Source organism: Lathyrus oleraceus, chromosome 1, assembly GCF_024323335.1.
Source record: "Lathyrus oleraceus cultivar Zhongwan6 chromosome 1, CAAS_Psat_ZW6_1.0, whole genome shotgun sequence".
Lineage (NCBI taxonomy): Eukaryota > Viridiplantae > Streptophyta > Magnoliopsida > Fabales > Fabaceae > Lathyrus > Lathyrus oleraceus.
In genome coordinates this window covers 380,628,601-380,772,779 of record NC_066579.1, presented here as the reverse complement: position 1 = coordinate 380,772,779, position 144,179 = coordinate 380,628,601, and the positions used below count along the sequence as shown (strand labels likewise).

The window sequence follows — 144,179 nt, the reverse complement described above, 5'->3', positions numbered from 1 at the left end:
ACCAAGAATAACCAAATGTCAGGGTACGATGACCCAAATATCAACACCATTAAAAATTCAGAAGGTAATGTTTTAATCAAAAGGGTGGACCAAATAAAGACACCTATGTCTAGAATATATGAAAGGTTGATTTGTTACGAGGTGTTTGAAGAGTTACATGACGATTGCAATATATGTCGATCTAACCCCGACAAATGTGAGAAGATGAAGACGTGTCTTCAACAAATGATGAACCAGGGTTTGATTCAAATTGGATACTCAAAGAAGATAGAATATGTTTCAACTATAGAATCTCAAGGACACCTAACCTTTGAGATTCCTTACCAAAGAGGAGAGGCACATGCATCATTTTGGATTTTGGTACCATTGTCTTTTCAGACGCCAATCCAGATACCAGTTCCTATGGCATTCCAGATACCAGTTCAAATGTCAGCAAAGTCAGAAGACCCTATTATTTTCCATGTTCTAGCGCCATTCCCGTATACAGATACTAAGTTTATACCCCAGAATTACACCGCTACATCGTATGTGGGAGAAAAGCCTATAGTTCTTGATCCAACGGTCACTAACATAGCGAGTGTTGGAGGTATGACTTGAAGTAGAATGGTATTCGCTCCTGAGAAACCACTAAAGAAAAATATCCCTGACAATTCAAAATGGAAAGAAGCGGTAGGCTCGTGGGAAGGAGCTTCCAAGAAGGGTGTGCCTCAAGAAGAAGTTGAGGATTTCTTGAGGTTAATAAGAAAAAGCGATTATAAGGTGATAGACTAGCTAAACTAGACACCTTACAAGATCTCCATATTGTCTTCCTTATTATGTTTAGAGGCTCAGAAAGGAGCTCTATTGAAGATTTTGAATGAGGCATATGTTACTCACGATATAACCGTAAACCAGTTCGACGAAGTAATGGCTAACATCACTGCTAGCAGCTGTTTAGGGTTCATCAATGATGAGTTACCACCAAAGGGGAAGGATCATAACAAGGCATTGCATATATCAGTCAAATGTCAGGATAGTCTTCTCTCAAGGGTACTAGTGGATACAAGATCATCCCTGAATGTCCTACCTAAGAACACTCTTGGGAAGCTGAATAATATGAAGACATCCATGAAAGCCAGCATGTTGATAGTCAGAGCCTTTGATTGATCAAAGATAATGGTGATTGGAAAAGTTGACCTACCCATTATGGTAGGGCCACACACATTTCTAATTACCTTCCAAGTGATGGACATTAACCCATCATACAATGTCTTCTAGGACGAACTTGGATCCATGCAGTAGGAGTAGTCACCTCCACTCTTCACAAAAGGTTGAAGCTCATAATGGAATATAAGTTGATACTCGTCGAGGGGGAAGAAGATGTTAGACGGTGTGGCTAGTGATCGAGAGGGGGGTGAATAGATCACCTCTTTGAAATTTAAAAGATTTGAAATTTTATCAGAGTTTTCAAAGTTGGCGGAAAAATCAGTCCCGAATCGACTTCCGTCTATTCTAAACCGCTACTAGAAAGCCGGACACACAAGTTTAATTGCTGGATTTTAATGAGAATGACAGAAACAATTCACACCAGAATTTTAACTAATTGAATGCACTTATCATTAAAGTCTATTTCCAATGAATAAAATCTAGCTAACCGTTTTGTCAAACAGTTGGTGCGTATGTGATCGATGATAAACAGCAATGGAGTTTGATTAAAAGTTTTCTTGCCACTGCTGTCTTGAAACAGGAACAATCACCACACACTAACTGAAATTCCGAAAACAGTTTTAAAACGTAAAGAGGAGTAAGGTAAGAATACGATACGCAGAGATTTGGTAAGGAAGTTCCCCACGTCGTCCTCGCGTGTGGGTACGTCTCCCTCTCAATTTCAAATGAAATTGAGAACTTTGATTATCAATTTTTGCCGAATCCGTTGATACAAGGTTATGATACAAAGACAGAATTCTAAACTCTAAGAACCTCTTCTTGTATGAACCTTCACTTGATCTGAGCACGATCAAGATTTTCCTGCACGAAATTGCAAACAATTCACCGGTTCCACGACCTGCTTGCGAAATCCCCCGATCTCCAAACGCAACGCTGCGGCTGAATATGTTCTGCAAACGTGACTCCCAAACCCTCAAGAACACTCCAGTTCTTGAAGGACAAACCAGTAGGTTTTTCCTAGAAACCCCCTTCAATCTTCAACTCAGCTAGATCCTCGATCGTTCCACTGCAAACCACAGCTAGATCCTTGATCGTACCACTGAACGTTATCTCGATGCTTCTTTAATCCAAAGAACAAGAATGGTTATGTGTAAATGTTCTTGAAGAGAAGTGATTGAGAAGATGAAGAAGATGAAGTCTCTTTCAGGTTTCTAAATGCTCTCAAACAATTGCTCCAACACTGCTTTTGATCTTGTGTTCAATTGTTTTCCCTCAATGAATTCGTCCCTTTTGCTGCTGTCATAACCTGTCTTATATATGCAACCACAGGAACTGTTATAAAACAAAAACAGCTTTATGCATTGATACATGAGAGTATGCATCGATGCATACTGTAATATAAGTGAGTATTTGGTGAAATGAATTAATCATGTATCGATGCACAATTCGTATGTATTGATGCATGCTTCTTTTTCACTAGCATGTATCGATGCCTAATGCGTATGTATTGATACACAACCTGTTTCAATTGATCATGTATCGATGCAGGGATCGTATGGATCGATACATGGAGCCTTTTGCCTTTCATGTATTGATGCATGACTCGTATGCATCGATGCATACTGAACAAAAGAAGTTTTGTGATATACCACATGCAGTATGTATCGATGCAAAGGCTTATGTGTTGATGCATACTGACATAAAATGGATTTTATGTGTTATTTTGAGAGATGTGTTAATGTAGGTCTATATGTACAGTTATGCAACAATAGAGTGGGATGAAAACACAATAAAAACACAAATGTATCATGTAATATAATGCACAACCAACATTTGGATGATGATCACACAATTTGCTATCATTAAAAATTAATTCAAAGTAAAGAATTCTCTCACAGAAGACATGTTCATTAGTCATCTCTCGTCATTCAGATACATATAAGCGGATGGAGAAACATTGGAGATACCTTTTCAAGCTTTAGAGATTGCAGCAGTCGACTGAATAAGAGAAGTTCCCAAGGAAAAGTCAACCTCTCCATGGGAGAAGATGTCAGAATTAATCAAGGGTATAGATGTGTCGGTCTGGGGCAAGCTCTTAGAGATTCCTGAGAAGAAAAATCAGTTCGGGTTGGGTTATAAACCGGATAATATAGGGCCTAAAAAGAATAATCAAAGGAAGCTTTATACTCTCCAAGACATTTTCAAGAGTTTTGGGTACATGGATGAAGATGGTGTGGCTGAAATTGAGAAAGGAGATGAAGAGATACACGGCTTGGTGTGTCACTGTTCACTAAATACCGCTCTCAACAATTGGAAGGCCATTGAGATTTCGAGGATGATTTCGATTTCAAAGTAATTAACTATTTTTTAATAATAAGTCATATGCTCTGCCCAAGGAAAATAGATAAGCTTTGTAGGGCCTCCCTTTGTTTAACGAATTATTTATGAATAAAATTACATTTTGTTTTCAAATTAAGATCATTTTTCTTTCAAGTTTTCCTTTTTCCAAAAAAAAATGACAATAAATATTCTGTACACTTTCATTCTCAGCACGTCATTTAAAAAAAACCTTCCTCGTGTAAATTAATAAATGAACTGATTGAAAACAACACTGCTATAATCCCTTATGACTTTGAATTCTCGATTAACCAAGCGAAAGAAGGCGATGAGTATGATTGCAAGCTTCCTACAGAATTGGCCAGACTGTTGAAACAAGAAGATAAAGAAATTCAACCTCACAGGAACCAGTGGATGTGATCAATCTGGGGACCGAAGAAAACAAGAAAGAGGTTAAGGTTGGCACTGCCTTAGAGGATAAGAACAAGGAAGGGTTGGTCAAACTTTTACATGAGTATGCAAATGTGTTTGCTTGGTCGTATCAAGACATGCCAGGACTAGACACGAACATTGTCGTACACAGGCTACTGCTCAAACCGGAGTGTCCGCCAGTCAAACAGAAATTAAGAAGGATTAGACCAGACATGTCTCTCAAGATCAGAGAAGAGGTCAAAAAACAGTTCGACACGGGGTTCTTAGCTGTTTCCAAGTATCCACAATGGCTTGCTAATACCGTGCCAATCCCGAAGAAAGATGGGAAAGTCAGAATGTGTGTAGAATATAGAGATCTGAATATGGAAAGTCCTAAAGATGATTTGCCTTTGCCCCATATTGATGTACTGGTAGACAACACCGCTCAATTTTTGATCTTTTCATTCATGGATGGATTCTCTGGTTATAATCAGATAAAGATATCTCCCACCGACATGGAAAAAACACGTTTATCAGTCCCAGGGGCACCTTCTGTTACAAGGTAATGCTTTTTGGATTAAAGAAAGCGGGGCGACGTACCAAAGGGCAGTGGTGACTCTCTTCCACGATATGATTCACAAGGAAATTGAGGTCTATGTTGATGATATGATTACAAAGTCATAGAATAAAGAAGATCATAAAGTCAATTTGTAGAAGCTACTTTATCGTATAAGGAAGTTCAAGTTACGTCAGAATCCTGCAAAGTGCACTTTTAGAGTCAGATTAGGGAAATTATTGGGGTTCATAGTCATCCAGAGAGGAATTGAAGTTGATCCTGAAAAAGTCAGGGTCATCCAAGATATGCTAGCTCCGAGGATAGAAAAAGAGGTTCAAAGTTTCTTGGGAAGATTAAACTACATTGCTAGGTTTATTTCATATCTCACAACCACATGTGAACCTATCTTTAAATTGCTCAGGAAAGATCAGGCTATTGAGTAGAATGAAGGTTATCAAAAGGCTTTTGACAAAATCAAGAAATATTTACAAGAACCACCTATCTTGATACCACCAATTCTAGGAAGACCACTCATAATATACCTAACAAAACTTGACGGTTCTATGGGATGTGCATTGGGGCAACAAGATGAAACTAGAAGAAAAGAGCATGCAATCTACTACCTAAGTAAGAAATTCACTGATTGTGAATCCTGATATTCGCTCTTGGAGAAAACTTGTTGCGCTTTAGTCTGGGTTGCTAGACGTCTACAATAATACATGGTGTGTCATACTACCTTACTAATATCCAGGATGGATCCTATCAAATATATTTTTGACAAGCCAGCAGTAACAGGAAGAATAGCACGATGGCAGATGTTATTGGCCGAGTATGACATCCAATATGTCACACAAAAAGCCATCAAAGGAAGTGTGTTATCAGATTATCTCGCTCATCAGCCGATGCAAGATTATCAACCTATACAATTTGACTTCTCCAATGAAGATGTTATGGTGATAGTGGATTGTGAGACTCCAGGCCTCAATGAAGGACCTGAACCAGGACCTAGATGGAAACTCATATTTGACGGTGCCTCAAATGTGGAAGGACATGGGATCGGGGCTATCATAAATTCTCCAACAGGTTATCACATTCCATTTACACCTAGGTTATGTTTCATATGCACCAACAACATGGCAGAGTATGAAGCATGCATCCTAGGACTCGACAAAGCTATCGACTTAAGGATCAAGATCTTAGAAGTATACAGAGGTTCTACTCTCGTTATCAATCAAATCAAGGGAGAACGGAGAATACATAATGCTAAGCTAATCAAATATCAGGATCACGTCCGAAATATGATCACCTACTTTGATGAGATTACTTTCCACTACATCCCTCGAGAAGAGAACTGACTAGCAAATGCCTTAGCTCCTTTATCATCCATGTCCAAAGTCAAATGGTACAATGAAGCACCTTCTATAAGGATTCAACATTTGGATGAACCAGCATATTGCATAGCAGTGGAAGTGGGAACAAATAATAAACCTTGGTATTACGACATTAAAATGTTCCTACAAAAACAAGAGTATCCTACAAACGCTTCAAACCAAGATAAGAAAACACTTAGAATATTGGCATCTCAATTATTCCTCAATGGTGATGTGCTCTACAAACGGAACCACGACATGGTCTTAATCAAATGCCTAGATGGATACGAAACATATGTACTTCTCAAAGAGATTCACGAGGGATCCTTTGGCACTCATGCCAATGGACATACCAGGGCTAAGAAATTTCTCAGAGAGGGGTACTACTGGTTAACTATGGAGTTTGATTACTTCAAATACGTCAAGAAATTTCACAAGTTCCAGATCTATGCGGATAAAGTGCATGTGCCACCTACTCCCTTGAATGTTCTGACTGCTCCATTGCCTTTCTCCATACGGGGTATTGACATAATCAGGATGATCAAACCAAAATTTATGAATGGACACCAATTCATCTTGGTCGCCATCGATTATTTTACCAAGTGGGTAGAAGTTGCTTCCTATACCAATGTAATGAGGCAAGTGATTGCAATATTCATAAAAAAGGAAATCATTTGTCGCTATAGCATTCCTAATAAAATCATCACTGATAATGGGTTGAATCTGAATAACAAGGTAATGGACGAGTTATGCGACAATTTCAGAATTAAACACCATAACTTATCACCCTACAGGCCTAAGATGAACAATGCAGTATAAGCGACTAACAAGAATATCATCCTGAGGAATAACCTCCATATCATCCCGAGTTATTGACTAAACATCATCAACAACAGAAGCAGTCCAAAAAAAGAGACCATCATACATGTGATTACTTGCATCGCACGCGCGATGCAGCTTTTAGGGCCATGTCGCGCGCGCGATGCTGCGTGATATTGCATGTGATTATTTCCGAAGTTGGACTCTTTTTTGCTCCTTAATCACTGAAATTTTCACTAAGTCCACAATCTTCACACTTAGCTATTTTTTTCTTTATTTTGGCTCATCTTTCCCTTGTTTTAATTTGATTCTTCGACTAAATATATGCAATAACGGACTGTCATCATGTACCCATCGACATAGCTCCAGACGCTCTCAGCTATGGTACTGCGTGCCTCCTCTAGTACTAGATGACTAAGATAATTATCAAGCATGGCATCCATCTCTCTACCTGTCATAGCAGGAGGAGCAGAGATAACGAGGTGTCTGGGAATAGTCTGAGTATAGCCGAACTCCCGCATGACTCGCTCAGGAAGATGAGGAAATGTGAGTCGTGAGCCGTAAGCCACCCATCCCATATAACACCATGTCGTCAAATGGTCGTGTCTCACAGTTATCGACATAGATTTTGAAGTGCATATCCTCGACAACCAAGCGATCAAGATACACTCGGAATTACTCTATCGCCCGATTCCTTCTGAGTAGGCTAAATGCAGAAGCACATGAAATATCCTTATTGTAAGTCGGTACATACGACCAGCCGGAGATATGCTGGAAGTCCTGGAGGATCCAAACATGAAAACTTTGGAATATACGAACCATCATTAAGGGTGTCGGAAAAATGTAATGAAAATGACAGAAACATTAAAATACCAATAAATATTATCTTCAGTAGTGTGATGCTACTTGTGACCTTCTTCGTCTTCCACCTACAACCCTTTGATAACTTCTAGTAAAAGTAGACCAAATAATGTGCTCATGGATCCTCTCTAAGTCTTTGAAGTGCCGTAGGTAAATGACATCTACATAAGTGACACTCTAGTCCACAAAAACCGCAGTGCCAACCAAATATAACAAGTATGCTCTCATAGCATATGCTCTATGGAGCCCCACCTACTCGTCATTATAAAACCCTGAAATGTGAAACAATGCATAAATAAAATAAAATCCACAACTAGGGTGTCACTCATATACAACATAAACCTGCTATGTAACATGTGTTTCATAAACATGCAATAATTCAAACACATGTCATCACATGCTCGCCTTAACATAGGCTCATCGCAGCAGAATAATCAATTTAAAATAACTCAAGAATGAAATATGTATCATAGCATCAACACATTAATGGAATTTTATTTCAACATAAACAACATCGAAATAATAGCAGATAGCAAAACAAAATGTTCGCTCGCTCAGTGTTACAGATCAGAGCAACAGAATCTAAAAAAGTGCATAAAACGGAAAATAAAGAAGAACAACCTCAACCCCATCCTTCGGATCCGAAGCAGCCACTCATTTACCTGCTCGTATGTACCCCAAGAAGGATCACAGAACCACACAAACAACAAAAGGGTGAGAATACGCTCATAATGTAAAATGGTGCAAAAATATGCAAGGGTAGCCTAAACAAGCATCAACGCAATTCAATCACATGCAATCACCAAGTATTCTCAATCACTAATATCAATGTACTCATACAATACATATGCAAATAATGAATCAAATGTACTCAACACCACGACTCAATAATGCATGTCGTACCATTATGGACAACACAAGTCCATCTCGCTCCTGAATCCCCACCATAGGACCAGAGCACACCAATCGTTACCATCGTCATAGGTAACGCTTCACCAATTCCCATATGGAACTAACTACTCGCTTCTGAATCCACACCATCATATTAGATAACACCGAATTCATTGATATCACCATAAGCAACGTTTCATAAGTCCTCATTGAAATAAGCTACTCACTCCTGAATCCAAACCATCGGACCAGAGCACACCAAAACTGAACGAAGCCCGTACACCATGATGCATGATTCACCATAACATGCAATATCACCAAAAATGTTCACCATGCAATTATCACAAAATATGTTCACCACACAAACATCACCAAGTAATCACCATAATAAACAACAACATTATTCTCCATGCAAAACAAGTGGATTAAATACATCATAACATAATAACAACATCAGACACCTCTAAACAATGGCCAAACAATAGCTAATTCACAACAGCATAATAAAAATCAGAACAACAAATCAGTTCCAATCAAGCCCTTCACCAAGGTGATGCTCGTCACCTTCCAAGTCACTATAAACGTCACCCCTATGACGATCGTCCCAATCAAACCCGTCCGAGGACCATGACGGTCTACCCGTCAGGAAGCTGACTCCCTCAACGCCTCCAAAATGATGAAGACTAAGGTGTCATTTGGGTGACACCTGTCACCCTGAACCAGAACAGGAATGCACCTCCTCAATTGAGACACATGAAACACATCATGAAGATTAGGAAGCAGCAGTGGAAAAGAAATCTGATAGGCCACCTCTCCTATCCTCTGTAAGATCTGGTATGGACCAAAAAAATGTGGCGTAAGCTTTTGAGACTTCAAGGCTCGGCCAACACTATGTACCAGAGTAACTCGCAAAAACACATGGTCTCCCTCTTGGAACTCAAATACTTTCCTCCTCTTATAATGGTAACTCTTCTAGCGACTTTGAAAATCCTTCATCTTTCTTTGGGTCATCTTGGTCTTCTTAGAAGTTTGTTGCACTATCTCAGGTCCAATCACTGCACTATCACCAGATTCATACCAACACAAAGGTGTGTTACACCTCCTACAATACAATTCCTCAAACAGGGCCATACCAATACTTGAACAGAAACTGTTATTGTAAGTGAACTCAACCAATGACAAGTAGCTATCCCAAGCACCTCTTTGTCCTCGAACACAAACCATCAATAGATCCTCTAAGGATTGAATAGTCATCTTCGTCTGATCGTTTGTCTGTAGATTATAAGCAAAACTCAACTTCAGCTTAGTACCCAACACTCCCTGCAAACTCTGTCAAAACCTCGATATAAATCATTGGCATCTATCCGACATAATGCGCGATGGAATACCATGCAAGCTGATAACCTTCACAATATACAACTCAACCAACTTCTATAAAGAATAAGTGATCTTAATTGGTATGAAATAATCCAACTTAGTTAGTCTATCCATGATCACCCAAATGGAATCACACCCATTCTTCGTCTTTGGCAAACTTGTCACAAAATCCATAGAAATGCAATCCCACTTCCACCCAAGAATACTCAACGGTTACATCAAACCCAACGACCTCTAATGTTCAATCTTCGACTTCTAGCATGTCAAACAAGCATAAACGAACTCAACTACTTCCTTCTTCATTTTTTGCCACCAAAACAATTTCTTCAAGTCTTAATATATCTTAGTAGCACTGGGATGAATGCTCAGACCACTCATATGAACTTCCTCAAGAATACTCTTCTTAAGCTCAGGTAAATCTAGTACACAAACCCTATCTATGAATCTCATAACACCATTCTCATTGATTCTAAATCACCTCTTTTACCTTGATTGATTAACACAAGTCAGTCAACCAATCCCACATCGATTTTATAACCTTCTCTGATTTCTTCAAGAATACTACTAGTCAGTTTCAACATACCCAACTTCACATTATTAGGAGTTTAATCGCATACCAAACTCATTTCTCTGAATTGCTCAATCAATTCCAACTCTCGAACCATCGACATCGACATATGCAACTACTTCCTACTCAACACATCAGCCACAACATTGCCTTTACTAGGGTGGTAACTTAACCCAAAATCGTAATCTTTCAGGAATTCGAGCCATCTCCTCTGCCTTATATTCAACTCCTTCTGATCGAATATATACTTCAAACTCTTGTGATCATTGAACACCTTAAATTTGGAGCCAAATAAATAATGCCTCCAAATCTTCAATACAAATACCACTGCCTATAACTCTAAACCATGCGTAGGATAATTCCTTTCATAAACTCTCAACTTACTAGAAGCCTAAGCCATAACCTGACCATTCCGCATCAACACACCACCTAGACCCATCTAAGAAGCATCAAAAAACACCACAAAGGACTCACTTGGATTTGGAAAAATCAAAACTGAAGCAGACGTCAACTTCCTCTTGAGTTCTAAAAAAATCTCTTCGCAATGCACGTCCCGAACATACGCTTGACCCTTTTGATTGAATTGAGTCAAAGGTAATGCTCATTTCGAAAAGCCTTTGATAAATTTCCTGTAGTAACCAACCAAACCAAGAAAATTTCTAATCTCAGTAACAAACTTAGGTGTCTCCCATTACAGCACAACATCTATCTTCGATGGATCAACCACAATACCACCACTAGAAATCATGTACCAAGGAAACTCACTTCTCGCAACCAGAACTCACACTTGGACAACTTTGCATACAACTTCTTTTTTTGCAAGGTCTGCAATACAACTCCCAAATGATTTACATGCTCTTCATCGGACTTCGAATGTATCAAGATGCCATCGATGAACACAACCATGAACAAATCTAAGTACAGGTGCAATAATATATTCATGTACTACATGAACACTCCAGACACATTACATACTCCGAACGACATCAGTGGATATTTTTAATGATTGTATCTCGTTCTGAATGCAGTTATCAGAATGTCTTCCGACTTCACACGAATCTGATGATAACCCAACCGCAGATCAATCTTTCTTAACACACAAGCACTATCCAACGGATCCATCATATCATCAATCCTTGGAAGTGGATACTTGTTCTTGATCATCACTTTGTAGATCTTTCGATAGTCAACACAGTCGCATGTTACCATCTTTCTTCTTGACTAACAACACCGACACACGCCACGATCAAACAAAACCATGAAGTGGTTATTGGACCTAAAGCTAGGGTATCAACAATCATACTGCCAACCATATAAGACAACTTTAAACACAACCTCTCATCACAATCAAGCAAAATATACGAATGTGTTGCACCCATGTCAATAATAACAATAAACTCGATACTATTAATAAAAAACGTACCTCAAATTAACCTGTCTGAGCTAGTAGTCTCTATCCCTGACAACACAAAGACTTTCCCTCCAGACCGTGCCTTCTTCGACTTCTGACAAATAGTACTGATGTGGCCCTGCTCGCCACAATTATAATAAGTTGGCCCAACACTCTTGCCATCTGCAACACAGTGACCTGTCTTCCCACATTTAAAACACCTCAGAACGTTATTCCCACACTTAAAACACTTGACATAAGCGGAAGTCTCTCCCTCATTTGGCTTTCTATCATATGAAGCTCTTTGGCTCCCTTTGTCAGCTAGAGCACTATACGACTTCCCACGATATTGGTTCTTCCCCTTCATCTCACTCATGCTCTTATAATGAGAAGAACGGACCATACTATCTTCATCATAAATCCTAAACTTGTTCACCAACATAGGAAATCAGAGAATCTCCTGGTACCCAATACCCTATTTGATCTTAGGACGCAATTCGCTCTCAAAATTAATGCATGTCGGCCCCTCCACAACCGCACCATTGTAGTGTGGATAAAACTTCACAAGTTATTTGAACTTAGCAGCGTATCCAGAAACAATCATATTCCCTTGCTTGAGTTCGAGGAACTCGATCTCCTTCTTGCTCCGCACATCCTCAGGAAAGTATTTCTCCAGAAAATGAACTCGGAACACAGCCCAAGTAACCTCAGTACCAATAACCCCCAGTCTCTGGCGCATATTATCCCACCCATCTTCGGCCTCTTTAGACAACATGCGAGTACCAAACTGCACCTTCTGGATTTTTGTGCAAGCCATCACTCGGAAAATCTTCTTTATTTCTCTAAGCCATGTCTGCGCACCCTCCGGATCATATCTGCCTTTGAAAGTCGGCGACTTGTTTCTTTAAAACTTTTCCAATCCACGAAACTCATCATTATCACCTTGATGATTATGTTGCCCCTGAAACACCTAAGCCACTTACTCCAAAACATCATAAATTTTGCAATCGTTTCTCCCAACCATTACGATGTACACCATCAAACAAACATTAGAAGAAATAATGCATCAACAATATTCGCACACTCGTCGCATACTAGGGAACCAATAATATGTCAAAAACCTGGCTGGATGGACCGGTCTGCTCTAATACCACTATGTAACACCTTAAACCACGAAAAAAATGAAACAATGTGAAAATAAAACAAAATACACACCTAGGGTGTGTTGGTGTAAGCCCTAGAGGCCAATACTTTTGGTACTTGTATCGAATTATTTAAAGGCATTTTCTTTATTATGGTTGATTAATAAAGTCCCTGGAATAGATAGTCTGTTTAATGTATTAAGTGTGACTTAATCATGAGAACACATTAAACACAAGGACATTATTCTTAAAGTATCCGTAGTCGAGCTTTAGTGTGAAGTGGGATAACATTAAAACATTAAGACTATTATGTTTGTAGACTGATGATCACATCTCATGGATCGTGGATAAAGAGTTATCAAGTCTTAAACATAGGTATGAATATTAGGAGTAATATTTATACCGGATTGACCCGCTATGAGAATATTATATAGAAAGTTATGCAAAGTGTCATAAGTTATTCTCATGGTGATAATAGTGTATACCACTCTTCGACCTGAAACCACTATGGATCCTAGATGTAGAGTCGAGTGCTTTGTTGCTGATCTAACGTTGTCCGTAACTGGATAACCATAAAGACAGTTGATGGGTACTCCACGAAGCATGCTGAGGGACATGAGTGTCCTAGATGGAATTTGCCAATCCTGCGTAACAGGATAAATGTCTATGGGCCCAATATTGAACTGGACAAGGGTGACACGGTCTATACCTTGTGTTCAATATAGACATATGGGCAAAGGGGTAATTATACACATAATTATTATCACAAGAGGTTTTGTCAGATCACATGACATTTTCGTGACTTGGGTAGCAGTGATGTGTTGCTAGATACCACTCACTGTTTATTATGTTAAATGCGTGATTTAATATAATTGCCAACGCTGCAAAAACCTATAGGGTCACACACAAAGGACGGATTGATGAGAGATAGAGTAACTAAGGAACACCGTAAGGTACAGTGCACTTAAGTGGGAGACGAAATATGGTAAGGTACCAAATACTTAAGTGATTTTGGGCATATTATAAGATATGGCCCAAAATACACTTAAGTGGGCTTTTTAGCTTGAAGCCCACACAAGTGGTTCTATAAATAGAACCCCTTGGGTAGAAGCATTGTCACTCCAATCCACTCAGACAGAAATTCAAGTAGAGACTTGGAATTTTGTTTCCCTCTTTCTCTCACTCAAAGCCTTCATTCATAACAGCTAGCACTGCGATTGAAGGAATCCGTTCGTGTGGACTGAGTAGAGACGTTGTCATCGTTCAACGTTCGTGATCGCCTCGTGGATCTGTATCAAAGGTTTTGATCATTATCAGAGATCTGCACCAAAGGTCTGAATCGCCACAAGAGGTAACGATTCTATCACTGATCATGCCCATTCGTAAGGATCACTAAATGGAGAAATTTTTAAATTCCACTGCGCCTTGGATGACAATTCTCCAACAGTGGTATCAGAGCCACTTACAAAACCATGAATCTGATATTTGTTTTTGTTCTGTAATAATATGATTAAAGACAGAATGAATCAAAGGTTAAATTGAGATCGATCAAGTTACATATATGTGATATGTGTAATCCTGATGCAAAATACATTATATATGATATAGTGTTCTCGTTTCGTTCATTCAAACCCTCGATGATTGTTTTCCTTTGAGCGATCAATGGTCGTTTGCTTCTTGATCCGACATTAGTATGGTGAAGCAATGACGTGTTGATCAATCATACTGAATTAACAATCGAGATGTGTTTGACGGTCTGAAATTGGTGCATCAGGGTTAGTGACGGCATAAGGGTTGTGTTGTCAGAGAGTTATGCGATTGGGGTTTGACTGCACAAGAGTTGTGCGTTCTAAACACTTTTCCGAACAGTGTTAACCGGTTAACGCGTATGGTTAACCGGTTAACGAGAAACTGAATACAGCCTTCTAAACATTTTTGGAACAGTGTTAACCGGTTAACACATATGGTTAACCGGTTAACACAATGCGAAATAAATTTTTTGAGATTTTCAAACAGTGTTAACCGGTTAACGCATTTGGTTAACCGGTTAACGCAAGGCGGAAAACAGTTTTCCAAGACATTTTCAAACAGTGTTAACCGGTTAACGCATATGGTTAACCGGTTAACGCAAGGCAGAAAAGAATTTTCTAAAAGTTTTCAAACAGTGTTAACCGGTTAACGCATATGGTTAACTGGTTAACGCAAGAAAAAATTCACCCATTCGGCTAGAAAAAGTGCTTTGAAGTATCAAGTGTTGATACGAAAAACGACGTCAATTTTAAATGAATTGTTCATTAAAATTTTCGAGCAGGGGCGCTGCCCCTTCGACCCCGCAAGGGGCGCTGCCCCCTTGACCCCTGTCCGCTGACCGGGCAGCGGAACACCCGTTCCCGTTGTCCGGGCAGCGGACCCCCGGCTAACTTTGCGTAGTGTGATCGGTCGTCGAAATTTAATTTGATTTTAATTAATTAAAGGAATTAATAATAATAATAATAAAGTGTTTATTATTGTCTTGTGGTGATCGGTTATGGCCTTAGTTTTCCTTTGTTTTGTTTTGGATTTTTTAAACTACGACCTGCGTGTCGTGCCTCTCTCTTAATCTCCCAAATGTAACTTCTTTTCTCATCTCACTCCCTCGTATGTAAAACGAGTTTCTTTCATGTAATGTAATGATATGAAGAAAGCAAAGAAGTCAGTGCCAAAGGAGGACAACCTTGAAGATCTTGCTTGGAGAAGCTTAGATCGTTGTAGGTTAGCTTGGGTTCTCTCATTGGCTTGGGAGAACAATTAGGGGCCATAACTGTTTCATTATGTATGTATGTATGTTGATGCATGTGAATGTATGTTGATGCATGTGAGAGACGGTTTATATGATAAACAAGCCGGTGAGATCAGAAAAATTGCAATTCCCTCAAAATAAATATTAAGTTTTAAGCTTTCCAAGTTTTAACACTCATCAAGACTAGTATTGAATAATGTAGGTTTCGCCTACGCGAGGTGCATGTTCTATATTAGTAAGGTGCGATGGGATAATTGTAATATCCAACTGTTAAAACAATGGGTCAAACTTAACTAAACAAATTATAATAAGATTATATATATGTTTAGAAGCAAGAGTTGGGAATGATCCATATGATGGATTGGAATAAGGAGTTATTCACCCAACTGAAATTTTTGAGAGTTGTATGAGATACAATTGGAAGGAGTTCCTACCTAAATAACCTAGTTTTGTGTAATCCGCCTACGTGGACTTAGAACGAAGTGAAATATGGATCTCGACCCACTAGAAGATCTTCCAACGGGATTTTCCGAATCAAATGATGAGGGTCATTTGTTTTGAATAAAATAGTGGGAGCATATTTAATTAAAGGCCTAATTGAATATGTCAATGATACTTATATTTTCATTAATCCTTATGTAGATTACCATGACAGCAAACACCTCTAACAACATCCTGCGATCAATCCTTGATAAGGAAAAATTGTCTGGGACAAATTTCCTGGATTGGCACCGAAACCTGAGGATTGTCCTCAAACATGATAAAAAGCTGTATGTCTTGGAGACACCTATTCCTGAAGAGGAACCTCCTAGTTCTGCACCTAAGGCAGAAAGAGATGCTTATAAGAAGCATGTCGATGATGCCAATGAAACTGCTTGTCTCATGATGGCTACCATGAACTCAGAATTGCAAAAGCAACATGAGAACATGTCAGCGTTCGATATGATCGAACACCTGAAGTTGCTCTATCAAGAGCAAGCAAGGCATGAGAGGTTTGAAGTTTCAAAAGCCCTTTTTCAAAGCAAGTTAGCTGAGGGAGCCCCTGTAGGTCCCCATGTACTCAAGATGATTGGGTATGTGGAAAACCTTGAGAGATTGGGTTTTCCCCTCGAAAAGGAACTTGCAACTGATTTGATCTTGCAATCGTTGCCAGATAGTTTCAGTCAATTTGTCCTAAATTTCAATATGATTGATATGGACAAATCTCTTCCTGAACTGCTCGCCATGTTAAGAACTGCCAAGCAGAATCTGAAGTCAAAAGGGAAGTCCATTCTGATGATCGGAAATGGAAAGAGACAGAACAAAAGGCCCACAAAGCAGAGTGATAAGGGGAAGGGCAAGGAAGTTGCCAATCCCAGACCCACTGCTGCTTTGAAGCCTAGTGGAGGCATAGCAAAAGAAGGCACCTGCTTCCATTGCGGTAAGACCGAACACTGGAAGAGGAACTGCCCAAAGTACCTGGAAGATAAGAAGAATGGAGTAGAGACTTCAACTTCAGGTATTTTTGTTATTAATTTATCTACTTCTGCATCATGGGTATTAGATACTGGATGCAGTTCTCACATTTGTACAAATGTGCAGGAACTAAAAAGGAGTAGAGATTTGGCAAAAGGTGAAGTCGACCTACGAGTTGGCTATGGAGCAAAGGTTGCTGCTTTAGCCGTAGGAACTTTTGTATTGACTTTACCTAGTGGTTTAATAATTCAGTTAGAGAACTGTTATTATGTACCTGCAATTAGCAGGAATATTATTTCCATTGCTTGTTTGGACAAGTTTGGTTTTTCATTTATAATAAAGAACAATTGTTGCTCAATTTATTTGAATGATATATTCTATGCTACTGCACAAATGAACAATGGACTATATGTCCTTGATCTTGAAATGCCTATTAATAACATTAAAGGGTGAAACCTAACGAGTTAAAACCAACTAGGTAAGAATATTAAAACTCTTCGATCAGATCGAAGTGATGAGTATTTAATCCTAGAGTTTGATGACCATCTGAAAGAGTGTGGGATCCTATCCCAACTTACTCCTCCTGGAACATCCCAATGGAAGGGTGTATCTGAGAGAAGAAATCGAACTCTGTTGGACATGGTCCGATCCATGATGAGTCACACCAATCTTCCAAACTCCTTTTGAGGACATACACCATTGACATCAGCTTACACACTTAACCGTGTTCCATCCAAAAGGTTGAAAAGACACCATATGAGATATGGAGTGGTAAGAGACCACATATGTCTTACATGAAGATTTGGGGTTGCGAAGTTTATGTGAAACGACAAATTTCAACTAAGCTTGAGCCCAAATCTGACAAATGCTTATTTGTGGGGTATCCTAAAGAAACAAGAGGATATTATTTCTACAATCCTTCTGAGGGCAAAGTGTTTGTTGCTCGAACTTGAGTTTTCCTAGAAAGGGATTTTATTTCCAAAGGAATCAGTGGGAGGAAAGTAGAACTTGAAGAAATTCAAGAATCACAAAGTATCGATACACCTATGGAGGAATTAGAGCAGGAAACACAAGTAGTTGTGTAAGAGCAACCTGCTCAAGTAGAACAAGACCAATGTAGGTCAGGCAGGATACGTCACCTACCTGAGATATATGGATATCTGATCTAGGTGATGTATTACTCATGGATCAAGATGAGCCTGTGACCTACTCATGGAATCTTCGTTTTGATGAAACAATTAAACTATATGGATTTATCAAGAACAAAGATGAGCCTTATGTCTACAAGAAGGTTAATGGGAGCATGATCGTATTCCTGGTATTATATGTAGATGACATATTACTCATTGGAATCGATATCCCTACCCTGCAACAAGTAAAGTCTTGGTTGGGGAAATGCTTTTCTATGAAGGACCTAGGTGAAGCAGCCTATATATTAGGAATCAAAATCTATAGAGATAGATCACAAAACTGCTTGGCCTAAGTTAGAGTACATACATAGACAAAGTGCTGAGACGCTTTAATATGAATGATTCCAATCTGGTTATGTGTTTTGTTTAAATGGTGGCACTGTGAGCTTGAAAAGTTCAACGCAAGATGCAGTTGCTGATTCTACAACTGAGGCCGAGTATATTGCTGCCTTAAGTGCAGCAAAGGAAGCTGTTTGGATCAATAAACTTGGCATAGTCCCTAGCATTGTGGATCCCATTGGTCTCTATTATGATAACAATGGTGTTATCGCACAAGCTAAGGAGCCTAGATCTCACCAACGATCCAAACACATACTTAGGCATTGTGCGAAAATATGTAAAGTACCTACACTTGACAATATAGTTGACCCACTGACAAAGCCTCTTGCGCAGCAGAAGCATGATGGCCATACTAGATCAATGGGCATACGGGGTATGCCTGATTGGCTCTAGTGCTAGTGGGAGATTGTTGGTGTAAGCCCTAGAGGCCAATACTTTTGGTACTTGTATCGAATTATTTAAAGGCATTTTCTTTATTATGGTTGATTAATAAAGTCCCTGGAATAGATAGTCCGTTTAATGTATTAAGTGTGACTTAATCATGAGAACACATTAAACACAAGGACATTATTCTTAAAGTATCCGTAGTCGAGCTTTAGTGTGAAGTGGGATAACATTAAAGCATTAAGACTATTATGTTTGTAGACTGATGATCACATCTCATGGATCATGGATAAAGAGTTATCAAGTCTTAAACATAGGTATGAATATTATGAGTAATATTTATACCGGATTGACCCGCTATGAGAATACTATATAGAAAGTTATGCAAAGTGTCATAAGTTATTCTCATGGTGATAATAGTGTATACCACTCTTCGACCTAAAACCACTATGGATCCTAGATGTAGAGTCGAGTGCTTTGTTGCTGATCTAACGTTGTCCGTAACTGGATAACCATAAAGACAGTTGATGGGTACTCCACGAAGCATGCTGAGGGACATGAGTGTCCTAGATGGAATTTGTCAATCCTGCGTAACAGGATAAATGTCTATGGCCCCAATATTGAACTGGACAAGGGTGACACGGTCTATACCTTGTGTTCAATATAGACATATGGGCAAAGGGGTAATTATACACATAATTATTATCACAGGAGGTTTTGTCAGATCACATGACATTTTCGTGACTTGGGTAGCAGTGATGTGTTGCTAGATAACGCTCAGTATTTATTATGTTAAATGCGTGATTTAATATAATTGCCAACGCCGCTAAAACCTATAGGGTCACACACAAAGGACGGATTGATGAGAGATAGAGTAACTAAGGAACACCGTAAGGTACGGTGCACTTAAGTGGGAGACGAAATATGGTAAGGTACCAAATACTTAAGTGATTTTGGGCATATTATAAGATATGACCCAAAATACACTTAAGTGGGCTTTTTAGCTTGAAGCCCACACAAGTGGTTCTATAAATAGAACCCCTTGGGTAGAAGCATTGTCACTCCAATCCACTCAGACAGAAATTCAAGTAGAGACTTGGAATTTTGTTTCCCTCTTTCTCTCACTCAAAGCCTTCATTCATAACAGCTAGCACTGCGATTGAAGGAATCCGTTCGTGTGGACTGAGTAGAGACGTTGTCATCGTTCAACGTTCGTGATCGCCTCGTGGATCTGTATCAAAGGTTTTGATCATTATCAGAGATCTGCACCAAAGGTCTGAATCGCCACAAGAGGTAACGATTCTATCACTGATCATGCCCATTCGTAAGGATCACTAAATGGAGAAATTTTTAAATTCCGCTGCGCCTTGGATGGCAATTCTCCAACAGGGTGTCACTCATACACAACATAAACCTGCTCCGTAACACGGATTACATAAACATGCAATAATTCAAACACCTGTCATCATATGATCACCTTAACGTAGGCTCGTCGCAGCAGAATAATCAACTTAAAATAACTCAACAACCAAATATGTATCATAACATCAACACGGTTATGGCAAATGCCTTCAACATAGACAACATCGAAATAATTGCAAATAAAAAAACAAAACATTTGCCCGCCTAGTGTTTTAGGTCAGAGCAACAGAATCTAAAACAACACATAAAATGGAAAAGAAAAAAGAACAACCTCAATGCCATCCTTCAACTTCTAAGTAGCTACTCATTTACCTGCTCGTCTGTACCCCAAGAAGGAGCACCAAATCAGAAAAACAACAAAGGGATGAGAATACACTCATAATATAAAATGGTGCAACAATATGCAATTGTAGCCTAAACAAACATCAACACAATTCTATCACATACAATCACCAAGTATTCTCAATCACTAACACCAATAGACTCATACAATACATGTGCAAATAATGAATGCAAATGTACTCAACACCACGACTCAACAATGCATGCGGTACCATTATGGGAAGCACAAGTCCATCTCACTCCCGAATCCCCAGGACCAGAGCACACCAATCGTCACCATCACCATACATAACGCTTCACCAATTTCCATATGGAACTGGCTACTCGCTCCTGGACCCACACTATCAGACCATAGCACACCAAATTCGTTGTTATCACTATAAGCAACATTTCACTATTTCGTCATTGAAATTAGCTACTCGCTCCTGAATCCATATCACCAGATCAGAGCACACCAAAATTGAGTCGAAGCCTGTACACCATGATGTATGATTCACCATAACATGCAATATCACCAAAAATGTTCACCATGCAATTATCACACAAAAAATGTTCACCACACAAACATCACCAAGTAATCACCATAATAAATAAAAACATTATTCTCCATGAAAAACAAGTGGATTAAATATATCACAACATAATAACAACATCAGACACCTCCAAACAGTAGCTAATTCACAACAACACAACAAAAATCAGAACGACAAGTCAGTTCCACGCCACTGAGCAAATTACGCTCATTCTAGATGCGTGACGGGTCACCAGTCACCAAGGAGATGCTCGTCACCTTCCACGTCACTCCTCTAACGACCCTCTGATGCCTGGGGTGGCACTGGTGCCTCAGGTACCATCGGTGACTCAGGTACCTCTGTTGCGGGAGGATCGAGGCAGTGAAGTGTCTGTAGGTGACACGTGTCTCTTACAGGAAGAAGAAGATGAAGAAGCGTGAGCTCCAGAAATCGATGCCTCCGCATGTGTCAGACTAGAGTGAACATGAGCCTCCGAAACCTGACTATTCTCCCTCTTGAATGATGCATGTTGTGCACTCTTCCCATGCCTCAATCTGTCGTCTCTATCAGCCATATTGCATGTAAGTAAATCAAACAATTAGTACAAGCAAGAAAAGAAATAAAATAGCCTGGTAATTTCTGGAGATGCATATCCGATTTCTCAGAACCCAAACGTTAACAAATTCTGGAGATGCATCTCCAGAATTTTTTGCAACTTTTCAGGTCTGTCAATGACGGTAATGCAGACCACCAAACTCCAAAAATAATGGGTTGATCATTATTTGTAACCATCTAACATGTTCTACAGTATGTATAAACTATCATTCATGCAATTCTACTCATTTCTTACTTAAATCATCAATTTCTACTCATTTATACAAAAACTCAAAAAACTTTTCAAAACATCAAAAAGTTACAATTTCAGAATTTTGCTTTAGTGTTAAATGATGTCTCTGATGTACTTGATGTTGATGGAAGAACCTTTGAACTTGTTTGGTTGATTTTGAATTTGGTTGAGGAAGAACATTTGAGAGAGTTTGATAAAATTGTGTTCTTTTAGAAATGAGGAAACAAAATGGTTATGGCGCAATATAGAGTCAATATCATCCGGAGATACATCTCCGAAATAATTTTGAATACGCATCTTTAAAAAATTTTAACGTTAAGTCAGATTTCTATTTACTCAGAGTGCGTTTAGATATGCATCTCCGAAAATTTGAAACATTTTTATATTTTCATGTGGCGCCCCAATAATATATATATATATATATATATATATATATAATATATATATATATATATATATATATATATATATATATATATATATATATATATATATATATATATAGATATAATAATATATATATATAATAGATATAATATCGATTATATATATTATATATATTATAATAATATATAATATATATATATATTATATATATATATAATATATATATATAGATATATATATATATATATAGATATTATATAATAATATTATATATATCTATATATATATATATATATGATACATTAAGAAATTTCCTAATTTTAAAAATAACAACAATAATACTATCTAACATGTTCCAAATTCTGAAATTATATTTGATCTAATTTATTTTGTTTACCTCTCTTCTTAAAAAAAGAATAGGTTAATATTTGCTTAGAAAGTTTTTATTAATAAGTTTTTTTAATCTCGTCTTTATAAACATTAGAAATAAGAAAAATTTCAAAAATTAGTTAAGAGGATTTTTTTTCCAAATAAATGGGTTAATATATGTTTTAATATTAACCTATTGATAGATATATTGAATTATAAACATATTGAATTCTTAGTAGATTACACACACAAAATATTGATAGATATATTTGTCTATTTTTTATTACTTAACTCAAATTCCATCATTTAACTTTATTTTTCGTTATAAAAGAAAACTTAATTTTTAAAGAACAGTTATCAAACAAATGGTCAATGTAAATTATTACAAACAAATATACACAGTCAATTAGCTCAAAGGGGAATGCATCAAAATGATATTTTTCTTTAATGAAGTCTCTCCCTAGTCATATGAGAGAAAATATCATTAGAAAATCCTAATATATTTTGCAAGGAACAAAATGAAAGAATAATACACAACATGCTAGCATGTCATTTGTGTTCCACTAAGTGCTTCCCACGTTTGTTCCATCCTAATAACATATTCACATTATCAAAGTCTTTCTATATAAATAACACACATCAAAGTCTCTCATCATATATCTAGAGTTGTATTAATTATAATCCATTCAAATTAGGAGTGTGTGAGATTCAAAAATGTCTAATTCTTACCTCCGATTTTTGCTTCTTTTGGCTATTTACATAATTTCAGCAAATTCAACTCAACCTTATGTTGAAAACTATGATAATAATGCTGAGTTCACTCTTCAAGTCCCAACATTAGATGAAACAAACTTGGATAATCTCTTATCCTTTGGTTACTACCGTAAAAGTTGTCCTCAATTTGAATCCATCTTGGAAAGCAAAGTCAAAGAATGGATTAAAGAGGATTACACTTTAGCAGCTAGTCTCCTAAGGTTGCACTTCCATGATTGCTCTATTAGGGTAAGTACATATAAATATTACTCACTATATTACTATTCTGCACACGACATTGACATTGATACTGACACTACATCGATACTGATACTTGCATCGAGACTGCCATGTTTTTTTTTAAAGGTTTTGATGCTACAAAATTCATTATATATTCGTCTGAACATTTTGTATGTGTTTTTTTAAAGGGATGCGACGCGTCGATTCTATTGAAACACGAAGGAAGTGAGAGGACAGCAGAAGCAAGCAAGACATTGCGAGGCTATGAAGTAATTGATGATATAAAGGCAGAGGTAGAGAAACAATGTCCTAAGACAGTGTCTTGTGCCGACATTCTTACAACAGTTGCAAGAGACGCCACTGTTGAATTGGGTGGACTATATTGGACAGTCCCTTATGGAAGAAAAGATGGAACAATATCAATTGATAGTGAAACCGAAATTATTCCAAAGGGTCATGAAAACGTTACTTCCTTGATTGAGTTTTTCCAATCCAAGGGCTTGAATGTTTTGGACTTGGTTGTTCTCTCAGGTAAACATCTTTTACATTCATCACATCAAATTTTGAATCAGGGTCCTGACTCCGTCACTGACGAAATATTACTATGAATTTAATCAGGGGCACATACTATTGGAAGGACATCATGTGGCTCTATTCAATATAGGCTATACAACTACAAAGACACAGGGAAACCAGATCCAACTATCGATCCTCAATACCTAAACTTCTTGAAAAGAAAATGTCGATGGGCTTCGGAGTATGTTGATCTAGATGCAAGGACACCGAAAACCTTTGATGAAAAGTACTATATAAATCTCGAAAAGAAAATGGGATTGTTGTCGACAGATCAATTGTTATATTCTGATCAAAGAACTTCTCCATTGGTTTCGGCAATGGCTTTAGAATCATCGGTTTTCAAGCGCCAGTTTGCGTTTTCGATGTCGAAGTTCGGCGCCATCGATGTTCTTACGGGTGATGATGAAGGAGAAATCAGAACCAACTGCAATTTTGTCAATGCTTATTGATTTACTAGTGATTAATTTGTTTGTTTAAATTTTGATTTGTACTTCGATCTTGTTATGCCACTTTCTTATTTCGTGGAAATTAATATTTGAATTTGTTTTTGTCATTTGATCTGCACTTTTGATTATGTTTTCCTTAACAACTGCAACTTTATTTATTACAACAAAATAGCAAATTTAATTCCACAATCAAGTCTAATATAATACTCCTATATGATTAAATAGATTTTCTATTCTTATAAAATTTGATTTTTCATCGCCACAAAAAAATGCAATTTTTATTCTTTTAAAATATCTCTGTTTGCTCACTTGATTACTAAAGGGACATTGGATTGCAGAGCGAGTATGAAACTCCACTCATTAATCTTTTAAGGGATTAAATTGGAAGATTAAAAAAAATCTGCCTATATATTTAGATCAGTTTCTTTTAGTTTTAAAAAAATAATTTTTTTTTATATTTTTGGAAATGGATTTTATAAAAATAATTTTCAAAATACTAAAACTCTTTTAAAATTATTTTTTATAAATTAAAATATTTGATATAACTATAATATAAATCTACATTATTGAAGATTAAAGTATACTCAAAATCACAGTTTTTTCAAAAAATTCTATTTCAAAAATGATTTGTATGAAAAATTATTTGAAATAACTTCAAAATTATGTGATTTTTTAAAATTTTGATATAAAAAAAAATTCAATAATATGATGAAATACCTAAAATAATATTTTAAAAATAATTATTTAAAACCAAATTTTAATTTGAAACTTTTATTAAAAATTTCTCTGTAAAATTTATTTAGATCAAAAAAAGGCCATAGTGCCCTTAGTCTTTATTATGAAGTGAAAAGTTTATTGATTAATGGAAATCTAGGCCATAGTGCCACATCAATAAACTATTGTGCAGACGTTGCATTTTATTTATTTATAATTAAATATACTTTTAACCATTAAATACTTGATAATTATTTTATATAATTCATACCAAAATTTTATACAATTAAAAAGAATGAGTTGGGGCCTCAAACTCACAAACAAGGCTTAAAGATTTGGGAATGGATTCTCTCCCACGACAAATATGTGCCTCCCATGACATATATGTGCACTGGAATCTCAACAACATGATCAAAAATAAAAAATATACAAAATATTAAAGTAAGAAATTTTAAGGGTGTAGATGCACACTCCTCTCCCTCCCATCAAATCCACACCGGAGGTCTAGGAAACTCATAAGAAATGGTATTTGTTCCCTCTTGACTGGGGGATTTATTGGCTACCTATTTCCTAGCGAGTCATGGGCATGAATTCGCACACACAGTTAGGGGCTGGATAAACATTATTATTCATGTTTCTCCTTAGGGTGAGCCCCCGTGCTACGTGAAGGTTACACCTTGGGCAACACGTCATGGGGCGGGCATCCAATGAAGGACATATGACGTCCCAGTTTGAGACCTTCACAAATATATCACTACACAATCCCTCAAGCAAGATGACTTGTAAATGACATAGTGTTTTAAGCTTATCATTTTCTTCTATTGAACCTTAGGGCCTAGGGGTGAGTTCTTCAGTAAGAGGTGAGTCCATAAGTTAAGGGTGAGTGATCACCTCCTTGCTAGGTGTCTCTTGAGTAGCTTGTATGTTAGCTTAAAGGATACTAAACACCAGTTAAATAAAAATGTCAGTCAGTTACTAAGGCCTAATCGTTTAATGGGAAAGGGGCGTGCGTAACATTTAATGTTTCTCATGATGGGACAGACAGTGGTGTTATTGGCAAGACATGTCGCTTGAGTTATTGGTTTTTCCCTATAAAAGGTCCTTACTTACTTTTCATGAGAACATTTTCTTCTTCGTTCCTCTTTCAGAATTTCCACTTTGTTTAACTAGAGAAGATTCACATATGAAAAAAGGTTTCTTTGAGTTTAGATAGGATGAGAGATATTACAGGGTTTTCCATCTTCTTAGGGATCAAAGTACTACATTTTTCTCTCATTGTAAGAAGTTGATGGCTAGGAAGAAAGCTAAATACGTTCATGTGAGATACATTGTATTCCTATATTTAAGCAATGACATGATTACACGGTTTCATCAGAGCATTAGATTTTACAAAACATGAGAGGACGTAGTCCTAGAGCCCTGTTCAGAGACAGAAAGAGCCAACATGACCATCACGGGTGATACCTCTGCTCCTTATTTTTACTTGCATATTCCAATTATTTACTAGTTTGGGGTTCTAATTTCCTTTACACCTTTTAAGGCAGACTTCCTGGCAACCATCAATGTCTCCCCTTATCAAATCACACCCAACGTATGGAGCATTCTTAGAGCTTTCTAGATTATATATTATAATCTAGGTGTGTCCTATATTGTCTGGGTATTCCTTTTTTTCTTTGGCGTAGAGATCCTCCCCATCTGTAGCTGGATAAATTTACGCTCTTTGTCAGGTAGGAATTTGTTGCAACCCTACCTGTAGCCTTATGAGGATTGGAAGGATAGATTCGTACGGGTTAGAGGACGAGACAACGCATATACTGTGACAACAGGGGGCAACAAGCTCCTTTTTCTTCCCTCTATCATGGACAACAAATCCTTAGCTCATCAAAGGGATATACTCATGTGTCATTTCTCCTCTTGAATGAGAGGTGATCCAGATTTTGAGTTGATCCAACTCATGAACTCTCGTACTCTTATTACCCTAGACCGGGAAGAGGATAGTGAGGTACAAAAGTACTTGGGTAAGCTTTATTATAGAAAAGAAACCTTCTGACTTGACCCTTTTTTACTGCTTTATACATGTTAGCATCACGTTTCCGCAAGGGATGTGACTAAAATCTTGCTCAGGGAGAGAAGGGAGCACTTGGTTCGGATACAGACCAAGCAACGACCCGCAGACACTATTTCATCTTTCCCTAGGATTTTAACTGTGGTCGAAGAGAAGGGGAAGAGCGATACATATCGTGATGACAAAGCTCGTCCTTCTAAGAACCAGAGGAGGGGTGTCCTTCAAGACCTTCAAGAAGCCACCAGACAGCTGATGAAGGAGCAAAATCAGGTAGGGCCCTCGATTCTATGACTAGAGTTCCCAGACCCTCACTATGGAATAATGCTTCCCATTGGAAATCTCTTGGAGTCATCTCGCCCTCTCAGAGAATTTTCCCGGGGAATATCATCCACTTCTTGACAATTCGCCCTTCAACTTAACGAACCTCTTGGAGGTCCAAATGTCGAGGTTCCTTCTGGTGGAGAGAGTCCAGCAGGAAAAACATATCCGAATGATTTAAGAGTTGCAGTCCAGGATGGATTTCATCGTAGGAAGCGTTCAAAAGCATCAGAACAACGTAGTAATGATGGAGAAAGAACGTGATGATTTGAGGACCCTTTCCAAGGAAGTGGTCGGAAAGGACCTGGCCCGCGTTGAGAGAGGAAAACACCTAGAGAGATCCTCGAGGAAGCTCTCAACTCTATAAACTGTCTGGAGGATGAGGCGTCATCTCTCAAAGACGAAGTTGTGTCCACCTCTAGCTAGTATTTTGAGATGGCAAGGGAATAAGTGGTCTTCTTCTACCTGAACCTAGACTTGAGTCGGATTTGACCTGTTCCAAGTAGTTTGAGATAGTCGAGTGATGGATGACAAGTAGACCCCTTTTCTTAGACCCCATTTAGTAATATGCCTTATTCTAGAGGATTTTATAATATCTTAATATGTTTATTTCTTTTGGATGTTATCCCTATTTGTAGAGACCTTTTTTACTTGCAATTTATTCTCAACTCATACTTGGGCAGAAATCATCTTTTATGCTGGGACACCAACTCCATAACCACCCAAAATGAGGGTGGATATGGTTCTTTGTTTTGGGATCCTAATTATTTTGTCGCCCAAAAAGGGGTGGCAGAGATTCTTTTATGAGGTTCGACGTATTAATAGCCCCGATGAGCGACAAAGACCCTTCATATGGATTCAATGTTTTAATCGCCTCAAAGGGTGACAAGGATCCCTCATAGAGATCTAACATCTTAATCGCCTCAAGGGGTGACAAGGATCCCTCATAGAGATCCAACATTTTAATCTCCTCAAAGGGTGGAAAGGATCTCCCGTAAGGAATCATCATCTCAATCGCCTCAATGGGTAGTAAGGATCCCTCATAGAGATCCAACATTTTAATCTCCTCAAAGGGAAGCAAGGATCTCTCGTAAGGATCCAACTCTTTGAATTTCCTCAAAGAGCGACAAGGATCCCCCTATAATTATCCAATATTTTAATCGCCTCAAAGGGCGGAAATGATCCCTCGTAGGGATACAACACTTTTAATTACCTCAAAGGCCAAAAAAGATCCCCCGTAAGGATCCAACATTTTAATCGTCTCAAAAGGAGTAAAGTATCCCTCATAGATATCTAGCATTTTAATCGCCTCAAAGGGAGGCAAGGATCCCTCATAGGGATCTAACACTTTTAATCGCCTTAAAGAGCTGTAAGGATCCCCCCGTAAGGATTTGGCATCTTGATCGCCTCAAGGGATGGCAATGATCCCTCTTAGATATCCAACATTTTAATCGCCTCAAATGGTGGAAAGGGTGCCTCATAGGGATCCAACACTTTAAACCACCACAAAGGGCGGCAAGGATCCCTTGTAGGGATCTAACATTTTAGTCGCCTTGCAGGGTGAGTCCCTTTAGTGTTCCTGGGTTTCCTGTAAATAAGTAGAGGAATACTGAAATGCCAATATTTGAGAGATAATAACATGATAATCCTCATTAAAAATCCTCTCCCCTTACGAGGCATAAATGGAAAATAATGGTTCCCCTAAAGGGAAAAGAATTGTCCTTATAAGCGGCAGAGGTATAATACTCGCCTGATAATAAATAACAAGAAAACATATAAATAATGGTAATGTAAAAAAGCATCATAGGGAATTCCCACCGAGGCTTCAATATTGTATCCTCTCGGTCTTCTTAGGGGGGGATTTTCACCTTGGCGAGCATCTTCTGGTGGATTAAATCTCAGACCAATCTTCCTGGTATTCATGCCTAGGGCTTGAACTCTTTTCAACTTAAGACTCTCCACATAACATTTTCTGGAAATTTCCTGGTCTCCTTGGATAACTCCAACCTGGACATCAGAGAAAGGATATTTTATGCACAAAAACAAAGTAGACAAGACAGCGTCGAGCTAATTGAAAGTTAATTCCCCTATAATAATGCTATAAGAAAAAGAGGCGTTTATAACTAGATATTTGGCCTTGATCTCCTTGGCTTATCCTCCCACTCCAAAGATGGACATCACCATTACGTAGCCCTTCACTTGTACTTTCTCTATAGAGAACCCCACTAGTGACCCCTTGAAAGCTTTTAGGTTGACTAGGTCGAGGCGAAGCCTCTCAAATGCATCATGGTAAAGGATATATGTAGACTTCCCTTGGTCCACGAGAACTCTTGTTACTTCCCAGTCATCGCACCTATATGTGATGGCCATGGGGTCGACATTATGGATGTCAGTTGCGTTATAAAGATAACACAATAATATTTATTTTGAAGTGTGGAAATTACGTCTAGGAGCGCTAAAACAGTAGTAGTTCACTGATTTCTATACCAAATATGTAGTCAACTTCAGTCATGCGTTGGTAATCATGTTTCACGCATAACTTGAGTTTCATAAGTCGGTTTGGGGTGCCTTCAGTTGTGTTAGAAATAGAATTTAATAATCTTTAAAATTGGAGAGTTTCATAATTTTATATGAGTATATAATTTTTCGTGTTATTTTGAAGTCAGGCATTCTGTTTTAGAGTTTATGCAGGAATTATTGCGATATGGCTGAACTGAAACGAATAGAACTAGACTTTTGTAGCTCTGTTTGAGATACGGTTAAATGCGTTTGAAAGAGGGTATAAAGAAATTTTAGACTAGAGAGTTTCATGATTTTATCATAAGTCTATAATACTTGGTGTTATTTTGAAGTGAGACAATTTTAGAGTTAGGTCTAGAGTTTTGAGCAATTTTAGATTTGGTGACCTTTCGTTGCCTTGTTGATAAGTTTAAGAATCAGATTTGTTATGTGAGAGTTTATTAAAGTTGTCTGAGTTATTTTAGAAATGTTTAGAATTAAATCTGATGAGCTTTAGAGTTGAAGTAAAAGTATTTGACTCTTTAGAGTTGTTTTGAGTTATATTATTATTTGAATCAGATCGCTAGACAATAGAGTTCATAAGAGTTATTTTTATATGCAAGAGTTGTCAATAGAGTACTTTAGAGTACTTTGGAGTACTTTAGAGTCATTTAGAGTTATTTTAGAGCTGTAGAGATTGTTTTAGAGTTATTTAGAGTTCGCCTTGAGAACTCTGTTGAGTAAAAGACAAGAATTGTTACTCTTTTGATGAACATTGAGTATACATAAATAATTATTATAATTATTACTCTGTTGATGTATTTTAGGATTATTTTTTAGTGGATGAACAATTTGAGTTGATGAGTAATAATATATTTTTACTCTGTTGTTGATTATTTGTGATTATTAATATAAATAATTTAGATGTAAATTTTGAGATGAGTTCAGAGAGGAATTACAGTGTTGGCCTTATATTGGAGAAATTGTGATTCAAAGAAGAATATTCTGAGCATGAGTTTTTAGTATGTTTTTCTGTTGTTTTAAGCTTTGTGATTTCTGTTGCCACATTCATGCATACATGTATATTGGAGTTAGGTAGTACTTCGGTCCAGTGAGTTCAGGTTCATAGAAGAACCATGACGGTCTCATGTTCAGAGAGGAACACTGTTTAAAGAGAAACCGGAGACAAAGATAAATCAGCAATACACCTCTGATGCCCAAATCCCCGGTACCACATGCATTCTTTAGAGAAAGAGTACATTGCATTAGTACATTTGCGTTGTGATTGCCACTGTTGTTTTGTTAATTATTGTCTGAGAATGATAATTGATTTTACGTATGACTATCCTAACTCTTCATTATATCGTTAAAATTATGAACGTATTTCCCACCCCCTTTTATTTGCTTGTGTGGCTTGTTAGGCTGATGGTACAAATACTCAGGTAAATGAGCCTTAGTTGTTGTTAAGTTGGAGGATGGCGTATTTTCCTTTTTCGTGATTTATCAAGTCGATTTTGTTTTAGATTCAGTGTGTCGCTCTGATAGTGTAACACTGTGACGAGTTACCTTTCTGTTTTATGTTATGAGAGTTTGAACTATTTATTTTTACTTAAATGAAGTTGTTTTGAATTATGAGACAACTAAGTTGAAACATGTTTTTGAATTCCACTGATTTATTCTAAAACTATGAGAATAATGATTTTAGGAGAGAGATGTGATACTCTTTGCTGAGTAAAAAGTATTTCTTTTAAATGATTTTATTTTAAAAAGAGTTTTTGGGTTTAGGGTGTTACACGGGGATATCATGCAAGTGGGGAACCTCCCGCTAAATCGGTTCACAACGAGTGTTTATGTGTGTGAAGCTCTCCACCGTATTTCATACTCGGTTTAATGCAACTTTGTCCTTGATGGGTGATGTATACTTTTTCTTTCGTGAGTGTTAGGAGCCTTCGATGTTAGGTGTAAGTTCTTTTACGCCTCGAGCCCTTTTCTCGGTGTTCCTCTCCTTGCCCTTTATGTAGCATTTCGCCCTTGTGGCCACCTCTTCTAACAAAGATGTTGGCCTTTGGGCAAGAGACTCGTTGAAGTGCCTTGCTTTAAGACCATTCTGGAACACTCCCACACAAATTTATTGGTTCTAGTGGATGAATCATATGGTAGATTTATTGAAACGAGCGAGTTATTCCCTCAATGACTCTGAAGGACCCAGCCGAATGTTGAACAGAATGATTATGTGCATCTTTCTGTGTCGACTGGCTGCAAACTGATGCACAAGTTTCTTTACCAACTCCTGATAACTGGAGATAGAAGCTCGATATAGGCACATGTACCATCGCAAGGCCGCATCTTTGAAGGTGTCTGACAACGACTTGCACTTCATAGAATTGGGCATTCTGATGTTGGTAATATGTGTGTTCATAAAGGCGACATACTCATAAGAATCACTACGCCAATCAAACTTTTCTAATATGGGAGGCTTGAACCCTTCGGGGATAGAAGCTTCCCATATTTTGTATGAAAGTGGTTGAGGATACAACACTCCCATCTCCTATGTGGGGGTAGCCTCATGTGGGCATTGTTGGATATTATGGATGTTATCCTCCAGGCTTTGATTTTGGCAATGCAGTTCGTCCATGGCAGTGTGCATTTTTTCCAGGGTATTGGAATCATTGCTATCTCTGGTGTCCTCCGGTGTTGGGGATAACGATCTCCTAGCAACCATGATTGGGAAAAGTTAGGTCCAAGAATGGAGGTTTTTGAGAGTATCAAAGTGGTGACGGTAACGAAAGGTGTGACATATGTTGGTTTTATCGGGCCCAACGGTGGGCGTCATTGTACTTGTAAAAAGTTATAGAATGTGTGTCACTCCTATACATGTATGGGTGGCCAAATACCATAGCATTTTTTTGAGGGTGGGGGTTTACTCACACTGGTGAGAGACCCTGTTGACGATGTTTATGGGGATTATAGAACAAGCTCATATAAGGTGAGAAGCTTTGTAGCTTTATGTGTTATATCATATGTATTACCATATGTCTCATCGACCCTAAGGTTAAAGTATTTATTTATAGAGGCCCATGAGCCTAAGGTTTAGATAACTCCTAAGAAATGGTAATCACTCCCTTTTGACCGGGAAGATGTTGACTACATATTTCTTAAGAAGTCATGGGCATGACTTTACACATGCATTTAGAGGATGGATAAATGTTACTATCCATGTTTCTCCTTAGGGCGAGCTCCCGTTCCATGTGAAGATTACCCATCGGGCGACACGTCATGGGACGGGTGCCTAGTAAAGGACATGTGTCACCCCACTTGGGGGAATTAACAAATATATCACTACATAATATGTTTTAATTTTATAGGTTTTAATTAAGAATCCGAATATTTGTGGAAAATATCAAATTATATGGAAGTCATACTTACCAGACAAATTTTATAGTGGTTTATTGTGAAAGTTATGATGAAGAAGCAATAAGATGGGTGGAACACGAAGAACGAAGGAAAATCATAGAAAACTACAAAATGCATGCAAATTGAGACACACTTATATCTTCCACCAACGCAATTCAATTTCAAATGGCCAAAGCAACGCGGGCACAATAATATAATACGGTCCAAACTTTCTGCCTAAAGTGCAAAAAGAATTCCAAGATCAAATCATGGCATGCTCAAAGCATAACCTCGTGATCCCAACCCTCTTTCGGGGCATGAAAGCATTTTAAATTATCAATTGCGATGTGACTAGGTCATGGCGCGACGTGACTAGGTCATGGGGCGACGCGATTCCATAAATTCAAAATTTTACTTTAAAATAGAAAAATGTGTTTAGTCATCAAGGGTTTAATTCTAGAGATTCTAATGTGTTTTTCTGAACTAAGGGAAGGTGGAAACAAAGACTATCATTAAGAACATTTTCTTCATCATTGTAAGGCTCTATATTTTCTTTCTAAATGTAAAAACCATGAATCTCCCTAGGATGAGTGGCTACTCGTCTTATATTAGGTTCCCTCTAGACGATTCTTCTCTCAACATGTGATTCAATGTAATCTTATGTTATTGATTTATAATGATTTTTTTTATTAGAACTATATAACTTTATTTGAACTTAATACTTTCTCCTGTTTACGGAATTTGGAGATTTAATTTAGAGAGCAATGAGATTCTGTGGTAATTTGTTCATCCAATAGGTAGAACTATGATATTGTAATGATCTCATATTACCACACGAAAATCTCAGCCATTTGTCTAGTTTTGTGCACTATAAAATCTTTGTTTTAGCGATTGAAGACTCTCATCGTCTAAGGGGTTGCTTTGACAAAGAAGGTACCCTTGTAATTGAAGACTCTCATCATTTAGAGGGTGTGAGGTGTAATTTTATGTTTTGTAAGATTGTTTTCTTATTTTATGTGTCATAAAATCTTTGTCATTGCTATTGAAGACTTTGATCATTTTGGGATTCGCAAGGTTGTAATTTCATCTATTGTAAAATGTCATAATAAAATCAAATCTGTTATAGAAATATTCATTGAAATTCTCACATTTAAGGATAGATGATTCAAAAGGAAAATATAATCATCTATAATATAAGAAAACTAATGGCTCTGAAAAACACACATTTGCCATTCATTCTGCTTATGCCACGTCTTCAAATCAAGGGTAAAACATGGTCAATTTTTTCATATTCCAACTATTGACGACATATGGTCTCTTTCCAATGTCATAGTTCTCATTTTTGCATTTGGTTTCTTTTTTCTTTACTACATTCATTCTGCTTACCAAATATCTGGTTGCAACATTTCAAATTCTAACCAAACTTTATCAAATCAATTTTTCAAACACTGCTCTCTGCAGTGTTTCACCTTCTTTCTCTCTTTTCTTATCTCTACTTTCCTTCTCGTTCTCTATCTTCTTTTCATTTTCTATTTGTATTTCATTTCCTATTTCACATTATTTTTTTATTAATCATATATTTCTCTCTATTTTATTATTCATCTCTTTTAATGACAATTTTTTTCTCCTAAAGTGCAATTCAAACCACAAGAACACATATTCATTTCGATTTTTCTACCATTGTTGATCCTGAAATCTTCGGGATCTAATAAATTTTTTGATAATGTCTTTTTTTTCTTTATATCAATTGTGTATCTACCATTGTCCTTTTTTCTCGGGAGCAAGAAACAACAACACATATGTACCTCTTATACTTTTTTTTTCATTTTTTGTATCCCTGATGTTTGTTTCTATTTTAGTTGTTAGATTGTTGTTGATTTTTTGAATTTAACAATATTTTTGTATATATTTGCATTTTTCTAAAGATCTAAAAATCAGTCAATTAGGATTTCATGAACTTTTTTCTTGAGTTTTTTTAAAGAAATATATGCTATGAGTTTTACACTAAATTATCCTGATTCTCTCATTTTCTTTGCTTTAAAAATTCATGAGTTTTAATTAGTTTTTTTAAAAAACTTTTGATGTAATATATTTTTCCTGGTAGCTTCAGCTTCAGGTTTGCTGTTAGCAGTAATGGATGAGAAATATATGATGTATACTTATTCTCTTTGACTTGTGATTTTATGGATTTGTATTAGTATATTTTTTTTACTTTTGATTTCATGGATTTGACAATTAATTATTAACTAAATGCAAAACCAAATTGTCTCAATAATTAATTTTTAAGATCACTACTTTTATATTTTTATTTTTGTTTTTTTAACACGCATTCGGATTTTTAAGATTATTATATTTACAATTTCAACATCTGTTTTTCTTTTAAATCTATCAGTATTATTTACAACTTTATCATTTTCTTTTACATTTTTTAAAATTTTAAAATTTTAAAATAGATCTCCATCCTATCCTCTTTTATCATTTTTTGTTGAGAATGTATGGAATATGAGTAATATGAATAATAGTCTTATATTGGTTGGAAATATGGAGACTTGAGTATTTATAAGTGAGAGTACCAACTCATCTATCACCTTAAGGTTTTGGGTGAATATGTGGTGTGTCTCTCACAAATGTGTTGCTCTAGAAAATAAGTCTCACAATGTTTAATGCTCCCTAGTGGGAAAAAAAAACCCAACAATGATATCACGAACCTTTGGTTTCAGAAATGGACCGATTTACTTGTATCGAAAGTCAACGGCGCCAATGTGATGAATAAGAAACCTAGGTTCCGTTGAATTGAGGAAAGTGATGAGAATGTATCAAGTGTGAGTAGTGAATAATAGTTTTACATTGATTGGAAATGTGAACACTTGGACATTTATAAGTGAGAGAACTCACACACCTATCACTTTAAGGTTTTGGGTAAATATATGGTGTGTCTCTTACAAATGTGTTGCTCTAGAAAATAAGTCTTACAATGTTCAATGCTCACTAATGGAAAAAACTCCCCCAACATTTTTGCTATTTTCTATTAGATGGAGGTGTTAGTACAAACTCAAACTCAGTTAATTGAGAATTTGCAAACTTGTCTCCATCCTTAGTAAGTGATTTCGGATGAATTTTGAAAACAACATCTTGATCTTGCTTACTTGAAGAGTTAGTTAATGAAGGTGGATAATTATTTGTTTTTTTTCTTTTTGGTAGACTAAATTCATTATTCTTCATGCTTTCTTTGTCGTAATATTCCATTGTGTTTTTGTTAAAAAAAATTAGAAACATGCGCTCATGCTTGGAGATTAAACATAGGCCCAACTTAGAGAATTGTTATTTTATTTAATTTTAGTAACTTGTCAAGATTTAGTTTCATGTAAGATGCAACCAACTACAACTACAGATCCTATAAAAAAAATGAATGAGTTGATATAAACTTTTCTATGTGTTACTTGAACAATGATTATAGTCATAGTGATGGATATTCAAAATATACTTTTGATCTAATATTTTTCAATTTATTCAAAAACTAAAACAAACAAAAATCAACTAAGTTTAAGATTTAGAATTTAAAAAACCATTTTATAAATTAGAAATAAATGAATGATTAAAAAAATATTTATTGCATATTTAAATATATTTAATAATAATATTTGTATAATTGATGGAAGGAAAAGAAGATATATGAAAAAGTGAACTATAATTAATGTTACTAATTAAAATTTATACAATTAAAATAATAATTACATAATTAAATACTAGATAAATTAAAATGTGATTTTAGTTTAAGTTTATAATTTAATAAAATTAAATAGTAGAATTTTGTATGCATCAACGGGGTTATTTCATGTCTAAATAATTGAAAATTCAACTAAATGATTAATAGTTTACTCAATTCAACTAAAATTGTTTCTTTTTAAAAACTTCTAATTTTTTTAACAAATACATTTGATTCACAACAACTCTGATTTTAAAAGTTACATTGTAGTATTTTTTTACTTTTACTTTTCAACTTTACAAAATAACAATCAATCAAGTAAGAAAAAATATTTATTATTAAAAAAAATCGAGCAAATTAATGAGTAGAAAGAGAGAGAATGTGTAATAAGAAGTAAAAAAAGAGAATCTTATAGTAATACACTACTAAAATATTAAATCTAATTTCAGTTATAATGGAACAACTAATTCATAGGTTTAAAAAAAATTGGAAAATCAATTTTAAAGAAAATGAAGATCAAATGGAAATAGAAAATAATAATATTTTTTAAGAGAAACAAATCATAATCAGTATTCAATTTAAATTTATGTTAGTATTATTTAATTTTATTTATACCATAGAGTCACTATGTATTATATACTAATAATTGCTAATTATGTATTATATATTATTGTTTTAATAATATTAACAATTTTTTTAAATATGAAAAAATAAAGTTACATATATTCATATATTAAACTTAATCATTTTTATAATATAACATTAAAGTTTAAATAATAAGAGAGCGAGTGGATATTTTAAAATGTTATTCTCTATTATAAAATAATTATTTTATATGTAAAAAAATTAAATAATAATCTATTTAATATAATATTAAATAAATTTTACTTCTAACCATATTTAATTATTCTGTATAATTGCTAATATTTAATTATGTTTAATTATATTATGTAATTTATTTTAAATTATATTTAACTATGTTGTATTTATAATCATTTTTTAATATTTTATTAAATTTGTATACTTTAAAAAAAGTGTATCTTTAATTTCAATTTTAAAAAATAAAAAATTAATTTTAAAGGTGTATAATTTATTTTAATGTGTTTTAATATTTTTAAAGTATATTTGACTAGATCTAAAAAAAATGAGTTTTAAATTAAAAGTTATATACGAGAACAAGTTTAATATTGATTCAAATATTTTTATAAATAGTATAAAAATAAAAATATACAAGAAAAATATTTTTGATTAAAATATATTTATATACAACAAAAATTATATGCACGAGCTTATTATCTCTTTTAAAAATAATCAATTATAATTGGTTTTTAATGTGTTTGAACATTTTTTATATTTGATTAGATCTCAAAAATAAAAGAATTTTAAGTTAAAATTTATACATAGGAACAAGTTTACTATTAATTCAAATATTTTTATAAATAATATAAAAAATATATTTATATACGAGAAAAAAACATTTTTGATTCAAATATTTTTATATACAAAAATAAATTATAGGCACAAGCTTATTATCTATTTTAAAAATAATAAACTTTTTACTAAACAATTTTGTCTTTCTTTCGCTTCATTTTTATTATATTTTTCTATTACCAAACCAACTATTATGATCCCTTAATTTTAATGATTTTTGAATTTTTGTAGTCTTTTCTATTTTTGTATACGTGACAATGCTGATTAGAGTAAAAAAATATTTTTAAGAATGTGTCATATTGATAACATTGATAATTTATGAATTAATATTTTTTATTTATTAATAGAATTAGTATTAAGCCCACTTTATTGCCAGCATTATGAAAGCATCCAAGAAGATATTGAGATTTTTTTTAAAATAACCATGTTTTTCAATTTAATTATCAATATAACCAATTTTTCAAAATAAATACCAAAATAACCAACTTCTTTAACTGATGTGCCAGTTGATCTGGTGCATTCAATAAACCATAAAAGAAGGCGCCAACTCCATTGGCGCATGCTCCTTATTCCATTGCATGTAGGTGTCATGATAGTTGGCGCATGCATGTGTCCTTTAGTAAATGTGCCCATACATCTGGCATGCATGTACTTGTCTGTGTGGCGTCTAGGACTTTGGCGCATGCATTTCTTGGTTCATCTATAAATAACATCTGTATCTCCCATATTTTGCACACTACTTCTTACCCTCCAATCTCATCTTCTTTCATTCTACTTCAATCACCTTCAATTTTGTTTTCTTTAATCATGTCTGAATACATTCACAAGATAAATGTGGATTTAATCTTTTCAGCAGTCGCACCGTCGATAAAGATTCGACTTTGGAATATAGATTTGTTAGAACGTCTTAATCAGACGTTGGTTAGAAGGAGAAATTGCATATGGTGAAAGGATTAGAAGGATTCAATGGTTTGAGTCCACGTTCAAACAAAATGGAGAAGTGCGTGAATGGGTGGATATTAAGACTGACAGAGACGTTCGCAGGATAATGCATAATATGTTTAAAATTGTTTTGATGGTTGTAATCGCTTAGTTATAATAATAATATTTTAATTGTTGTAGTTGTTTGTGTTGTTGTTTATGTGTTACTTGTGTGTTGAATGTGGTGTATTTGTTTGTGATGGTATTTCCTCACAAAGTTATTATATGAAATAAATTTTGTTTTTTATATATTGCAAAAGAGGTACATGTAAAATTATCTTGTTGTGCTCGTTCCAACACTAGGACAGTTAGTACGATTGTGACATGGATGACGACATGAACTATATAATCGAATCATTTTGTTCGCCGTATCATTTTGATTCGAATATGGGTACTATTTGGGCGACCCTTTTTCTTTCTTCGCATAACTTCATTGTGTCAGAGAATGCCCCCTTGATATTCTGGCCAGTAATCCTCTTTTGCAACTACTGAAAAGCTAATTTTGTAAACATTGGATAGACGTATGAATTTTTAAACGTCAGATAGTAAGTAGTATGGATCCCTTCGAACCTTTAAACATGCCGCAATGACATGTGATCAGGGCGTACGAAAGGCTTGGAGCTTTCCACAGTTGCACCAATCTCTATCTAGTTCCACTCTGTATTGTCTCATCAGCATGCCTTTATTGTGATCCATGGACTCAACAACATTGTACCAACCTTTAGTACGGTCAAACACCATGACCACGTGTGTGTTTGCTTTGGCAGCTTCGTGTATAATGAATTTCATTGAAGCATTACTGAATAACTGCCCAGATTACAACACTGAACTCCATTTAGAACGTCTGGTCTCAAACAGCGCCCCTAGCCGGAAATATGTTGCCTGCACTAAAGCGGTTATAGGTAGGTTTCGAATGTCTTTGAAGACAGAGTTCATTAATTCCATAATATTTTTTGTCATGTGGTCCCAACATTGACCGTTGTCGTATGCCCTAGCCTACTTCTCCAATGGAATACTGTTGATCCACCGTACTACATCTGCGTTTGACAATCTGATGTCTTCGCAGTAGTGTTTGAAAGACGGCTCTGATAATGCATAACCTGCGTTGACAACCTTCTTCCGCAACATTTTGTCTTTGATCTCCCGCATAAAATTATGAGCGATATGTCTAATGTAGAAGACATGTGTCGAAGGAGGATCCTGTCAGCCATTATCAATGTTTTTGTATGCACTGACTATTGAAGGGTGTCGGTTAGAGATCAAACATAAGTTAGGTTGAGGAGCAACGTGCATTCGAAGATTTCTTAGGAAAAAACTCCATCCCTCAGCAGTCTCCCCTTCAACTAGGGCAAAGGCAATTGAAAAAATGTTATTGTTGCCATCTTGTGCCACTGCCATCAGTAACGTTCCTTTATATTTCTCATACAACCATGTACCATCAATTTGTATAATAAGTTTATGGAAAGCAAAACCTTTGATGCATGGTTGATACGCCCAGAAGAGATGGTGGAACATTCCATTTCTAATAACACAAGTCCTGTCTGGGGTATACTCCGGCAACGTTTCCAACATGACAATAGTCCATGGAGCATATTGTTTAAAAGCCACCAAGTATTTTGGAAGTTGTTTGTAAGACTCCTCCCAATTGCCATACACTTGTTCAACCGCCTTTTCCTTATCTATCCAAGCCTTCATGTATGATGGAGTATAGTTGTATTGTGCTACAATATGCGAGATTATTGTACTCACCTTTAACGATGAATTGTCGCTAATGACAGACAAAACTTGTTGCATATTAACTGAGAGCTAAGTTTCCGATGGTCTTGCATTGGGTTCGTGAGCATGCATGTGTGAACTGGACACATGGTTCCAATCTCCCAAGAATCACTTGCATTGGGCTCGTGAGCATGCATGTGTGAACTAGACCCACGACAACTTGAAAAGGCAGTGCTCATTTTGACAATAAATCTTGTACCTTATTGCATTAGTTCTATCAACTTTGTAATCAGCTGATAGTTCCATGTGAAACTTTTTAATAGATTTTACACAATCTTCTTTTGTGCGAAATATGTCTCCTTCTTTCAATGATCCTTGAATTTGCATATAAGGATTGTAAAATATATCTGATGAAGGTTCATCGGCACCCAAATTCAAGCTTGTCATGTGTTGAGGTGGACAATATACATGACTAGCTGGTAATGGCTCCTCTTCTTCTTCATCGTTCACCATTGAATCAACTAATAACTCGACTTCTTCTTCTTCCTCATCTATAACATTGACCTCAACTTGTTCGTCGTCATCAGTTTCATAAAACACTTGTGACTGACCAATGAACTGAGACACTTGTTGTTGTTATGGTATTATATACAAGTCTATATCGTTTTACCTAGATTGCTCATGACTGGAAAACATATGATGAACATCGTCATCATCTCGAATCTTCAAATGATAAAATTTTATCTAGTTGTGTGCAAACCACACCGTATTTTTATAGATGATTTGGTCCACATGATTACACTGCAATTTTTTTCTGTTCTTTGTTTTAGATGTGAAAATTTTGATCATCGATTTATTGTAAACTGGGTTATTTCTGTGTTGCAAAAACAAAAACCGAATAATTGATGCTCAAATATTTCACCTTCGGTATGGGCATTGATCATGTAATGTGGTGAGGAAGACATTTTTTTAGATGTAACTTTAGTGTTTCTACTGATCGGTATGGATACTGGTGGTCAATGCATTGATCTGTTATTTGCATGGAGTTAAATAGGGTTGACGGTGTATGCACTGATCATGTAATTCATCTGCAAAGACAAGACAATGCAAAAAGAATCCATGCAGAGACAAGATAATACAATGCATGCGCCTGCAAGGAATCTCTGCACACAAAGAATCTTTACCCTAACACTACAAGCATGCGCCTGCACACAAGGAATCTATGCCCTAATAATCCAAGGCAGGCGCTCATTCAAATGGTGCATAAAGCAAGGCATGTGCCCTAGCCTTAGGCGTCTCTTCCTTGCATGCATAAAAAGACATGCATGCACCACTAACCTTGGCGCATGTGACCATGCATGTCATAAAGCAAGGCATGCGCCCTAGCCTTAGACGCCTACACCTATCTCACATGCATGCACCATATCTAATGATTCACATGCAGCGTACCAATTTAACCTCTGTAACACTTACTGATCTATAAATAGGGCATCAACTTACAACACTCAACATCTGCAACACTAACAATCAACCTCTGCAATACTCCACATTTACCACACTCAATCTCTGCAACACTCAACCTCTGCAGCATTATGTCTCTATTGACTATGGGTGATGAACATCGAGGAACAATCGACAATATCTCTACATATGTATACGATTTTGATAATCTCCTTAACATAGTCTCGTACTCGGTTGACTATAAATTTATTCTTGCTTTGTTGGAGAGATGGAGACCCGAGACCTACATATTTCACCTTCCTTTCGGTGAGTGTACCGTCACACTTGAGAACGTTTATATGTTGTTGGGTCTACGTATCGATGGTAAGGCTGTAAATGGTAGAGTTAACCAGGATTACTCTATTTGCAATGAATTATTGGGTGCCCCTTTGTGTGACAACCAAGCCGCGGGAGAGACATCTGGTCAAGCTAGGGGCCAGGTATTAATTTAAGATATCTCAAACAATATTATGTGAGTATAACATTGACAAAAGAATCTACCGAGTATGAAAAACTAATTAAAGCTCGGTGTTTTATTATGATTTTATTTAGTAATTTTTTATTTCTCGAAAGTACTGGTAATACGGTAAATATTATGCATTTACTGTTGTTACGAAACATAAATAAGGTAAGCACATATAGTTGGGGTTCAACTGTTTTGACCCATCTATATAGTGCAATGTGTAAAAATGCCAAAAAAAAATACTTTTACGTTTTATTCATGCACATATTGCTACAAGCATAGGGTTAGTCAATAATGTCATCACTCGCCCCGATAAACGAGAATCCATTCATATTGTCATTTACAACAAAGTAAGTTTAAAACTTTACAATATAATTAATTATACTTTATATTACAATTAACTGTAAATAATATTTTTCAATTATTTTTGATCTAGATGGTCAGTTAGAGGGATGAACTACAATAGGTGTCTGAAACACACTATAGTAGTCTATCGAAATCTATTGGATCACATTGGACAATGCGGTGTAATACTCCTACACAACTCTATTTTGATTTAAAAATAATTATCAAATTATTTATCATCTAATCATGTCGTATTGTTGTACAGTTTATTTGGAGGCCATATCTAGGTCTTGATCATCAGGTTAACCATGATGATGTTGCAGTTTGGACAACAAAAACACCAGTTATCCGGTTCACTATTATGGAGACGCACCAGAGTGACCGGGTAAAATTGCAGTTCGGCATGCAGCAACAAATTCCAGAACCTCCGACATGTTTGGGAGATTGGCATCAAAAAAGAGTCGATGCCCAATGTGATTATTCCGACTGGAGAGACTTCGCAAAAGAGATGTGTCGTCATTGGATGAATCGACGACAACACATCTTAAACGAACCAGTCATACAAGATTCTAGACCAACTCAATAGTATATGACAGGGTTTAGGTCAGTTACAATGCAACAATTTGTGTCTGAGCCAAGGTATTTGATTGATCCACGTCAACTAGCTTCGTCATCATATGTCCAACAACAAGTCCTCATCCAAGAACAATGTCAAACCACCCAATCCAACGACCAACCTCACACCATCACCCTACCACATACACCCAACAACCAAACACCTAACCTCGCAATCCATTAATGCCACACACCCAACCTCAAAACCAAGAATCAAACCCTACCCACCAACAACCATACACAGTCACCACAACAGTCTATAGCCCAGATGATTCATACAATTCAGGTCATCATAGCCCCCCACCAATGACCACCCAAACATCCCATCACCACAACACTCAACCATTGTTTAACTATAGTACACCCTAGGAACCATTGATTCGTTTCCAAAACGATTCAATGTCCCAATTTGACCAACTATACCGCCCACAATTCACCCAACCACATCGACCCAAATACGATAATATGGACATCAAACTCAATTAGAGAAGCGTCGTTGGCGAGAACCCCGCATCTATTAGGAACAAATGATGGCACATCTATCAAATAACGTTGGACCTTCCATCGAACATTCACACCAGCCACCATTGGATCATGTCAGCACTTAAAGACCCCAAACACCTCAGGAAAATTGTGAAAGACCACGAAGACAGACTAACGCACCTGGATGTGGAACAAGGGGACGTTTCAATCGGGTCGGTCATTGAATTTCTTGTGAATTTTATGTAATTTTTATTATAACATAAATATAATTTTTATTTTCAATATTGTTTTTATTTAATTGTAAAATTAACATTTAAAATTAAAAATAAATAAATAAAGGTGCATGCGCCCGATGCATTGACGCATACACTATGTAGTGCATGTATACATGCGCCAAGAGGCATGACGCCTACATTCATGGCAATTGGTTAGTAAATATGGTTATTTTCGTATTTTTTAAAAAAATTGGTTATTTAGGGATTTAATTTTAAAAACATGGTTATTTTTTATAAAAAAAACAGACGTTAACTTATGCATAACTGACATTTATAAAAACAAATATTATTTGTGATATAAACAATGTGGGACTTCAATAATATACAATTGAGCATGTTCTTCAACCTCTTTTTCTACCAAGTGAGAATTTTCCTCAAGGCCTTTGATGGTTTTTGGCTTCAACGCATCCTTCGTGAAGTTATAAAGATATTACTAACTACATTTTCTTTCCTACAAATTTGAATATTTTGTCCCTTTTTTTTTACAAATTCCCTTCTTCTTCTTCTCTCATACAAGGTCACTCTTCAACGCCGCACTTTACTTTTTTTTTTCTCTATATACCTATTTTTTCTGATACTTTATATCTTCAATTCTCTTCTATTCGATGTTTATTACCGACAACAATGCATTTCACTTTGTGATTCACGTTCAATTTGAAATCAATTGATATTCATTTGCAAAGATATAATCGATTTTTTTTGTTAGATTTTCTAAAAGTTGATGGTAATAAGTAATAACAAATGTAAAGTATAAGCAAGTTACAATGTAGAAGATTTGGTCTCCGCCTGTTCACATTTCAGCCATACTTAAAAACACCATATTCATTTCTTGCTACCTCAACAAAATATGTAACATCTTATGCCAATTGTTCACAAAATATGTCAAGATAAGATGCTAGTTTGGGTTTGAATCACTTTGTATTAACGACAACTTTTCTTCCACAATAGACAATATATGGTGAGCTCATAAGAAGCTCAACATCATTGTTTTCACGGTCAACCAATTCTGAAATAATTGAAATACATTCCTACCAATCATTGGAATGTGATGAAAGTTGTTCAACTTCAAATAGTAATCGATTTTTATCCTTGGCTTGAATCAAGATTGGGTACAATATAAACTGTCTTGAGGAAACATGCGCACTTGGTAAAAAAAGATGTTGAAAAACATGCTCACTTGTATATTATTGAAGTCCCACATTGTTTATATCACAAACAATATTTCTGTTTATAAATCTTAGTTATGCATAAGTCAATCTCATCTTTGATGCTTTGATAATGCTGGCAAGAAAATGGGGTGAAGTCTAGAAGTAACCTTCCTTGAAATCTTATTCCCATCATTATTATTCTTTGGAATAATATTCCTATCCAAATGTTTGGTAAAAACTAAATTTCCTAGGAATGTTTATAATATTTATTTAATTTAAAAATTATAAAAAAAAATGTGAGTAGTAGTGGGGAGTTGTAGTAGTTAGTTGAATTTTATTCCCATGGGAATGTTGGATTCCCACCCTTTAAACCTTGGAATAAAAATAAAAGAACCATGTGAAAATAAAGTTCCTGGGAATAAAATATACCTTGGAATAATTTTTAAAAAATTGAATCAAACATGAGAATGTTGCATTCCCATGACAATATTCCCAGAAATATTTTTTAAAACCTTGAAACAAACACACTTCTTTTAATAATTTTAATTTATTAATCCTAAAATAAATAATTAATTACTATATTAATTAATAAAAATTATTAATTCATAAAATACCCATGTCATCTATATCATATCCTTAAAAATAATTTTTTAATCATAATCATCATTATCTCGCAAAGATCATTAAAATTAAAGAATTAGAATCACTTATTTTATAAAAGAATGATTAATTATTTAAAACATTCAAATTAGAGAGATTAAAAATACATTTAAGCATTTTTATTATATATGAATGTAAATTAGAAATCCTCTAGTTTACCATTATCCAAACAACCAATAAGTTGTGCTTTGCACACCCTAGTTATGTTACTCACACTCTACTTGAATCTACAAGTCCATTCATTTTATCTTTGTACAAGATTAATACAACATTTATGGATACAATAATTTTAACTGTCACTTTGTAGTTTTTCTTAACGCAACTACCGCAATATCGCTTTTACAATGCATAAAATTCCAATTATGTGACTTTTACCCTCAATATGCTTAGGTTTCCATTTCCCCCTTAAAAATCGATTTTATAAAAGAGAATATAGTAAAAGTATTCTATGACTAGATTAGAAATAATAATTTTCAGAAAAATGACCTACTAAATAACAACTATTTAACATGTGAACATAGATCCTTCCCAACTCCATTTTAAATATTGGTATTATATCAAGGAGTTATGGATAATATGCTGGTATCAAAAGACAGGTTGAGCATCTTTTTTTTTTTGAATTGGTTAAATTCTAATTAACGAAGGAGAGGGAAGAAGACAAACACATTTTCCTTGTGTTCCTTTTAGCAGCACTATATTGATGTTGAAATGCCTTATCTATATATCATATGTAGTACAAAACTCCAATAATAAAATAATAATCGAAAATTGTTATTTGAACAAGTTTAAACTTTTGCTGATAATTTTCTTCATTCTTTCCCACAAAGAAACCGATATCACTTTTCATTCTGTGGTCCTAATTTTATTTTTGTGTTTCTTCCAATAATTCTAAGATTTGTTGCCATTGGTCCCCTTCACCGGTGCCTATGTTGCTTCCGACCGCGCGCTACGTGTCTCTTTTATTGTGATTGAGACCAAGACCATCATAATTAATCAAGATTTTATGTTCTCCATTTTCTTGCTCTTGAGTATCACTCACACTTTTGTTTGGAGTACATGGATCCAAAAAAAATTGCATTCAATAATTGAGTATTTTAAAAAAATATATATGAGTTGTTGCTTTTTTAATTAATTATTAAAGATAATGTATCCACAGTATAAATAATTTTATATTATCATCTAATAAAAAATTATTAATTTATCAAATTATTAATGTAATTTTAAAATTAAAATGTGATGTAATGAGATATACGTCGTTGATGGATTGACAATGTAAAATTATTTTATATAAATTATTTTTAAGAGAAGTTATTATAAATAAATTACCACTTAAATCATTTTAGATTTTATTTTTCAAACTCACACTTTAACAAAATTAAACTTTCAATTGTGGTTATACTTTTCTATGAATAGTGTAACAACTAAAATAAGAGAATGTTTTGGAATTGTCCAAACGATCTAATAAGTATCGTCTAATCCAGAGTTTCTCTCACTTAGATCGGAGAACGATTTTATCCCCACCAAGGGGCCGCACATTAGAGCATAACATTGTGCTCATCTTATTTGTTGGAGTTGTTACAATAGCCTACCGCATCTAACATGAATTCACTAGTGGCAGTTCTAGCCTTCACCAATATATATGTGCGAACTAGAGTCACATCAACATACAATTTATTGTACTCTTGCAAAGTTACACCTCAATGACCTTATTAACTTGGATACTGGAGTACTAACCTTGCATTTACATCCGCTATGTGTGGGTTGGAGACACTCAGCAGTGTATTTAACATCGTACGCAACTGACATTATCAACACATCACCAACCTCCTATCCACATCAGAATAGTGGTGCGGTCTGTGGGAAACGTCTCTTGATTCTCACAAAATTCCACGACGAATTCCTTTGATTTTCTCCTTTGTGTCATCACAATTGTTTTTGTTTGTAACCATCAGCAATGATAGCTCCAAAAACCACTTAATTAGTCATTCACCAAAGATTTAGCGCACTAGTATTTACTACCGTATCTAAAGATCCATCCCTTTCATCTAAAATAGAGGCTATAACTTCAGCTTCCTCTCCTCCTAACATGTATTCTCTATAATACCAAGGTCAAATGTTGAAACGACTTTTACCAAAGCTTACGACGCCTTTTATATTTCTCCATTATCAACGTGAAACACGCCTATATCACATCATCAATAGATTAAAAGAGGATTATCTTGTATGAAAGAACCACTCAAGTTTCCATAAAAAGATAGGTTGTGGGATCATAAACGACATATGGAATAGTGAATTCTAAGGGGAGGAGACCTATCTTAGGGTTCAAAGATAGGGAAAAGGTGAAAGGTGTCCCCATAGAAGTATTTCCATTGGTTATAATGGCCATAATAATCATTTTCAAAGCATCAAGAATTATGATTGATAATGGGAGATCATGTGACATCATGTACACTAAATTTCTTCAAAGAGTTAGGGTGTAAGGGTGAGTTTATCATCGTACTCAGGCACACATTTGTAGGAGTTCAATGACTCAACAACACATCCTTGGAAAGCATAGAGTTGATGGTTACTCTTGGATAAGGAAGAGATGTGAGGGTAGAGGACATACAATTCCTAATGGTCCCCTACAAAAGTGTTTATAATGGTATTTCCGGAAGAAGCTTATTTTCAAATCTTCACATCGTCGCCTTTACCTTCCACCTAAATATGAAGTATCATAAAGTTCATGACAAAGTGGAAACCTTCATTGACAACTTTATAAGAGCATGTAAAATACATGAAACACTATTAGAAGATCTGATTCCAACGACCATACGATAAGGGGGTGAGAACATCATGCCTTACCAAGAAAAACTTGTTAGACATCAACATCATAGATTTTGATATGCATTTAGACGATACCTTATTGTACGGTGAAAGTAGCCTCCTAATTGAATCAATAAAAAGATCCCAGGATTGATTCTCGATGGTGAATTCATAGTCATCTGGCTTAATGAAAATCCAATTAAAACGGTAAAAATACAAGCTAACCTCTCTAATTTATATAAATATACCTCATCAAGTGCCTTAAGGCTAACACCAATATTTTTGAAGTCTCCTTAGATGAGATGTATGATATGAACCCCATTGTGGTTTGTAATTAATTGAACATCACCCCTTCCGTCTAAGCTTATTGTGTGAAATTCCACATGGCCATCCTCCTAGTGGGGCATGGATATATTTGGCCAATTCCCATAGGTTCTAATATTTTTGAATTTGTTGATGTAGTTATAAATTATTTCATCAAGTGGATCAAAATTGAAGCTCTAGCAAAGGCCACAGTAGCCAATTTTCATAAATTCTTCAAGAGGAACACTCTATAAAAACACAACATTCCTCAATCTGTTATCCTAGATAACACAATCCATTTTACATATAATAATTTGAAGAATCTCTTTGAGGATATCGGAACCAAGAACCATTTCACATCGATAGTGCATCCTTAGACCAATGGAAAAGCCAAAGCTGCCAATATGGTATTGTTGAAAGAGATGAAGAGGAAACTCGAAAGATCTAAAGGAATATGTGTGGAGAAAATTCCACACTTCCTTTGGGCATAACGAGTTACACCTCATGGCAATCATATAGACACTTTTAATTTCACCTACTATACCAATGTAGTTATACCTGTTAAGGTTGGAAAACTCGGTTGGAGAATGACGCACCCCCTTACAAAAAGAAGATAATTCATAACAACATAAAAGGAAGAGTTGTACTTCTTAGACAAGAAAAGATGTTTCACCTCCCTCTTATATGGAATTTCCAAACAAGCCATTAATTCCATGTACAACTAGAAATTCAAACCCATAGGTACTTAGCCACGTGATCTCGTACTCCGAAGGGCCAGCATTGGAGGAAGAAACAATGAACAATGGAGTATTTCTGCCAATTGGTAATGTTTGTACTTATTCTAAACTAGAACATGCAAGGGGTCTTAAACCTTTGAGACTCTTAAAGAAGAACTTATCCCAAATACATGAAATACTATGAAGTTGAAACGTTGTTACGGTTAATCTATTTCCTTGTTTTGAATTTAGAATACTTGTACAAATCTATAAATGTAATACTTTGTTTAGTAATCTTTGAAAGTGAGGGAAAAGAGCCACAAACATTAAACAATAATGTGGAAAACTTCTAAAGACAACAAACAAGATGAAAGATTAATATCACAATAGGCAAATCCCTTCTTAGTAGATATCCACTATATAGCACAAGAGAAGGGCTCCCACTCACGTAGACCTTAATTGGGTTCTCACCTAAGGGTAGAAAAGGGGAACAAACCCTTGGTCAGATGTGATTCATAGATACGTCAAATGAATTAAAGATCAATTCCCTAAGAAGGTCACAAAGAACCAAGGGACAGACACCCCCAAAAGATAATGGTTTATGCGGATAATGGAAACATAATGTTATGAAAATGATAAACTATAATCATTCATAAAATAATTCATAAAAGTAAGGCCATGGGCCAATGATATACATTATTAGGAAAATCAAACAAATATAGCCAAACATATGGTGTTGGACAAAGATGCATTGACTTCAGCCATAGTCTTTTCCTTCTCATCCACCAGCTTCTCTAGCTCATTAACTCGCACATTAAGGGTTAAAGGGGAATAATACTTCTCTACTTCTTCTTGTGTGATATTTCTTGGATCATTTATTAGATTTGTTGGTCTTTTTAGGATTGGTTGCATTATGCAAAATAAGATGAAGTTTTCTCAAGATGGTTCTGGTGCATAAGGGACACATGTTGAACACGATGTTCCAACATGTAGGCTTCAACATCTAGTCTCTTGGAAACAGACAAATGGAAATTTCAGTTAGTTCAGATTTTATCTATCCAAGATTCACTCTACAATAGAAGATCTGCAAGTTATGGAGAGGAGATAATTTGGATGTACTGGGTCAACATGTGGAACACAATGTTTCAGCATGTGCAGTAGTACATTTGGCCTTGTTCAACATGCTTTGATGGATGTTGTTTGGAGTGCAATGTTTCATTAATTTTTTTGACAGCATGAGATGTTCAAATCAGATTTAAATGGGATTTAAATTTGAATTTTAAATATAACAAATCATATCTTTTGGAGAGATTTAAGGAGCAAATCATATCCAACTGATTCAGCTATTTTCTATACAAATTAAATGTAGAAGCCCATTAGAAAAAAACCAAAAATACATTGCTATATAAGAAGACTCAATTACCATTGTTTGATAAGAGTTTTGATGCGCAAGAACTAGGTTCTTTGTGCTAGGATTTGATTCTTTGTTACTTGTATTCCATGCTAATTCCATAACTGGATTACCATTGAATCTACTATTGTACACTACTATGTTTTAGTAACTTGGCATGGTTGGTTTGTCTTAGTTGAATTGTAATATTCAATATTGTTCATTGAGTTGTAAACACCAATCACGAATTGTATGATTGAGAAAAAAAGTGAGTAGGTTCTCATATTTAGGGGGAATCCTTAAATATAAAGACACTAGGATTAAGAAGAGGCTTTGAACAACATAAGGTTTGTTGGTTCTTGTAAGACTAAGTGTACTAATTCAAAGTAGTGACTTTTCTTTCTTGGGTAGAGTGTCCCTCAAACGTAAGCATGGTTTCACCGAACTAGGTTACCAATCTCTTGTGTTTTTTACAGCTTTATGCATTGTTAGTTATTGATGTACCATTGTTTTCAATTTATTCTTAAAAATGATTTTAAAGAGTTTTCCAAGATTTTAAAATGTGCGGGAGCGGAAGTTCAAAATCATTTTAAAAAGAGTTACACAAATGAATAGATTTACAAATGAATTTAATATTGACAAAATGAATAGGTGTAAAAAGAGTTACACAAATGAATAGATTTACAAATGAATAGAGAAAATGTCCACCGTGATTTATATTGGTTTGTTGCATCATCCTTACTTGCACCTAGTCTAGTCTCCAATGGTAAGCCATTAGAAATTGTTACTCTTCCACTAATTTGAAATTTACAAGTGTCCTTTGATACAATAAATAATCACAAAAAATTGAAAACTTAAAGCCAACTACTAAGAAACACATATCTAAATCTTGATTCTCCTTATGTTGTACACAACTCACTAGAATGAAAATCCTTCAAAATCTTCAATCTTGAATTGAACCATACTCTCATAACCAAAGCACTCCAAGATTTCATCTACGAAGATCTTCACTCGATCCTATTGAAAAAATCCCTTGTTCGAGTCATTGAGCCTGTTGAAGGAGTTAAAACTCCAAGATTTCATCTGCAATGACCTTCACTTAATCCTTCTAAAACTCCCTTGGAGAAGAAACTCTCATTTTTCTTCATTAGATGTCAATCTCTAAAAAACATCACAGTCTAATTCTTCAAACTAAAAACAAATATCTTTACAAGAACATTGGAACACCTAATGGATCCCTTTATTACTAGACCTTAATCTCTCTCTTAAAGTTAAGGAACACTCAACAATAGTATTTTTTGTAAGAGGTTAAATATGAGGTTTTCTAGAAGAATATCACATAACACTTGTTCACGCTCACTAAATTAACACTCAATGAAGTTTTTCTTCAAGGTTAATTTAAGAGAAAGCTTGTATGACTGACCAAACACTCAAAATATTTTCAAAAACTATGATGGTATTATTTTAAAGAGAGAAATAAATGTATCTTTATATGTGCTAGAGGTAAGACACAAAATAGATGAAAAAAGATTGATTTGAATCAAGAAGAGAAAATCAGTATTTAGCTTCTTTGATTCAATCATAACTTGATTCATGTAATTTGAGTCAATCCATTCTATGACTCAATTCACATTTCCCAAATTGAATTCCAAAGTAAAATTTCCATTTACGATTCAAGTCAAACAACGTATTATTTGAGTCAAGGTGTCTTATTATTTGAGTCATGTGAGGCCTTGAATCGAACTAAACTTGTTTAGCTTAAAATTCAAATTTTTGGACATACTCATGATTTGAGTCAAGATTTAGCATCATTTGAATCATTATTGTATGAAAATATTGATTTCAAGTTACATGTGATTCAAGTCATCTAGCATTGACTTTTGTTAAAATGCTCAATTTTAATATATTTCTAGTTATTTCAACTCAAGAGAGAATGAGAGATTTTGTGAGGGGACTCAAAATAAAATAAAATAAAATAAAAAAGGAAAATCATCAAAACATATTAGTTATACGTTTACCAATGGAGCAATATCAGCGATCTCCTTCAATAGTTTATCCTTCTCTAAACATACAGAGTCGAGTTGCTTTCACAATATCTCTTTCTCCTTCCTAAGGTTGTTTGGGGCCAAGGAAGATGATTTTCCAACTTCACCAATGGACAACACCGCAGTCATCCAGTGCATATGGTATTCCATCTTTGCCTTCGTTTCTCGAAGGCTCGACTGAGTAAAGTGCGCAAAATAGGTGTAGTCACTAACAAGGAGGTTAAATTGAACATCTTTGGCCACTTTAGGGACGAGGTGAATAGAAAATATTGTACGACGTAAGTAGACGATGCATTTTAAGTCTTACATATTGTTAACTTTTCTGACTCAAGCACACCCAACTTTAGCTTCTTTTAAATTGGTCCACCAGTGACATGTCACATGTCTTTCTTCCGCCTGGAAGAGTCCTCGATGAAGATTGATAAAAAATCATGGAGGGCCTATAGAAACTGGAAGGCCTCAGCTATGTGCATCATCCAAGTTATCTCCATAAGGTTGACCCTTTGGCAGCTTTGGATCTTGTTGTATGCCATTTACCCCCTTTTTTGCCACTATTTGGGCTTCCACTGCCCCTTCTATTGGCTACTACAAAGGCGAAACCAGAAGAAGATGCGTACTTTTTCTAAGACCCCTCTTCATTCCCTCCATCGCATTGATAATACTCGTGTTATCTGCAAGGCAAAAGAACAAAAGATGAATACGTAAGAGAAAACAAGAAATATGTAAAGTGATAAATAAAATAAAGTTCTTGTCTTTACCAGATATTTTATATCTTTCTTCCTTGGTAATTGCGACCATCGCATTGAGAATAGTCATGTTATTGTATCATTATTGAAAAAATAATCGACGATAATGATAATAATAATAATAATAATAATAATAATAATAATAATAATAATAATAATAATAATGTTGTGAAACCCAATCAAAGATGAAGATTTAGCTCAAAGAGAAAACCTTCTCCACAAAAGATGTTTAATGAAATAAAAAAAACATATTCTTTAATTATTGATCGAGTGAGTTATACAAATGTGACTAGTACATGTTTGATGTCTAATCTCAATTTAAAAGCAAAACCTAAACTTTAAATACATTAATGACTTAGTGAAAATATAAGAAGTCTTGTATAAAACAAGTTGAAATTTGTTTTACAATGACTTAGTGAAAATATAAGAAGTCTTGTATAAAACAAGTTGAAATTTGTTTTACAATTAGGAAATAATGAGATGTAGTGTCATGTAAAGTAGTACTTATGGAGGTAAGATATTTGCTATTATGGAGATCTTGGTAATATGATAAAAAGGCCAATTATGAAAGGCATTCCAATAAATACTCTATTGTGAGTCATGGCCAACAAATTATTCTTGTATCATTGGCTTCAAAAGAGGTTAATGAAGATTAAAAAAAATATGAAAGAAAAAGATTTAAAAACAGCGATTAAAAATTAAAGAATGATTATTTAACTGCAAAATAAAAAGAAATATAATAAAATCAATTGTGTCACAACAACCTTTATATTTGATCTTTTTGCAATGATGTGTCTTTGCTAGCTGACGTTTGTAATACACAAAATTTGTCAAATTGTATTAAGTTTTTTATGCAGGAATTTAAAGATGTGTTTTCGAAGGTGATACGTGATAAATTATCACTTATAAGAGGATTTTAGCATTATATTGATCTCACTCCCTAAATATCATTTTCTGATAGGCCTAATCCTGACTAGTAGCCTATCATAGGCTTTTTTTTAGTCACATGTCTCGCCTTTTCGAAGACCTTACTGGCTTATTAGCCTACTTAAAAAGCCTATATCATTTGAACACATGTAAATAAAAAATTCAACTAATATTTAAATAGATTAAAATATCAAAAGAACAATGAGACTAAATATTTTTTTTACATTGAATTATATGAGCTTACCTAATAGCATAAGGTTTGTCAAACTATTTGTTTGAGAGAACTTATAAAAACAACTTATGAGATTGTTCATAAGGATTTTTCAACTTATTTTTATAAGTTCTTCAAGATAATTAAGTTTCACTTTTGTATTTTAATATAAAGTATATAATATAATATAATAATAATAAACTTATACATATTTATTCAAATAGGGCGGCCTGATAGGCTTAAAATGATTTTTTTATGACATGTGGCCTAATCTATTTAGTTAAATAGGCTTACAAAAAAAACTAAGTCTTTTCTATTTAAAAAATGATTGGTCTGGTCTTAGCCTATGTAGGCTAGACTTAAACCCCTGTTAGTTGGTCTGACATATTCTCACCCCTAAACACTAATAACAAATTCAAGAGATACAAAACCAAGTTGTTGAATTGGTATGTAAAGGATAAGTAAAAGAAAGTTTAAGTCTTCATGTTGTCTCTATAAATATTAGTTATAAAAATTATTCTAATTGGAGTATGTTTACTTATTTTTAGACCATTAATAATATTCTCTACTAAAAAAAGACATCTTACCTTGATTGGACCATTGGTCAAGGTGAAAAATTAGAAAGCACACTAATTTTCTTCTTGATTAGACCTGCCAATCAAAGTGAAAAGTGACACCGGTCATAAATTGGATTTTTAGCAATATTTTTTCATTTTCAAAATAACGTATTTGTATGAGATTTGTGTTACTTTTCCCCTCAATTGGAATAAGAATCGAGGTGAAAAACTGCGGCGCCCAACTTTTCCCCTAAGTTGGGACTCTTAGCCAAGGAAAAATGTGCGAGGGGATCCCTTTAAAAATAATTTATTGTGTGAGGAGAAATCTATTATTTTTTTTATATGTATTTTTTTTTATTTTACATATTTTTTAATATAACCTGTATATTGAAACAAAACGTAAATGGAAAATTTTCTTTTCACAATTTTTAATAGACTTAATTATAATTTTGGTCCCTCTATTTTTATTTTTTCAAACTTTGATCTTCCTATTTTAAAATCCGAGTTTTTATTCCATCAATTTAATTATTTTTTTCAAGATTTAGACCCCCTTTCAAAATAAAGGCAAATTTTAATAACATGACAGTCAATTTAGTGATGTATGACTGCCACATTTGCAATAATTAATTCCACGTCATTTTTTTTTCAAAATATAATTTTTTAATCATATGAAATTTGAAGAATGAGTTACTTATAATCTTAAAAACAAAAATATGAGGCTAAAGGGAGTCAAACCCCTGAAATTGTAATCAATAGCAATATTAGGTTACAATTTAACACCAACTAGATTTTCACATGGAGACAATTTATTTGAATTTGATCTCATGAAATCTTCCTAGTTACCCGGATTCATCTATCAAGCTTCATAATCATGAAGCAAAATATCTAGCTATTAAAAAGAAAGAAATTTATGGTAGCAATGTTGTTTTCTATGATAGACAAGCCATTGCTTTCAATGAAGCTGGTGTAGTGGGATTCAGAACATGCAGAGAAATTGAAGGACCTTATCTTGATTAGGTATTTAAACAATTTAAAAAAACCAGTTCTTACTTTAGGACATGTTATACTTGAAAACTCAAATTCTATTTTGATGAAAATTGGTCAATTTGGCTTGGTGGATTCAAACTATATTCTATTGTTTATTATTGTTTTAGAAGTGAATGTAATTCAATGCCAACTCTATTTCAAGAATTAATACTTGATCTTGAGTTAACTTGAGTTAATGGTACACCATTTTTTGCATCTTTGAAACCACCTTTTATTTTTCAACCATTGAAGAAGCATTACTAGTAGGGTTTACAGAAAAAAAAAATGGAAGAAATGTTGTTTATGGGTGCTGGGTTCAATAGCAACTGACTTTGGAACATTCTTATGTTGGGTGTTTTATTACACATTATGGTTCATGTTCTTTGTCTGAGGCATTGGTGAATAAATGTCAAATGGTTTTTTTACTAAATTTTGGTGACCAGATATTGAATGCTAGGATAATGGAAGATAACTTGGAAATTAATAGCAATAGCAATGCCATTAAAAAGACAAGAGAAATAGCTCAAATCTAAAACAAAAATTAGAAAACATGATGATTGGTGGAGAGACCTATTGATGTGTATTAACATGTATATATCTATGTTGCTAATAATTTCCAAAACAAGCTAAGTGACTTAGATGACAAGAATCTTTCCTCAGAACCTTGAGTTCAATGGTTTGACTCCCCCTAGCCCCATACTTTCATTTTTAAAATGTTAAGTAATTTGTTCTTTAAGTTTATATAATTAAAAAATATATTTTGGAAAAAAAAAATGACATGGAATAAATTTTTCATATTTAATATAGTCAAAATTATACAGAAAGAGAAAGCAAACAAGTAACAAACTGCGTAGCTACTTCTTTTTGGATGGCAAAACCAATCCTTTTAAAAACTAAATTCACTGTCTTAGGAGACACAACATTTCTACGCATGAATCTTTGCATTCTCTATAAAATGCCAACTGCTTACGGTGCTAGAAAACCAAAAATTTCAAAGGTAAATGGTATGAAGCATGTTGATTGTCGGAATATGTTTTCTCATACTTGACCACTTTACTTTGAAGAGGCTTTGAGGGCTACTTACCCCACAATAAAAAATCTGGTCCTTAGGCCCATTCAAATCTACGAATGCATGCCCCCTCCTACCCACCCGTGTACTAGAAAATCTGCGGGCCTAAGTATCGATCTCCCCTCCTGTGAGCAAGTAAAGAAATTCACAAGTGTCCATTTCTTCACAGATATCTCGGCATATGCCTAAATATATCAAATAAAATATCCCTAACAAAGTCATGTCGGTATTTGAATCCTGAAAACTCCTTACAATGAATGGTGTGTTATCCAAAAGTATCCAAGCATGCCTTGCGACAAACAGGGCAAACCTAATCAATAGGAAATAAAGGGATCATAAACTGATATTTAAGGATGATATCGTACTCTACCGAGAGCATATGTTGGTCTAGATCATCAATAGGGATAACAAAGAGAAAATCATGAGCATGTGCTGCTTGCAAACAACCAAAAATTATTTTATGTCTTGTCATTAAAATTGCCCTTAATTTGAAAGGGGGGACTAAAATTCCAAAGAAAAACTAAATTGTGGGATAAAAAACCCGGATTTTAAAATACAGGGGATTAAAACTAAAAAAAATTGAAAATTAAAGGAGTAAAATTGCAATTAAGCATTTTTAATATAACAGAAATGACACTTTATTTGTAAAATAAAACTATACATTATGTACCAAAATCTCCATATTTTTGTTTTTAAAATCTTAAGTAATTTATTCTTCAATTTTATATAGTTAAAAAATTATATTTAAAAAAAATGACATGAAACTAATTATTGCAAATGTGGCAATGACACATCATCAAATTGTTTGTCATGACATTAAAATTTGACTTTATAAAGGGGAACTAAAATCCAAAAAAAAAAAACTAAATTGAGGGACAAAAATCTGGATTTTAAAATAGGTGATCAAAACTAAAAAAAAAACTAAAAATAGAGGGACCAAAATTGCAATTAAATTTTTTAATATTACAAAAATGACACATTATTTATAAAATTAAACCACACATTATGTACCAAACGGCACATGTATCAAAACTATACATTATTTAAATTATACTAAAATAGCACATATTATGTACAAAAATATATATTATTTACGTCAAAATGACACACATAATATATCAAATAGTTTACAAACATGGAAACATACAACAAACAAAATCAGGACGCACTTGACTTATAAACCTCAAAGAAGCAAGATGTCCAACATGATCAGATGCCTTTTATGTCTTCTTCTGTGAATGGTGTCTAGTTGTTAAACACCTAAAGTTGAACAAAATATAAAAATATTTAGAAATAATAACAAACTATTATTCAGTAAAATTCATTAATATCTAATTGTAAATATACATTACATGCTCCTATAAATCAACAATATCGGCATACACAATATTCAACATGTGTTTTATTATATAATATTCACACTCGTATCCTCCTAGATACATTATCATCTACAAATAAATTTTTTATAGTGAGAAATGATACACACAAAAAGAACATATTATTATAGATAAATAAATGTCACAAATATTACACTTATTTTAGGGTATAAAATTTGAGCTTTTTATTTCTAAATCCTTACAATATTTTTCCCTCCGCAAATCTATATGATGAAAACACTTTAAATATTACACGCTAATTACAAAGTCACATAAAATATATATTAATATGTCACATAAAATATAAACTTACATGTCAATTACATGTTTCATCCTTGAAGTTTGTTTGCCTAAGGAACATAGCATAATTACACTATTCAGTTTAGAACAAATATTTTTATCAATGATCATTAAACACTACTACAAATAATACATTTTAGGACAACCACTACAACAAAAATGGGTTTAGGCAACAACGAAAAACCGCCCCTTAAAGGTATAAAACCGTTGCTTAATGCTTTAGGGGACGGTTTATCAAGCGTGGACTAAACAGCCGTTGCTTATTCCATTAGAGCGCGGTTTTTTGATTTCTACCTACGGATTCTGAACACCATCGCCTTAAATATCAAAGTCCACGGTTTTAGTTGAACTTTTAAGCTGCGGTTTTCAAGTAGCAACATAAAATAACTGTCCCCTAAACATGTGAAAAGGCAACGGTTATTAATAACCAACAGATGTAAACCGCAGCTTAATCTATAATTTGATTTACACAACACACATAACCGCGCCTAAAACAAAGGAATATACTACGGTTTTTGATAAGCAACGCATAAAAAGCGTTGTCTATAGATTGAAAAACAAATCAAATTTATATATAACGTTAGACTTTGAAAGACATAATTAGTATAAAATTTTCCTGTTGTGCACTTTAGACTTTGAAAGATATAATTAGTATAGAATTTTCCTGTTCATTTATATGGTGATACATTTATGATCATATACCTTCACATTATTCTAATAGATTATTTTTCAATATTATTAGAAGAGAAACACATTTATAAATTGAAAACATATATAAATATGAAGTATTAATAAGATGAAGTGTAATCAACTCTTTGAAAACAAAAAAATACAAATATTTTCAAAATAAATCCAAGCAATATAAGTTATAGTTAGTTGGCTTATGTAACTCCATAAAACAAAACATAATCGTCAATATTTAAATCAATGGCGGTCTTTATCATATTCATTGTGTTGAGGTCCATGAGAATCATCATCTTGAAAACTATCATATTGAAGATCATTATCATCTTGATCATATTGAAGATCATCATCATCTTGATCATATTGAAGATCATCATCATCTTGATTATATTGAAGATTATCGTCATCTTGAAGATCATCATCTTGAAGATCATCATCTTGAAGATCATCATTTTGTTCATCTTGAGGATCATCTTTGTTTCTAACCTATAAATATGAAGAATTTCTTTTATATATTATTCAATAACAAAGTTACAATAATCAAAGCGGCATATGCAAGGCTTCAAATGACTCAACATCCATGCAATAATGATTCAATCCAAACAATTGATAGTTATATATTACTCACTAACGAACTTTGCACGCTTAGAATTCAAACTCGAATCTATGAAATTTATACATGAATCTTACCATCTAAACCAATATACAATGTTAATTTTTAAAAAACATAATGAAAATGTGCATGGTAACATATGTTCACAATGTTCAACCTAGCTAGCATGAATATATACTAACTTAATGAGTAACTTATAAAACTAACACCGCATGTTTAAAAAATTAAACAACTATAAAATAACAACTCAACACTTAATAAAATAAATGTTGATTTTTATTAATGTCAATTATAGTACCTTTTGATGAGTAGGAGCATATGTTGATGTCGATGAGCGTGGTGTTGGAATATTATCATTGTGCAAAGCTTCTCTCATCTTATCATCTACTTCCTCTTCACTTAAATGTGGATTTTGTTGCATATACATGCTTTTCAAAAGTGCCTCCATTGCTCCCATCTTTTGCGCCATGTCAGAAATCTTACCATCATATTGCATTTTCATTAAAGAAATTTCTTCATTTTTTTTCAACAATGATGGTGTGACAGTTCTTCCATAACATCTCACTCTATCAGGCTTTTCTTTCCCAAACAATTATTGAAATGCTTGTGTTACAGCTTCAACTGAGTCTTCAATAGATTCTTGAAGTTTATCCTAATATTTTAAATTATTAGTTTTGAACAAAATTAAAAACCACATGTATTTATAATGAATATTATAATTTAACTTACAATAGCAAATTGGGTTTCCCCATCCACTTGTTTTCCCTTGCGACTTTTTCAAGTTTCAATAAACATTTCAGCTTGAGTGACTTCTTCTCCATCCTTTTTTGTCCGCTACATGATTATTCATATATTAAAAAAAATACTACTTAATGTCTTCCAATGTCTTGGGAGTTTAGTCCATGCTTTGTCCATACCTTTAATCTAATTTAATTAAGATATTTTAACCATCCATCAGTAAATATAGGAATACCTAATAATAATCATAATTATAATACACTATTATAATTAAGAGTATGAAAATATATTAAAAATATACTTAAAAATAAATTCTAAATAAATGCTGATATATAAGGGAACATGAAACTCAATCCAAAATTACTCTAAGATATAATTAATATAACAATATATTATTTTATAAATTAACACTAAATATAAGTTGTATCAAAATTGTTTGAAATAAATCATATAAACGAAAACTTGTTTAGTGGTTAGAATACTTATAATACCAATTCGTGTAAATTCTTCTAATTGAGTATTTTATTTCTCACTTTCATAATCTTGCATTTTTTAAAATTGTTCATATCTTAACACTATATTTCCTCCTGGACTTTCTCCTCGAATTCCAAATTCCTCTCATATCTTAACACATATTTGACATGAATAAATAATTCTTGTTTATTATTAAAATAATGAAAAAAATTATTACTCTCAAGATTAGTGCAACATGTCTGATCAATAGGAAATCAAATTAAACTATACTTGTTATGGTTCAGTGCAATTTCTATGGGTGCAGACCTGTTATGGTTCAGGTTTTAGGACCATTACAACCGCCTTCTTAAGTTAACCTTCTTCATGGACAAAACAAGGATATATACTCGAATAATTGGTTAATAACTAATCTTATGTGAGGTCATTTTGGTTTTATGAAATTAAAACAGGATTAAAATAACTGTATATTTTTGGTTGATTAGATATAATAGTGTATAATAATACTATATTCTTCCTAGCTAGCTTCTTCTATTTTGAAAAGTATGTCTCTCCTTTTATATGATTAATTAAATTTTTTAACTCTATTAAGTTATTCTTGTAGCAAAATGTTACTATAATATGAGTTACTAAAAACCCAAAACTAAACCTTATGTGACTATCAATAATCAAGGACATATACTCGAATAATTGGTTACTAACTAATCTTATGGGAGGTCATTTTGGTTTTATGAAATTAAAACAGGATTAAAATAACGGTATATTTTTGGTTGATTAGATATAATAGTGTATAATAATACTATATTCTTCCCAGCTTCTTCTATTTTGAAAAGTATGTCCCTCCTTTTATATGGTTAATTAAATTTTTTAACTCTGTTAAGTTATTATTGTACCAAAATATTAAAACAGGATTAAAATAACTGTATATTTTTGGTTGATTAGATATAATAGTGTATAATAATACTATATTCTTCCTAGCTTCTTCTATTTTGAAAAGTATGTCTCTCCTTTTCTATGATTAATTAAATTTTTTAACTCTGTTAGGTTATTCTTGTACCAAAATGTTACTGTAATATGAGTTACTAAAAACCCAAAACTAAACCTTATGTGACTATCAATAATCAAGGACATATACTCGAATAATTGGTTACTAACTAATCGAATAATTGGTTACTAACTAATCTTATGTGAGGTCATTTTTGTTTTATGAAATTAAAACAGGATTAAAATAAGGGTATATTTTTGGTTGATTAGATATAATAGTGTATAATAATACTATATTCTTCCTAGCTTCTTCTATTTTGAAAAGTATGTCCCTCCTTTTATATGATTAATTAAATTTTTTAACTCTGTTAAGTTATTCTTGTACCAAAATGTTACTATAATATGAGTTACTAAAAACCAAAAACTTAAAGCAATTGATGTTATAATTTGAAACAACTCTCACGCTAAGCCTAGGAAAGAAAATACAATCCCACTAAAATATTATAACGCCCTTATATAATAAACCCTAATAACCATATGACATCCTTACAAAATAATTTTTGTAACAAAAAATATTTAAAGTAATATTTTTCAATTCAGATTTGGAGAAATAGGAAGGTTAGAGTTTTAGCATAATTTAAGTATTTGAGTAATTTTAAGAAGAACGAGACTCACCCTTGGAGACAAATATGGCAGATAATTTGAGGCGGTGGTCCTGCTCGAGCGATTTCTAATTTCACAAACACAAAGGAAAAAACGAAGGTATTCAAAACAGAGAAGTAAATGAAAAAGATGAACAAAGATGAACAACAAAAGATTTTGGTGGTAAGAGGTATTTATGAGAAATAGAATGAGAATGAGAAACTTACTCTGGAGAGGTGTTTGTAACAAATGATGCAACAATACAGCGAAGGCGAGTTGCAGCAGAAAGCGTGCGGTGGCCGGCGTGAGAGTATGTGAGTGAGTTGCAGCAGAAAGCGTGCGGTGGCCGGCGTGAGAGTATGTGAGTTATACAGAAAATATTTCTTTGAGTAGAGAGAAAGAAGAAAAGACAGAACGTTGTGTAGAGAGAAAGAAGAAACGGCAGAAAGTTGTGTAGAGAGAAAGAAGAAAATATAATTTAGGGTTCAAGGGTAATGAATCAGCTTTTAGGAAATTATATGAAAAAAATACGAACATTAAATTATAAATAAAATTTCAAAGAAAAACATTCTAATGAAATGAAAGTGGTCTAGTGGTAATGCATCTTTTCTTTGAAAGTAAAGACCTGAGTTTCACTCCTTGGTTACTATATTTTAATAAATTTATCTTTTTCCATTTAAATATAACAATAAATTAATATAAGTCTAATTTAAAAATCTTTTAAGGATCAAAATATGTTGATTAAAAGTCCAGTGGTAATAATCTTTAACCACTCTAGAATATTGTTTTTTTCATTTTTATATTTTAAGAAAAATAACTAAAGTTCAAAATAATAAAAAAAACCGTAGCCTTTTAACAATAGGCCATGCTTTTTAGTTGTTGTTTTTAAATAAGAAACAATCACATATTTTAACCGTGGCATAAAAGGAATAAACTACGGTTATGTTATATCTACGATTTCATAAGCGTCACTTATAGTAAATAGAGGACGTTTATGTTATGCCCGCATTTTACTAACTGTAGCATAAAGTAAATAAGGGGCGGTTTTTCACGCGTTGCCAAGAAACTCGTCCACGCATAAAAAAGTGCGGTCTATGATACCTTTAGGTGACGGTTTTTCAATCGTTGCTTATTCTTCCGTTGCCTAAAGTATAAAATGTTGTAGTGAACTTTCACCTCATCCAACAAATAAGGAGATATAATTCCAAGGTGCATCATATTTTATTTTTATTTTTAAATATATGATATATATATATATATATATATATATATATATATATATATATATATATATATATTATATATATATATATATATATATATATATATATATATATATATATATATATATCTATATATATATATATATATATATATATATATATATATATATATATATATATATATATTATATATATATCATTTATTCCCTCGATTTTTAAATATGACATAGATGAAAAACAAATTCATGCATGCTTCAAATCCCATCAAATGAAGTATATGTTTTAAATTATTCAAAAGTGGTATCTGTCTTTTTATTTTATATTTATAAATTAAATGATCTATACCTTTTGTTACTTTAATAACCGAGGGGGTTAGATAATCAAATTTTACTATAAAAGAACTTGTTCATTAAGTTTTATCCTAAACCTAACTCATCTATAACCGCTCCAACCTCGTACACCATTGTTTTGGGATGGATCGCAAGACAAAAAAAAAACTTTAAGGTTTTGTGTTGTATGTTATTCTTCTAACACCAACCTTAAACAAAATATTTTTTTGCTCTTGCAATCTATCTCACATTATGGTGTTTTTGTTGTTGTTGTTGTTATACATACCGCAATCCCACCATGTTCTATACTCTCCCACTCCCCTCTATTTTGTCTTCAAAACTATGATCAAGGAGCTTTTCTAACTATTTCTTGCGCAAATTTTCACTCAATATTGATGATCCAAATTGTAGTCTCTATCGAAAATAGATTGAAATTAAAATATTATATTTGTTATAATTAATTAAATAAAATTATATTGAAAATAATAGTTTCAATCAAAAAAAGATTAAAATTTTATAATATATAGTCAGATATTAAATAAATGTGTGTGTACACACACAATATTACAAATAGTACATTTAACCTTGATTAGAAATGAGGTGTTACCTCGGTTTCATAAGCGAGATAATGAATGATGTCATAAAAAATGTGTCATATTATCTCTCGGTTTTTAATATATATACATTCTCTTCAACTTACACTATTACAAATAATACATTTAACCTTGATTAGAAATGAGGTGTTGCCTCGGTTTCATAAGCGAGATAATGAATGGCGTCATAAAGAGTGTGCCACATTATCTCTCAGTTTTTAATAAAACTGACGGGAAATGTGTAATTGTCATGGATTCGAACCCCAAAGATGACCTTTTTGAAATTATTAAATGGAGAAAACACATTTCTCCCCAGTTTTATGATTTAACAAACGAATAAAAACAACTGAGTTTATTATATCTAATGTGAATTTTTTATTTCACCAAGCCCTGATTGAATATATAACTTTTCAAATTGGTTTATAAAATAGTTATATGAAAAATTATGTTATATTTGAAGAACATTTTACACTAATCAATAATTTTCAAGTATCTTGTAACTCATCATTCATATTAAATTCTTTAATGGTTTGAATGTCGTTCAAAGTTTAAAGTTCTTCATTGAAGAACAACTATAAGCATTGAGAAATATTTTAACCATTAAAGAGTGTGAGATGAATGATGAGTTGTAAAATGCTCGAAAAATGTTAATTGGTGTAAGATGTTTTTCAAATACAATATAATTTTTTAAGCTAAATAACAACACAATAAAATAATAACATATAGCTTTCAAAACATTGTTAGGAGGTATAAGAACTAAAAAACAACGACAATAACAACATCAACAACTCAAAAACAACAATAAATAACAACAACACCAACAACATTAAAATTCAATCTCAATGCAAACAACAATATTAAACAAAAACTATAAAAAAAAAAGAATCACTCAACAAAACTACATAAACATTAACAATAAACCTACAACATACTTATTTTAACAAAAACAATAATGTGAAACAGTCAATCTTTGTTTAAATAACAACAATATCAAACTTTTAGGGTATAGGGTCTCAACAACAATAACAAAACAACAATAATAACAACAACAACTAAAAATTGAGGACAACGACAACAACAACAACAACGAAAACAAAAGTAACAACAACAACAACTAAAAAGATGACTTTAAAACCAACAACAACGACAAAACGATAACAATAATATTAACACCAACAACGACAACAACAATAACGATAAAATAAGGACAACAACAAAAACAAAAACAAAAACAACAACGAAAACAACAACAACAACAATATTAAAACCAACGATAGCAACAACGATAACGACAACAACAACATCAACAATGACGACAACAATAACAATGGCAAAACGAGGACGACAACAACAACAAAAATGAAAATAACAATAACAATAACGAAAAACAACAACGATGATAACAACGACAACCACAATAACAACAACGACGACAATAACAATGACAACAACGAAGACAACAATAGCAAAAATAATGACAACAACAACAATGATAACAAAAACAACAAAAATGACAACAACGACGGCAACAACAACAACAACAACAATGACAAAACTGACGGAAACAACAAAAACAATAACAATAACAAACACGACAATACAGATAACAACAACAATGATAACAATGACTACGACAACAACAATGACAACCACTACAACAACGTAAATAACAACAACAATAACAACAGTAACAAGACAACAAAAACAACAACAACAACAACAACAACAATAACAACAATAACAACAACAACGAAAGCAACAACACCAATGACAACAAAAACAACGACAACAACAACAGTGATATCATCATCAACAACAACAATGACGACATCGACAACTATAACGACAATAACAACAACAACAATATCAATGACGATGACAACGATAACAACAACGACAATAATAACAACAAACAAGAACAACAATTACAACAACAACAATGACAACAACAACAACAATAACAATAAAGACAACAACAACAATAACAATAACAATGACAGAAATAACACCGACAACAACAAAATTAACAACAAAGATAACAATGACAAGAACAACAACAATGACTACAACGACAACAAAGACGACGACGACGATGCCATAAACAACAATGACAACAATAATAAAAATGACAATAAAAACGACGACGACAACAATGACAATAACAATGACAATAACAACGACAACAACAGCGATGACGACAATAACAACAAAAATAGCGACCACAACAACGATGATGATGACAACAACAATAACAATGATGATAATATTAACAACAACAACGACAATAACAACAATGATAACATCAATACCGACAACAACAATAATAACGACAAAAACAATGACACTAACAACGACAACGCCAACACCAATAACAACAATGACAACGACGACAACGACAACATCAATTACAATGACAATAACAACAATTACAAAAACAAAGAAAACAATAACGAAAACAACAACGACAATAAAAACACCAACAATAATGACGACAACAAAAACAACAACAATACCAACAGAAACAACAACAACAACAATGACAATGACAATTACAACAACAACAACAACAATGACGATTACAACAAAAACAATATTAGCAACAACAACATCAACAAAGACGACAACAACAACAATGCCAACAACAAAAACAACAACAACAAAAACAACAATAACAATAACAATAACAATAACAACGACAACAACAACAATAACAATAATGATAATAACAACAACAACAAGCTCAAGAATGTATTATTTATAGTAATGGTATTCATGTAAGAAGGAAATCTTCACATCCATTTACTCAAGCTCAAGAATGTATTGATTCAAGGTTTCCTTAAAACTCTTATGGATCAATATTTTACCAGTGGTGATAAAGTGCCAATGTATATAAATCCATCCATTTGAATAAAATCCCTTTCCATACGTCTTTTTGTGTACCTTAGTTCATCTTTTCTCTAATATTCATTTGCATTCAACTACACTTTGATTCTTGGGTAGATAAACATATTTCTAGACATGGTTCTTCTCCAATGAATGCATTTCCTCATTCACGGCCTTTAACCATTTCCTTATTTTCTTTCTTTAGAATGTCTTCCTGAAGTTCATTGGTTATGAGTCTTGTAATTATTTAGTTGCACTTAAAGCATAGAAAATATGGCAAACATAAGAATAATATCCCTTGTCACAATATCTCTAGCATACTTGTTTTCAAGAGCCAATGTAGATTTTTTTCTACTAGGACTAGAAGATGGAGTTTAATCACCCTTATCATCTATCGTAACATTACTGCAAGGTGTTAAACCAAAAATAGTTTGAATAACAATAACCTATAATTTTTAGTTTCGAAGATAAAAAATATAATGAAGAATTAGTGCTCTTGTGCTTGTTTCTATGTGTATAGCAATTTATGATTATCTACAAGAAAAAGAGAATGTTTATATCCATCTAGATAAAGAATTGCCATATACACCCAATAAAAATATGATAATTTTCCCCTCATACAAATGAGAATGGTCATATATGTTAATGTCAACAAGGTTGATAATTTATACCTCAAGTCAAATATGATTGTCTATATACAACCATACATGAAAATTGGCACCGATTTCGAATTTGTCACTTGTGTTCAGATGTATAATAATTTGCTGCGATGATTAGTTATTCATTCAAGTTGAAGATTATATTACATAACACTCACATTTATATTTCCAATGGTAAAAAATTTGGTAAATAAAATATTCATGGCCTCTATAAAAGTAAGAATTCAAATGTTGAAGACATTCCTTTTTTAGAAGAACTTTTGACACTCTGATTCTTACAACATTATTTATTCCTTAAACCCTATTATCATATTATCAAGAGCAAAACTTACACAAATTCTTTGATAACTATTCTTTCTTAGAAAAATTACTCACTTGTATTTGAGGTTACTTAGTCTGCCTCTATATATGAGTTGTTGTAAACAAATTTTATTTTGTAATTCAAGGAAGTCCTCTAGTGTGAGGAAATAAAGTCCAAATAGGTTTAAGACGGGAAAATATAGGACTATTGAGTCTTATTGGGTTGTAATTAAGAATTGTTATAGTGAAAATCCTCCAAGTGTGAAGGGACTGGACTAGCTCAAGTTGTGAAGTAAACCAGGATAAATTTCTTAAATAAATATACTTTACTATTTCTTTAATTTTCAACATTGTACTCATTTGATTTCGTGATATCAAATTTTTTAAACCTTACACAATTCAACCCCTATTTTCTTGTGTTTTTATCACCTTTACTTAGCGTCAGAACAAGGTCTCTATTTTTCACTTAACTGTGTAAGAGTAAAAGATCCTTTGAGAAAAACATGGTTGAAAATCCCTTGCCTCTTACTCTAACTATGAAAGTCATGGTAATCATTATTTTTTGTCTAATCCACATGTATTTAATTATGATTATGAACAGTTATTTCCATGTAAGAACGAGATATGTAGTTTCTTCATGTCTAAAGATGATGATTTGTGGGACATGCAAGAGGATGGTTGTAATATACTTGTTAACACATAATGTGTTTCTACAAATAGGAATAATATGTAATATAAATTCCATCATTAAGTTAGAAGTATTATGGTGAATACAATATTTTTCAATAAATTTCCCAAAGTTCCTGATCAATGCACTGTCAATAGCATTTATGACTCTCAAGTCAACACTTGTGATGGATATGAACGTGTTAAAGAAGTCAAAGTTGAGATACTAATCCAATAGTGTGAACTTTTCAAGATGAGGGATGATGAAGATATTAAAACTATGTTCTTAAGGTTTAAATTTTGTTTTCAAGACTTGAATTCTTTAACAAGAGTTATACTACTATAAGTCCTGTAAAGAAAATCCTCAGAAGCCTATTTATTAAATGGAGACCCGAAGTCACAACTATTCAGGAAGCCAAAGATTTGAACAATCTAGGGTTAGAAAAACTTATAAGCTCTCTACAAATTCATGAGATTTAGTTAAACACATATGAACCTTCAAGGAATGTCAAAATTATTGCTTTAAAGTCAAAGAGAAAATGTGTAAATACTAAGGCATTTCAAGTTGAGACAATGGAGTAAGATGAAGAAACCTTGGATAATGAAGGAGTTCAAGGGTCATATGATACAAAGTTAGTTTTTCTAACCATGAGGATCCAACACTTGTACAAAAAGAAAAAGTTTCCTGTATGAAGTTCTCAATCATATAGAGGATTAATTTCCTGGACCAAGAAGGAAAGCTAAAAGTTCTGCTTTGCAACAAGTCATGACACTTCGAAAATGAATGACATATGCTTCAGAATGAGAATCGTAAAGGTGAAAACTTTAAAGGAAGTAAGAAGAAGGGTCTCAACTAAATATCTATTACCAACCATAATGGTCAGTCCCCGATAGAAAGACGCGAAGAGTGATTCCTATTGAATGACCTCTGGCAGACAAGGAGACATAGATGTTTATAACTCATCAATCAGTTATTGAAACTAAGTATACAAAGACGGTATATAAACCAAGAACCTAAGAAGAAATAAATATATTTTCCATTAGGCTTAAAACTAGTAACATTGCTACTCTAATTAATATGTCATCGGTTATCAACTAATATACTCAGCATGAACAACTTCCAATACTCTTTTTGATTGTTTGGTAACTCGCTCTTTTTTACTGTTTTTTATATACTATTTTCTTTGATTCTATTTATAAAAAATAAAAAAAAAAATAGATTTTTTGAATAATCAATATATTTGATCTAATATAGACTTCAAATATATTGATCATTCAATTAATTTAAAAAGTATTTTTTATATATAATATTTAACCAGAAAGTCAAAGGATGTTAGAATATTTTAACTTTTGACTCGATCACTGTTTATCAATTTTAAACTTGAATTGTAAATTCTTATTTACTTTTAGTAATTTGCTTGTAATATGTACATCGTGCCTAATACGACACAGCATATTGATAAAGCTATTTACCTAACAATCAAAGGTCGCCAATCTCTCTACTTTCCTCTTTTCATATTTCATCACTCTCTCTCTCCTTCTCTTTATGATTATAATATAATCAAACCCTATACACATAAGATATATATTCCCCCAAGATCACTTTTCACCTTGTCATCTCCATCTTTCAAAAACAAAATCAACATGCATATTCAATCCATAAGATAGTTCCCTTTCATTTTCTTGATTTCAATCCAAATCATCAACTTACACTTCTTGAATGATTCTTACAAGTTCCTTCATTTTGCATGGCTTGTGATGCAACATTTCCCTCTATTATTACTTGCATGACCCTCTTCTTTTCTTTGCTCTTAGCTTTTCACTTTACTATGGCTGTCCAAGAACACACTTTAACTTCTTCTTCTACAAAAGATGATAGGAGCAACAATATGGTAGCAAGTTCAACAAATGAAGCAAGTACACAAAATTTCAAGACCAATATTCCTGATCTACAAAAGGGTCCTAAGGGAAGAAAGCACTCTAGAGGTTCAAGGCCTTCATTTCAATGGAAAAACAAGATCTTCAATGATAGTGAACATGAAGTTCCTAGTGGTCCAAACCCCATTTCAAACAGGTAAATATTATTCAATATATCATGGTAGTAGAAGAGACCTTAGAAGGGGGGATAATATAGAAGATAAATTTGGTTTGTGGTTTTAAAGTTCTTTATGTTTTTTTTTATCAATTTTGTAATATTTTATTATTATTTTGTTGTTCATTTTTTTTTAGTTCATTTATGCATAGAATTGGTTTGGGATTCAAAAACATGGAGTTTAATATATGTGATTGCATTTCTATTTTTCATATTATTATTGTTGTCATGAAACTGAACCACACGTACCAATCATTTAAAAATGAGGATATGTGTATATGAGATTATATTTTCTAGTCATCATTATGTTCATATATGGAGTATGCATATATTTGGTTGCTACTTTTTCAGATATCATCATAATATTTTTTCATTTTCATTTTTTTTTAAAGTATTTATCATTTTGTTGCCAAAATACATGAAAAGTTATATAGATCATCTGATCCTTGTACTGATCAGATCATTTTTTGAATATATCTTTGATGTTCAAAGAAAAAACTAGCTTGTGAAGTGTATCACATGTATAGAAGCTAAATATAATTCTGCTGATGATAAGGCTTCAAAATTTTCTCAAAGAGATTGAAGAACTTTTCTATATGTACATGAATAACTACATTTAATATTAGTTGGAGTGAAAATATAAGTTTTATTTTATATAAGAAAGTTTAAGTTTAAATTTTTTAAATAAAAGCTTTTTTTTAACATTTTATTAATACTATAAATTTATTGTGTATATCACTTACATTTCTATGTACATATATACACTCCCTCTATGATTTCGTCTCATATTAAGTGGTTTTTTTTAGGGTTACACATGTTTCTTAAGAAAATTATAGAATATATTTTCATGATAAAATAAGTATCATTAACTAAAACAATTTAATTAATAAATATATTATTGGAGTAATTAGCTAGGTGGAAAATAAATAAATGCATTAGAATTTTTTTAAACTTCTATATATATTAATTATACCATTAATCCAAAAGTATTTGGCCGGTAAAACTGTAAGGGATTTCATCCAACTTAATCAGAAATTTTGTATTTAAACTGAATTAAATGCATTTAGCTTTGTTTTTCTTATATATTTTTTTATTTTATTTGAACCTAAATTCTTTACCTCCTCTACAGTTTGATAGTTATAATAAACTAGTAAAATGAATACTAGTTGATATTGAACCACATAGTAATTTGTTACTCCATTCAACTATGCTGTTCATGTCAATTTACCAAGTCACTTTAGAGTCTTGTCTTCATTTGTTGAGTTTCTTTATTTTTGTGAAAGGCCATTCATCTTCCTATTGGTAAAGAATCCAAAGTATAAAATCTTATGGGGAAGTGACACAATGATTCAAATATTTTGCAATGAAACCTTTTGTTCGTGACGAGGAGTTACCTTACTGAACACAATAATGAAATTAGGGTTAAAAAAAAGTGTACAAAAACAACTCTCTTACACCATTGTTTTGCGTGAAAAAGTTTACACCAATTTTGCATTCAAACTAGTGTTTGAAGGGTCAATATCTTTCTTACTCAATTACCCAAAATATCCTTGTCACTTTCTCTAAAATTGCATAGTATCCATTGTCTCTTTACTTTAAAATGAAACAAAACATTATTGGCTGACTCAAGTTTTATTATTTATGTACACATTCACTGTCTCTTTCCTATTGTTGTTATCTTCTTGTTTGTTTATACACTAGCCAAACCGATTTGGACTAATTATCAAGTCCTTTCTATTTGTTTTTCTTGTCTACGAGATGTTTATTTAATTTTTGGAAACCATATTATTGGTGACAACTTTTCTCATCATTTCTATTTTTTGGATTTTGCTACAAAGATTCCTTGTTGTTAATCATCATAAAATAACATTTAGCATTCTATGGAAATAAAAACACACACATTATGAAAATTGGGACAAGGTACTACTTACTAAAATCAATGTTAGAATTTCATCAATCAATTTTTTCCACCACATTTTTCAGCTTTTTTTTAAATAATTTTTGTAATATTAAATTTTTTATTAAAAAAAAATATTTACATAGAATTTTAAAAAGTTAAAAATTTGGTTTAAATATTTTTTAAATGGCATTTTAAATATTTCATCATTTTCCTATAACATATTACAGATATTAAATTTTTTTAAAAAATCACTTAATTTTGAATGTGTTTGGAATAACTTTTCTTAATTATTTTTTGTATACATCTTTTAAAAGAATTATGTGATTTTAATGATGTTTAATTTTCACTGAAGTATATTTATGTTATTGAATTTTAAAATTAATATTTTAATTAATAAAAAATATTATTTTTAAAAAATAGTTTTATATAAACTATTTTCAAATATATATATATATATATATATATATATATTATATAAAATCACATATATCTGTATCATATCGATGTTAATTATTGACATGTATATTTGATAATCGAATATGGATCAACCCTATTAAATGTATAGGTTCATGTTTGGAAGTGGAGCTAAAAGAGGGATAGGTAACACTAGTTGTATGTGATTTTGGCTACACCTTTGGTTTTAAGGGGTCTTGTCACTTTACTTTGTTACCAAGACTCAACTAAAAATTGCTTTGTAAGAGTATGGCTAAAGAATGTATTTGCAGGCAAAAATAAAAATATAAAAAGAACTGTTATATTTCCTACTTTGCCAAAAGCAATCAAAGTGCCTTGACAGCTTTCCTTTTTACGACTGTTTTCTTTATTTGGTTATTTTGGTTTCCTTTTCAATTATGCCTTATCTCTTTTCAAGATTGGTGTTCTTTTTCTGGTTTTTCTTGGGTACGTTCTGATTTCACAGAAGGATCATTTTTTGCTATTTGCTGGCATTGTTACATCATGAAAATCATACGTCAATTCCAAAGTTGAAAATTATATATATGTGACAATGAGCATATGAGATTTATTGGCAATTCATTTGCTGCTTAACTTAATCCTAAGTGTCAGATTTAATTTTGTAAAGAAATGACTGATTTCAATCTAATTGTGGCTAAACAACTTCAAGCATTAATAATAATTATGTGTAAAGCAACCACACAATCAAAGAACACATCAATATGTGTTTATACATTTCGATTTAAAATTATTTACCTTTAAAAGAGAGGGCATTTCACCCAATAGCATTTGGATGAGATAGTGCGGGTCTCAACTTAATCTGATATTTTTGGTTCGGATACAACCCTTAGCACATAACAGTGTTGAGTTTTGCCGTCTATTATGATCATACACGGTTCGAGGGATTAATCTCTACAATTGCGTATAGAGGATATCTTTTGTTGTAAAAGTGATGCCCAAAAAATTAAGTATGATCGGTTACTAGATATCAACAAGAAAATAACGAAGTAAAAGAGAAGAGAGAAGAGAAGAGAAAGAACAATTAAAGTGGTTTAGAAAGCTGGATTATTGATTCAATTACACATTAGGGAATAATGTTTACAATTGAATCTCAACCATACCACTTTCTCTCTTTGATTAGGATTATCGGGAATTTTTGGAGAAGTGAGAACTAGTATGCTATTTATAAGAAAACTAAATTTATCTTTCAACTAACATATTAAACAATTGGTCCAACAGACAGACCAAATTCAACATGCTAACTTAAACAACAAGTTAACATATTTATGCATACAAGAACGGATTTCGACTACAACATGTACATCTTCGACTACTTGTCGAACTATGAAACTAACCTTGTCGAGACTAGAGTTTGATCCAAATACCACAAATCTCCACCTTGGAATAAACTCTACACTAACAAGGAAACAAACTAGTTTTCATCATGCAATTTTATCAATTGCATGCAGTGGAGGAACTTGTTAGTCGGTAATGTCTTGGTGATCAAATTAGCAGCAACGTCACCAGTCAACACCTTCAGCACTTGGACTTCTCCACGCTTGATTATCTCTTTGACAAAATGCAGTCTCACGTCGATGTGCTTGGTTCGCTCATGATAGGCTGAATTTTTCGACAGATGTATTGCACTTTGACTATCACATTTAACAGTGATAGCTTGACCTTGAAGTTTCAGCTCCTTAGAAAAACCTTCAAGCCACAATGCTTCTTTCACAGCTTCAGTGAGGGAAATATACTCCAGTTCAGTGGTTGATAAGACAACAATCTTATTAAGTGTTGCTTTTCAACTGATTATTGTGCCAAACATAATGAACACATATCCAGAAATAGACTTTCTGGAATACATACAACCTGCATAATCAGAGTCGAAAAATCCTTCAATTTCGACTTTGCTATCATCACCACAGACTCCACCATAAATTAGGACTCTGCTTAGAGACCCATTTATGTACCTTAGAATCCACTCCAATGTTTTCCAGTGTGCCTTTCTAGGATTGGTCATGTACCTGCTCACAAGGCTCACTGCATATGATATGCCTGGCCTCGTACAGACAATGTCATTCATATAGACTCTTTTGACTTCAGTACTATGACTTTGAGTCATACTTAGCTTGAATTAAGGATTAGTTAGTGTTACAACAGGCTTTGAATTCGACATACCAAACTTTTCGAGAATCTTCAGTAGGTATGTCTCTTGAGATAAGAATAATCTCGAATGCTTTTTATCTCTCTGGATGTTAATCCAGAGAATCCTAGAGGAAGCTCCCAGATCCTTCATGTCGAACTCCTTATCGAATTCAGCCTTCACCTTCATAACATCCTCGATACTGTTGCTTTCTATGAGGATGTCTTCCACATAAAGCAACAAAATAACAAGTGAATTTCCAGGTCGAAATCTGAGGTAAACACAGTGGTCGAACTGGCTTCTAGTGAAACCTATGTGTGCCATGAACTTGTCGAATCTCGTATTCCATTATCGAGAAGATTATTTCAGGACATATAATGACATATTCAGCTTTCACACACAATCTTCCTTTCCCTTTTTTGCATACCCTTTAGGTTTCCTCATCGGGACAGTTTCATCTAGATCACCATACAGGAAGGTAGTCTTCTCATTCACTTGTTCAAGTTCTAGGTCAAACTTTACCATCATGGCTAACAATATTCTAATGGATCTATGCTTTACAACATGTGAGAACATATCATTAAAGTCGACACCTTTTTTCTGAGTGAACCCCCTAGCAACCAACCTTGCCTTAAATCGCTTTGACATCACTCCTTCGATTCTTTTCTTAACTTTGAAAAACCCCTTACAAATGACTAACCTGGCTCTAGCATGTTTCTCGATCACCTCCCAAGTGTTATTATCATGACGATATTTCATCTCATCATCCATGGCTTTCATTCATTCAGTCTTATTTCGTCTCTTCGGAGCTTCCTTGTAGTCTCTAGGTTCTTCATCAAGAACCCCACATGCAGAGATTAAGGCAAAAGTTATAAGATATACATAACTAAGTCTCTAGGTTCTTCTTGGCCTATCTCTTGCCAACGGGTAGTTATTATCAGTATCCTTAACTTCGTCAACAACTTGTGCTTGTTCTTGGACTTCATCTGGGTTATGCAATCCATCATCATTATGCTCTACCTCAACATGAAACTCCTCATGTTCCAGCTCCTCTCCAGAGATCTTCGTACTTCAACCAACATCATCAGTTTTCTTAAAAGTCGTCTCAGCTTCATTGAAAACTACATCTCGACTTGTGATACACCTCTTGTGACCTGGCTTCAGGCACCACAGTATATAAGTTTTGACTCTTTTAGGGTATCCAAGGAACATATATCTCAGAGCTCTAGATTTGACCATGTCTTGCCTAATGTGAGCATAGGCTAAACAACCAAATACTCCAAGTCTGTCGAGATTACGTGCATGTCTCGACCAGACTTCTTCAGGTGTCTTCATCCTCAAGGTAGTCGAAGGACACATATTTATCAGGTATATTACATTCACAGCAGCCTCGGCCCAAAACACCTTCTTTAATCCAACACTAACCAACATGTACCTCACTATTTCCAGAATGGTTCGATAAAATCTTTCATCCAAACCATTTTGTTAGGGAGTACCTGTAGTAGATATGTGCCTTACAATACCAAACGAAACACAATATCTGTCGAAATCCTTATTGCAAAATTCAAGACCATTGTCAGTCCTCAACCTCTTGACCTTCATTCCAGTTTAGTTTTCGACCAGAGTCTTCCAACTTTTGAAATTTTCAAAAGTTTCATCCTTAGTTTTTTGAATAAATATCCATAACTTTATGGAATAATAATCAACTATGGATAGAAAATCATTTGCACCTGAGTGTGAAGGATTCCTTGCAAGGCCCCCAAAGATCAACATGAATGTAATCAAAGGATCCATGTGTTCTTTGTTTATCCTTGCTAAACTTCACCCTACAGGATTTACCAAATACACAAGGTTCACAAAACTCCAATTTTTCGACCTTGTCACCACATAGCAGATTTTGTTTCGACAATTCGACTAGGCCTCTTTCACTGACATGAACAACTCTCTTATGCCATAGCTCAATCTTTGACACAGGTTTTGGGGATGCCACATTTGCTGAACCACTTACAACCTCAGCCTGAAGGGTATACAAGCCTTGTTTCTTAACGCCTATCAAGACTTCCTTCGACCCCTTCATTCCCCTTAGGATACTTTGATCTCCTTTTAAAACATATCCTTTCTTGTCGAATTCACCAAGAGAAATAAAATTTCTCTTAAGTTCAGGTACATACCTCATATCAGTCAATAGCCTTATTAACTCATCATGGAGCTTAAATCTCACAGATCCAATACCTGCAACTTTGCAAACTTTGTTGTTTCCCAGCAACACTAATCCACCATCTTGATCACATAATTCCTCAAACACGTCTTTTTTTGGAGTCATGTGTCAACTACAAACTGAATCTATAATACACTCCTTGCTAGAGTCTCTTCTTGAAATCACCAGGACATCAGATGATTCATAATCATCTTGCACGATGTTTTCATTACCATTATCCTTTCCACCATGATTATTCATATGTTCAGGGCATACATTTCTTGTATGACCCTCATTCTTACAATGATAACACCTAATTGCAGGAGTATTACCGTCATAAGAATTATGTAGAACCTTACCCTTCTTCCTCTCATACTCGTCATCTTTCTTTGAGGACTTTCCTTTGACTAACAAACCTTCACTCAAAAATGATGGTTTTTGCTTTGTCCGTTCGTTCAAATCCTTAGAGTATAAGGTTGATTGAACTTCTTCATTATTTGAAATGAGCATGAGATCTTGGTAAAGCACGCAGCAACAACAACGCATGATCTTCATCATCAATCTTGACCTCGGTATTTTTAAGATCAAGAATTAACTTGTTGAACATATCCAACAACTCAGCCAACACTTTGTCTTCACTCATCTTGAATGAACACAAAGCTTGCTTTAGGTAGAGACGATTGACCAAGGATTTGGTCAAATAAAAACCCTCGAGTTTGCTCCATACATCAGTTGTCCTCTTCTCCTTCGAGACCTGCCAGAGAACCTTATCACCAATGCTCAATATAATGGCATTGTGGGCTTCTCCGTGTATTTTAGTTTTGTTGAAGACATTGCATATCAAAAAAGAAGAAAATGGATTTTAAAAAGTTTATAAAGTCTCTCAAGATTACTTAAGGTATAAAGTTTTAATTCAATGTGTGATACTTTTAGAATGCTCATAAAACATGCTTCTTAAAACATATCAATTATGTCCCATGCATTCACTTTGAAAAGAATTAGAAAACAACATTTTTCATTTGAAAATGCATTCTTTTTACATCCTGTCAATAACAGATTATCATAAATTAGTAACAGATTACCATAAATTGGTACATATTACCAGTAACATATTACCTGATTTTGGTAATCGGTTACCAGTAGGAAAAATTCAAAAATATAGTTGTTGGAGCATGGTAATCGATTACCACTTATCAGTAATAGATTACCACACGAAATACTGTAACTTTTCACCATTTTATGGGTCTGCTTTGGTATGGAAAGGTTCATAGATCATCCCCTTTCATATACACCTATTCATAGAGGTTTGATAACATATATTTAAGCCTTTCCAATCATAACTTTTTCTTCACCTCTTCCATTCAAACTTTTACATAAAATTCAAGCATTTATACTTGAAATTTTTTATGCATAGTTTCATATTAATTATCAAAAGTTTCTGAGAAATCTAATTGTGTTATACTTGAATTATTCATTGGAAGGGAAGACCAAAGTTCTGTATAGAAATTGGTTCAAGTGCAACAACATTAACATATTTCAAATACTTCATTAAAAAATTTGTTTTAATCACAAAGTGTTAAGTGATCATCGTGTGATATAAAAAGTAGTGTGTTTTTTATTCAAGTCTAAAAGAAAATGGTGTGTTTTCTTGTTTATGTTAGAAGAGTGTATGAGTGACCTTGGTGTGAGGTTTGTACAAAATGGAACATAGTGAAAATCTCTCATAGGGTGTGAGGGGACTAGACTATCCTTTAAAGGAAATGGGAACTAGTACACATCTTGGTGTTCTTTAATTTTATGTACTTATTTCCAGCACTTTACCATTCATAATAATTACGGAAAATTAAGATCTCTTGCTATCAATCATAAAATGAGAAATTTTCAAAAATACCGATTAATCTAATTCCCCTCTCTCCTAGATTACGTTTCATACTTACAATTGACATCAGAGCAGGTTATAGGTAACTTGTTCCTAAAGATCCAAAAATGCCTTCTGCAAATCCAGTTTTCAAAGATGGTGGTAGCAACTATAAGCATCCATTGTTTCATGGTGAATACTTTGATTTTTGGAAAATTCATATGAAGGCTCATTTAGAAGCACAAGGAGAAAAAATATGGAATGATGTTAAAAATGGTCCATTTGTTCCTACAAGTGTTGTCAACAGTGTTGGAACAACAAAAATTAAAAGTACATGGGATGAAGATGATAAGAAAAAAGTCCTATATGACAAGAAAGGAATCAACCTTCTTCAAAGTGCACTTAGCATGGATGAATTCTTTCATGTCTCCCAATGTAAAACGATAAAAAAAATGGGATACATTGGTGGAAACTCATGAAGAAACCACTGAAGTGAAGAGATCAAGATTGAATACTTTGAGTCAAGAGTATGAATTATTCAGGATGCAGCACGGAGAATCAATCATTGCATTGAAAAAGAGATTCGTACACTTGACCAATCACTTGACTGCTCTCGGTAAGACTTTTACTAACGATGAACTTAATATTAAAGTGCTTAGATCTTTAACCAAGGAATGGAAACCAAAAGTGACGCTGATATCCAAAAAGAAAAGTCTATCCATTATGACTTCCGCAACGTTGTTCGGGAAACTTCAAGAACATGAGATTGAACTTGGAAGACTAGAAAAGCATGAGACTCAATAGAAGAAATCCAAAATAATTTCTTTAAAATTTTATTCAAAAGAAGTAAAAGAAGAAGACACTCCTGAAGAACTTGAGAACTTCATGCTTCTTGTAAAAAGGTTAGGCAAATTTTTTGGTAATAATAATCCTAACTTTGTAAAAAGGAATAAATTTTTCAAGAAGAAATAATAATCTACATCAAACTAAAATTTCCCTTGCTTTGAATTTGGAAAGCAAGGCCACATAAAGATGGAGTGTCTAAAACTTGCTAAGAGCGGTCATAAATGAAGAAAGGAATCAAAGTCCAAAAGAGCCTACATTACATGGGAAGACAATGAAATAAGTTCATCATCCGACTCAGAAAAAGAAGAATGTGCAAATCTTTTTTTAATGGCATCACACCATTTCGATGGTGGAGATGAAGAGGTTAGTAATGATTTTTCCCTTTATGATAACGATGCACAAGGTTATATAGATGAACTACTCAATGAATGCAAAATTTTGTACAAAATGGTGCCAAAACAAAAGAAACAAATTTTATCTCTTGATGAAAAGATTGACACCGTGGAAAAAGATTTTGAAGTTGAAAAACAAAAACATAGTTTTACATGCAAAGAGTGTGAGTCACTTTCTTTCCAAATTGTTTAATTGAAAAGAGTTCTTGAAATATATGAAAAAGGGGTAAATTGGATTGGAGGGAGTCCTTAGTCAACAAAGGTATTATAATGATAAAAGTGGACTTGGTTATTCTAAATTTGATAAATCAAGTTCTAGCTAAACTATCTTTGTTAAGGCTAGTGACCACTCCACTAAAGAGAAAGTGAACAAAGAAAAAAATGTTCATCATTATCCTAAAAGTAAAAGATTTGTTAAGAAGAAATCTTATGTTCCTAGATATATAAGTAATTATGTTCTTACTTATTTCTATTGTGGCATAATGTGTCACACACCTAATGCTTGTTATGTAAGGAACTTTAGTATGGTAAGTGGGCATTATGTAGGGATCAAGAAAGGAACTAACTATGAAGGACCCAAGGTAATTTGAGTATCTAACAAAACCTAATTTTTTTTGTATGTATGCTTGAAAATGACTACAAACCTATGGTGTCTCGATAGTGGTTGTTCTAAGCATATGACAGGAGATATCAACAAATTTACATCTCTAGTGCTAAAAGCCAAAGGATATGTCACTTATGGAGACAACAACAAAGGAAAAATTCTTGGCATAGGCCAAGTTGGAGCACCACCTTTCACATCCATTGAAGATGTTGTTTGTGTTGAAGAACTAAAGCACAATCTTCTTAGCATAAGCCAACTTTGTGATAAAAGCTTAAAAATCAAGTTCACTAAGGATGAATGCTTGATTGAAGATGAAGCCTCTCATCAGGTAAAACTCAAAGGTAAAATAATTAATAACATTTCCATGATCTCTTTAGATGATTTATATTTGAAAGTAAAATGTCTCATGGTAAACAACAATGAATCATGGCTTTGGCATAAAAGAGTTGCCCATACTCATATGGAACATTTAAGCAAACTAGTTAAGCTGATCTTGTCATTGGTTTACCTAAGATAAAGTTTGTCAAAGATAAATTATGTGATATTTGTCAAAAGGGAAAGAAAACCAAATCAACTTTCAAACCAAAGAATGTGGTGTCTGAAGGTGGAAAGAAACAGAAGAAGTGGGGGTTTGACTTGGGTTTCTAAAAATGAAAGCTTTTTTAAAACCAACGCAATCAATCAATAACACGAACAATAAAAATAACAAGGTTATTTTTATACTGGTTCGTTGTTAATGAAGTTACCTCCAGTCCACCCTACCAAGGTGGTTTTTCCTTCTCAACAAGGACTTAATCCACTATAATTGAACCTGATTACAGACACCACAAAGATAAATCCTCTTTGTCTTCTTGAGTCTATCTGACTAAATCCTAGTCACTTAAGGAAACCACTCAAACAACTTTGAGATTTACAAGTATGTGTTTACAATAATGCTTCTAAGAAAAAGATTAACACAAGTTAAATACAATGAATTTCTTCACACAAGAGCAAAAACTCTATGTGTGTTTATAAAGACTATACACAGAAATATATACTTCAGCAAAGAGCGTGTGTATGAGCGTTATTAATAGCTTAGCAACTTCTTCTAACAGTTAAAAGATACGTTTGAGGGCAGAATTGGAATAGTAAATTGCAACTGTCTCTTTGTATAACGGTTTTCATATATGAGACAAAATGGTACAATAGTATTATCCTTAGCCCACAAAATCAGTGTAGTGGAGGGAAGGGTCGTCATGTAATGTGAACTATTTTTCTGATGCAAAATCTTTTGATCTTATATTCTAATCTTTATAGGATTCTGATGAAATGATGTTGAAGCATGCTTATAAGGATCAAGAGACTAGTTGAGATAATCTTCAGAACCTCAGTCTTTTGAGTCTTGACACAGTTCCTCAGAACCTGGTCTTTATAGTCTTCAGATCTTGTTCTTTAGAATCTTCAGAACTTGAGCGCATAATCTTGAAGGCTGAAAACCCTTCAGAGGCTCTCCAATTAGAGTCGCAGTCAGAAGCTTTAGCATAAACGTTCATTAGAATCATTTCCTAAGAGCTTTATAGAACTTGACATCATCTTGTAAAGCACGTGTATCTCTTCAGAGTCAGAATGTGTTGATTCCAGAATCTGATGATGTCACACGTCAAAGCTTCAGAGTCAGAACCTGTTAGCAAAAGCTACATACTAGATAAAAACCATTAGTATACAAAATTGTTCTCTAAGAAACAATGCATTGTTATCATCAAAACTAAAGGTCAGATGCAGAACCAAATCTTGTTCTTACCGTGTCTACTACAAGGCCACTTCAATTGTTGTATATGGACTTATTTGGTCCATCGGGAACTAGAAGCTTTGGAGGTTATTTATATGCTTTAGTTATTGCGGGTGATTTTTCTATATTTTATTGGACACTCTTTTTAGTGTAGAAAAGTGATGCATTCAAGGCGTTCAAGAGGTATGCCAAGCAAGTACAAAATGAAAAATCACTAAAAAAAAACGCATCAATTAGAAGTGACCATGGCGGAAAATTCCAAAATGCATCCTTTGAAGTGTTTTGTGAAGAACATGGGATCTTTCATAATTTTTCAACACCAAGGACTCCACAACAAAATGGAGTGGTGGAAAGAAAGAATGATCTCTAGTAGAACTTGCAAGAACAATGCTTAGTGATTCATGTCTACCAAAATATTTTTGGGAGGAAACGGTAAGCACGACATGTTATGTAAGTAATAGGGTTATTATATGACCAATATTGAAAAAGACTCCATCTGAACTCTTCAAAGGAAGAAAGTGAAATATTGCTCACTTTCATATCTTTGGATGCAAATGATTTATCCTCAACAATGACAAAGACAATCTCGATAAGTTTGATGAGAAGTCCGACAAAGGTATATTTCTTGGTCAATCTCTTACTAGTAAAGCTTATAGAGTTTATAATAAAATAACTTTAACTATTTAAGAATCAATGCATGTTTCCTTTGATGAATCTAACCCCTCTAAGGAGGATATAGTTGTTTGTGATAATGATGATGATGTTTTAGAAGTTCCTACAGAAGATGTTGCCAAAGATAACAATAATGATCAATAAAAACACAAAGAAGAAACTACTTAACAAGAGACAAATCAAATTGATCTTCCTTAAGAATGGAGAATCCATCGCGATCACCCAATTGACAAAGTTATTGGTGACATAAGTAAAAGAGTTCCAATAAGACTTAATCACAAGAATGCTTGCTTGAATATGGAATTTGTTTCTATAATAGAACCTTCAAAGATTGATGAAGCCTTAGGAGATGACTAATGGATACTTTCCATGCTAGAAGAATTAAATCAATTCGAAAGGAATCAAGTCTGGGAACTTGTTCCTAGGCCAGGTGGTAAACACATCATAGGTACCAAATGGGTGTTTAAGAACAAACTTGACGAGAATGGTATATTTTTTTGAAATAAAGCAATATTGGTGGATCTAGGTTATAATCAAGAAGAAGGAATTGACTTTGAAGAAACATTTTACCTGGTTTCAATGTTATAAGTTATTCACTTATTACTTTCTTATGCTTGTCCATTAATTTTAAGTTATTCCAAATGGACATCAAAAGCACCTTCTTAAATGGATACATCAATGAGGAATTCCATGTCAAACAACCTCCCGGTTTTGAAGCCTTCAAGAATCATTCACATGTATTCAAATTGAAAAAGGTTCTTTATGGCTTAAAGCAAGCACCAAGAGCATGGTATGATAGACTTGGCAACTTTCTATGTGAAAGAGGATTTGAAAAAGGTAACGTTGATAATATTTTGTTTATTAAGAAAATTAGAAATCATATGTTATTAGTTCAAGTCTATGTTGACGACATCATATTCGGTTCAACAAACAAAGAACTATGTGAGGAATTTTCATAGATGATGAAAGGAGAGTTCGAAATGTCTATGATGGGTAAGATGAAATATTTTCTTGGACTTCAAATTAAGAAAATAAAGAATGGCATCTTCATAAACCAATCCAAGCATTGTAAAGAGTTGTTGGAAAGATTTGATATGGATAATTACAAAGTGATGGCTACTCCAATGGGTTCTGAGACGTATGTAGATCAAGATGAATTCGGTGTTTCAATTGATATCACTAAATATCGAGGTATGATTGGTTCATTATTATATTTGATGGCAAGTCGTTCTGACATTATGTTTAGCGTTTGTCTTTGTGCACTCTTTCAAGCAAATGCAAAGGAATCTCACTTCACTGCCGTAAAGAGGATCATGAAGTATCTGAAAGGAACAACAAATGTTGGATTTTGGTATACCAAAGGTAGTATATATGATTTAGTTGGTTATTCTGACCCGGATTATACAGGTTGTAAAAATGATCGCAAAACCACAACTGGAACATGCCACATCCTAGGAAATGCTTTAGTGTCATGGTCTTGTAAGAAACAAGCGTGTGTTGCTCTTAGTAAGACAAAAGCAGAATACATAGCAGTAGGAAGTTGTTGTGCTCATATTTTATGGCTAAAACAATAACTTTGTGGATGCATTTCACTTAGATGAGACAACACAAGTCCAATTAACATAACAAAGAATTCAGGCATGCATTCTCGTGCCAAACACATGGACATTGGACATCACTTTCTACGTGATCATGTACTTAAAGGAGACGTCGAAGTAACATTCGTGGATACTCGTAATCAGTTAGTAGACATTTTTACCAAGCCACTTGCGAAAGAATTCTTTTTAAAATAAGGAGGGAATTAGGCATCTTGGATAAAAGCAATTTATGAAGAATCTCAAAGTTCATTGGTTAGCCATATTAATGATTCTTCAAAAATTTATCAAAGGTACACAAAATTTAATTATCTTATAAAATTTCAAGAATTACACAATTTCATTTGTGAAATTATTAATTTTTTATCTATAGCTAATTAAATTGTATATGTATGAGATGTTAATTGTTTATATTTGGTGTTTTATAAAGTATTTTTAAGGCCACTGAACCAAAAACATGTCAAAAAGAACATATTTTCAAAAAAAAAATAACATGGTAATCAATTACCAATTACTAGTAATCGATTACCAAAAGGATTTTGACATAGGTTATGTGGTAATCGATTGCCATTATCTAGTAATCGACTACCACACCAGTTCCGGCCATATAAATTTTTTTTTCAACTTTTTTTTCATTTGTGTTTTCTCTTCTTGATGGCACCCAAACCCTAGCTCTCACTCACTCCAAAAATCTTCCTCAAACCATCAAATTCCCTCAAAATCTTCATCATTTATCACCTATAATCCATATCTAGCATCATTCCCATCACTCATTTCATCTCAAATCCCCAATTTCTTCCAAAAGCCCCAAAATTCGCAAAGACCCTCTTTTTCTCCAAAATCTTCCATATAGGAACCTAAGAACAAAGAACCCATCGATCGAAATTATTGAAAGGTAAGTGGAAGATATGAACATTCTAGATTCATCGCGATTCTTCTAAAACAAAGATCAGAAGAAACATTACCGAAAGAATTTCAAGAATGGCATGTTATCACAACAAAGTACGGTATTCTTTCGAACTTTGATCGGTTATCCTTTCCTAAAAATCTTGAAAAATGTGGATTGAAAAAATGTGTTGAATACTCTGGTAGTTTTTATCCTAAGCTTGTGAAAGTGTTTTATTCAAATATGACTTTTCAAGGAAACTCTTTGAAATCATGGGTCAAAGGAGTTGAAATTACTATCACCAATTCTAGCCTTAGCTCCATTTTAGGGATTCTAAATGAATGAGCTCTAGTGTTTCTTAATGGAGATGGTGAATTCAACAAAATTGAGACCTACCTTTCCATGTATTGTGTACCTCGCGAAGAAGCTCTCAACAAAAGGCTAAGGGCAGATGAAGGAAACTCAAGAGGTAAACTCATTCTCTATTCTAGTAATCTTCATCTAAATGAGAGAATGTTACACTACTTCCTTTCTTATGTCATTACTTCTAAAGCTAGAAATTACTCTCAAATGACTGAAAATGAAGTAAAATTACTACTTGCACTCAAAGAAAAAGTAGTAGTTAATTGGGCTTATATCATCAAACATCACATGTATGAATCTAGAATTAAGACGGGAGGTCTTCCATATGCTCGAGAGATTAGTAAGATAATCGAACAAAGTTCGGTTGTTCTAACTGGAGAAATAGTGGTTCTAATGAACAAGTATGATAACTTGATTGATGAATAAGTTCTCAAGAAAGCATGTATTGTTTAGGATGGTACCAAGTATGTTTACAAATATGAGAATCAGTAAGTTGCAGGTACTTCCGCCTCCAACATTCTCACTAATGGTTGATGGAAATGTTATGTGCCTTAACCAACAAAGTTGATTCCATTGCAACAAGATTTTATTCTACTGAAGCAACAATTGGTCAAATCAGAACAAAAATTGACAACCTTGAAAATCTAGTGCCTTCCAACCACAACTTCATGTGCAACAAGATTGATGGAGTTCACTACCATCTTAAGCATCCCCATTTAAGTAGTGATGAGGGGGATTGAAACCGGGTCTTGCTGCCTTTTTTGTTTGGTCCTTAGTCCTATGTCTTTTACTTTCTATTCTTTTTACTAGTTAGTTTGTCATGGTACTTATGTTTGTTTCGAATGTTTTATATTTTGGTTGTCTGGCACTATATTTTGGGTATTTTGATTATGTTGAATAATGTTGTAACTATGTTAAGACTATGATATGACTATGATATTTATGTTATGCCTATGGTTTTTATGTTTTATGGTTGTGACTATGTGAATTGGTTTTATGTTTCTCTTCTTTTTGATAATGCCCAAAGGGGGGAATAGTAGCATTGTGTTTTTGTATACATCATTTTAAACTTGCAGGATTTCACCATTGTTTCACAAAGGGGAGTTATATGACTTAGGGGGATAATTTTCTAAGCTTCACCAAAAAATCAATATCAATGGTTTTGCCATCATCAAATAGGGGGAGTTTGTGAAGAAATGCTTCTCCATGTATTTTAGTTTCGATGAAGACATTGTATATCAAAAAAGAAGAAAAATGATTTTAAAAGATTTATAAAAGCTTGCAAGATTACTTAAGGTATAAAGTTTTAATTCAATGTGTGATACTCTTAGAATGTTATGAAAACATGCTTCTTAAAACATATAAATTTTATCTCATGCATTCATTTTGAAAAGAATTGGAAAACAATCTTTTTCATTTGAAAATGCATTCTTTTTCAATCCTGTCAATAACAGATTACCAAAAATTGGTAACAGATTACGATAAACAGATTACCAGAAATTAGTAACAAATTACCAATAACAGATTACCATATTTTGGTAATCGATTACCAGCAGGAAAAATTCAAAAATATAGTTGTTGGAGCATGGTAATCGATTACCACTTATCAGTAATTAATTACCACGCGAAATACTACAACTTTTCACCATTTTATGGGTCTATTTTGGTATGGAAAGGTTCATAGATACCCTTTCATATACACCTATTCATAGAGGTTTTATAACATATATTTAAGCCTTTCCAATCAAAAAAATTCTTCACCTCTTCCATTCAAACTTTTACATAAAATTCAAGCATTTATACTTGAAATGTTTTCAGCATAATTTCATATTAACTATCAATAGTTTTTGAGTAATCTAATTGTGTTATACTTGAATTATTCATTGGAAGAGAAGACCAAAGTTCTATATATAAATTGGTTTAAGTGTAATAACATCAACATATTTCAAATACTTCATTAAAATTTTTGTTTTAATTACAAAGTGTTAAGTGATCATTGTGTCATATAAAAAGTAGTGTGTTCTTTATTCAAGTGTAAAATAAAGTGGTGTGCTTTCTTGTTTATGTTAGAAGAGTGTATGAGTGACCTTGGTATGAGGTTTGTACAAAATGTAACATAGTGAAAATCTCTCACAGGGTCTGAGGGGACTAGACTACATTTTAAATGAAAGAGAAACTAGTATACATCTTGGTGTTCTTTAATTTTCTGCATTTATTTTCAGCACTTTGCCATTCATAATAATTCTGGAACATTAAGATCTCTTGCTATCACTCATAAAAAGAGAAATTTTTAAAAAGACCGATTAATCTAATTAACTTCCACCCATCTCCCCTCTTAAATTACATTTTATACTTACGTTCTCCTTCTCCGTTAGAGAAACATCCATCTTCTCTGATCCTTCCAATGCTTCTAACAAACCATGTTGAACTAGGAGGCTTGTATCTTCAAGCGCCACAAAATGAAATCATTCATACCGATGAATTTCTCGATCTCATACTTTGTTGACGCACTTTCTCCTCCACTCTCACCGCTCCAATTTGTTATGAAAGCGATGCCCAGAAAACAGAGTATGATCAGTTTCTTTGTTAACAAGAAAACCACAAAGTAAAAGAGAAGATAGAAGAGAAAGAACAATAAAAGTGGTTTAAAAAATTGGATTCTTGATTCGATTACACATTAGGGAACAATGTTTACAATTGAATCTCAACCACATCACTTTCTCCCTCTGATTAGGATTATCATGGATATTTGGAGAATTAAGAACTAGTATGTTATTTCTAAGAAAACTAAACCCTAGCTCTCAACTAACATAATAAATAGTTGGCCCAACAGACTGGGACAATTCAACATGCTAACTTAAACAAGAAGCTAATATATTTCTGCATGCAATAATGGACTTCGACTACGGCATGCATATCTTCGACTACTTGTCGACCCATGAAGCTAACCTTGTTAAGGCTAGAGTTCGATATAAATACCATATTTTATAAATAAAAAACGAGAGAGAGAGAGAGAGAACTTTTTAAAATAGTTACAAGACATTAACTTCAAAATTCTTCAAGAACAAATGTTAATTTCTACCATTTACTATTTTCATTCAACCCACAAGATAGGTGAAAACAAGCGAGAAAGCTTACATTAATTCTCTAATGAAATCTCAATATCAAGTGTTTGTAATATCAACCCAAATAATCTATTCCAAAAGATTTTATCCCTTATTCTTTCAATTCTCTAAAGGTTCTGTTTTAGTATATCAAGAATAACCGCAAAAGAAATTAGTGAAACCTTATATATAACTTAGAAATTGAGACACTTGCCTCGCACTCCATGGTCAACTGTCACCTAGACGCCTCGCACCTCTATCTATTTTCAGCAGAACCAAAACTTATAAAAAGCCCATAGTACTTGCTTCATAGCCCCTAATGGAAGCGGCTTTGTGTGATGTAGTGCTTGTCCAAAAACATTCATTCTTCATCCTTTGAAAAGAAGAGATTTTAAGTGTACACATCATATCTCTACCTTAATTTCAAATTGATGGTGATGTAAATTTAACCATTAACCACTTCGTTGTGCTCACCTGTCTTCGAATTACTCATTAATAAATTTGATCAAGTTTGAGCAATGATTGGACCTTGATCTAGGTAGTGACTTGATGAACATGTCTTTTGAATAATCTTTTGAAGCAACTATTTCAACCATATTCTCTTTTGATTCAATCATGTCACTAACAAAGTGCAAATTATATTTAAAATGCACACTAACGGGGTGGGTGTGAGGCGGATGTAAACATCCCAACCCCTATTAACCCTTATTTTGAAATTCAGAAAAACCTGCACCTGCACCCACATCTTGTTGAAGAGGGGCTTTCCCGCAAAAGTTGGGGAGATTTCATGTGGGTTTAGAGAGTTTTAGATTGTACAAATATTTATACAAAAGATACATTTTTTACTTTTCCTCAATAAAACCCTTGATATGTTCTATGTATATCGTCTTTTTGGGATATTCATGTAAGAAAGTGGTATTCACTTCCATTTGCTCAAACTCAAGAATATACTTATTCATGATTTCCATAAAAACTTTTATAGAAAAATGTTTTACCACTGGTGAGAAAGTATCAATGTATTCAATTCCCTCCACCTGAGTAAAACCCATAAGTCTTTCTTTGTATCTTTGTTCATAAAATCTCATAATGCATTCTTTTTTCTCTAATATCTACTTGCATCCAAGTTTAATTGATTCTTAGGTATATCAACATGTTTCTAGACACGGTTCTTCTCAAATGAATGCATTTCCTCATTCACAACCTTTAATCATTTCTTTCTTTTCTTTCTCAAGAATATCTCCAACTGATTTTAAAGTATAGAAAACATGGAAAACATAATTGTATTTTCCCCATGGAATAATATCCCTCATAAAAATATCTCTAGCACATTTATTTTCAAGATCCAATGTAGGTTTTCTTATACTACGACTAGGATATGGAGTATGATCCTCCTCATCATATCTAGTAACATTAGTGCAAGGTGTTGAACCAAAAATGGTTTGAAGAACAGTAACCTCTAATTTTGAAGCTTTTAACATAAAAATATAATGAAGAACAATTGGTTCTCAAATTTTTTTGTTTCCATGTGTGGAAAAATTTCTTATCATATAAAAAAATGGTTATCTTCATCTTGACAAAGAATGGTCATTTGCACCCTATAAAAGATACTATAATCTTCCCCTAGACAAAGGAGAATGGTCATATATGTCAAAGTCAACAAGGTTGATAATATAGACCTTAAGTAAAATATCATCATTTATACCCATATACACATGATAATTTGTATCTATTTTGAATTAGTCATTTGTGTTTAGATGTATAATGCTTTATTGTGATAAGTCATTATTCATATCAAGCCACAAAGGGCATTCTATAGTGTAGACATTATAACAATTATCTTAGTACTAGGATTGTATAATTACCCACAACTTTATTCTGAATGGTCCAATATTTGAAAATCAAAGATTCAAGACCTCTATAATATGAAGAATTTAAATGTTAAAGACGCGTCTTTTTTAGAAGAATTGTTCACACTATGATTCTTACAACATTATTTATGCAATAAATTCTATTATCATATTATCAAGAACAACACTTAAAAAAATCTTTGATGACTATTCTTTCTTAGAAAAGTTATTAACTTGTATTTGAGCTTTTTTGAGTCTACCTCTATGTGTGATTTGTTGTAAACAAACTTTATTTTGTAATTCAAGGAAGTCCTCTAGTGTGATCCAAGAAGGGGCTTATAGGTTTAAGGCGGGGAAATCTAGGACTAGTGAGTCTTAATGGTTGTTGTAATTAATATTTTCTAATCCTTCAAGTGTGAAGGGACTGGAATAACTCAAGTTGTAAAGTGGACCAAGATAAATTTATTGAGTGAATATCATTCGCTGCTTTATTTATTTTCAAATTTTTATTCCTTTGATTTTGGGATATCAAAAAAGTTTTTAAAACCTTACACTACTTAATCCCCCATTTTCTTGTGTTTTTATCACCTTTAGTTAGCAATAGAACAAGATCTATATTTTCACTTAACCGTGTAAGATAAAAATATGGTTGAATATCCCTCGCCTTTTGCTCTAACTATTAAAATCATGGTAATCATCATTTTGTGTCTAATCCACATTTATTCAATTGTGGTTATAAGTAGTTCTTTTGGTGGAAGAATAAGCTTTATAGCTTCTTCATGTCTCAAGATGACGATTTGTGGGACATTCAAGAGGATGGTTGTAATATACCTGGTAACACGGAATTTTATGCTACAAACATGAATAGTAAGTATAAATTTCATCATAACGCTAGAATTATTACGGTGAACACAATATTTTTCAAGGAATTTCTCAAAATTCCAGATTAATCCACTACCAAGAGTATATATGACTCTCAAGTCAACACTAACGAACAAGACCAATGGGTTAAAGAAAACAAAGTTGGGATATTGATCTAATAGTGTAAACTTTTCAAGAAGAAGGATGATGAAGATATTGAAACTATGTTCTCCTGGTTCCAAAATTTGGTTTCAAGACTTCAATTCTTAAACAAGAGTTATACTACTATAGATCATGTGAAGAAGATCCTCAAATCTTACTTATTAAATGGAGACCCAAAGTTGCATCTATTCAAAAAGCCAAATATTTGAAAAACCTAGGGTTAGAAAAGCTAATACGTTCTCTAAAAAGTCATGAGATTTTGTTAAACACATATGAACCATCAAGAAAGGTTAAATTCATTATTTTCAAGTCTGAGATAAAAGTTGTAAAAGCATAGACATTTCAAGTTAAAGCAATAAAGTCAAATGATTACTCCCTAGAGTATGAAGGGGTTCAAGGGTCTTATAATTAAGAGTTAGTTTTTCTAATTAAGAGGACCCAACACTTATTCACAAAGAGAAATTTCCCTATAGAAAGTTCTCAACCATACAGAGGATCAACTTCATGGGCCAAGAAGGAAACCTGGAAGGTCTACTTTGGTTGCAAAAATCTTAGACAGTTCAAGAGTGAATGACTAGAGTTTAAAAATGAGAACCATGATTGTGGAAACTTTAATGGAATAAAGAAGAATGGTCTCATGGAAATATAGGATGATTCTCAAGAAGAAGAGGATGATTAAACAGATGTATCTTTGATGACTACAACTTTTTGTGGTGAAAAGGATACATATGTTGAAGTAGAAGATGAGATGCTTTCTAATTTATCAAGATCTAAACTCATCTCTATTTTAAAATATCTGTTAAAATTCTCAAAGTAAACCAAGTAAGTATAAAAAAGTTCAAAAGCACTATATCATTTTACTTGAAAAAGAAATTGCTTTGAACAAAGAGATCTAGAGTTTTAAAATTGAAAACTCCATTTCAAAAGGAAACTTTCAATTATATATACCTAGAAACTCTCATTCAGAAAATATGAAAATTATTTTCAAGTTTTATTCACTAATGGATTAGGGAAAAGAAAGATGGATTCAATGATCTAAGAAATTAGAATAAACAAAAGAAGAGACATTGGTTGTATAGAGAATGAACCTATTGTTAAAGTTCGTACTCCAAAAGCACCAATCTATGTGGTTTGATATTATTGCTTAAATAGATGGCATGATAACACATTTGCCTTGATGTTAAAAATATGTAAATTTCAAACATTGATAAACAATAAACCCTCCAAGGATAACCCTAAACTGAAACTGCTCATACGGTATCTATGTCGCAATTAATTGTTTTGTTGCAAGGCCTATATTTATCTCTCTACATATTGAGCCCCTCACAATTAATTCTTTTCACATCTCTTGGAAAAGGTTCTTTTTAAATTAAAATGTCTTGCATGCATAAAATAGTCATTTGACTAAAATTCAACACAAGATGATTCAAACCATAAATTTTGTGATTAGAATCAAGAAACTTATGCATGCATGATTTGAATCATGCAAATCCTTAACTCGAATCATGGAGTTTTTATTTTCCCAAAAAAATTCTTCGAGAAACATGACTCAAATCAGGAAAATCATGACTTAAATCATGAGCAAGTTTTAGAAATTAGAATTTGGTGTTGGATACCAAGGTTCCTTTTATATCAACAATATTGGTATGATCTCTCCAAATCATTATCTCTTAGTTTTTCTAATTTCTCTATTTAATGTATATAAATCTACATTATTTTATTTGATATGTTGCTTTTATTATTAATTTGTATCTGCTATATGTCTATGTTGCATTTAAAACCTTTTTAAATGTGTTTTTATCTATAGTCATGTTGTTCTATGACTATTAATTTGCCATCATGTATTATTCATGTGCATTCTTCCACCTTATTTGTCCTGATGATTGTGTTTTGTTGATATTTGTGCTCATATCACTTTATGTTTATGTTTCATTTGACTTGTTTAGAAGTTCTTTATTTCTTTATTCTATTCTTATGCATTTTTTATCAACTTCTCTAGTTGTTACGTGTTTTTACATTGTGCTATTTGTTTGAGTTTATAAGATCCTCACTTCCCATCTCTTTTTGATTTTGTCAAAAGAGGAGAAATTTATAATTAGTCTATATTTATTTTGTGTTTTATACAATTTTATAGGAAAAATTTAGGGGGATCTTTGATCATGCTCTGTTTATGTTGGCCCAATTACAATGCAATCAAACATCAATAAGGGGGAGGCTAAAATTGTTCCTTGAATATCCCTATATCATTTAGGTGTTTTCCGCACGCCTTATATTTATCTATTTAGTAATTGATTCCCTCATAATTAGTTCTTTCCACGTATTTTTCAAAACGGTATTTTCATTAAAAGGTTTTTCGCATGCATAAACTAGGCCTTTGACTAATAGTCAAAGCAAGAAAATTCAAAATATGAAAGTTTGTGACTAGAATCAAGAAACTCATGAAGACGTGATTTGAATTATGGAAATCATTCACTTGAATCATTAAGGTTTTATTTTCCCAAAAAAATCTTCGAGAAATATGAAACAAATCATGAGAAATTTTAGAAATTGGAATCTGGCGATTGATACATGACTCGAATCAACCTTCTTTTGACCCGAATCTTAAAGTGCTCTGACTCAAATCATGATATGATTTTATTTGAATTATGAACGAGTTTTTCAATTTTGAATTGCTCATTAGATATGTGACTCGAATCATGATTTAGTTTGATTTGAATCATTTGACTTATGTCATGACCCAAATTAAACAAGAAAAATTATGATTTTTCTTTTCTTGATTCAAATCATTCTCTCACTAGATTCGAATCATTATTTTTGCCTTTGACTCAAATCAAAGTGTCAAAATTTTACAATACACCAACAACAATGGTAGAGTTTGAATCACCCCGATTCAAAGAATACTTTTCGACAAATAGAAAGACAATCCTCCCTATTTGCAAACTCTTGTAATAAGTACAACAACTTTCTTACAGATACAAACCACCACACACTTGGTTAAAAATATAATAAATTGTATGAAAGTGAATATAGATAGATTTGAATACTTTCTAATATCTTTAAAATTTAATCTTCTCTTTTAATGAATAATTCAAAAATATATAAACATTAAATGCTCAATGGTTTATGAAAAAAATTCTCAGTGTATGAAAACTATGCAGTAAAAGTTTCTAAGTCATTTTAGTATGAACACTTGAAAAAACAGTAAGAACTATTTTAAAATATATGATGAAAGAGGTTAATTTAAATGATGAAAAAATTGATTTTACAATGTTCATGAAACCTCTACAGACCATGACAACCTTTAAAAACTATTTATGATCAATTTGTATTGATTTGGAAAAGGTATGATGAAAGTGTGAGAGGAAAAGGTGTTAAAATGATTCAGAACTTTTCACCAATTAACAAATGGAAATCGATTTACCCTTTAAGGGAAACATGCTTCCTTGTTATGCAACGTACAATTTTTTTGAAAAATACACTAGGTAATTAGGTTTACCAGATAGGGAAACAAATTTCCCTTTTTAAACAGCATCCCACACTTTTTCTCCTTGTGCTTCAATATGTGTTTGCATACGGATCTTCCAAAAATCATAATATTCACCACAGAACAAAAGGAGGTTTGTTGTTACTATCACCGGCTCTAAAAATCAGATTTGTGGAAGTCGTCTTCTAGATCTAAGGAGCAAGTTACCTATAATCTGATCTGATACCAATTGTAAGTAATGAGTGCACAATCTAGGAGAGAGTGTGATTTAGTTTTAAATAAGTTTTAGAGACGTGAAATACTTTTCTGGTTTCTTAAAAAAAATCAAAATTATGAACGAATAACGAATGATAAACAAAAAAGTAAAGTGCAACAAAATTAAAGTGACATAGACAATTATATTATTTCTCCTTTCCAATCAAAGGTACATCTAGTCCCCTCACACACTTATGGAATATTCCCATTATTGTTAGATCTTTGTACACACCTTACACCAAGACTCCTTCTATAAATTCTAACAACAACAAAGATGCACTTCACTTCCTTGATTTTATAACAACACCAATAATTATGGTGGACTTTGAATCACTTCATTCAAAGAACACTTTTAGACAAATAGAAATACAATCCTCCCTATTTTCAAACTCTTGTAATAACAAAATCAACTTTCTTAGAGATACAAACAACCACACACACTTTGTGAGAAATACAACAAATTGTATGAAAGTGAATATAGACAGATTTGAATGCTTTCAAATATCTTAAAAATTTAATCTTCTCTTTTAATGAACAATTCAAGAATATATAAATATTAAGTACTCAATGGTTTATGAAACTTTTTTTCAGTGTATGAGAATCATGCAGTAAAAGTTTCTAAGTGATTTTAGTATGAACACTTGAAAAACCAGTAAGAACTGTTTTAAAATATTTGATGAAAGAGGTTAACTTGGATGATGAAAAAGATGATTTTATGGTATTCATGATACCTATACAGATCATGACCACTTATAGAAATTATTCATGATCAATTTGCATTGATTTAGAAAAGGTGTGATGAAAGTGTGCAAGAAAAGGTGTGAAAATGGTTCAAAATTTTTCACCAACTAACAAATGGAAATCGATTTACCCTTTAAGGGAAATAGATTTCCTTGTTATACAACGTACAAAATTTTTGAAAAATACACCAGGTAATTAGGTTTACTAGATATGGAAACAAAATTCCCTTTTGAAACAGCATCCCACACTTCTTCTCCTTGTTCTTCAAGATTTGCTTGCATACGGATCTTCCAAAAATCATAATATTCACCATAGAACAAATGAGATTTTTTGTTACTATCACCGTCTCTAAAAACAGGATTTACAGAAGTCGTCTTCTGGATCTAATGAGCAAGTTACCTATAACATGCTCTGATACCGATTCTAAGTATTGAGTGCACAACCTAAGAAGGGGTGTGATTTAGGTTTAAATAAGTTTTAGAGACGTGTCATACTTTTCTGGTTTCTTAAAAAATTTCAGAATTATGAACGATGAACGAATGATAAACAGAAAAGTAAAGTGCAACAAAATTAAAGTGACACAGAGAATTATATTAGTTCCTTTTCTGATCAAGGGTACATCTAGTCCCCTCACACACTTATGGGAGATTACCACTATTGGTACATCTAGAACTCTTGCATCCTTTTCATAAAATGGTGTGGACAAGTCTCGATTTTTGTTATTGAATGAGTCATCCACTCTGATGATGTAAGTGGTATAGAGCATCCCGATTTCAAATAAACTTGAACAAAATGTCGTGATTTTGAAAGCCACCCAATATACATAATACGATCATTTGGATTTTGAGGTGGGGCGTTATGCAATGAGAAAAAGGTTTTCGAAAAACTGTATCGTATAAGATCAACACACACCCTATCATATGCACATGTTATGAGGTGACCCATTTCAGTGAAGCGCATCCATTTTGCCTCTAGTGTCGGTCCACTAAGGCAAGGAACAAGAGACTCATAAACTTCAGCAAAGTGTTCTTTCTTTCCATATAGTCGTGCGTATGATTCTTTATGAGTCCTCGACTCTTGGATAAGTTGTTGGTGGGAAAATGAATGATTATTTTCTCCTTTACCGAGTAAATTCGAAACAGCTCGATATCCACAATTACCATCCCCCCCCCCTCAACATTGATGATCCGCTCGATGTATTTGTGCATAAAAATTGGCATCTCGTCAATGAATGGAATCTTTGGTGGAGGCGGCGTATGAGGTGGTTTGCTAATGTGAGCTTCTTTGGAAACATTTTTTTGAGATTTTGGAGTTGGTGAGCCCGGAAAAACTTTGTCAACATGTTCAAAATATGAAAGAGACTGTGTAGTCGAATTTTCATTCGGTGTAGGCTTGATTTTCTTCGGAGCACCTTTTTTTTTACCGATTTAGAGGGTGGTTTCAAGTCGGTGGTTTTCGGATAGGCAATCTTCCTCAATTTTCCTTTGATGTGGAATTTCATGTTGCCATCGAATTTCAAAAATCTCTTTTGTATCACTTCCAATTCAATCAAAATAGAGATATTTGATTTAACTTCCTTCATGACACTATCATCATCAAACCTAAGCCTCTTCCAATGAGTTCAAACCTCATCCATTCTTATCGGACTACAAAGTTTCACCTTTTTTGCAATAACACAAGCACATGGGAGACCATATATTTTCACAATTGTGAATCCACACTTTGCGCTATCGGAGCCTACATTATCAGCTCATTTAGCCTCGTGAAAAATATAATTCAAACTCATTCGAGATATGTTGCCAACCAACTGAGAATAAAGATTGTTGTCTTTAAATCTGTGATCCAAAATTGTGATGCTCCGACCAAATGATGTTTGTATCTCATTATGCTGGTTTTGAATCATTTGGTTCACGGAGTCCCAATCTCTACACAAATCACCCTTACTATTTCCCAACAAATTTTTCAAAGTAGCATGGGAAGACTCGACTCTGTTAGTTGTTGTATTTCCAAGGTGTTTAACCTTATTAGTCCATGCACAAACAATTTTCTCCTTCACTTGGTCAAGAATTGTGCTTTCAACATATTTTAACAAATCAGGATACTTTTCACACACTTTTCTGAAATGCATAACGGAATCGGCATTTAGTTTTTTTATGGGAGAATTTATTATATGATTCCATGCGTCCATTATTTTTTCCACGACCACACCCATCTTCACCATTTTTCCATCTTCGGACTCTATTTGTTTCGTCCCTACCGATGGTTTAACCCGACTTCTCACATTCTTTGTTATGTGATATCTACAAAGTAATGCATTAGAAGTAGGAAATACCTTTGCAGCCGAATTCATCAAGGCATTGTCGCAGTCGGTAACAATCACTTTATGCATCTCACTGTGGTCCTTCAATAGTGTCTGACACACGTCTAAGCCCAATTAGCATTCTCCTATTTTTCACTCTCTAGAAATACAAACCAACAAAATATGTCTTCTCATTTGAGATACAACCATCTCCAATAATGGAAGTTTATACTTGTTGGTCTTGTAGGTTGAATCAAGTATGAGCACAGTAGGAAATGTGTGGAACAACTTTATGGAATCGGGATGAGTCCAAAATATATCTATAACAGTAACTTCATCCTCGCATGTTCTATACCTAGACACGTAACTATTATCATCCAACAGTTTCAAGAGTTGTTGCATTTCAGATTTATCCCTCATAAGCGCCTTGTTAGTTTGGTACCAAATATTATACACTTGCTTGATATTTGATATATTTTCGGGTCTTTTCGTTTCAAGGTTGCAAGTATATTTTTCGGTTGAACCAAATTCAATGTCATGTCAACAACGCATTCCTTCTCTTTTGGCATGAGTCGACACACACTAGGATGGCCGCTCACTTTTCACACAAATCATGGTTATGCAAACCACATATGACATTAAACTTCCAGATTTTGTTTGTCAACATGTAACCACGCACCTTAAAGGGGCACTCATATTTTCTTGAACCGGTATCGTCTCTTTTAAAATTTCGGAGAAGAGTTCTATATTTTTCGCTTCTTTCGCATGTCATTGTCACAAAAGCGCATCTTTTATCCGAACTGTTATCGGACATTCCGATAACCACACCAAATCCAAGTTTAGAGGCCTCCATACGAATCCATTAAAGCATTTGATCACGAGATTCAAACTCTTACTCGCTTTTAAATTAGTTGTCAATATTTACCGTCTTCACAATAACACCTTGGACATTCGGAGAAACAACTTGTTTGAGAAAAACATTGGGGTGCACCATATCTAATGAAAACAATTACAATATGACATTTTATAAGCGCCACTACTGAAAACAGAATTGAAAAATAAACACTGACTACTTCCGAAAATGCATCTCCGAAAAAGTTCATACTTGTTCTGGAGATACATTTCCGAACAAAAGCATGTTTTTTCAGACAAAGAATAAGATTAATGTGAGCAATGCATTGCAAAATAAAGGATCTTTACTTGAAATTCTAACTTCTTTTTCTCCCTTTAATGTGACAAACCGCAAAATTGGAGATTTGGAGTGAAAAAGTGGACTGAGAATGAAGGGTTTTTGATGAGAATTTGTAGAGGAAAACAACAATTGCAACAATGGTTGTGTAATCATACAGCTATGTCTTTTATCAGATTATTACGGAGATGCATCTTGGAAAATATCTGACATGTAAAGGTGACAGAATATTTTAAAATCCCGCTCAATTTTCCGGAGATATATTTCCAAAATATCTATTGAACTAATCAATTATTAATATATCTCTTAAAATATCCTGAAATGTATTTCCAGAATTAAAAAAAAAACTTATAAGACACCACTAAGAATGGTTTGTGTTAAATATATATTTGATGCGTCCGAAAACCGGAGATATTTAAGAATTTTCGTGTGATGCCTAAGAAGATATAGAATCCATTAAGAAATCTTCCACCATAAAAAAGAAATTAAGAAATCTTCCACCATAAAAGAGAAACAAAGGATCATTGAAGAAGAATAGAAACAAGAAAAGAAAAGTTCCATAATAAATTAATGTTATTACCGATGCATAATTAATTCAATTTCTATTACATAGTTTGTTAGAGTTGGTAACACAATTTTTTGTTTCCCCTCACCTAACTCTAATATAAATATTATTTTCTTGTATTCTTCACTTCAATGAATCAATAAATGACATGGTTTTTTATATCAGTTCTTAGTTATATCATGGTATCAAAATATTTGTAGAGTTTTACTCCCTTTCATTATCCTTTCTTCTCCAATCATAGTGTTGTGGAGCTATAGGGGAAAATCCTTAGAAACAATGTGCCATCATGTCCTTAAATTTGGTAACATCTTAGACTCAAGATTAGTTAGTAGAGATAAGACCTTCAATACGTTCTAACAATGTTAGAATGGTTGGAAAACAAAGTATATTAGATTGCTAATCTGATTTCTGTTATCACCATATACAAATCAAGATGGTGAAGACAAGCTTCAGAATTTGAAACAAGGTTTTCATGTAGGGAAAAACTCCCCTTTAGGCTTTACCGAGTATTCCCCCCCAACTTATCTCTGCAACGGTCAGACATTGTTGATTTTTGTGATGTTTGACTCCTACAGTAATTTTCATTTTAGATTCAATTCTATGCTGGATAAATTATTTGTATTTTTATATAATTTGTAGCAACATAAACTCTTTTCTAATTTTATTATCCTTCCATAATAGCAACATAAACTCTTTTCTAATTTTATTATCCTTCCATCATAGCAACATAAACTTTTTTTTATCCCTTCCTCGGGCTAAGTTTCATCTTTCGAATTTTTTTTGAAATATTTTTAAATAATCATGTATTTCAAATAAAATTCAAAAATAATCAATAATTTAAAAAAAATACCAAAATAATCAGATTTTAAAGAGGATGCGTCAGATGAATTGACGCACCCCTAATGCATTAAGAGGAGGCGTCAATAACATTGGTGCATGCATTGGACTCCTCATGAGAAGGCGCCAATGCTATTGGCGCATGCATTGGCCCTCATTAGGAGACGTCAATGCTCCTGGCGCCTAGGTGTTTTTTGTGGTGTGGACGTCATTTCATCTGGCGTCTGCATGTTATTTCATGTGGGCGTCAATCCCTCAGGCGCCTGCATGTTATGTATAATTGATGTTCCGTCTCTTTAAATACCACGCCTTGGTTGCAATATTTTTCACTCAAACTCATCTCCTAATACCCTAATTTGTCTAGTTCAACCATCATCACCTTCAATTTTCTTTGTTTCAACAATGTCTGCATACATTCAGAAACGAAATGCTGATGTAATATTTTCCGCCGTTGCGGCTCCGATACAGATTCGACTTTGGAACACAGATACGTTTGAACGTCTTAATCGGACGTTGTACAGTTGGTTAGAGGGAGAAATTGGAGAGGGTGAAAGAATTAGAAGAATACAATGGCTTGTGTTCACGTTCAACCAAAACGGAGAAGTGCGCGAATATCTCGACATTTGTATGTTATCTCTCTCTCTTTTTACTTATTCTGTTTTTAGTCTTATACCTTTGTTATCTATGTTTTTCTTACTTCTTATAGAGTTGTCTTTGTTGATTATGTATTTCTTCTTCTTATTGCATTTCTTACTTTTTTGTTATTAAGATCTGAAGCGTTTTAGATGTCGTGTACATGAATATGTACCCCACGATCCTTTAATAGAACCATATATTAGAGGATGTGAATTTGGAAATCTACTCAATATTGTTTCGTACTCGGTGGACTACAAGTTCATTCTTGCTTTGTTGGAGAGGTGGAGACTCGAGACCCACACATTTCACCTTCCGATCGGTGAGTGTACCGTCACACTTGAGGACGTGTGCATGTTGTTGGATCTCCACATAGATGGAAAGGTCGTGAATGGTAGAGTTAACCAAGACAATAATATCTACAATGAATTATTGGGTGCCCCTTTGTTAGACGACGAAACTGAGGGAGACACATCAGATCAAGCAAGGGGGCAAGGTATAAATTTAAAATACCTTAAACAATATTATGCTAGTATAGTATTGTCCGAAGATTCAACCGAGTACGAGAAAATAATAAAAGCTCGGTGTTATATTATGATTTTGTTTGGTAATTTTTTGTTTCTAGAAAATACAGGTAATTCTGTAAATATAATGTATTTACCTTTATTACGCAACATTAATAAGGTAAACACTTATAGTTAGTGTTCAACTGTGTTGGCCCATCTATATAGTGCAGTGTGTAAAACTGCAAAAAAGAATACCTGTACTTTTTTTCATGTGTGTATTTGCTTCAAGTTTGGGGTTGGTCAAGAATGTCGTCGCTCGCCCCGATAAATGAGTGCGCACTCGTGTTCTCGTTTGCAACCAAGTAAGTCTAACACTTTACCATTTACCATTTAGTTAATTATATTTTATATTATAATTAACAGTCAATAATATTTTTCACTTTTTTTATCTAAGGTGGTCAGTAAGGGGGATGAACTACAATAGGTGTCTGAAACACGCTATTGTAGTCTATCGCAATCTATTGGACCACATTGGACATGACGATGTAATAATCCTACACAACTATATTTTAATTTAAAAATACTTATCAAATTATTTTCCATTTAATCGTTTCGTATTGTTTTACAGTTTATCTTGAGGCCATATCTGGGTCTGGATCATGATGTGAACCATGACGATGCTACAATTTGGACAGCGAAGACACCGATTATCCGATTCACTACGGTGGAAATGCACCAGAGTGACCGGGTCAAATTGCAGTTCGGCATGCTACAACAGATTCCAGAATCTCCCACGTGTTTGGGGAATTGGCATCAAAAAAGGGTTGATGCACAATGAGATTATTCTGACTGGAGAGACTTTGCAAAAGAGATGTGTCATCAATGGAGGAATCGACGACAACACATCTTAAACGAACCGGTCATCCATGGTGCAAGACCGACTCAACAATATATGGCATGGTTTAGGTCGGTAACAACTCAACAATTTGTATCTGAACTGCGGTATTTGATGGATCCACGCCAACTTGCTTCGTCATCGTACGCCCCACAATAATTCCCCACCCAACACCAATGTGAACCCATCCAAACCCAACAACCAACCACACAACTTCAACCTACCACATACACACAACAACCAAACACCCAACCTCGCAACCTGTTCATGTCATCAACCCAACAACCAACCATCCAACGTCGCAATCCATTCATATCATCCACCCAAACACAATACCAAGAATCAAACCCCGCAACCACAATCGTCTATAGCCCAGATGATTCATACGGGTCACTTCATCGTAGCCCTCCACCAATGACCACTCAAACATCCCATCAACATAACACCCAACCATTGTTTAACTATAGTACACCCTAGGAACCATTGCTTCATTTCCAAAACGATTCAATGGCCCAATTTGAACAACTATACTGTCCTCAATTCACTCAACCACAACGACCTAACTACGATGACATGGGCACCGAACTCCATTACAGAAACGCCGTTGGTCAGAGCCCCTCCGGATATTGGGAACAAGTTATGACACATTTGTCAAATACCGTTGGAACTTCCGTCGGACCTCCGGATCATTAGTTTATTGTCAATCCAATATAACCAATTATTACATCATGAATAAATTTATTTTTTTCCATTACTATTTTTTATTTATTAAATAAACAAAATTAAAAATTAAAAAAAAATACAAGGGATGTATGCGCCAAATGAAATGGCACCCAGACCACAAAAAACACCTAAGTGCCAGGAGCATTGACGCCTCCTCATGAGGGTCAATGCATGCGCCAATAGCATTGGCGCCTCCTCATGAGGAGCCCAATGCATGCACCAATGCTATTGGCGTCTCCTCTTAATGCATTAGGAATGCACCAATTCATCTGGCGCATCCTCTTCAAAACCAGATTATTTTGGTATTTTTTTTGAATTATTGATTATTTTTTTTATAAAAAAATACATGGTTATTTTTAAAAAAAAATCTTCATCTTTCAACATCATTAAGAAATAGTTTAGGTTTTTTCCTTACTTTCACACAGTAGGTGTTCAACAAAGAGATGGCAATGATGAACTGTCAAAAAGTGTGAATACAGTTGCAGTGACCAACTCAGTAGTCAGTTGTCTCAACTACAACCATGGCTGACACACATATATGATAATGAATCATGAATCTCACAGTACATGAACAAGATGGTCAACATAGAAACCTTGATGCCAAAAAGCCATAACAAAATTAAGCTTTTTCCTTCTCTTTCCTTTTCATTGTTTGCATGTGTAAATACTAAATAAATTACTTCAACGAAATAATTGATTGTCTCTGCCACTTGCTATATCAAAATTCTAGCTCAAATCAAATAAATAAATAATTAACAGGGAATTAAACCGAATCAGCAATATCTACAAGCTATTAATCATGCCACTAAAACCCTTTACACTCACTGCCAGTCCATATAAAATAGCCCTTCATACGATCCAAGCCATGCACCCAAAGAAGAATTGTATGTGTACTGGTTTTCTTCCTCTGCTTTAAATTCTATAAACAGAAATAACACATTCCAACATTAGTGACAAGAAAACCACCCTAAAAGAGCTTCTGATGACTCCGAGAGTATATAAAATCAAAAGCAGAAAGGGAAAAAGTGTGTCGTGCTTATTACTTTTAAATGATTGATAGCACACAGTGGTGAGAACTGAATTAGAAAATTTATCCTCCAAAAGCAATTCCCCGGATTTTATACTCCATATGCGTAGCTTGCAATCCTCCCCACCTGGGATGACTAAGTCAGAATTTTCAAACAAAGTTGTAAAAAAATCAATGAAATAACATCCACCTGACATAACATATCTCTCATCTGGGTCAACACCGAGCTGTATTTGAGTGTGGGAATTCACGTGCCCTTCATATGATTGAACAGCGCCCCTTTGGAGCATTCGACGGTCATATAGCTTTATCTATAAAGTAAACAACAGGTAATTAAGATGTAATTTCACTCATTATATGAAGTCTGCAATACATACATGCTGCAGAGAGTTTTAGCAACATCGCCATCTTGTCAAATCAAGTAATATAGAAGGAGTTGCATCAAAAAGAGTGATTTGGTTTGTGCTTGTAATGCCTTCATCAGAAAGAGTTAGGCTCAAATCCAAATTCTAAGACGGTATGATGGCCTATCCAAGACAAGATCCATATGACCATCCGCTACCGGTCAACTAAGATCACACTACAAATATCCCGTCTTTATCGTGAGGGATGTGTATTCAGAATGCTATATTGGAAGAGATAAGGCAAGAAAATGTGTTATAAGTGGTGGATAGTCCTCATTTTGAAAGCCACATTTTGAAAGCCAGTAAAGCTAGTTTTGCAAGAGTTGAGTTAAACCATGTACTTGTGTGAGTACAATAGATACTATCCTGCTTTGCGTTGTTGAGCACAGGAGGGGTCTAGGTTCTGATAGTAAAAAGTGAACCAATCTACCCAGCTGCCTAGCTGGGTATTTATAGACACGGCTATCTAATAGAGGAGTCGGTGAAGAGACCGGTTCTAATGCCTACAAACTCTGCTACAGGTTTCTGAGCTTTGACTCACTGGTGGAATGACTGAGGTGAATCATCCCTTTAATTCAGGAGGTGGGGTCAATCCCCAGGACCACCTAGTACTTCAGTTATTGACCGAGAGTTTCATTATACTAGCTTAAAACGTGGCTTGACATGTTCTCCTACGAGATACAGCACAGAGGGGGTTGGGCGAGCTTGATCACATGCTCGCCACGTGATCTTGCCCCTTATTATTCAAGTATTTTTTGTCATTTAAGAGTTGGAGAGCGGATAGGCCGGGTGTTTTGTCCTTTCAATGGGCTCGTTTTATGATAGTTGGGTCTGGCCAAAGATATTCCAGTCCAAGCCCAAACCTAAACTCGAAGAGCCCCTTGGAAATATACACTCAACTATGTATGATCTATTAAACTTGGTTTGTGCACTTTAAATACCTAAAACTTATCTTCAAGGTAAATATAAGGAATAGGGAATGAATTGACACAAATGCCTAAACATGAGATTCTGCAGCAAATTATCAATAAATATAAGTAGAAGTTTCCTGAAGAATAAACTAACCGATCCATCCACAGAGCTTGCCAAGAAGTACTGGTCGTCATATTTAAGTGACGCCAAACTAGTATCAAACCAACAAATAAAAAACAGAAATTAGACGGTCGAAAAAATATTCGATCCAAATAAGATATATGTCAGGTAGACAACTTAGTGGGAAAATGCTAACTAACCAGGATATAGATGAAGGCATCTTAATGGTATGTGAAGGATATATGTTCCCGGCAAGCTGGAAAATGAGAGGGGCATAAGCATATCAACTATAGTGACAAGATTCAAAAAGTGAATCATAAGTCACTGAAGAATGCAGAATACATTCATAAGAACAAAAAATAACAAGCTCCGCCAAAATAGAAAATATATATCGGAGTTTAAATTTGGATTCACAAAATGTAGAAGTAAGAAACTACTCCAGAACATTAAACAGTGAATAATGAACAAATGCAAACATTTACTATACATTATGTATCTCTTTCCAATATTTTATTATGGTAAATTTTGATTATTTCTTGAAATCTTCTGTCTCTTTTTCATTCTTAATTTCAAAAATGAATAAAATACCTTGAACCCTCCTTGATTAGAACTTCCAACTCTCTTATCTGAAGATACATATGATATCCTATGCTCAGGAAATCTACTAGAAAGCAATCTTTTCTTTCTAAAATCTACGGAGACAACTTCCCCGTTTCTTAGTCCACATAAAACCACATTTCCCTGCAACAACAATAAATAATTCAAATAATATACTTTAAAAGTCACAAACTCAATATTTATAAAAAGATATCACAGCACATGGTTTTTTGTTAGGAAGCTGAAACCACAAAAACTAATAGAAACTAACAAATATCACATTTCGAAGGAAGAAATTGTATTAAAGAGAGGAAATTTGTGTGAGTCTGGTGGGCGTGCAGATTGAGAGATAAAAGTAAGAACGGCAACATGCAAACGCGTGGCATGAATCATAAAACTAAATTGAATCATTCTCTTCATATTTTTGAAGTAAACTCCATGTAATCTGATGCTCCAAGAATCAAATGTTTGTCTCCATATTTTTAACTGAGAAATAAGACCAGGAAAAAAAATATGTATATGCGACTCATCTTTATGTAAACCTCTGAACGGGAAATTATTGTGGATCCTCCTCATCCTTAACAGTTAACACAAATACATTGTCTAACTGCTAAAAAGGAGACCTTTTTTTACATCCAGCAAAAAAAAATGACAATAAAAACAAACAAACTTTAGCCCCACTAGAAGAGATTGATCGGCTATATCCAGCACCGCATTTTCCTTTGAACCTTGTTAACAATTTTTTCCAAAGAGACGTTAACGGTTAAATAATTCTGTCTATTTGCATTTTGTGGTAAATTTGATAGCAAAACAGGTTGACGATATGATACGAATAGTATACAAGCCATCCGTTTTGGTTCAGATTCATTAATCAAACTCGATAAAATTTCCATGAAGACATTTTTAAAATGTTCACAAAATATCAATAATAGGTTGATGAAGATGTACCAGATTATATTTTTACTAAGGGTAACTTACTGAATCAACAATTTGTTGTGCAAAAACATCACTTTTACAACGTAAAAACCATGACCTTGTCCCACTTTCCAGATCCACTGAAGCACCACCCTGATTAGTACCTATGACAGATAAAGAGAAACACAAATGAATATCTCACAAAAGATTATATATAAGATTAACAGGGGTATTCCTTAGGGAAAAGGGTGTATATCACAATTGCCCAATTTAAGAACTATCAATACTTTTAGTTATTAAATCAAACTCCAATGGCTCATTTTTCACTGTCTTAGCCTAATAAAAGCAAAAGGCAGACATAACAGAAGCGGAAAAAAAAATCATTCACAATCATATTATTGATAAAGGCTACATAAGATCCATGCAGAACTTTATTAAGCTGAAGCCCAACCATAAAGATTTGATGGATAGGAATTGAAACAGTACTTGTGATCTTGTTAGCTGAAGCACATTCCATGTGTGGGGCTGTCTGAGTTTAATATAATTTGACATAAGTGTATGCATTTTAGCATGTGTGGGTGTGGGTGGGTGGGTGAAAGATAGGGAAAAAGGGAGGAAAGAGACAGGCCGTAATATATAACTTGCCAATTATAGCCCGATGTCTGTTATAGTCGTATTCAGCTGTCCAAAGGGTACACATGAAAGAAGTTATTTCCTCTAGTCTACTCCATGTATTTAGAATTCCTGCTCCAAGATCTATTGGCTCAACAAGACTGATGGTATAAACAGATCCACCAGATGTTTCTGATCCCAAAGTAGTAAATCTATTTTGCGTGTTAAGATCTTTAACTGTGTTCAATTTTGTCCAAAATATGTGGAATTGGATGTCCCAATATCCAGATAGAGACGATTATACAAAAATGCTACATTATTAAAACTAAAATTGAGAGGTGTTAATCTTGACTATTCAATCTTATGGATTGTCTAAGATTAGAGGTCACTTGAAGATCACATGATTTTCTATTTTAATTTTTATAATGCATGCATAATTGAATGTTTATATTTAAGTAGTGCTTACAGGGAAGTAACAAAATGCAAACCTTAAATAAATGGATGAATGCATGAATAATGAAAAGATAAATTAAAGGATACAAAGCATTTCCAACAATTGGACTATCACTCGCAACATGAGGGGCTAAATTTGGACCCAATCTTATACAAGATATTCTGGAGGACATATGCAGCGAAGCTCCATTATGTCTGAAAAGAGGCCCTGGCACCTTGCTATGCCCATCTTCTTTCCCTTTAATATTACTCTTCATACAATATGGCATCCACTTTACCCCGTCATTAAAATTTTGCCCAATCCTACCAACTTCAGAAAAACTGCGAGTACCAAACTTCACAAGCAACAACTAGTAAATTGCAATCAATCAAAGTTTACCAGAAGCTCTATCAGAAGCTCTATCAAACACAATACAATTTCATAATCTAAAAATCCCACCGATTCTAAGAGGGCCACAATACTCAAAATTACAATTTGAAAAATCAAATATCATAATCCAAAAACTGTTCATAATAAAAGACATAATTCAATAGTTAAATTAGACATCCTCTCCAATGTCCTAGAATTTGTCAAAAAAAACACAAACTAACACAAACACAAACGAAACAAAAATTAAAAATTACCTCAGCGAGCCACTTATGCTTCCACTCAACAAAACATCAGTCCGAAATCTACCTTCTAGTGTCTGCACATCAACATTCAAGTGTTCTAAAGCACTAATACACATTCTATCAGTTCCTTGATACTTCCATATCTGCAAAATCCAATATTTAATTAGACTCAACCCAAACACAAATATAACCACATTATCAAAAAACAAAAATCATCTAAGAAATTAACATACGGTAGGCTGAGATGTTCGTATTCTCCGAAACTCCTCAGTGAAGTTACACTTGCAATAATGTGAGGCACTAACATGACGACCATCTAACTCCCTAATCTGAAGCAGCTTAGAAATTCTGTTACGAAGCTTCCTACAAGAACTCCTACTCTTTTCTTGAAACTAAAATATCAAAATTAGAACTGTTCCGGTATTCAATTCAATTCAATTAAGCATTAGAACTGTTCCGGAATTGAGAAATTTTCATAATACCTGATCGGTTTGGGGAGATTTTGGAGTAGTGATTTTAGGTTTCTTGGAAGAAGAACCGGGAATGGGGTTTTTGATTGGGAAATAGCGGTTCTTCTCTGCGTCGAAGTAGAACCCTGGAAGCGCTGTATCAAAGAGAATCACCATTAGTGAATTAAAATGATTAGGAAAACAAAAGCAAAGAAATAGTTTTGCATATGAATGAATATGAATTGAACCTCGAGGTGGTGGCATGATCTTGCAGCTTGGGAAGAAGATTGAAACGAGTTAAGATTTTTTAGGTTTATTTATGTAGAGAGAATGCGCAAATATTAGTTTCATTCACCTATTAGGTTTGTTTGCTTGTTTGCCTTTTTAATCCATTATTCCTTGTGTTTTCCATTATATTGATTTTTTTTTTTAGAATCTAATTTTATTAATTGATTAATAAATTTATTTGTATTAATTTATTTTGTGTTTTTACTTAAAATAAAGAATTATTCATATTATTTTTTAATTATAATTTTTTATTGTATTCTTGTTTTATTTTATTTAAGAGAAAAATGATGGTGGAGTGAAAAAATGGATAAATCTCATAGATATGAATTGGATTGTTAATTAATGGATCAAAACAATTCATTAATCAATTAACAATCAATTAAATCTTTCTTAAAAATATTCAATCTAATTCATCCATTAATAAAAAAAAAATTATCTAATCCATCCATTAATATTAAAATAGATGGATATCCATCCATCCAAAAAAATTAATTTAAATTTTTTTAATAATTCATATTTTAAATATTATAGTTTTTTAATTTCAGTAAAATAGTTTTTTAAAATATAGTTCCATAATGAATAGTAATGTTGTCTATTTATTGACACTTTGGTGAATTTTATTTATTATCTAAAATACTTATTAAAATTTAAATACAAACACAATAAATTCAAATTTTATGTTGAATTCATTTTGTGTTTTTCTAATAAATTATAATACTTTGCCATCAAAATAAAAGTGTCCATGTGAATTTATATATATATATATATATATATATATATATATATATATATATATATATATATATATATATATATATATAATACTTAATTAAATTTACATATTTTTTTATTTGACCATAAATATCTTGTTACTTGGATTTGTAGAATGAAAAGTGAAAATCGTTATATTATATTATTATTAAATTAATTAAGTAGTTCAATTATACAACTAATATTAGTTCTAAGACAATACAGAAATTATTTATATCTAAAGATCGTGATTCACCAAAACATTTTCTGGTTGAACATTCTAAAGATAGGCGTTCCATTAGAAACTCTCATAACTAAACATGCATCACTAGACTTGAATCACCTATCATATAATTTTCACCAAATAATTTCAAATCACAACCTTTAAAATGAAAAACCTCAGCATCAAAAGAGGTAAAATACTAATAAATGTAGCATATAATTTTCACCAAAGTTGAATAATCATATAATTTTCACCAAACAAGTGGGATTCAAAATACTAATAAACCTTTAATTATAATTGGTTATCAAAAGAGGTGAAATACCAATAAATCATTTTACTAATAAAATTCTAATAGTTCAAGCATTCAAACTTCAAGTTATAACATCTTTGTAGAATGTTCTCCCAGAATAAATCACATCTTCAAGTAACTTCATGTTATGGAAAAGAAGGATGAAAGGTCCTCAACAAAATCGGGTTCATCAAAATCAAATGTCGCTACAAAAGAGAATCAAAGTACAAAACAATAAAATATACATTAATTAAAAAAGAAGATAAATGAAAAAAAAACACAAATAGAAAGATTGTAGATATTAACCTGGAGTTCCACAAAGCCAATCATGTATACATAATAATGCTTCAACATTTTCAGGTATAAGAGCACTTCAATACTTGTCAAGCATACGTCCATCTATACTAAATGTTGATTCTGATGCAACCTTAGTAATTGGAATCCTCAAAAGGTCACGTGTCAATATATAAAATTTGGGATATTTACCCTCATTTACTTTCCAATATTGCAAAACATCCAAATCGGCATATTCCTCAAGGTTAATTTTTTTTTCATTCAAATAAGTTTCCAAATCATACTCATTTTTTGATGGTCCACACAATTTACTTTCGTAAGTCCCAAAATCCTGCAAGTCATTTGAGGGAAAGTTTGGACTACCTATAATTGACCTTTGTGAAGATGAAGTGATTGTCTCATTTAAGGACTTGATATATTCTTGAAAAAAAACTTTCAACTTATCAAAGATCAACTTTACAACTTGTACTCCCTCACTACCTAACAACCTCACATAGCACCACTCAACAAACTGCAACTTATATCTAGGATCTAAGATGACAGCAAATGATAGAACAACACTATAAGAATTCCAATATTTATCAAAAAAAATTATCCATTCTTCTAGCCATGCAACATAATTGATTTTGTTTTTCAAACTCACTATGATCAACACATGTGCCACGCCGCAAAAAATACAGAGTCGCCACCGGATTTTATTTATTCTAAAGGAATGAGAAAATAGCTATAGAACCTCAAATGAGAATGGTCTTGCAACCAAGAGTGGATTCGGAAGTCGGTTATGTAAGGGGAATGTATTATCACCCCCCACATCTATGGTACCTATGGAAACCACTTGTTTGTATCAATGTGCATGGATGTTGTTTATCTGGATAATGCTTGCTATCGGGAATGAGATGAAAGAATGAGATGGGGGAGATAAAATAAGTTTTAAATTAGTGTGTTCACCAAGGATTTTGGCCCTTGTGCCTATGTATCCCCATACGTGCAATGAGGAAGTCAGAGCTCCGTAGTTCGGCTCACAAACGAAGTATGTGTTTGGTTGCTTTTACTAAACAGTGTTGACATTCACGTGCTACTGTTCACTTTCTTGTATACTCTATCATGGGAGCGGTAAGTATTTTCTTATTCGCGGTAAAGTGGATGCGCTTGGATCACACCCTAACAGTTAAACATTACTTGCACACACATGGAGGCTCAAGTGTCGTTCACGGTAAAACATAAGTAATACATTCTTTTTTGAAAGGTTTTGAAGAGTGCACTAAGGCAATATATGGTTTGATTTGTTAGGGTTGTTTTAGTATGGAGACAAGCATCAGAGCCTTGGCTAGATACAGTCAACAGTCCAAAAACTCGGGAGTTGAGAGGACAATGTTATCCTAACTACTCTTTTTCGTCAAAAAGAGATTTGAATTATAAAAGAGTTTGACAAGTCTAATCATTGGAACTTAGAGGGAGATAAGTATCTGACCTTTGACTAAGTACGTCCAACAATCAAAATACTTGGGAGTCGAGAGGACAGTGGTATCCTAACTACCTTTTCTTCCTTATAGCACCTAAATCTAACTTGTTTGAATCATTAGATATTTTAAGGGGGAAGTCAAGTGTTAGGTCCTCAAGCTAGGTACATCTGATAACCCAAGTACTTAAATGTTATGTACAAGCACGTACACCCCGCTTTTGCATTCCAGTTTGTTATGAAAATGTTTTGATAAATACATTTGACGTTGGATCAAGTGTTTGAGTTTATTATGAAAAAGGTGTATGAAGAATGGAGGAGAGAGAGATTGAATGAGATTGAAAAGAGAATGGAGAAGAGATGTGGATCCTGGATCATGGAATGGATGGGAGATACTTGACGTTTCATCAAGTACTCGCGGTGTGATGGTGTGAGTTTTATTTGGAAAACAACTTGACGTTGGATCAAGTACCTTTTGTTTCTTTTGAAATGCTTTATTTTATCGTTTGTTTTTATCTTTTTAGTTAGCATGCATGATGAACTACTAAAGGAAATAAACCTAGGCTATTACATGTTCATGGGGTGGGGGGACATATGACCCACAATGGGTGATGAGACTATTACAATATAAGTGGAAAATGGAAAGAGGATTAGACAAATTACAATACATGTACCATGCCTAAAACATACAAGTGGCATGTGTAACACCTCAAAATTTGCCCTCCTCTCTTGGGACTAGCATTAACATATTTGCATATCATTTTAGGACATTAGGCATTTCATATTGCATATCATGTGGTTACAGTGTGCAAGCCATCTTCCCAAGTCTTAATCAGGAGATAGGAAGTCAGAAGGTGCAAGCCAGGGTTTTATTGATTGATCATGGGCCATCTGAGGATTGGGGCTGTGGATTAGGGTTTCATGATTCTCAAGGGTATTGGTCTTCATATTGATTGAATTGATACATCATCATCATCATGGTTGGATGTCATCAGAAGATTGAAGAAGATTCCTTGAGATTAGGGTTTTGACCACTGGTCAACCCTAATCAGTTGTATTGGGCCAATCAGGGCTGGATCAGGAGATGGGGTTTATGAAGGAGATGAGGATCATTTTGTGACTATATGGTGCTTATGGAGGCTAGGGTATCACCCTTGAGCCATTTCAGTTGAAGATTGGGGCTCAGTTTGATCTATGCATTGCCAGATTCATCTATCAGATGAAAAGTCAACTGTGGTCAACTGTACATGATCTGGTGGATTTGGAGGTGGAAATGAGTTAGACACACTTCATTCATGTTGGAACAAGTGTTATATGACATCTCAAAGCTTAAGAATGAAGAAAATCAAGTCAGGACAAAACTGCCAAAAATAGAAAGTGACTTGTAGCTGAAGTTTCCAAAAATGGAAAGTTTTTGACCTCAAAAACAGATGTCCAAGGAAGCTTCAAATGAAAAATTGTTCAACATGACAGATGTAGATCTTGTTCTCACCTTTCCAAAAAGTCCAAGAACTTGAAAATCCAATGTGTGGTTTGCAAGATATGGCTCATTGAATTTCAGAAAAGACCGTAATCAGGAGGCCATAACTACCACATACTTTGTCCAAATTGCAAGTTCTTTATATGCACAAACTCCATTTGACATGTACTTTGAGGGTGCATCATTGGATTTTCCCAAAAATGGCCAAGGCAAAAAGTCACTTTTCAACTGGACAGCTGAATTGGACCAGGGGCAAAATCGTCCAAATCTCAAAATAATTGGAATTTTTGAATGGGACTTTTTCCAACACCTCAGGAATGGCATTTAGAATGTGTTTGAATTTTCATTTCATGCATAAGGCTTTTAATTTGGATTTTGTCTTGAAAAATGGAAATGACAAAAATGGACCAAATGCATACACATGGTGAATTTGAGAATGGAGCAACCAATGAGCATGAAACAAGTTTCTACATTTCACATATGATATTTAGAAGGTGTATGTGCTGTCAAAACAGGTGGCACTAGCTGTCATGGTGAAATTACAATTTTGCCCCCACTTTGAAAATAACCATTTACACTAACTATGCATTTGGCTAATTAAGTGGATTAAGGGATAATTAAGCATTCATATATATTCATAATCCCTTCCTAATCATAACAGAAAAACACATTCTCCAAAGTTGGATCAAGAACTCATCAAATTCTCTCAAACCCTCAAGAACACAAAAACCTTCAAATCCAAATTTCTTCATCATTCCTCAACCAATCTTCACGATTCTTTTTGATCTGAATTCCATTCATCATTCTCAGCATCTGTTTTGATAGTTTGGGAGGAGAGGAAGGTGGAATCGTGACTGTTCAACATCACCTCATCAATGGCAAATCCGGATTGTGGACACTAGGAGTGGAAGTAATTGAAACGGAGCATAGCATTCATCTTCCTGAAGCTTGCTGCGTTGCTGTTTTGAGTTCATAAGCTTGGAAACATCACGAACCACTGCTGCATTTCCAGGTTAGAGGTTTTTCGAATCTCATGTTTCTTTGATTGTTCATATGCGTTTGAAAGTGCTAGTCACGTAGGTCATGGATATGTGCTTGGTTTTGAGAATAGTGGATTGATTAGGGAGAAATCTGGATTCGAAAGTATGAACACAAACCCTAAGCTCATCGATTCGCTCGATTTAGGAACTGTTAGTGAAAAATAGTATGATATTCGTGTTCCTCTTGAAGAGACGAGTCCAACGGATATGGCCATGTCCATTTTCGTTAACATTGAGTGTTCTTCGATTTTTTTCGTTTTCTGGAAAATTTGTGTGAAGGAGACGATGAGAAAACACGTTTGATCCATTTTTTCTGTTTGAAATTTCAAATTGGAGGTTTCCCGCTCCCGCCAACTAATTACAGAAATGCCACTGAAATTTCATTTTTTATTAATTCAATTAATTCAAATTAATTATTAAAAAATGTTTAACACTTTAAAAAATTCATAAAAAATAGTAAAAATTCCTAAAATATGGAGATTTTTTCTATGACTTTGTTGACTTGTGTAGGAATTTTTTGACCTATTGGTCAAAGTTGTGCTTGGCAAATATTTTATTTGACCTAGGGTTTTCTAATGTATGTCACATTTTGATACATTTTGTAATTTGATCATGAAATACTCATATCATAAAATAAATGGCTGAAAATTTTTGTGGTGGTTCTTGACTCATTGAGGATTATTTATATGTAAATTTCATGAATTTTTGATACCTGGTTAGAGAGCAGCAAATTCTGGAACTTAGGTGTGACAATTTGTGTCACACCTCTTGATGTCAACTTGTTGAATTTAATTGGATGACCTATGCATGTTGGAATTGGCTGAAATTTTGCATGGTGAATTGTTGATATGTTAGGATGTTGTATGAATTTTTGTAGAATTTTTCACTGTATTTTCAATTTGATCATGATTTTTCATTTCTGGTTGTTGAAATTGCAAGCTCATGTGATACATGTTGGTAGATTGATTGGGAAATCCTCATATTGTATTGTATGATCATGAAATTTGATATGCTTGTAGTAGACACGTGTTGTGACATCCCTGTTTTGGTCCCATCCATTTCTTTTTAGTTTTCATTGAGTTATGAATTTTTGAAGTGGATGTATGCATTGATGTTGTGAATTGAAGCATGTAACTGTGTCTGTTTTTGTTGATTTTCATTAACATGGTTCCATTTGCCCAATTAAGCTCAAATTTGACATGGTAGACCTTGATTGACCCCTGTTTAGATGTAATTAATTTGAGAATTTTTGGATGTGTTTTGGTATGGATTTGAATGCAATAATTCTGTTTGTATGCTTGGTGCTTCATTTGAACCAATGTGCCTTGTTTTGTGCATGAATTGAACATAATGGATGATATAGACATGGGACCAATGATGTTTGCTCTTGTTTGACTTTAATTTGAGTTTTGATTGTGAATGCCTTGCTGTTTTAACTTTTTTGTTGCTTTTGGACCCTAGGCTTGGCCTAGTGGTCTAGTTGCTAATATTTGCTTGGTTTTTCAGGATCAAAAGCATAAGGCACATGGAGAATGATGCAAATCAATTTTAATTGATGTTGTTGATGTTTGTATATTAACATAGCATTGTTTTGTAGGTGTTGAAGCTTGGGCTTAAGCCTTGAGCTTGCCTTGTGTTGTGCATAGTTTGTTTAAACTGGTTAACTGTTTGTTGTTTATGGTTTGTCTGCTTGAGTACTGACTGAGTTTGATTGTTTCCAGGTACTTTAGTTGCTCAGTTCCTTGTGAACTATTGCTTTGCTTTGCTTTGCTTAAGCAACTTGCATAGAGGTATAACCTTCTTACTTCATGTAGTCTGGAGACCCGGCTGTTACCGGGCCGGGCAAATTGTCTGAAGTCCTCCTTAAGAGGCAATGCTTGTGTATGTTTATTTTTAAGCCAAGCAGGAAAAGTCCTTCTAAGAAGGCAATTGGTGGAAGGTAGGGACAAGCAGCCTGTCCCCCACTATTCAGTGAGTCTTCTCCTTGCTCCCATTACATGGTTGTAGCATTGAGATCAAAAGTCCAAGATCCTGTGCAGTGCACATTGAGTCAGAGTCATCGAGTATAGAAGGGTTCCCCTATTCTGGACCCATGCTCATTTGTCAGCTCTCCCTGGTTAGGGATAAGAGCTGTGAGGTCTCATCCTCACTTCATCCTTTCATCTGCTTCACCTTAGCCTCGTAATGGCAAGGTTAAGAGCAAAACCAGCCTGTACATACGACTTGCTTAGGCAGTCAAACCTGATTGATTGAGCCCCTTGTTTGGCTATAGTGCGTGTTATGTGGATATTTGATTGACATGTTTGTTTGAGATGCCTGTTCTCATTTGATGATGTATGATTGTATGCTTGTGTGCTAGCTTCTTTCCTGGTTAGGTTAGTTTGCTTATGCAAGTAGGATAGAAAACCGAACTTAGGGTTAACGATGCATGACAACATTAGGCTCGAGTCTCAGCTCCCTAGTTGTGTATTTTCCCCGGTTTCTGGTTAACAATTTAGTCCCTTTCAGGGGAACTACATCGCCCTGATCCTCGTGCCAGACGAGGTATGTAGGCAGGTGGTCGTGCGAGACCACTCCGGGCAACCTTTTTCTTTTTTTTGCGTGCGTTTACTTGTTATCTGACTGTGTGTTTGGGTTCGGATGCCGACGTAAGCCCAGGATTGGCAGTCGGGCTCCACGTTTGCCCTTTTGAGTGTGTTTTGGTTCGGATGCCGACGTAATTCCCTCCAGTGGTTGTCGGGCTCCATGTTTGCCATCTGTTTGTTTGTTTTGTGTTGTTTGGCGTGCGTAAGCCGAACTACAGAGGCTCTGATTCTTGTTCCAGACAAGATATGTAGGCATAAGGTGCGATACCTTATCGAGCCCGTTCCTCTTAACCCCACCTGTGTTCCCCGTGTGTGTGTGTGATGTTTAGCAACCTTTTCTTATTTTAGAACGTGGATCCCTAGGAGTACCTAGGACGTGAGGGGTGCTAATACCTTCCCCTCGCGTAACCGACTCCCGAACCTTTTCTCTCTGGTCGCGAGACCATGTCTTTCCAGGTTTCTCTGAGCGTTTCCTTTCCCTATCTTGGGATAAATAACGTTTAGTGGCGGCTCTGTGTGTTTTATTTTTGAGTCTCGCCGGTTGATTTTTCGCAGGATGCGACAGCTGGCGACTCTGCTGGGGACTCTGCGATGTAGACCTATGCTGGTCCATCGTCCCTAAGCGAGTCCTTCCTAGCGTTCTAGGATTAGTTTAGGTTGCTTGTTTGTGTTGTTTATTGCATTTATTATTCTAACCTGTATATATGTGCATTAAATGTCCGCATGCATCATTACTGTCATGTTGCCATCTTCCTCTGCAGGTGGTTCCTCTGTTTGGGGTGGGTGTTCTGAGTGGGGCTAAAACCCAGGCCCGAGTATACACCTAGGATTAGCGTGGTCTCACGTCGCTCATGTGTCGGTTGGGCATATTGTTGCGACGTGACATACCACAAGTCGGACGAGGTTCATCTGAGAAGTGCTCTTCCAGTGGGGTTCTCCACTTTGGTTGGGTTATCTCTTTTGGGCTGTTGACTCTGATGACCGATCATTTCCCGGATCTTTGGTTTAGACGATCTTAAGGGAGCTACAATGGCACACCCGCAAGGGCAAACCCATTGAGTATCTCCGCCCGATTGTCGAGACTATTATCCGCCTTAGGATGACCTGTTTAGAATTAACCTGTGAGGGGAGGTTGATTTGTTCAGAGGCATAATCAGATGGTGACCTTTTGAGCTGTGATTCAGAGACATATTTATGAGTCGGATTTATGGTTATTTGTTGCCGTGACGCCGGAGTGCTGTCTGTGATTTATCAGTGGGGATCCGTTTATTTCGGATTCCCCGGGCCGAGATATTTATCAGTGGGGACCCGTTTATTTCGGATTCCCTGGGCCGATTCAGATGGTGATGGTGTGTCTGATCAGAGACCAGTGGTGATGATGATGTATCTGTCTTCCGTTTATTTCGGAACCCGTGGGTCAGAATTGTGATTGTGTATTCCTCAGATGGTTATGATCAGTTCAGAGCCCAGATTCAGTGCAGATGACCAGATGGCTTGGAGGATGGCAACGCATTGCATTCATTCATCAGCATCATTGCATCTTGCATTAATTACATCTAACACATGTTTACCCATATGCAGGGACCCTTTGGATCGAGATCTTGGCTGAGAGACTTTCTATTCAGAGATGAGAAGACCCGGCTTGAAGGATGATGTTGCTTACAGTTTCTTTGACCCGAATATCAGTGTGCTGAAGGATATGATAGCGTTGATCACTCCTGACCATGTGGGGTTGTTTCGTGAGGTGTATGGGGGTATTCTGAAGACAGTTTTCAGGCTCATGGATAGAGACAGGAGTGCCATCCATACTCTACTTCAGTTTTACGATCCTGAGCTGAGGTGTTTCGTCTTCCCAGATTACGTGCTAGGGCCGATGTTGGAAGATTATGCTGATATTTTGAATATCCAGATCAGGGATCAGGTTCCTTTCCGTGTTACTAAGGAAGAACCTGATATTGGTGGGATTTCCCGTGCTTTCTATTTGAGTCCAGAGGTTGTGAAGGGTAATCTGAAGGAGAAGGGTAAGCTGCCTGGTTTTCATCTGAGTTTCCTAGAGGCTAAGGCTAAAGAGCAGTCAGAATTGGGGAATTGGGAAGCTGTCTGTGCTCTGGTTGCGGCGAGCATTTATGGGATCATTCTGTTTCCGAACCAGAAGAACTTTGTGGATATCAATGCCATCCGCCTGTTTATTCGAAGGAATCCTATCCCTACATTGATTGGAGATGTCTATTATTCGGTTCATAACCGGAATGAGAAGAGGCGTGGGGGTTTGATTCGATGCTGCGCGCAGTTATTGGTCAAGTGGTTTATGGGTTACTTACCATCCAAGGGTGCTTTTGTTCTTCTGGGCCAGAATGTTACTTGGGCGACCAAACTGATGGGCTTGAGAGCCAAGGACATAGATTGGACTCACAGTAGTGGAGTTGGACAGGACTTTATCTGCAGTTGCAGGGGTTTTCCTAATGTGCCGCTTATAGGGGTTCAGGGTTGCATCAATTACAACCCGACACTTCTTAAGAGGCAGATGGGATTCGCTATGGAGCTTCCACCATACAAGAGTGATGTTCAGGAATCTGTGTACTTCCCGGTTGAGGGTAACCAGGATAGGGTAAAGCAGGTATCCGATGCATGGCGCAACATTCAGAGGAAGGGCAAGGCTTCCTGGGGTAGAGCTAACAACAGATCTTTTCCTCCGTTCGATGATTGGCTCAGAAAGAGAGTGGAGCTTACTTGTCTACCATTTCCTATGGTTGATTCGTGGTATCCGTTGGTTGAGGAGACTCCTTCTACTGTCAGTATGGATGAGTTCTTAGAGATGAAGCGGGAACGAGATCAGCTGCTTGCAGAGAAGACGGAATTGGAGATGAATGTTGCTCGGGTTCAGAGAGCCAATCAGGAGCTCAAAGCAAAGATGGAAGATCAAGACAAGCGGCATGCCCTGAATGCAAAGCGCTTCGAGATGGATACCGCCTACTATGGGAAGGTTAGTCAGGCTTTGGCATCTTCAGCAAAGGAGCATGATATCACTAAGGAGAAGCTGTTCAGAGCATCAAAGGTGATAGAAGATGAGAAGAGGAGGCAAATCCTAGTCAGGGATCAGAGAGATGAGAGAGCCAGAGTCCTCGCTGCAGAGTGGGAGGCGGAGAAAGCAAAGATCAGGGCCGAGAGAGATCATTACATGGCAGAGAGAGACCACTACTTCAGACAGATGAAGATTCATCAGAAGGAAGTTGGAAGACTACAGCAGGAGAACATAGAGCTCAGGTTCGCCGCAGAGTTCGCAAGGATGGAAGGCGAGATAGGGCCATCTGCGGGACCCTCATCCAGTTAGATCTTTCTTTTGTTGTGAATTACTGTCATGCTTGTTGACGGAATTCACTTGTCTGTATTTCTTTCCTATTCTGGAGGATTGTATCTGACCTTATCGGGTTGATGTATGACTATTGCACTGATTGTGCACTTTTGCTATGTGATGGTGATTTTTCATTCAATGATTGGTTTTCAAGCTTTATTTGCTTTGCTGTATGCACTCTCACGAGCACACACATGGTTGGGGGTATCATGCTAAATCACATATCTCCGATCTGCACGACAAAATCAAACACTGCTAATCAGAATATTGATGCCGGATTATTATTTGTCTCGATGATGCCAGGGTCGAGAGACAGAGTGTCCTTCATATGGATAGGCACTGCATACATGCATAATCATGATAACTTGTGTTTTATTTTGCAGGTGACTATTACTAACGTGTTTGTTTGTAACCAGGAATCATTGCTCGCGCTCGAAGAGTAGTACCCCTGCACTCAACTCGCCCTCACAGATATTACACAAGAAGAAACACTCCCAGACTCATGGAGCTTCCCAGTGCTGATATGCTGGAATTGAAGGAGAAAATGACCGAACTGATCAATATAATGCAAGGTTTTGCCATTGGTCAGAAGGCTCTCGCAGATAAAGTTGAGAAACTCGAGCGGGTTTCTGCTCAGAACAGTGGGGTCAACCTGGATGGAGTCTCCAACCAGGGGCAGGGATCTCGTGATGGTGGAAAGAGGACAACAGTTGGTCTGGTGAATAATGCTGGTGCTGCTGGTCAACCTGGGCCTAGTCAGAATATGAAAGACAACTTTGTGCCTCCGTTTTATGGGTTTGACGAAGATCAGGAGGAAGATAGAGAGGCTGACCAGTTCTCTATGCGAAATGAGCCTTTTGTGCCTTACGACATTCCTCCTCAGAATAAGGAAATCCAGCTGCTGGCTGAGAAAATCAAAGTGCTGGAGAGCTATGCCACGCCTGGGGTGGTAAATATGTCCAACATGGGGCTGGTGGAGGGGATTGTAATCCCTCAGAAATTCAAGGCGCCCGCATTCGACAAATACAATGGCAGTTCTTGCCCGGAAACTCATCTCCAGGCATTCGTCCGCAAAATCTCAGCATACACCGCGGATCAAAAACTGTGGATGTACTTTTTCCAGGACAGCCTGTCTGGAGGCTCCTTGGAATGGTACACCAAGTTGAGATCGTCCGATATCAAAAGCTGGCAAGATTTGGGAGATGCTTTCTTTAAGCAGTACCAGTTTAATGCAGATATGGCTCCGAGTCGTACCCAGCTGCAGGGTATGTCTCAGAAACATAATGAGGGCTTTAAAGAGTATGCGCAAAGGTGGAGAGAGTTGGCTGCCAGAGTTCAACCTCCGTTGGTAGATCGGGAGATGTCTGATTTGTTTATGGGGACCCTGCAGGGGCCATTTGCTGAGAGGATGGTAGGTTGTCCTGTCACCAACTTCTCCGACATTGTGGTGGCGGGGGAAAGGATAGAGAGTTGGTTAAAGCTGGGCAAAATTCAGGGTGCGTCTTCTTCTTCTTCTGGTACGAAGAAACCATTCGGCAATAATGGTGGGCAGAGAAAGAAGGAAGGAGACACCAGCGCAGTGTACACGCAGCGCGGACCCGGTAGGGAACGTTACTTCCAGCATACCGCTGCGGTAACAATTCCTGCTGAGTCTCATTCAGCACAACCGCAACAGCAACAGCAACAGAGACAACAACCCTTTCAACAGAGACCACAAAGGGCTGGTTATCAAGTCCGGGGCAGAGCGCAGGACAGACAATTCGATAGGCCTTCGGTGACCTATGCCTTTTTGTTCAAAAAGTTGATGGATTTGGGCCTTGTGCAAACTAGAACTCTGGCACCTTTGAGACCTGATCAGAGGCCAGCCAGTTATGATGAGACTGCGAAATGTGAATTCCACTCAGGTGCGCCTGGGCATAATATTGAGAACTGTAAAGCTTTTAAGCACACAGTTCAGGATTTAGTGGATTCCAAGGCTATTAATTTTGCTCCATCCCCCAATGTCAATGCAAATCCCATGCCTGCGCATGGTCAGAGGGGGGTGAATGCCATCTTTAAGGAGAGCAGAGTGGGGCTGTTTGAGGTTGGTCAGCTGAAGACGCCTTTGATTGAGGTCAAAAGGCAGTTGTTGAGGAATGGGGTCTATCCGGGCTGCGGATCTGATTGTGCTGAGTGCACTATTTCTGCAAATGGTTGTGAGCTTCTGAGGAAGCATGTCCAGGGTCTGATGGACGCAGGGAATATTGTGATTGAGAAGGCTGAAGGAAAGAGTGAAGAGGTCTCCACCATAACTATATACTATGATCCGGTGGATTTGTCAAATCTGGTGGAGGAGGCCCCAGTTACCATCACGGTACCTGGGCCAATTCCATATGACAAAGATGATGCCGTACCTTGGCATTATGGTGGGGAGGTATATTGTAATGGTGAGAGGTTGGAGGAACAATCCGCTAGTGAAACCACCGTGCTAAAGGTGGATAATGCCGGTCCCAGCGGTTTCACTCGCAGCGGTAGGTTGTTTGCTCCCGACGCATTGAGGAGGGGGGAGGAAGAAAAAGAGAAAAAAGAAAAGGCCGAGGCTTTAGCCAGGGCAAAGGGAAAGGCTGTGGTGGATAATGGTAGTACTCCTGTGATGACACCGGCGCCTGCGGGGTCGGATAATAAATTTGATGATGAAGCTGAGGAATTTCTGAGGATCATCAAGAAGTCAGAGTACAAGTTGGTTGATCACTTGCAGCAGACTCCTTCAAAAATCTCAATTCTGTCACTGCTGTTGAGTTCTGAGGGTCATAGGGAGGCTTTGTTGAAAATATTGAAGAAAGCTTATGTTCCTCAGGAGATCACAATCAACCAATTGGAGACGGTCGTATCCAACGTGCATGCTAGCCATGGGCTGGGCTTTACGGATATGGACCTGACAGTGGACGGCAGGAATCATAACCGGGCTCTACACATTGCCATGGAATGCAAAGGAGCCGTGCTTTCGCATGTGCTGGTTGATACCGGTTCCTCTTTGAATGTGTTGCCTAAGAAGGCCCTGGCAAAGCTTAATTGTGATGGGCTGATTTTGACCCCGACTGATTTAATTGTGCGGGCTTTTGATGGGTCAAAGCGAGCCGTATTCGGGGAGGTGGAGTTACCAGTAAAGATTGGCCCGGAGGTGTTTAAGTCAACCTTCTATGTTATGGACATCCAACCAGCTTACAGTTGCTTGTTGGGTCGCCCATGGATTCATGCTGCGGGAGCAGTTACGTCGACTTTGCACCAAAAGCTGAAATATGTTTGGGGAGGCCAGGTCGTTACTGTTTGTGGAGAGGAGGACATCTTTGTCAGCCACCTGTCTTCTTTCAAATATGTTGAGATGGACGGCGAAATATGGGAGACGCCTAGCCAGTCATTTGAAACTGTTAAGGTGGAGAATGCCCTGTTCGCCAAGCAAGAGGAAGAGAAACCGTCCATCGCTTCTTATAAGCAGGCTGCTGAGGTAGTCAAAAGTGGAGAGGCTCCAGGCTGGGGCAGAATAATGGAGGTCCCTGAGAAAAAAGACCGTTTTGGGGTTGGATATCAACCGGGCCGAGGCTTGGGACGAGGAAGAGGGGGTCGTACGTCTGTAACTTTCACGAGTGCCGGAATGCTGGATCCGGACCACATCTGCATGATGGGTGAAGATACTGACAGCGACTGTGACATGGACCGGTGGATAACGCCGTGCGAACCAGGGATGGAAATCCACAACTGGAAGGCCGAAGAAATCATCCGGGTCACTCTCCTCGAAGAGTAATATTTTTCTTGTTTTCTTTCTTATTTGCATGCAAACCATGCGTGTTGCCCGACACGTAATGGTCCATTGTAAGGGCCACCTCATGTTTAAATTTGCAGAATTTTGCATCATTAATAAAAGGATGTTTTTCAGTTAAAAGCGGTGTTCCCTGTTTTTCATTTATTTTTGCAGTTTAAAAATTAAAAACAAATAAAAATGGCAATGTTTTCATTTTTCCTTTTCAATTTTTCACACCGGTTCTAAAGCAATGCATGAATCAACATTCATGCAGATGCGATTCCTCTCCGGATCTCATTGATAACAATCCTGTTACACCCTTGTATGACTTCGACAATCCGATCTATCTTGCTGAAGAAGAAGACGAAGAAGATTGTGATCTGCTGGGAATTAGCCAGGTTGTTTAGACAAGAGGAGAAGGTGATTCAGCCGCACGAGGAACAGATTGAGGTTGTAAATCTGGGTACCGATGAGGTTAAGAAGGAGGTGAAAATCGGGGCTGCTTTGGAGGAGAGTGTCAAGAGCCGAATGGTGGCGTTGCTGAAAGAGTATGTCGACATCTTTGCCTGGTCTTATCAAGATATGCCAGGGTTGGATACCGATATTGTTGTGCACAAGCTACCGTTGAGAACAGATTGTCCTCCAGTGAAGCAGAAGTTGCGCAGAACTCGACCTGATATGGCGATGAAGATTAAGGAAGAAGTGCAGAAGCAGTGGGATGCTGGTTTCCTTGCTGTCACTAACTATCCGCCATGGGTTGCGAACATTGTGCCAGTCCCGAAGAAAGATGGGAAGGTAAGAATGTGTGTGGACTACCGAGATCTGAATAGAGCTAGTCCGAAAGATGATTTTCCACTACCACACATTGACGTGTTGGTAGATAATACTGCTCAATTCTCGGTGTTTTCCTTCATGGATGGCTTTTCTGGCTATAATCAAATCAAAATGTCGCCAGATGATATGGAGAAAACAACGTTCATTACACCGTGGGGCACCTTTTGTTACAAGGTGATGCCATTCGGTCTCAAAAACGCCGGTGCTACTTATCAGAGAGCCATGGTGACTTTGTTTCATGATATGATTCATCATGAAATTGAATGCTATGTTGATGACATGATAGCAAAGTCCCAAACAGAAGAGGGGCATTTGGTAGATCTGGCCAAGCTGTTTGACCGGTTGAGACAGTTCAGACTGAGGTTGAATCCGAACAAGTGCACGTTCGGAGTGCGGTCCGGTAAATTGCTGGGGTTCATTGTAAGTGAGAAAGGAATCGAGGTTGATCCTGCAAAAGTAAAAGCGATAAAAGAAATGCCTGAACCGAGAACGGAGAAAGAGGTTCGTGGTTTCTTGGGTAGATTGAACTACATTTCACGGTTCATATCTCATCTAACAGCCACGTGTGAACCAATCTTTAAATTATTGAGAAAAGACCAAACGGTCAGGTGGAATGATGATTGCCAAGCGGCATTTGAAAAGATCAAAGAGTATTTGCAGGAGCCTCCGATTCTGATGCCTCCTGTGGAGGGAAGACCGTTAATTCTGTACATGACAGTCCTCGAGGGGTCTATGGGGTGTGTATTGGGGCAGCATGACGAGTCTGGTCGAAAAGAGCATGCCATATACTACCTTAGCAAAAAGTTTACCGACTGTGAAACAAGATATTCACTGCTCGAGAAAACTTGCTGTGCTTTGGTCTGGGCTGCTCGCCGACTAAGGCAGTACATGCTGGTTCATACCACTTTGTTGATTTCCAAGATGGATCCGATCAAGTACATTTTTGAAAAGCCAGCATTGACTGGAAGGGTTGCGAGGTGGCAAATGATTTTGACTGAATATGATATACAGTATACCTCTCAGAAAGCGATCAAGGGGAGTGTATTGTCTGATTACCTCGCCCAGCAACCCATTGATGATTATCAATCAATGAAGTTTGAATTCCCTGATGAGGACATCATGTTTCTCAAATCGAAAGATTGCGAGGAACCAATCCCGGAGGAGGGGCCTGACCCTGAATCCGAATGGATTCTGATGTTTGATGGGGCCGTTAACGTGAATGGAAGCGGTGTTGGTGCTGTTTTGGTTACGCCGAAAGGATCTCATATTCCTTTTGCTGCCCGGCTAACATTTGAATGTACCAACAACGTAGCTGAATATGAAGCTTGCATATTGGGGATTGAAGAGGCGATTGATTTGAGAATCAAGAACCTTGTCATATATGGAGATTCAGCTCTGGTGATAAATCAGGTTAACGGAAAATGGTATACGCATCAATCTCATTTGGTTCCGTATCGAGATTATACGAGGAGATTGTTGACGTTTTTCACCAAGGTGAAGATGCATCATGTGCCTAGAGAGGAGAATCCTTTGGCAGATGCTTTGGCTACTCTAGCTGCCTTGATTAAGGTGCAGAGGTGGAATCAATTCCCCAGTGTGGAAGTAGGACGTCTGGATAGGCCGGCTTATGTGTTTGCTGTCGATACAGCACCTGATGATGAGAAGCCGTGGTATTACGATATCAAACGCTATCTTGAGACGCAAGAGTATCCCGAGGGGGCGTCAAAGAAAGATAGAAAGACTCTGCGGAGATTAGCCATGGTATTCTACCTGAATAAGGATGGGGTTTTGTATAAGCGGAATTTCGATTGGGTCTTGCTCAGATGTGTTGATGATGCGGAAGCAAGCCAATTGATGAAAGAGGTTCATGAGGGATCATTCGGTACCCATGCCAGTGGGAATGCAATGGTAAAAAAGCTGCTGAGAGCAGGTTATTACTGGATGACAATGGAGGCCCAATGTTTTAATTTCGTGCGGAAGTGCCATAAATGCCAGATTTATGCTGATAAGGTGCACGTGCCTCCAAATCCGTTGAGCTTGATGTCGTCTCCTTGGCCGTTTGCTATGTGGGGCATTGATATGATTGGAAAGATTGAGCCTACAGCTTCGAATGGTCATCGGTTCATATTAGTGGCTATTGATTACTTCACCAAGTGGGTAGAAGCAGCCTCTTATACGAATGTGACGAAGCAGGTTGTTGCTAGATTTCTCAAGAGAGACATCATTTGCCGATATGGAGTTCCCGAGAGAATCATTACTGATAATGGTTCTAATTTGAACAATAAGATGATGGCAGAGTTGTGCCGGGAATTCAAGATCGAGCATCACAATTCTTCTCCTTATCGTCCGAAGATGAATGGGGCGGTTGAGGCAGCCAACAAGAATATAAAGAAGATTGTGCAGAAAATGGTGGTAACCTACAAAGACTGGCATGAGATGTTGCCATTTGCATTGCATGGGTATCGAACGTCGGTACGCACATCTACTGGGGCAACTCCATTCTCGTTGGTATATGGGATGGAGGTTGTATTACCTGTTGAAGTTCAGATTCCCTCTTTGAGAGTCCTGATGGACGTGAAATTGCAAGAGGCTGAATGGGTAAGGACCCGGTACGAAGAGTTGAGCCTGATAGAGGAAAAGAGGCTAGCAGCCATCTGTCATGGGCAGTTGTACCAGCAGAGGATGAAGCGTGCTTTTGACAAGAAGGTGCGACCTCGGGTGTATCACGTGGGTGATATGGTGCTGAAAAGGATCCTTCCTCCTCAAAACGATCGAAGGGGCAAATGGACACCGAATTATGAAGGTCCATTCGTGGTCAAGAAGGTTTTCTCTGGTGGAGCCTTGTTGTTAACGACCATGGATGGCGAGGATTTTCCATCCCCTGTGAATGCGGACGCAGTTAAAAAATACTTCGTATAAATTGACCCGCTGGACGAAAAGAACAAAATAGTCCAGGCAAAAATGGGCATCCCGGCGAACCAAAAAACAGAAAGAAAGGTTCGGGCAAAAATTAGGGATATAAATGAAAAATTGTACACCCGGCAAGTCGAAAACCTGAAAAGGCGACTTGGGCAAAAAAGGGTATCCCGGTGGACTGAAAACCTGAAAGGGCGGTCCAGGCAAAAGAGGGATTGAAACGAACAACTGCGTCTAGCATGATCGTTTGCGCTTTGGTTAAAGCATCATGGATAATACCCGGTAGGGATCAATCAGAATCGTCTTGTTCAGAAGGCAGAAAGCACGGAGAGTCTGAGGACATATGGGGTGTAACCGAGTTGGAACTCGATGAGATTACGGGTTTCACATTGCCATTAGGATAGATTTTTCCTTTTGAGCGCAATTACCTCTTTTCAGGAATTGCTTCCCTTTGTATTGCTCATTTGAGCCACACTTTTCCAATCAATAAAATGCATATTCAGTCAAATAATTTTGTTTTTGTTTTTCATTACCGCTTTGATTGCCAAAACATCCGATTATTTTGATAAAGAATCTTGCATTTTAAAACATATAGGTTTCCTTCCAATGCATGCTTATAAGATTGAAGGCTTGAAATCTTATTTGGAAGGTTGAGTGACTCAAGTGTTGAAATCTTGACACGCCTGGGGCACGGTTTTATCTGACGATCTGTTTTGCAGGAACTGTTAGATATTTTCATTCACTTGCAGGTTGTGATGTGGAAGCATTGTAATAAATCCCCAGAGAGTTCGCTCAGGAATGAATGAATGAAAGAATGGCGGAGACGTTGAGGCGTACGACGATCTTTGATGATAATCAAGAAGACTCTTCAAAGTCGGAAGATTGGAAAGTATGTAATTCCCCGCAGAGTTCGATCAGGGACGAGTGCACAAAGGAGGGCGACGAAGAGGCGACGAGAGACGTCCGACGACCCTTGAAATTAACCAAGAAGACTCTTCAAAGTCGGAAAATTGAAATTTCTGTATAAATCCCAGGAGTACGTTTCTCGTCGAGCGCGGGGCGATTTGGAATACAAGATGATGGAGCAGAAAAGGTCCAGACGAGTCTGGGAACTCTCAAAAGTGGAAAGCCGATAGGAGTATTGGAGGTAGACACCATGGTTCGACGAGTTGACGGGTGTTTTTATACCAACTTTTCTCATTTCCCAGCTAAGTCCCCAAGCAGAGTTATAGGATTAGCTCCCCAGCAGATTCAAGGTCTGTGAACTTCTCCAGCCGAGTCGGGATGGTTATCCCGGACAGGTTACAACGTTGTTTCCTCAGCAGCCAGGCCAGAAGGTTGCAGTTCCCCGAGTGGAGCGGGTTTCAATGACATATTTCTCCAGCAGTGTTCATCCTACCAGTGGATTGAACGAGTTCCCGTAGTGGACGAATATCTGCATCCCCAGCCGAGGGTATCCTACATGTGGATTGATTGGGTCCTCCCCAGCGGAGTAGTTGTCGTTCCCCTAGCAGGGTCTGGATGGTATTCCCCCAGCAGGTTGAAGATTGCTCATTTCCCCAGCGGGAGTATCTGTGAGTTTTCCCGAAGTGGAGTTGGGGCGTGTATCCCCAGCGAGTCAAAGAGATTGTGGTATCCCCACAGAGCGCGATGATGGTTCTTCTTCCCCAGCAGGTCCTCGAGAGGGTTGGGTGCAAAGGAGGTATTCCCCAGCAAGGGTGCCTTATCCCTAGCAGCAGTGATTCCCCAGCATGGTGGAAATCGGAGCGTTGACGAGTCCCTCAGCAGAGTGTCTCGTATTCCCCAGAAGAGTCCCTTGAGGGGGATACTTTCTTTATGCATTCATCATGAAAAAATAAACATGGCATATTGCATAGAAAAATAAATAATCGCGTAGCATTTCCATAATTGTGGAGCATTACGCTGAAAAAATCAATCATTTATCATGGCAAGCATAAGCTAGTCTCAAGCCGTGGTTACCGTTTGAGAGGTGGTTTTGCCCAAAGGTGAAGAGGTGTTACTCCGAGGAGTTCAGCATCGTGATTGAATCAAAGGTATTTCCCCAGTGGTGCGATACTGGAGTAATTGTTTTCCGTCGAACAGAGATGGAAAGGTTATGCGATCAGCGCAATTCAAGCCGTGGTTACCGCTTGGAGTTTTGGTTTCGCTGGATGGTGAAGATGTTACTCCGAGGAGTTTAGCATCACGACGTCAGATCAACAATGTTCCCCAGTAGTGCGACATTGGAGGAGATGTTTCCGTCGGACAGAGATGGAGATAAAATCAGAAGACGTTGCGCGATCAACGCGATTTCCGGGGTTCAAACGGAGAAAAGGAGATGTTGCGACATTTTCTGGAGATCGGGGTTCAAACGGAGAAAAGGAGATACTGAGGTATTTTCTGGGGTTCAAATGGAGATTGGAGTTGAAGATTGTATCCGGGATGAGGTCCTTAGGAGCGTCTTCTGTTCATGTGTCACCTTAGACTCTGGTTGAGGCCAATGGAGGTCGTTATAGGTGTCTTCTGAGGAAGAGATACACATGCTACCTTCCTTTGTGAAGGTTTACCCTCTGACATGTCGCCCTCAGAGTGGTTGAGTGTTATTTCCGACGTTGCCAGCGGAATTATCACGAGAGATTGGAGAAAAGGAGATGCTGAGGCATTTTCTGGGGTTCAAATGGAGAAAAGGAAATGTGGATACATTTTCTGGAGACGGGGTTCAAATGGAGAAAAGGAGATGTTGCGACATTTTCTGGAGAACGGGGTTCATATTGGCGATCGCGAGTTATCGTCAGGCGACTGGGGTTCAAATTGGAGATCGGGGTTCATTATGTTGGCAAAAAGAGATGCTGAGGCATTTTCCGGGGTTCAAATGCAGAGATCTGAGGATCGTTTGCGCAGAGAAAATTTTCGGGGTTCAAGAAAAGCAAAAGAAAAAAGAGAGGATGATAATCCCGAGTGGATGTGTGGTGTTCACACCATGGTTATCCCTGTGTTACCATTTATTTTGGTATCCAGGTCGACAAGTTCAGAGTTTGTTTCTTCGCCGATGCCGACAGGCGTTGTTAATTATTATCCCATCAGGGTGCAAATTGTTCGTCTGTTTCTTGGTATTCAATCACTCTTCATCCTGATCATCCGAAATCCGAGGCTATTTCGTATCGACAGGTTCACAGTGGATTGAATAGGGGCAGCTGTAACACCTCAAAATTTGCCCTCCTCTCTTGGGACTAGCATTAACATATTTGCATATCATTTTAGGACATTAGGCATTTCATATTGCATATCATGTGGTTACAGTGTGCAAGCCATCTTCCCAAGTCTTAATCAGGAGATAGGAAGTCAGAAGGTGCAAGCCAGGGTTTTATTGATTGATCATGGGCCATCTGAGGATTGGGGCTGTGGATTAGGGTTTCATGATTCTCAAGGGTATTGGTCTTCATATTGATTGAATTGATACATCATCATCATCATGGTTGGATGTCATCAGAAGATTGAAGAAGATTCCTTGAGATTAGGGTTTTGACCACTGGTCAACCCTAATCAGTTGTATTGGGCCAATCAGGGCTGGATCAGGAGATGGGGTTTATGAAGGAGATGAGGATCATTTTGTGACTATATGGTGCTTATGGAGGCTAGGGTATCACCCTTGAGCCATTTCAGTTGAAGATTGGGGCTCAGTTTGATCTATGCATTGCCAGATTCATCTATCAGATGAAAAGTCAACTGTGGTCAACTGTACATGATCTGGTGGATTTGGAGGTGGAAATGAGTTAGACACACTTCATTCATGTTGGAACAAGTGTTATATGACATCTCAAAGCTTAAGAATGAAGAAAATCAAGTCAGGACAAAAACTGCCAAAAATAGAAAGTGACTTGTAGCTGAAGTTTCCAAAAATGGAAAGTTTTTGACCTCAAAAACAGATGTCCAAGGAAGCTTCAAATGAAAAATTGTTCAACATGACAGATGTAGATATTGTTCTCACCTTTCCAAAAAGTCCAAGAACTTGAAAATCCAATGTGTGGTTTGCAAGATATGGCTCATTGAATTTCAGAAAAGACCGTAATCAGGAGGCCATAACTACCACATACTTTGTCCAAATTGCAAGTTCTTTATATGCACAAACTCCATTTGACATGTACTTTGAGGGTGCATCATTGGATTTTCCCAAAAATGGCCAAGGAAAAAAGTCACTTTTCAACTGGACAGCTGAATTGGACCAGGGGCAAAATCGTCCAAATCTCAAAATAATTGGAATTTTTGAATGGGACTTTTTCCAACACCTCAGGAATGGCATTTAGAATGTGTTTGAATTTTCATTTCATGCATAAGGCTTTTAATTTGGATTTTGTCTTGAAAAATGGAAATGACAAAAATGGACCAAATGCATACACATGGTGAATTTGAGAATGGAGCAACCAATGAGCATGAAACAAGTTTCTACAGTTCACATATGATATTTAGAAGGTGTATGTGCTGTCAAAACAGGTGGCACTAGCTGTCATGGTGAAATTACAATTTTGCCCCCACTTTGAAAATAACCATTTACACTAACTATGCATTTGGCTAATTAAGTGGATTAAGGGATAATTAAGCATTCATATATATTCATAATCCCTTCCTAATCATAACAGAAAAACACATTCTCCAAAGTTGGATCAAGAACTCATCAAATTCTCTCAAACCCTCAAGAACACAAAAACCTTCAAATCCAAATTTCTTCATCATTCCTCAACCAATCTTCACGATTCTTTTTGATCTGAATTCCATTCATCATTCTCAGCATCTGTTTTGATAGTTTGGGAGGAGAGGAAGGTGGAATCGTGACTGTTCAACATCACCTCATCAATGGCAAATCCGGATTGTGGACACTAGGAGTGGAAGTAATTGAAACGGAGCATAGCATTCATCTTCCTGAAGCTTGCTGCGTTGCTGTTTTGAGTTCATAAGCTTGGAAACATCACGAACCACTGCTGCATTTCCAGGTTAGAGGTTTTTCGAATCTCATGTTTCTTTGATTGTTCATATGCGTTTGAAAGTGCTAGTCACGTAGGTCATGGATATGTGCTTGGTTTTGAGAATAGTGGATTGATTAGGGAGAAATCTGGATTCGAAAGTATGAACACAAACCCTAAGCTCATCGATTCGCTCGATTTAGGAACTGTTAGTGAAAAATAGTATGATATTCGTGTTCCTCTTGAAGAGACGAGTCCAACGGATATGGCCATGTCCATTTTCGTTAACATTGAGTGTTCTTCGATTTTTTTCGTTTTCTGGAAAATTTGTGTGAAGGAGACGATGAGAAAACACGTTTGATCCATTTTTTCTGTTTGAAATTTCAAATTGGAGGTTTCCCGCTCCCGCCAACTAATTACAGAAATGCCACTGAAATTTCATTTTTTATTAATTCAATTAATTCAAATTAATTATTAAAAAATGTTTAACACTTTAAAAAATTCATAAAAAATAGTAAAAAATTCCTAAAAATATGGAGATTTTTTCTATGACTTTGTTGACTTGTGTAGGAATTTTTTGACCTATTGGTCAAAGTTGTGCTTGGCAAATATTTTATTTGACCTAGGGTTTTCTAATGTATGTCACATTTTGATACATTTTGTAATTTGATCATGAAATACTCATATCATAAAATAAATGGCTGAAAATTTTTGTGGTGGTTCTTGACTCATTGAGGATTATTTATATGTAAATTTCATGAATTTTTGATACCTGGTTAGAGAGCAGCAAATTCTGGAACTTAGGTGTGACAATTTGTGTCACACCTCTTGATGTCAACTTGTTGAATTTAATTGGATGACCTATGCATGTTGGAATTGGCTGAAATTTTGCATGGTGAATTGTTGATATGTTAGGATGTTGTATGAATTTTTGTAGAATTTTTCACTGTATTTTCAATTTGATCATGATTTTTCATTTCTGGTTGTTGAAATTGCAAGCTCATGTGATACATGTTGGTAGATTGATTGGGAAATCCTCATATTGTATTGTATGATCATGAAATTTGATATGCTTGTAGTAGACACGTGTTGTGACATCCCTGTTTTGGTCCCATCCATTTCTTTTTAGTTTTCATTGAGTTATGAATTTTTGAAGTGGATGTATGCATTGATGTTGTGAATTGAAGCATGTAACTGTGTCTGTTTTTGTTGATTTTCATTAACATGGTTCCATTTGCCCAATTAAGCTCAAATTTGACATGGTAGACCTTGATTGACCCCTGTTTAGATGTAATTAATTTGAGAATTTTTGGATGTGTTTTGGTATGGATTTGAATGCAATAATTCTGTTTGTATGCTTGGTGCTTCATTTGAACCAATGTGCCTTGTTTTGTGCATGAATTGAACATAATGGATGATATAGACATGGGACCAATGATGTTTGCTCTTGTTTGACTTTAATTTGAGTTTTGATTGTGAATGCCTTGCTGTTTTAACTTTTTTGTTGCTTTTGGACCCTAGGCTTGGCCTAGTGGTCTAGTTGCTAATATTTGCTTGGTTTTTCAGGATCAAAAGCATAAGGCACATGGAGAATGATGCAAATCAATTTTAATTGATGTTGTTGATGTTTGTATATTAACATAGCATTGTTTTGTAGGTGTTGAAGCTTGGGCTTAAGCCTTGAGCTTGCCTTGTGTTGTGCATAGTTTGTTTAAACTGGTTAACTGTTTGTTGTTTATGGTTTGTCTGCTTGAGTACTGACTGAGTTTGATTGTTTCCAGGTACTTTAGTTGCTCAGTTCCTTGTGAACTATTGCTTTGCTTTGCTTTGCTTAAGCAACTTGCATAGAGGTATAACCTTCTTACTTCATGTAGTCTGGAGACCCGGCTGTTACCGGGCCGGGCAAATTGTCTGAAGTCCTCCTTAAGAGGCAATGCTTGTGTATGTTTATTTTTAAGCCAAGCAGGAAAAGTCCTTCTAAGAAGGCAATTGGTGGAAGGTAGGGACAAGCAGCCTGTCCCCCACTATTCAGTGAGTCTTCTCCTTGCTCCCATTACATGGTTGTAGCATTGAGATCAAAAGTCCAAGATCCTGTGCAGTGCACATTGAGTCAGAGTCATCGAGTATAGAAGGGTTCCCCTATTCTGGACCCATGCTCATTTGTCAGCTCTCCCTGGTTAGGGATAAGAGCTGTGAGGTCTCATCCTCACTTCATCCTTTCATCTGCTTCACCTTAGCCTCGTAATGGCAAGGTTAAGAGCAAAACCAGCCTGTACATACGACTTGCTTAGGCAGTCAAACCTGATTGATTGAGCCCCTTGTTTGGCTATAGTGCGTGTTATGTGGATATTTGATTGACATGTTTGTTTGAGATGCCTGTTCTCATTTGATGATGTATGATTGTATGCTTGTGTGCTAGCTTCTTTCCTGGTTAGGTTAGTTTGCTTATGCAAGTAGGATAGAAAACCGAACTTAGGGTTAACGATGCATGACAACATTAGGCTCGAGTCTCAGCTCCCTAGTTGTGTATTTTTCCCCGGTTTCTGGTTAACAATTTAGTCCCTTTCAGGGGAACTACATCGCCCTGATCCTCGTGCCAGACGAGGTATGTAGGCAGGTGGTCGTGCGAGACCACTCCGGGCAACCTTTTTCTTTTTTTTGCGTGCGTTTACTTGTTATCTGACTGTGTGTTTGGGTTCGGATGCCGACGTAAGCCCAGGATTGGCAGTCGGGCTCCACGTTTGCCCTTTTGAGTGTGTTTTGGTTCGGATGCCGACGTAATTCCCTCCAGTGGTTGTCGGGCTCCATGTTTGCCATCTGTTTGTTTGTTTTGTGTTGTTTGGCGTGCGTAAGCCGAACTACAGAGGCTCTGATTCTTGTTCCAGACAAGATATGTAGGCATAAGGTGCGATACCTTATCGAGCCCGTTCCTCTTAACCCCACCTGTGTTCCCCGTGTGTGTGTGTGATGTTTAGCAACCTTTTCTTATTTTAGAACGTGGATCCCTAGGAGTACCTAGGACGTGAGGGGTGCTAATACCTTCCCCTCGCGTAACCGACTCCCGAACCTTTTCTCTCTGGTCGCGAGACCATGTCTTTCCAGGTTTCTCTGAGCGTTTCCTTTCCCTATCTTGGGATAAATAACGTTTAGTGGCGGCTCTGTGTGTTTTATTTTTGAGTCTCGCCGGTTGATTTTTCGCAGGATGCGACAACATGGTACTCTACACAATACAAGTCAAGTGAATGGGTTAAAGGCAATGGCTAGTTAGAAGTGTGTTTGAATCTCAAAGTCACATGTGGAAACAAGACAACAAATGGGGTTAGTATGAAATCAAGTCAAATGAGAATAGTACAACAAGTGTAAACATATTCAAAGATTTAAATCAATTCAAATGGCAATGAATTAATCAATGACAAGTAATCAAAGATCTATCATGTGATCATGGCAAGTGAAATTAAGCATACAAAGCATTCATCACCTAAATTGAAATGGAATTTTCAATTTATTCAATATGATCACAAACTAAATGAATCGATTAAATGGACAATTAAAGTTAACATTAATTCTAAAGATAAAAATCTACCTAAACATGAATAAGGGAACACACTAATCAAATGGGACATCTAACAATCTAAATCACAACTTCATTTAATAAACATGATCATGACAATCATAATGTGATATACGGATCGGAATGGAAAATTAACCTAAGACATAATCATGGTAAAATCTATAATTAACCATATTATTCAAGTCTAAATCCACAAAATGAAATATCAAAGCCTAATGATCAAATATCTTAATCATGGTAAGGTTAACTACGATGAGATTAATATGAAAAATCAAGATCAAGATCCACATGGTTAAATCTACTTTCTAATCATGTGATCAAAATCTACTAATTAACTAAATTCTAATTATGAATTAATCTACTTAATCAACAAAAAATGTTAATTCCTAATATTCCTAAAACTAGGAATTAATCCTAATTTGCACAAGATTAAAACTACCAGCAACAATGATTAATTAACACAAATTAAAATTTAGAGAGGGATTATGGTTTGATTATCATAAACAATTATTAATGGGCCATGGGTGAGTTAAATATAAGGGAGGTGTGAATCAAGAAATTTCTTGGCCCAAAGGCCCAAGTCTTACCAATAATCCATGGTTCGGGTTTGATCCAACTGTACCCTACGCAAATGAAGTTCCAAGAACTTCAGAAATGCCTCAAGAAGACAAGTTCAATGATTCACACGTCCATGCAGCGAAAGCTTCATGTCAATGCTCGGTGAGTATGCTTCAACACGAACGAACAGGTTGCGGCGCAAGAGCTTCATCATATATCAATGGTCTCACGAAAATCAATCTCCCTCAAGAATGAAATCAAACCGAAGGTGGTGGAGAGAAATGGCTCTGAAATCAATCGATTCGAAGTTTCGACACCGATTTCAGGTTCCGATCTTCTTCCCTTCCCTTCAATCTTCTTATTCTTCTGTATTCAATTATTTTTTATGAAATTGTTTCTGAAACTTTGAGTGAGAGGTCGAAGGGTTTGTTAGAAGATGGTTGGGAAAAGAAATTAGTTGAAACGATTATGAGAATAAAATTAATAGAAATTTGTTGTATGGTTCAAATTAGTGAAAATTAAGAGAAATGGTTTTGTTAGTTGATGAAAGTTGATGTGTATTCGTGGTTTGCAGGTTAATGATTTTTTTCGGAATTGATGCAAGGACTTGGTGTTAAGGAGTTTTCTTGGAATTGATTTTGTTTGGCATTTGTGAGACTTTGGAAGGCTTTGACTCAAAGGAGGCTCATGCTTAAATCTTGTAGTTTTTGTAAGATTTATAATGTAAAGGATTAGTTCTGAAATATGGATTGAAAATGTTATAACTGGAAAATATGTTGTATTTTGAAATGCAAATATGAATTGTTGGTTTATGGAATTTGAAATTGAATTGGATTGGTCATTGTAATGTGAAAACATGTATATTATTGGTTTGAAATGAATTGGAGTTTGAATGTAACTTTGAAGTTGTATGGAAATGTATGTGGTGATTTGTTTATGGAATTTTGGCTCATGTATGGTTTTAAATGGTAAATATATGGATATGATTTCAAATGGTTTAAAAAATATGAAAATGATTAAAAATTGTTTTAAAATATGAAGATGATTAGAAATGGTTTTAGAAATATGAAGATGATTAAAAATGGACTTTGGAAATGGTTGACTTCCAAAAAGTCAACAGTTGATCAAAAGTTAACTCAGGTAAAAAAATGTGTATTTTCTTTTGGATAATTGAATGTGGACCACAGTGTCTCTGAACCAAATGAAATATTGAAGGTGTGAAAAACACAAGAAAAGGGGGTGTTGAATTGGGTTTTACAAGCAAAAGCTTTTTCCAAAATAAAAATACCACTAACAAGTTAATAACAAAAAGATAAAAACATGATGATTTTTATCCTGGTTCGCTTGAACTCAAAGTTAATCCACTCCACCCGCCAATGTGATTTTGCCTTATACACAAGGACTTAATCCACTGTAAGCAACAGATTACAATAAACACAAAGAATAGCCTTCTTTGTCTTCTCAAGGATCCAACTAAACTTTAGTCTCTTTAAGGACTCACAAAGAATAATTTTCTTTGTCTTCTCATGGATAACCTCCTTAAGGACTCAAACAGGTAGTTTGAAGAATATTTAGTGTGTTACACAAGCAGATTATACATAAATGAATAACAAACACTTAAAGAAAACTATATACAAGGAATGATAGTTTTTCACAAAGAAAAAATAGCTTGTCAAAATACTTGTGCAATCAGCGTTTTCTTCAAGTCTCCAATGCATGCTTATATAGTGTAAGCATGTGATCGTTGGAGGGGAAAATGGGGAAAGCTTCTTTGAGCGGCTGTCCACTGTTGGATGGGAAAGGAATGATACCACGTACTGTCATTTCGCCCACAAATTCAATGACAAGTATGATGTATAGTATTGTCCTTGCCCACGAAATCAGGTAGTGGAAAGGTTGTTCGATTTATACTATGTACTATTTGATCACGTTCCCATTTTGATCTTATCTTCAAATTCATTGGCTTCTAATGAAAGATGATTGAAGCATGAAGTGAAGAAGTAGAGAGTTGGATTCAGAAACTTCGGAACCTTAGGTTAGAACCTTGACAGCGTCAATAGTCTGGGTTGAGATCTTCGGTATCTTCAGAATCTTTAGAGTCTTTGGAGTCCTCAGTCAGAAACTTGATAACTTCAATTGTCTGTCTTGAGATCTTCAGAATCTTCATCTATATAATACAACTTCAGAAGTTTGGTGATCAGAGTCACGTCCAGAAGCACGAACTAAGAGAACATTGCAGCAGTAACATAATGTCTCCTCAAAAGCTTTTGATGGGTGAAATAACAGAAAAGAAGAAATAATATTGCAACAATAATATTGACGTCTTTCAGAACTTCTAATGATAGGCGCAGAAGAG

General features: G+C 35.1%; 4 protein-coding genes and 1 pseudogene across 5 annotated transcripts; 3 read left to right on the top strand and 2 right to left on the bottom strand.

The window, feature by feature from the left end:
* The first annotated feature begins 23,548 nt into the window (after positions 1 to 23,548).
* Positions 23,549 to 24,934, top strand: LOC127115786 (peroxidase 7). Its single transcript, XM_051047240.1, has 3 exons — positions 23,549 to 23,896; positions 24,076 to 24,418; positions 24,506 to 24,934. Exons 1-3 carry the CDS (start codon positions 23,609 to 23,611, stop codon positions 24,910 to 24,912), a joined length of 1,038 nt encoding a protein of 345 aa, XP_050903197.1. The 5' UTR covers positions 23,549 to 23,608; the 3' UTR covers positions 24,913 to 24,934.
* Positions 24,935 to 53,122: 28,188 nt separating this feature from the next.
* Positions 53,123 to 58,480, top strand: LOC127108332 (UDP-glycosyltransferase 79B30-like; annotated as a pseudogene).
* Positions 58,481 to 61,616: 3,136 nt separating this feature from the next.
* Positions 61,617 to 62,485, bottom strand: LOC127108322 (pheromone-processing carboxypeptidase KEX1). Its single transcript, XM_051045788.1, has 3 exons — positions 62,288 to 62,485; positions 62,067 to 62,069; positions 61,617 to 61,862 (listed from the first exon to the last, which is right to left on the bottom strand). The coding sequence occupies exons 1-3, from the start codon at positions 62,483 to 62,485 to the stop codon at positions 61,617 to 61,619; spliced, it is 447 nt and encodes a 148-aa protein (XP_050901745.1).
* Positions 62,486 to 87,382: 24,897 nt separating this feature from the next.
* Positions 87,383 to 87,976, top strand: LOC127108304 (secreted RxLR effector protein 161-like). Its single transcript, XM_051045772.1, has one exon. The coding sequence runs from the start codon at positions 87,383 to 87,385 to the stop codon at positions 87,974 to 87,976; it is 594 nt and encodes a 197-aa protein (XP_050901729.1).
* A 19,969-nt stretch (positions 87,977 to 107,945) lies between these two features.
* On the bottom strand, positions 107,946 to 113,842 carry LOC127138203 (uncharacterized). 2 transcript variants are annotated; one of them, XM_051064595.1, is made up of 13 exons: positions 113,697 to 113,842; positions 113,482 to 113,603; positions 113,233 to 113,391; positions 113,012 to 113,142; positions 112,475 to 112,708; positions 111,968 to 112,146; positions 111,386 to 111,486; positions 110,399 to 110,551; positions 110,011 to 110,066; positions 109,844 to 109,901; positions 108,565 to 108,685; positions 108,391 to 108,501; positions 107,946 to 108,266 (listed from the first exon to the last, which is right to left on the bottom strand). In XM_051064595.1, exons 1-13 carry the CDS (start codon positions 113,710 to 113,712, stop codon positions 108,169 to 108,171), a joined length of 1,539 nt encoding a protein of 512 aa, XP_050920552.1. In that variant the 5' UTR covers positions 113,713 to 113,842; the 3' UTR covers positions 107,946 to 108,168. The 2 variants fall into 2 exon arrangements, with proteins under 2 accessions (XP_050920552.1, XP_050920556.1); XM_051064599.1 differs by having other exon boundaries at positions 113,233 to 113,328; positions 113,697 to 113,792.
* Positions 113,843 to 144,179: the final 30,337 nt, after the last annotated feature.

Coding starts and splice junctions, on each gene's coding strand:
- LOC127115786 (XM_051047240.1), top strand. CDS start 23,609: ATGTCTAATTCTTACCTCCGATTTTTGCTTCTTTTGGCTATTTACATA. Junction 23,897..24,075: donor TCCATGATTGCTCTATTAGG/GTAAGTACATAT, acceptor GTTTTTTTAAAG/GGATGCGACGCGTCGATTCT. Junction 24,419..24,505: donor GGACTTGGTTGTTCTCTCAG/GTAAACATCTTT, acceptor GAATTTAATCAG/GGGCACATACTATTGGAAGG.
- LOC127108322 (XM_051045788.1), bottom strand. CDS start 62,485: ATGCAATATGATGGTAAGATTTCTGACATGGCGCAAAAGATGGGAGCA.
- LOC127108304 (XM_051045772.1), top strand. CDS start 87,383: ATGTCTATGATGGGTAAGATGAAATATTTTCTTGGACTTCAAATTAAG.
- LOC127138203 (XM_051064595.1), bottom strand. Junction 111,487..111,967: donor CAGACATCGGGCTATAATTG/GCAAGTTATATA, acceptor TATCTGTCATAG/GTACTAATCAGGGTGGTGCT. Junction 108,502..108,564: donor TGAGAGATATGTTATGTCAG/GTGGATGTTATT, acceptor TAGTCATCCCAG/GTGGGGAGGATTGCAAGCTA.